The sequence below is a fragment of the Lagopus muta genome, chromosome 20 (genome assembly GCF_023343835.1).
Source record: "Lagopus muta isolate bLagMut1 chromosome 20, bLagMut1 primary, whole genome shotgun sequence".
NCBI lineage: Eukaryota > Metazoa > Chordata > Aves > Galliformes > Phasianidae > Lagopus > Lagopus muta.
This window is the reverse complement of record NC_064452.1, coordinates 8,830,266-8,944,634: the sequence shown is the minus strand read 5'-3', so window position 1 is coordinate 8,944,634 and position 114,369 is coordinate 8,830,266. Positions and strand designations below refer to the sequence as shown.

At 47.2% G+C, this 114,369-nt stretch overlaps 1 protein-coding gene across 3 annotated transcripts; it reads left to right on the top strand.

The window, feature by feature from the left end:
- The first annotated feature begins 1,207 nt into the window (after positions 1 to 1,207).
- CALN1 (calneuron 1) lies at positions 1,208 to 109,054 on the top strand. 3 transcript variants are annotated; one of them, XM_048967114.1, is made up of 6 exons: positions 1,208 to 1,611; positions 13,505 to 13,629; positions 45,646 to 45,789; positions 56,848 to 56,960; positions 97,076 to 97,229; positions 99,689 to 99,789. In XM_048967114.1, the coding sequence occupies exons 2-6, from the start codon at positions 13,512 to 13,514 to the stop codon at positions 99,772 to 99,774; spliced, it is 615 nt and encodes a 204-aa protein (XP_048823071.1). In that variant the 5' UTR covers positions 1,208 to 1,611; positions 13,505 to 13,511; the 3' UTR covers positions 99,775 to 99,789. The 3 variants fall into 3 exon arrangements, with proteins under 3 accessions (XP_048823071.1, XP_048823069.1, XP_048823070.1); XM_048967112.1 differs by lacking the exon at positions 99,689 to 99,789 and adding an exon at positions 102,470 to 109,054 and having other exon boundaries at positions 1,222 to 1,611; XM_048967113.1 differs by lacking the exons at positions 1,208 to 1,611; positions 99,689 to 99,789 and adding exons at positions 2,794 to 2,949; positions 102,470 to 109,054.
- The last annotated feature ends 5,315 nt before the right edge of the window (positions 109,055 to 114,369 follow it).

Genomic DNA, 114,369 nt, shown 5'->3' with positions numbered 1-114,369 from the left:
CGAGCATCTGCAGGTGAGGGCAGGATGGGAAGGCTTTTCTGGCTGCTTTGTGGTGGCTCCTGGAGCTCAAAGGTGATGCTCAGCAGCCAGAAGAGGAGCAGACCTTTGAGGTGCATTTGTTGTGCTGTTGCAGAACAGTCAGGAGCTGAGGCTGCCTGAGTTGGTGTGCAGCTCTGCTCCTCAGCATCAAGCTGGGGGTCGGGTGGATGCACAGGCTGGGATGTGGTGCAGGGTGGCACAGCATCACAGGAGGCACACGTGGATGTGGCTTCATTGCTGTTTCATGGAATCGTTGGGCTGGAAGAAACCTTAAAGCCCATCCATTTCTAACCACTGTTATGGGCAGGGACGCCTCCCATCATTTCAGGGTACCCAGAGCCCACCCAGCCGAGCCTCGAGCACCTCCAAGGACGGAGACACCCACCATACCTCGGGGCAAGAGCCTCCCCTTATTTTCCCAAAAAGACCAGGCAGCATCATACACCTCTCACAACCAAAAAAACCAAAACAAAAAACAAACCAAAAAAAACCCCACAAACCAAACCAAACAAAAGAGACCCGCAGAGCTCAGGGAGAGCAGCCAACTTTCCGAGTCCACCATCAGCGACCCTCAGATGGGCCAACGCACCCGCAGAAGGAGGAGGCCGGAGCGAGCGGAGCCCGGCCCCCTCTTTTCCCCCGGGGGTGGGCGGCTGGGCTGCGCGGCGGCGGCGGCGGCGAGGAAGGGGTTAGCGGGGGCCCTGCCGCAAGGTGGGCCGCGACGGAGGGTGGGCCCCGGGCGGGCGCTGTGCCGCCGCCCTGCCCGGGGGCTGCCGGGGAGCGCGGCGCGGCGCGGCGGGGCTGTGCGCTGCGCGCGGGGCTGCGGGGCCATGGGGCGCTGAGCCGCAGCGCTGCCCGCCGCGCCGCCCCGCTCTCCTCCGCTCCTCGCATCAACTCACCATCGTTAGATACGTTGAAATTTTTTTTTCTCCCATTTTTTTTTTCCTTTTTTCTTTTTTTTTTTTTGTTCTTTTTCGTCGCTTTTTTTTTTTCCTCCCCTTTTTCCTTTTCCCTTTTTTCCTTTTTTCCCCCCATTTTCCTTCCCCCTCTTTTTTTTCCATTTCCCCCTTTTCTCCTCCCTCCCCCTTCCCCCCCCCTTCTCCCTATTTTCCCTTTCTCCCATTTTCCCCCCATCTCCCCCTTTTCCCCTCCTCCCCCTTATCCCATTTTCCCCTTTTTACTCTTTCTCCCTTCCCCTCCCTTTCCCCCCTCCTTTTCCCCTTTTCCCTATTTCCCCCTTTCTCCCATTTTCCCCTTTCCCCCTCTTTTTCCCTCTTTCCTCCTTTTCTCCCTCCTTCCACTCTTTTCCCCTTCCTTTATCCCTTACCCCCCTCCTTTATCCCCTTCCATCCTTTTCCCTTTCCCCCCATTTTTTTCCCCTTTCCCTCTTTCCCTTTTTACATTATTTCTCCACCGCCTCAACCTCCCTCACCGCCCAGTTCTCTGCCTCCTCCCGCACCCCCCCCCCCCCCTCCCTACCTCCCCTTTTTCATAACTCGGCCAGGAGCGATCTGGAGGGGGGGGGCCGAGGAGCCAAGCAAACCTGTAGCGGCGGAGCCAGCTGGTGGAGAGGTGAGTCCGGGCCAGGGGGGCTCCAACGATGGGGATGGAGGGTTCCGTGCACCCCCTGGGGGCACCAAGTGCTCAGTGTGACACCGACCTGTTGGACCCCCCCCCCCCCCCCCGAAAGGCAGCGAGATGCTGCGGGTGCCTCCTCTCCCTGCTCGGCGCTGTGGTTCGGGTGTTGCGGTGGTTTTGGTTTTATTTTTTCCCCCCTGGCTGCGGGCACTCGAGTTGCCATGGAGCGGTGTGGCAGCGGTGTGCTGCCTCCGAGCCCCTCTCTTTAATTTGGAGGCCCTCTCCCCGCTGGGAACGCGGTGATGCAATAGGGTACCGCTGCGGTGTGCCCTGCTCCGTGGAGTTAGGTAAGAGTGGAGATCCCTGAGCACAGGGAGCATCCGCCGATGGAGCAGTCGGATCTGAATGAGTGTCGGAATCGATGAACGCGTGTGATATGCAGTGGGGAACTTGGCCCTAAGCACCGCCTGACACCGCCGTCGGAGGACTCCCAAAAAGAATGTGGTCTCCTAGAATTGGTTTTTGATGCATTCAGCCTCGTCGTATGGCAGAGATAACTCCCACTGCCAGATTTAATGCATGGTTTGCAGTGATGCTGCCTTCTGTACCCACCTGAAGGGATGCGCCCAGGAAAGCTGAGTGCTTTGTGGTGTCCTGAGCGTGAGCTGTGTGCTCACCCACCCTCAGCTCACACCTCATCCACCCACCCAGTTGCACTGTTTGCACATAGCAGCTCCCCCTGAGCACCCTGAGAGCTTCTCAATGCTCCGGTGGCTCCGGAGATGGTTGGGATGGAGATGGGCTCTGGGAGAGCGTGATGATGGATGGGGCTGTGATGTTTGGAGGAGAGGTGCAGGGCTGCTCGCTGGGTACCGCTCCGTCCTCCTCACTGTGTGGGAAATGGAATTTCCCCATTGTTCAGCTGTGCAGTAGCTGCACGAGGCTGTGATTGGCAAAGCGCTGGATCGCCCAGGTTGCTCGCATCACGTAGGCAGCTGCCACTGAAATGACACACTTGATTGAAGGCCAAAAGCACCATATACGTAGCTGCCTGTGATTAAGCTCCATATGATGCCTCGGAGTGAGTAAAAAACCCCTCCTTCGCCTCGTCTTATTTGCAACAAGAACGCTGTTGCAGGGATATCGTTTGGGTCACGCTGTGGGTTTGGGGACAGTTTGGTTTGGTTTTGGGGTCGGGTTTTTTGGGTTGCTCTTTTCTTCTGCTTATGGCTGTGGAATTTGATGACCTGAAGCTATCTGGCAGCTGCTTGGTGCCCGATGAGAGCCCTCTGCCATAGGTGTGCCGGTGGCTGGGGATATCACTGTGACCAGGTAAGGGCTCCCATTGCCATCCTTTTCTTACCTAGGGATATCCCAGCTGGCTGATAAGGACATGGAGAGGGTCTTTGCCCCTTTCCCCACTGGCATGCATGTGTGGTGCTGTGGCTGTTTCTGCCAGGAAGCTTTATTTGGGTGTTCCTGTGTGAAGCCAGGAGTTGGATTCGATGACCCTTACAAGTCCCTTCCAATTCAGGATGTTCCATGTTTTTTTTCACTTTTTGGAGTCATTTCAGGTCCTTTCCCGTTTGCTCAGAGCACACACTGTACCTGTAGATAAATCCCCCCATGTGGCACCCGTGGCTGAGCCCTGGGATGTGCCTGGGAGGGCTCTGTCCCTCAGGAGATGTGCTCTCTGGGCACCTCCTGCCTGCTGGGGCAGCGCCAAGGCAGAGCTCAGTCCTGCAAACTGCTGCCTTGCATCAATGTGCAGAACCACTTTTAGAGCATCTCCTTGCTGCCCAGACTGGCAGAAAGAAAAAAAAAATACAAGCAGACCAACCATCCAAACCCAGCAAAACTTACAGGAATCACCTGTACCCATGCCAATTTAGAGAACAGCTTTTTCCCATCTCGGCTGCACCTTCTCTCGCTGTACTCACGCCCTGACTTCATGATCAGGCAGTTTCTACCCGGCCATGACGTGCTGGTGGATTATGCTGATGCAGCTTATTCCCACCATATCATGATGTATGGATATCTGTCGACACAGATGAGTGTACAAACAACGTTTCTGTGGCCGCTTGTCCTGGCTTTCCTTCCCAGCCCTGCCTGGTACACGCAGTGCCAGGTCCCGTGCGTCTCATGCAGCCTCCAGGAAGCAGTCCTCTGTAAGTTATCATGCCATGCAAGCCCTTGCATTTTATTTTACTCCAAATGACCTAATTCCTAAGCCAAATGGTTGTCTGGCCGATAGTGAGATGATCGTACCGTGCATGTTTTATCATCCAGGGTAATTGTAAGCTGAGCTGAATACCCGGTGAGAAACAACGTGTGTTAGCAGTACCAGTAAACATCATTTTAGTCGATTGGTGCACATATAACTTTATTGATTCGGCACGAAATATGGCAGGCAATCTATTAGGGGATGTAAAGAGAAGCAGGCAGAGCCTTTTTGGAGTATGTTGGGGATACAGAATGGCTTTGGGAGCGTTCATTTTAACCAGGTGGATCGCTAAGGCAAACCAAAGTGATTTGTATGGCTCCTGTAAACAGTGCCACGTCAGTTTTACTCAGCTTTGTGCCGTCTGCAGCTGTAGATCTATCAGTGCTTTGCAGGCCTGGGAAGATATTTTGTTGTATTTTTAGTGTAGAAAGTGTAAGCAACAAAAGTGCATGCATAGGGCATTATGCAATAGTGCTTGGGCTGTCATGGAAGGAAGGCAATAGAAACAAACTGCTTCACAGGTCTGCTTTTAATTAGAGGCAGCCTACTTTGATAAAAGCACAAAAACCTGAAAATGTTTCTCCGATGGAAGGCGTTTAATTAGAGCCGCAGCGTGGATTTCGTCTGTTGAACCTGGAGTCCATGGGTAGGGCGTGGGAAATGCATAGCAATCGGGTGGGCGGCTCTAAAAAGTGCCCTTTTGTTCCTTGTGCTTAATACCTGCCTGTGGAGGCTCAGGGGTGTAAGTCTATATACGTTTTTGCAGCCTGCTTAAAGCAAACCGTAACGTCTGCGCTGTGTGCTGTGATGTCTGCTCTCAGCTGAGCAGCACAGACCTCCCTTTGCTGTACAGCACCACTGGGGGCTTCACCCTGCGCAGGGCTTTGGATGCTGTGCTGTGACCCATGGCTGTGATGGGGACACGTGCGTGCAAACAGTTTCCTTGGGGTCTTCGTTCACGTAAAGCAATAATGTGAGGGAGCCCAGGAGGCAGGGAGCTGCTCGGTTGCATCCTTTGCAGGTTGGGATAGCAGAGGGAACGGACACCCCTGGCATCCCGCTCCCATTTAGCTTAATTCCTTCCTAACCCAAATTGTCTTTGCGTGTCTACTTGCCTGCAGCCCGGGGCCTGATTCTGCCAAGGGGTCAGTAGGGCAGAGCCCTGTGGAAGTTAATGAGGCTCTGGGATTGATCTGGTTTAATGAGGTTTTCTTCATTCTCCTCTGTTTGCAGGACTGTTTGCGTAGGTACTGGGATCACAGCAGAGGGTTAGCCAGTCCTGCAAAGCTGTAGGCAAACAGCTAAGCAAATTGCCCTTTGCTCGGGCGAGCGCTGCTGATGCTTGCAGCCTATCCCAGTAAATAGGATAGGATAGGATAGGATAGGATAGGATAGGATAGGATAGGACAGGGTAGGGTAGGGTAGGGTAGGGTAGGGTAGGGTAGGGTAGGGTAGGGTAGGGTAGGGTAGGGTAGGGTAGGGTAGGGTAGGGTAGGGTAGAACAGAACAGTTCAGAATAGATTGAGTTGGAGGGGACCCTTACTGATCATCTAGTCCAACTCCCCTGCGATGAACAGGGACACCCACAGCTCCATCAGGTGCTCAGAAGATGAAGGTATTGGGAGTTTTGCCATCACCCCCCCTGCTTGCTGCAGCCCCCAGAGGGATTTGTGTATTGCATATTTGTGTAGCTCATTGGAAAGGGTGTGGGGACCTGTCCAGATAAAAGATGCTACCAAAAATGTCGCAGCGCTGTGTTCTTTGGGATGTGTTTCTACATTCGTTGTTAAGGTACTCAGTTCTGACTCCCTTTAAAACCTGCAGTTGAAGAAAAATGCCCTCTCTGCACTCTTTTTTTCTGCGTATGGGCAACCTCTTCTTCAGCAGTGGTTCCCCATGGAGAGCTGTGAGGCGTTATGCAGATGAGATTCCAAACAGTTGATCGTTCCTGCCAGGTAGTGGGGCTGGGAGCAGGCAGCTCCAGAGCAAATCCCAGGGAAAACAAGAAAATGACGTCTCCGTAACTGTTTTCAATTATTCAGTCTCAGTGGTTCTCCTTATGTTTCAAGAAGGAACACGCAAATCTCTCTGGGTCTAGCTTGTTTACAGAGCGCTCGTGGGTTTAAAATACGACCAGCCTTGGGTTTCTGTTGTACATTCCCTTCAAATAAATACTGACATAAAAAGAAGGATGCTGTAATTTGTGCCACCCCAAGAGCAAAATCCCGCGCTCCAGCAGGAAATAATCATTTTGGTTTCTTGGAACAGCTTCGCTCTGATCTTCCAAAGACCGGTAGCCCAAAAAGAAGGAAGCACAGACTTCCTCGAGGCTGCTGAGCTGCTCTCTGGTGGGGTCTGGTGCCTTTGAATGGAGGTCTTGGAGGATGAGGTGCTCAGGTTTGGTCTCTCTTCCCATGAGCAGCCAAGCAGCGCTGTGGTTGTTTTCAAACGAATGGCCCTGGGTGCTTGGGGTGGAGAAGTGCTCGGATTGAGTCGTGGTTTGAAACTTCTGCTGTGATCCACCTCGAGTTTTAGTGGAATTGTGGCAGTGTTATGATTACCCTCGCCGCTTTAATTACTTTCTGTCTCATTCATATATGTTGATGGCTCCCATTCTCGTAGCTTAAAGGAAACTTTCTGTAGGAACCAGCAGCCAGTGCTGTTAAAAATGAGCCCTCACCAGATGTCCAAAGCCTTCTTTAAAGAAGAAGCCTGGCATAGGCCGCATTTATTAGGAGTAATTAATTGTCCTATTAAAAAACCTAAATGTTTTGGCATTTCATTAATAATACATAAGCAACCAACAGGCTATTTGTAGTGTGTTACTTTGTTAAAGCTGCTGTAAAAATTGTCATTATTGATATATTTCATGTTTATAATTACTCATCTGTGACGCACTCGGTCTGTTATGAATAATCCATTGTATATTGTTTTCTCAAATAGGCTGCTTGCTCAGCGTGCTGGGGGTGCCAGCAATTGCTTCTAATAATGTCTTCATGTCTGATTTATGCGTGTGAAATGAGCGCAGCTGGACGTGAGCAAGGGAACAGAAGCACACTCAGAGAGCTGTCCTCGGGACACTGATAGGCAAACACCCGACGGTTGGACATGGAGAAAGTCATAAAGTCAACAACGGTTGGGTTGGAAGGGACCTTAAAGATTGTCCTGTCCCAAGCCCTGCTGTGGGCTGGGAGCCTCCACCAGCTCAGGCTGCCCATGGTCCATCCGTGGCCTTGGGCGCCTCCCGGGATGGAGACATCAGGTTGCATCCCTGCATATCTCCAGCTCGGAGCTCAGGAGCTCACACTTGGCTAACGCGTGTCTTCCAGTGAGACATCTGCTCCTGTCTGGGAGACAGCAATGTGTCACTTGGCCTGGTGCTTCGTTCCAACCGTTAATCACCGTCACCATTAAAAACCCTTGCTTAATTTCCAATTTGCATCTTTATAGCCTCAGCTTCCCGCCGTGGAAGTCTTTCTCCTTTAGATTTTAAAGCTTTTTAGTAGCCTGCGTTTTCTTCCTCTCATAAACTCTGATCGTGTCCATAAAGAGACTTTTTGTCTTTTTGGCAGCCTGATGCACACTACGGGGTCCTGCCCTCCTGTAGAGGAGCTGCCCCTATAGAAGGGGGCACAGCAGGGGTGAAGCTCCATTCCCAAATCCCATCTTAATTTTTAGAGGGTGGGAGGTGGGAAGATGAAGAAATTATATTTCATTGCTGGTTTTTCTTTTGCTTTCTCATGTCAGCTCAGAAGCTTTCAATCAATAGGATGAGAGGGAGCAGCCTCAAGTTGCACCAAGGGGGAGACTGAGGTTGGTTATTAGGAGAAGTTTTTTCTCTGAAAGAGGGGTGATGCAGTGGCACAGCTGCCCATGGATTGGTAGGGTCTTTGTCCCTGGAGGTGTTCCAGAACCATAGAGATGTGGCATTGAGGGATGTGGTGATGGGTATGAAAGGGGTGGGTTGGGGTTGGACTTGGGGATCTTCAGAGGTCTTTTCCAAACTTAATTATTCTGTGATTCTGTGATGCTATGAAAGACAACTTTGGTTTGTATGAAATTTGGACTGACCTCCATCCCTGGGGCAGAAATAGCAGAAATTAGGAGAAGGAAACCAGAGGGCTTGGGATTGCTGGTTGGGAGATGAGTTTGGGGACCAAGAAGAGCTTGTGAGAATGGGTGGAAGTGCAGGTGAGTTGGGTGTGGTGGCAGCTTGAAGCCTCTTTCAGAATAGAAAGGCATCTCTGTGCCGTTGGCTGTGATGTGCCTGCCCTGGGGATGGAGCTGTCAGGTCCCTGCAGCCCTCGCTTCCCAGTGAATTAAGCTGAGGATCACCCAGAGCCATAGTTAAAAAATAACAAACAGCGGCTGTGATTTAAACCTGTCCCGTTGTGTTCTCACATGTTCAGCATTCAGAGAGGAGCATGGATCATTTTTTTACTCAACCCAGCATCTGCAGCTCTTCCTTCCTGCGGGATTCAAAGGCAGCAGTGTGGTTTCAGTTGTTTAGCAGTGTGATGTCTTCTAAAGTGACCTTCCTCGTCTTCCTAATTGTCAGATTTCCTAGAGAAGGTGGGGAATAAAGCCGCTCAGTGCCATCTGAAGTGCTTTGTAGTCCTCCATCCTGGAAGTTGGTGGCTTGCAGAGTGCCTCTTTGCACTGCATCCATTAGGCTTGTCACTCAGCCCTTGTTTTCTTCATTTCAGAGGACTTTTGCCCACAGTTACATCCTTAAATGCTGAAAGTGGTCGAGCTTTGTAAAGTCCTTTTACTCCTTGATTACCAGGGGGAAGTTCATTGCTGGTATCCCCTCCAGCAAGGCGGAAATCTCAATTACCTTGATTGTTATCCCAAACAGGGGAGTGTTTTTTAGGCTAATACCAATAGATAACCCCATCCAGCACAAGTGCCATACATCGTGTGATAAGAGCTGGGGAACGTGGGGGTAAGGCAGCCCTGCTCCCAGGAAGTGGGATTATTCCTGTTTGCCAGAAGTAAAGACAGAACCCTTTCAGAGGAAGCTTTGGGGCTCATTTGCACTCACAGCCCAATGACTTTGCATTACAGACAGAGGAAATTTGGCTTCCCAAGCTGGCCTGGTGTGAGTATGGCTCTGTGCAGGGGAAGTTCGTGTCTTTCTCTTCCTGCTGTTTAAATACAGGCCTAAAGTACCTTTCCATGTGGTCTGGGGGGTTTGGCTTTATTGATATCAATAGCCAGAAAATACAAACTTCCTCAAAGGCTCTCCTCCCTGGGAGCATCTATTTTAGGGCTTTCTTTGGAGGTTCCTTAAGCAGCAGGCCTTATTTTTCTCAATCCCAAGGTGCCTTTCTGAGACCCACTCACATCGATTTTGCAGCTACAGAAAAGCCATCTGCCTGAGCAAACTTTTCCTTCCCAGGTCTTCTTACACACCTGAGTTGAGACTGATTAAATAAGACGTCTGCATTCCTCTGCAGGAGCTTAAATCCCCAGAGCCCCTTCCCTGCATCCTCTGAGCTCCTCCCCATGCTCAAATGAGACCCTTTGGGTCTTTCCTTTGGTAGGTTGGGCTCATCATGCATTGGACTGAGTGATTTAGTGCTCTTCCTAGCAGCAGGATGTTGCCACAGCTACATGTCTGCAGCAAAACGTTTGACTTGCTTTCCCTTAAGTGTGTTGGTCGTGAGCAGATGTGTGGATGTAGTCCAGCTCCATCGCTCCTGGCTGCAACCCTCAGCTGCTCTCTGCTTGGGGAGAGGTGAGGGAGTCCTCTGTGGTCTGCGGGGCAGAGCAGAGCACAGAAGCAATCAGGCTCTGTGGATATGTCCCCTGAATGGGATGTTGTGCCTGGAACACGAAGGATCAAACTGCCCAGGGATTGCCCAGATGGTACTTAGCATTCTGCTCTTCCCTTCAGATCTATGTGGAAAGCGTATGTTGTTACACAGCCCGTCTGGAAAGGTAACATTCAGCTCTGGGGAAAAGGACAGAATTGTTTGGAAGTCACCACTCTCACTGCCTTAGGCGTTGTCATGTTGCTTGGTGCAGGGAGAAGCATCTTTAATGCCATTTCTTCATTTGATGACTCTTTAAAGACTTTTAGAGTGGAGCTGGAGGGCTTATGGGTACGGTTAGGTCACCCTATCATCTAATTGCTTCCTGGATTTTCTATACAGTCCCTTATTTTTTATCTCTAAGAATCACAGGATGGCTTAGATGGAACAGGACCTTAAAGATCATCCAGTTCCAACCCTCTGCTGTGGGTGGGGTTGCCAACCTCTAAGTAACTTACACTATTACATGGCGTGCATCCTCTTTCCATGCCTGTGTGTTTTCCATTCCATCATCTTCAACTCTTTGCTCAACTTCAGCCAGGTTTATGGGGGAGTTTTTACTACTTTCCCACCAGTGCCCTTTCTGCCTGCTCCATATGACCCCTTCATACTGGTGGCTGTGGGACCAGCAGGCATCCAGGATAGGGACCTGTTAGTCCAGGTGTCTTACCTCCAGATGGGCAGCAGCCAGCATCCTCCACATTATAACTGGACAGAGAAAGTAAATGCATGGTCCAGGACAGGAAGTGCAAGTGATGTTGAGTGTTACTTGCCTGGGGCCACAAAACCAGGATCAACCCTTGGGCATCATTCTGTGCTGCACGTAAGAAGAGGTGGATAAGAGATTAGCAAGAAATCTTTTCCAAATTGGTAACTACCAAGGGACATCCAAGATCAATACAAATTGATCCTGGTTCCATCTCGTTCACTGATGCTTAAGCTAAATCTTCCTGTTTAGTCGTGGTGTGGATTTTCAATTGGGTCTGAAAGCCTTCTTACAAAACCTATCACAACAGCTGGGGAAGAATGCAGATGGGGTGAGCGTGGGTACATGAGCATCATGTAGGTTGTGCTGAAAGGGAAGGGCTGGCCGTGCTGGTTGTTATGAGTCTGTAACCTGGTGAGCATGGCACAGGGTATCAAACCTTGACAACATACGAGGTAACATTTCCACACCTGTGTTTATGGGTTCTTTGAGGGTTAAATGTCAGTGCTTTTATGATTCTATTCAAGGAGATTTTGTTGCTTCAGAATCCCGTTATGCCTTTGAGACTACTTTCAGCATGCAGCATGCTTGGTGGGAAATGGGTCTTTTGGGGATGGGGAGCAAAGTGCTACCCTCTTGCCTGCTGCAGTGCCTGTACAACACTGTGTGATGTGGATGGAGCCCAAGCATTCTCCCTGCTCCCATCCAGAGGAGCTGGGGGAAGCACTCAGTACCCCTGTGATTCAGCACGGGTATCACTGCCTATGGGCACTGCCATGGCACAGGGCACGTCCCATCACACCAGTTCCTTTGTATGAGAGTTTTCCTTGGATCTCAGCTGGCACTGTAGGAGCAGCCTTAAGGCTTCTAATGTTTCCCGCACAGACCTTTGGGCTCAGCCCAAAATGATTTAGGACCAAATGGGCTGAGCTAGGACAGACCTCTTGTTCCCAGATGGGCATTGGTCCCTGTGTATTCCTATTAAGCACAGCGTGCTTTGCAGATGATGGTGCATTTATGAGTTCTCCCTTATACCACTTCTTTTTCCATTTTCTCTCCTGCTGTGAGGCTCTGTGGCAGAGGGGTCCCACCTGCAGGACAGAACGTGTGTGGGTTCCTGGCTGTGGGTCAGCGCTGAGCATCTCTCCTTAGAGCTGGAGGCAGACTGAATTCCAACAGCTCTGCAGTGCTTCTGTTGAATAATACTGGACTTTTAAAATACTAACATACCCAGGTGGTGGAATTAAGCCAGGATTTCTCACTCTGGGCTATCGTGGGTCCCTCCTGGTATATTAGAATGCAGTACTGGACCCCAGGTAGGGGCTGGTTTTAAGCGCGTCAGCCCTCAGGGGAGATGTCTTGTCGTACTGTTGTTGTTTTTTAATGTATTTTTTTTAATGCTTGTAGAAGTGAGAGCGATATCAGTAGTGCCTCAGAGCAGCACAATGTACACTGCAGTTCCAGTGCCCCAGCCCCAGTTAAATCTCTCTTTAATTTGGTCGGCTTTTGGAAAGCAGTGCAATGGCTGTTACATCGGGCTCGTGATTGTGGAGAGAAAGAGCGGATCGATTCCTGTCTGAACGCTGTACGGATGGGCTGGGAAGTGATGAGGTGTGCAAAGTGCCTCCCCAGCGCTGCTTCTGGGGTGCAGAGCAGCACCAGGGACCGAGGCAGCCCCGTGCAGTCTGACAGGGGGACGAATCCCCTTGCTGCAAAGCGATGTGGCAGCTCCCATCAGAACCAAGTGCATTAATTGGCAAGTGCTGGGAAATTAGAGATGCGCCTAATGAAAAAGAAAACCTTGTTTACGGTTTCTAATGCGCTGCTGGAGAAGCTGGCTCCCAAATAAAAATACTTAAAGTTACGATTAGGATTTATTTACATAATTACAGCCAGAGAGATTCTAGGGAGACATGCTGAGCAGCACGAGAGGAACTTCGTGCCTTCCATTCCTTCTGTCTCAGGGTTGGTTTGCTCTGGATGAGTCCATTAAAGCTTTTACTAACTCAGTGAGGCAACACATCATTTGTTACAGAGTGGTACAGATGTGGGTATATATATTTTTGCTTTATTGACTGTGGTGGGAACATAGGGCTGTGGAAGAGCCAGGTTATCTTCGTAATGGCACTCTTGGCTGGGGTGTGATGCTGTAGGTGGCACTTACCTCTTTAAGGTCCTGGCACGACGGGGTGAACGTGTCCTTGGAGATGGCTTCAAATGGGGCCACATCCCTACGGGTTGCCCTATGAGGCAGCCAGAGCTGCCTTATAAACAGCAGGTCCTTAGTGGTGCTGGGTAGGTGGCTCTGCTGGCTTTTCTGATTGATCTTTGCAATACAAAATGCAATAGATCCATGATGGGCTGCGCTGATTGAAACGAGCCAAGGAGATGACAGATCTGCTTCTTAATATTCCAATTGACTTTGGCAAACTTGCCTCTTTCTTCTGTATCCTAAATCAGTGTGTAAGTGCTGCTGACAGTAATTTCCACGTTTGTCTGTGCAGATGGCTGCCCATCGCTAGGCTGCGGTGTTTATACCTGCTAAGTTTGCAAACACATTCCCGCTCCAGTCTCCCATTGAGCAGTATTTTTCTTTTGCTGTCATGTTTGTGAAATGAAAATGTTCTTCGTTGGGCCCTGCTCGAGTGGGAATTTTCCTCCTGCAGCCTGGAAGGAGGCACACACTGCGGTGTGTGCTGTGGCTGGGGACTGAGCCCCCCCCAGTTGCTCTGGAGCAGGGTCCGTGTGTGGCTCTGACAGCCATGCACTGTGCCTTATAATTGCATGCCAGTGTACACCCCTGTGCACTGTGTTATTATTGTCAAATGCTAAATCTGTGTACTGAAAGCTGCACTATGTTAGGGAGTCGTATTTTACTACAGCGCTGCTGCTCTGTGTCTGCTAACTCTTGTCCTGTGTAAGGAAGAAGCTGCTGCTTTTTTTCCCCATTTGTTTAGCTCCAGCTTCAGACCTAAATTTAATCTGCAGTCCATCAGTCATGCACCCGACTCCAGTGCACGTTCCCTGGTGTAGGATGCAGAAGACACTGGGCTGGGAGGCAACTCCTTCAAGGCAGGTTACGGCACTGCTCTGAGAAATCATTAAAATCAGCCTTTCTCTCCCCTTTTGTCTTGCACCCAGGGAGAAGATGCCATTCCACCATGTAACAGCTGGCTTGTTGTACAAAGGCAACTACCTGAACCGATCGCTCTCCGCTGGCAGCGACAGCGAGCAGCTCGCCAACATCTCCGTGGAGGAACTGGATGGTGAGTGATGTCCCTGCAGTTTTCCTGGGGGTTTCAGGATGGGAAGGACTCGTTCTCACCTTATCATCAGCACTGACATGCAATAACCTGGAAGGCGTTCTCCCAATAAAGGTTGGAAGGGAGATGGCTCAGCAGGCCTGGGACAGAGAGAGCTCCCTGACCAAAGCTATGTGCAGAGCTGGAGGCTGATGGTAACCTTTGGTTTTGTCCTTCTGCCTGGAAATAAGGCGGCTTTTGAAAGAGTGAGGCTGTTGCTTTTCTGGGCGAAACTTTGCAAAAGAAAAAACTGGACTGATGGTTTTCTGCTAAGATGTTTTCAGCCGTTCCCTGGGAACCTGCAGAGCTGAGTCTGTCTTCCTGAGCAATTCTTGTTAGTTCTGTGGCCTTTCAAAAGGTTTCTCTTTGTTTCTCAGTGTGACGAGGCACACAGAAGTGGCTTGTGGCTTAGGGAACTGGAAAGGGCTTTAGAATTCCCTTTTCCAGATCAGTGATGTGGAGCACAGTCTGGCCATGGACTGGCAAAAGCCAGCAGGGAAGTCACCCACATCTGCTGCCTGGAGGACCGCCACAGTTTCTCCCCTACAGATAGTTTGCTGCTTGTCCCTTCTCCCCACAGACAGACTGGGAGGCCAGGTAGACTCCCTGTCTGGTTCCTGGTGGGAAGTTCTTATTTCCAGACAATTTGTGGCTCACCAGGGCCGTTTTGGAGCAGCAGTTAATGTTGTTGACAGCTGGTCTTTGAGCGCGTTGGAACTAATTGAAGCTCTTGGTTTGCTTCCCAGTGGACATTTGGTGCGAGCCATGATGACACTCAGTGGTCTCGATGGAGAACTTAGTGGGTAAATGAGCAAGGGAATGGTGCAAGGTGGAAACGGTCCTTCCAGGACAGTTTGGAGGCGTTTTGGCAGAATAGGGCAGCATTTCTACCCTCCCTCCCCCATTTCACCTACACTTTGGTGAATCAGTCTGTAGTTTATGAGCTTTTTCAACTCTAAACCTCTGGCTTTGATTTTGCAAGCTTGACGGTAACTTATCTGAAGTAGAAACAGGATGTTTTTTGGGTATTTGTCGCTGCTTCTCTTCTTCCCAGTGTGCACTGGAAGCAGTTAAGGTGAGATGAGCAATGTGACAGGCCTCTGTCATTGCTGAGCTGGCACTCTGAGAACACAGGGACTGTAGGAGCATCCTCTGAGCATTTTTGGGACACTGAGACTGAGCTGTCCAACTGGGTGAACTGGCTCCAATTCCGTGCATCCTACCGATGGCAAATTGTGTTGCAAGATGAAACGTAGCTGTTGTCCCTGCTCAGGATGTAGGATGTGGGAAGGGAGCTCACGTGCAGAAGCTCCATCCCATTTCTGCCCTTCCCATGTTGGGTGGTGTCCCTCAGCATCACGTCCCATGGCAGCTTTGGATGGGAGCAGTGGTGCAGGAACGCGATGTCCCTGGGGAGAGAGCAGCCCTCGAGACACCGTGGGTCATCTCCATTAATTAACAGCAAATGAAGTGAATTAGGCGTAGAGAAGCTGCCTTTTGAGAAGGCAGCAACCGAGTCACCGCTAATGTGAGTGCTGCATCCATTTAATTTGGTCCGTGCCCTATTAGAGCCGTGCTGCTGAATTGGAGAGCAGCACATTTCATTCATCTCTGCTCACAAAGAATATCCCCCTCGTTCTTCAGGATGGTTAGAGCTCTTTAACTAATCATCCGTTTATTCTCTGACTGTTAAGCACGGGCTTCTTGTTACAATTTAGTTATATATATTTTTTCCGACAGCCTTTTGCTTTACAAACACCTATCTTCAAGGGCTTTTTATCTCTGCCATGAGGATATGCCCCAGTTCTCAGCTCAGCAGAGAAGAGCTCAACCTCAGGCTGTTTTTTTTTTCCTACCTGTGAATGCAGAAGTGGCACTGAATTGATTCGCGTCCGCTAAAGCCAGAGTAGCCTAAGATGCTGGAGATGTTTTTCTGTGTGTAGCTAGCAGAGCACACCACTGGAAATCATAGATAACTTCAAGTATGCAGGCACTCTTACTGGGATTTGTTGCTGGTACCAGCATAATGCCCAGGTGTGCTGGGAATGGGTGAAGGCCCCACTGCTCGCTGTCCAAACCCAAATCACAATGGGCCTTTTTGCCCTCGAGCCTGAATTATCTCAGAGTGAACAGCAAAGTGTTCTTCCTTGAGTTAATGTCGTTGTATGGGAGCTTTGTGGATGTACTAAGCTGTGATAGCTCTGTGCCAATAATGTGTTTGTGTCTAATCACATAGGCTGGGAAAGAGATGCCTAATTCCCCGTGGTTCTTTTGTCAATGAGATTTGGATCCCAAGGCAGTCCCAGCCTGCTGGCTAATTCCAGGCTCACGTCTTAAAGCTTTAAAGGTTTAATGTACTTTCTGGGGAAGTCAGTGGGAATTTTCAGTACTCATCCATGCATCTGACTTGTTGACAACCAACAAGTGTCCCAGCCCTTTTTTCCATATCTGGCATTGCACATCTCTATGCTGCTTGTGTTGTGAAGGGTTTCTGCAGGTGTGTTGGCCCTGGGATGCTGCAGGGCAGTGCTGCTTGGCTGGGGCACGGCATTGCTGCTGCAGCCATGGATGAGGAGTAGCATGGAGATTAGGAAATAGAGAATATTTCTGTCTTAAAGCAATACAGAGAGGGAAGGAGTCCTTTTTTTTTTTTTGGATGAACACACACCGTTCATAGCAGTGTGCCTTGAATGCTGCTCTCCTCTTCTCCCACTGGTTATTTTCCCCTACAAAAACTTTGCATCAGCCATCTGTTGGCTTCGACTCCGCTCTATTTTCCTCCATCCTGCTCTAAATACTCCACTAGCAGTAAGGGAAGAGGCTGGAGGTGTAGTGGAAATGCTAAGTCAGGCCTAAAACAGTGATTGAGCACCTGGTAGAAAGGCAGGGCCAACCCAGGGGAGCTCAGGTGCATCCAGTGCACCTGAATAACTGGAAGTGTGGAGCCAGGATCCACCTCTTCCCAAGACTCATTTAAGGGTTGGCAGTGGAGCATCTTTTGCTGGAGAACCTTGCCTACCTTCGGCCTTCAAAGGTAAGCAGCTCTTTTACTTCATTTCTGCATCCTTGGCTGCTGTGTTTGGGCTCATTCTCATTTGCTGTGGCCAAAGACTTTGCCACCCTGCTGTTATCATCCCATTATAGCATTACAACAGGTTGCACCAATGGCTTGCTTATTCCTGGTGTCACGTTTGCTGTTTGTGGTTCTTTAGTAGCAGCAAGGGTTTGGAAGCTGTCGCTGTCACAAAAGGAATTAACTGGCTGGAAGCTGTATTAGGCGATGCTTAACTTGGTTATGCCAAGCAGATGATGAGGTTGGAAGTGGCAGGCCATCCATAACCTGGCTCTGAGGGACCACGGAGAGCCATGGGCTCTCGGATGGATGTTATTGCCATGTGCACAGCCATTTCCAGGCATGAGATTATAAACTAGGGCTGGGAGGAACTGTTTTACATATAGATTTTCTGTCTGTTGTTAGGTGACATAAAACTGTGGCACGGTTTGTGTGTGCTCTGTAGTTTCCAGATTCCTTTTAAGCTTCTGTCCTCACGTTGCAAACGGCTAGGGGTATTTTTAATAAAAAATGGTGGATGGAAATCATCGAGTCAGGCTTGAGTCATCCACCTCCATAGGCACTATCTAAAGAGTATTGTCAGGAGGTAAAAACATTTCCATAGTAGGAATCTGACAAATATCACCTGAAGGAAGGCACATGCATTCTAAGTAGGCTTTGCAGAAATTGTCTGTGAAATGCATTCCAGTCGGAGTGCTTTGCAGTGAAAACCCACGTGTGGACCACAGCAGCAGCTATCTGTCCAGAAAGCCATTCTGATAAATCCTTACATGACCCAGATTTCCCTGCAGTCAGCCATGCCCATGCAGAAGCTATGTCATATGCAGCACTGGGATCATTTACGGGCATCTGGTGGCTCAGACTATGCATCCCCAACCCAGGTGGGCTCTACGACACGTGCGTGGGCTTGGGAAATGTTGGGCAATGTGTTTTTTCTGCTTGTAGGAATCAGCCTGTTGCAGTCCCTAAGGCTGACATCCCAAGTGGAAATGGCAGCTCATGGCTTTGCCAGCCCAAAGTGGAGACATCAGCAGAGCATCCTGCGCAGTGGGGCTGACCTGCTGCCTGCAGTGGTCTTTGAGGCGAGAATCTGGTGATCCCGATGATCTGGGGGTCGTTGGATCGCTGCAGCTTGTACCCGATGCTGTAGGGTGTGTTTACCTGGCTCCTGCCACCTGCAGAAGCTCTCTGCTGGGTCCCTGTTTCCTGGGCTCCGTTGTAAAAGTCAACAGTGAGAGCACATTGGAAAACAGCTCTTTGAAATTATTAAAGGGCATGGATAAACGATGCCCATATGGGTTTTAAATTAACAGTCGGCTCCCACGTGCCAGCAGTGCAGGCAGAGAGGAGCATTGGGCTGCACAGCAGCGTGCCTCCACCCTCACTGTGCTCCTGGGGCTGGGGGCTCATCGTGGGAGGAGCAGGCAGGATGGTCACATATTGGCTGTGCAGCCGTGCTGTTTTAGCCCTGTGGGAACCGTGGTGAGAATTGAGGCTGTGGTGTGTTGATACGATAGTCCTCAGTCCCAGGTGAGGTGGAGCAGCAGTGTGCTTGAGGAGGGGAATCCAAAGGGACGGGCATTAGTCACATCCCTGACTCATGGAGCAGCAGCAGGGCTGCGTCTGCTCCGCTCGGCGCTTTGCCCATGGGAAAAAGAAAAATGCTGGGGAAGGTGGGGTGGGAAGGAAACAGCAGGGGGAGCACCGTGGTGCTGGGGGTGCAAGGAGTGCCCTGGGACACGGTGTGGTGGGGGGTCGTGCTGCTGGCTGGGCTCTGGGCATGAGTACAGGCTCCAGTGAGCAGCCCTTTAATTAACTGCGTGAGTCTGTAACAAGCTCGTTTTTCTCTTTGGCAGAGTTCTGTTTTGAAAGAGAGGCTCATCCACATTGTCTCCGTTGTGAGTGATCATGGCTGGAAATGGAGTAATTTATGTTTTATATTGGGCTTTAATAGAGTTTCGTGTTTCTGAATATAAAACTGCAGCATCACTATGCAGATCCCTCAGTGGGCAGAAGCAGCTGTATCCCTGACTTTACCCAGCTCCTTCTGCTGACGTTCCAGTTGTGTTTGATAATGGCAGTGTGGGTTTCCTTGGGACTTGATAGTTTCAGGTACGAAGTAGCCTCCATTGAAAGAAAATCGTAACAGTGGGTGCAGCATAAATATTTTGCATCGTATGAAGTTGTTGCAAGGTGCAACATGCTCCAGACAGCACCCTTCCAGGGGGCAGAGCCTGGCAGATGGGTACACAGTACAACACGTGATGTTGGGGTGCACGTTTTGGGAAGGATTCAGGGAGGTTCTGTTACCCCATCCCATATCCCCACTGTGCAGGGCATCGGGGTAAGCAGGGAGAGGTTTAACTGGAGCTCCTGGCCCTGAAATGTAATACCGAGCATCATCTCAGAGGGAAGAATCCTTACAGCAAGGGGGTATAAATAAAATGAGATTGGCTGCCAGCAAATTAGAATTACAGGGATGCCATCTGGACAACAATTAAAGAGATTGTTTGAACTCCAGTGATGCTGACATAGTTATAGGAACCGGCTGGCAAAGCGAGCGAGCTATTGCTGGTGGAGATTCAGATATCCTTGGTTTGCAATGAAGGCTTCTGGTTTATTGTAGCAGAGAAGGAGTCCCTTTAGAATGGATGGGAAGAGGGCTGAGGGCTGTATCTCTATTCACCTGGGCATCCTCACCTTGTGTGTGGCTCCCTGAGCCCTTTTGGACACTGCTGTTCCAATACGTGGGGCTTGGTGGAGAGATGGGCGTTGGGTGCCTGCGCAGCCTGGGGGCACAGGAATGGAGCAGATCCAGAGCTGAGTGTGCTTTAAAGGGCATGTAAATCATACTGAGACACATTTGTACAAATTTTAATATGATTTTTTAAATTTTTATGTGAGCTTTTCAGCCAGATGATTAATTTTTCATGTTTCCTCTGTCCCTTGCCTTACACCCCTGGCTCTCGCAAGTCTCTTTTCTGCCAATCTGTGCTGCTTTGTGCATTTAGGAGCCTCATCCTTAATCTGTTACCCCTGGAAATGTGCCCCTGGTGCAGTGGGAATGGATAGGGACCAAAATAGGACCACTGCATCCTGGACCTAAAAGGTGGCACATACCTGGGGCTGGGAAGGAAAGGAGAGCTAAGGCAGTTTTCTCCACCATTTCCCAGTGGAAGGGGCACCGATGGGCTGTATGTGAAGCGAGGCTTCACACGTTCCTCCCTTAATTACAGCAAGATTAAATATGTACAGATCTGGATGTTGGTGTGACGCTCTGCGTGGGCTCCATGTGCCCTTCTTGCAGAGTGTCGTGTGCCCCTCTGAGCTGCAAAGATCAGTGCTGCAGCCCAGCTGTGTGAGCTCACCATGTTTGCAGCACATTGTGATTAAGTCATGGTGAGCGAACTTCACATCAGCTCCCTTCGTTGGGGTGGCCTTTCACCAAACCACAAACATCTGCAAAAAGCTGCTGGTCTGGAGACCCGTTGTCAGACAAGGGCTCTGAAGAGGAGCGTTCCGAAGTAGGAATTTGTTGTCTGTTAGTTCAGGTATCCATTTCTGCTTCTGCTTCTCCCTGGGATGCTTTGGCCATCGCTTTGTGCCTCGGTTTACCTAGCCACAGTGATGCTCGTGGGGAAGAGGACAGCACTGAGTCCACTGCTGCTTGGGGTGCTGCAGAAGACCTCTGGTCAAGCAGCGTCCATCTTGCTCCCTGTTGCTTTGCTTTGACCCCTGTTGCCATGTCACTGTGCCCATGGTGACAGCTGGGTGGGTTGGGGTTGGCATAGGGGAGCTCTGATTTGGCATGAGCCTTTGGCTTTCCCTCAGCTGCTGTGCTGTTGGGATGGGAGATGCTTGCTGGAAATCTTGGTTTCCCATTTTCCTTTGCCTGCTTGTGGGTTCTGATAAAATCTCAGCACGGTCTGAGTGGACAAAAGAGTGCAAACGTCAGGGAAGGTGAGTGGGAGCCATTGCTCTGAGCATCCCAAGTTGTGGTTTGCATCGGGCAGTCTCCTTCAAGTTTCAAGCTGGGGAAAGCAGGAGGGAGAGGTGATGGGGTGCCTCATCCAGCACTGGATTGGCTGTTCCCACAGCTGATGAGCTGACAGCCGGCTGCTCCTGCAGGTCCCAGCACAGATGGGTGTAGGGGGAAGGAGAAGGAGCCCCGTGGGGACATGCAGCTTTCTCTGGCTTGGCTGGATTTGGAGACATCAAAGGGGATCAGCACAAACCCTTTGAAGTCAGGCTTATCTCCTGCCTGCCTCTGAAAACAGAGGGTGCTGATCCCTCAGGGTGACTGCGGCGCTTGGGGGAGGTGGGTACAGGACCCCAGTGAGCATTAATAGCAAGGGCAGTGCAGGCTGAGTGAGATCTCAGCTGCCTTTGCTTCTCTGCTGTGACACAGGGATGTTTTCAGGGCTCAGGGTGTGCAGCACAGCTCTCTGGAGCTGGGCAGAGAGGAGTTCATAAGTGTTCCGTGAGCCTCCTCTGCCAGAGCAGCCACTGCAGCATGGGCTGAAAAAGCTGCAGCTCCTGAGGCTGGTGCCAACATGGCTCAGATTATCCACTCTCTGAAGGAAATAAAGTTAAAATATTGGCATTCTGCAGGCTGAGGTTAGACTGAAGTTCCATGCCTTGCACATCATAAGGTGATGCTGTCTTGTTTGGTCCTTCACAACCAGAGCTGTGCGGGATGGGCAGGCAGGGATCTGGTTTTTCCTCCGTGGGTGTTTGCAGGGATGGGGCTGGTTGGATCTGTGGCTGGTGGGTCTGGCCCTGAGGGCAGGAAGGGTTGGTGAGGTGTTGTTGGGATCAGTGGGCTCTGTGTGAGCATCACGTGAACCCAAATGTTTGGGGCACGAGATCACAGACTGCACGGAGCTGGTATGCAAAGTCCTGGCAGCACCAAACACGTGGAAGAGTGGATAGAATCGGAGATCTGCCAGGAATTGGGATGGCTTCAGCAGGCTGTTCTGCCCCACACTGCATCCTGCAGCAGCAACAAGAGCGAGGAACACAGCTTTCGGAGGGGTTGGCATTTGGTATTTTCAGTTATTGCAGAGCAGCATGGAGTTTTGGTCAAATGTATCTTTTTTTAAATAGGAATTATGTCAGAAAAATGAAGAAATACAGCAACAAAGCCTCGGGAGTGAAAATACATTCTCAGGTTCCTAAATGCAAAGCATTAGGTTGTCATTTAGGAAAAATCCCTCTTTCTAAATAAGCCATTAGAGCACAAACCTATTAGCAACATGTGGGATGAGGCAGTGTTTTGTGTTTTAGGATTATTCTGTTGGGCAGTTCCTATTTAATTTGCTAGGAAGCGCAAATCTCATTACTTTTCTTTCAACTAAATCTAATCCAGGGCATGAGATTTTTTTGTGAATGGGTCTGGATGGGGAGGGAAAAGAAATACAGCTGTGTAACTGATTGCAATTGCTGTTACTTCCCAAAGGTAAAAAAGATTGGGAGCTTTTTTTTTTTCCTCAGGGGTTCTCTGTGTTTGCACACAAGGAGTAAATTGCCCTTTGCATGGGCAAAGTCGTTGCTGCCTCTGAAACTGAAGTGTTTGCAATGTGTCTGGTGGGGAAATGCCCATCACAGGTACTTAAGTGCTGCTTGTCACCACTTTGTGACTTTGATTTCAGTGCTGCAGAAGGAAAGGGGGGAAAGTAGAAGGGGAGTTGGAGGATATTGCATTCAAGGCCAGGCTGGATGTGGCTCTGAGCAGCCTGGTCTGGTGGTTGGTGACCCTGCCCATGGTAGGTGGGTTAAAACTAGATGATCTTTGAGGTCCTTTTCAACCCAGGCCATCCTATGATTCGATGAAATGATGCTTTCTCCTGCTTCTCCCAATGGGAAGGAGGGGGTGCTGTTGGGCTCAGGCTTCCTCCATGGGGCTGTACCTGTGGGGCTGGCTATGAGACTCGGGGCAGGCACTGCCCGCAGGCTCAGCTGTGTAAATGAGGGGTTTTCCAGTCCACCAGCAGTTAATAATGTAGTGGAGTGTCCACTTTCATTGCAGCCAAATCAGCACGTTTTTATTTTTTGCGTTTTCATCTTCCACGAGCTGGGAGAAATCTGCTCTGTTCCAAAACGAAGTGTTTCATTTAGATGTTGAGCTGTTTGACTTATTCCTGTCCTGAAGGTGTGACGAACTCATTCCTTTGAGCACACTGAGTCCTGTGCTTCCTGCAGGGCAGCCAACCAGCATGGTGTGTGTTGATGGGAGCCTGGGCACGTGGTCCTTCAATCGCTGAGGGCTGATCAGGTTGGATATTAGGGAACATTTCCTCTCTGGAAAAGCGGTGCTGCAGTGGCACGGCTGCCCAGGGAGAGGTGGAGTCACCTGGAGGTGTTCCAGAACTGAGGGGATGTGGCACTGAGGGATGTGGGCATGGTGGGACGAGCTGGGGTTGGACTTAGGGATCTTAGAGGACCTCCCTTGAGGTCAACTGTGAGTCTAAACTGCTTTGTGCTGTCACAAATGCTTTAATTGCTCCATTGATGAGCTCCACGAGCCCAGCCTGGGCTGCTGGCAATGCTCAGCTGTGCTTCTGAGCATTAAAACTATATGAATTTGGATTGGATCAAGATGCAAAACGAAAAGATGCTTTTCATCCTCCTCCTCATTCTGGAGCTATGTAAGGGGTCAGGTAGCTGATGACTTCTTCAGAGTTGATTTCAGTTGCCTTCCAGGCTTGTTTCTCAGTAGCTTGTTTTGCTATATTCCTCCTCATCTTTTTCTTTTTTTTTTTTTTTCTCTCTCATTTTTTTGCAATAAAGGCTGGAATATATGAGCAGGGGAGGTGGAAGCAAAGCAAATAAAGAGCCTGGCTCAGTGTGGGCTCCGGGGGGAAGTTGTGTCTGGCCACAGGCTTTCTGCTGTCCTCCACTGGGGTCCAGCATTTCCTGCCTGCCCTTGCTGGCTGCTATGATAGCACACAGCAGACGTGCTTTGCTTCCTGTAAGCCCTGTCGACGAGGGCAAGACTCGTTCGTCCCATTTAGCAGGAGAAGGTCACATAATAAAAAATGTGGAAGGATGTTGGATAAGACAAGCAGCGCCTCAATTTAAAAGTTGTTCCCACGAGCTCCTGAGGGCTTCTTTTTTTTTTTTTTTTTAATCAGGCTGTTGGAGGAATTTTTTGGCAGGTTAAGTTTGCTGTCCTCTGTGCAACAGTGCAGGGAGTCGAGGCTTCTGTCTGGATTCTGCATTGCCACGGACACCGCGCGTGTTGCTATGGCACAGCAGGAGTTTGGCAGTGTAGAAGTGCTGACTCAGTATTGCACGGGGTGATGTCTCTGGTGGTGTTTATTTGCAATAACAGAAGCCTGAAGCTGCTGTTTTCAGGTAATTTGTGCAGTTATTGTGCTTCCTGTCACTTTCCAGCACCCAAGCAATTCAGGTTTGAAATCACGGCATGAAATCCTGGCACATAAAAAGCTCTTCTGGTAGCTGCTTGACCTTGGCACTGTGTGTGTCTCTGTCAGAACAGTGTTTAAACCCAAAGGTTGAGCATCTCTGTATTTCCTACCCTGCTTGGCCACACGGGAGAAACCTCCATGAGGTGTTTCTTGAGAGGCTGAAGATTCCATGCCCTCCTCCTTGCTTGGCTTCCAGCTTGGGAAGGGACTTGTCACCAAAATGAAATGTGGTTGTTTTGCAGATGTGAAATTCTGATCCCGTTGATGCGAGGAGCAAAATTCCCACTGACAGAGCTTGCCTTTCGCTCTCTGCAGCTGGAGGAATTGGACAACTGGTTTATCTCTTTGTGTCTCTTTGTAATGGAAAGCCTTTTAGTGCTGGCTCCAACTTCCATCCCCACAGCCTAGGTTTCAGCATCCCTAAAGTAGCAGTAAAAGTCAGGACGTTCACCTGGTCCTGGGTCTGCCTGTGTCTGTGTGTGTGTGCACACAAACACGGGTGATGTGTTGGGATATGGAAGTTGGCAATGGCTGGAAGCCTGTCCTGGCCTTGCTTGTGATGCATCTGCCAAGGCTGGTGTAAGCATTTGAGCTGAGAATGGATGATGGAAGAGAAATAAGCTCTTTTGAACCTTAGCCCCTTGGGTAATTACCAGTGTGGTAATTTATGTAGTTCATTAGTAATCCGCCAACTTCCTCCGGTCCCACTTGCCTCTTCCAGACCTCTGGGGTTTTGATGGGATGGGAGCAAAACAAACTAAAACAATGGACTAAAGGAAGTCTGGCATTGGCAATGAATGATGATTGGGAGCTTTGAGGCTACTGGGTTCTGGAGTGGCTTTGCAGTGGCTATCTGAGCTTCAAACCATGTATGAAGTTACGTGGGGAAATGCTGGGCAGCTGTGGCTGGCTTTCATGGGTGTCAGCTCAGGGATATATGTAGGAATTGTCAGGCCATAAATACTTGGTGAGCACTGGAGTGACTTTTTAATTTTAGTAGGAAAACCAGAATGTGGCAGCCAGACAAAAAAAGTGATGCAAAAATAGTAGTGGCCTTTTTGGGAAGAGGAAATAATATTCCACTAAGACAGCAACCCCAATTAGACAAGAGCCTTTAGAGAAGTGAGTAGCTAATTACCTAGATAAAGACGAGGCAACTCTTGCACAAGGCAAACAGATTTATTGGGGTTCATTTATCTCTGTGCATATGCCCGAGATGTTTTACGTTCTTGCCACAAGCCCGGAATTATCTGTGCTTTGTAAATATTGTGGCTGATGGCTGTAAAGATTTCCTGTGAGATCAAGTTGGAAGGAGTCATATGGTCAACCACACTTACCAGAGTTGAAGAATTGGAGGATTTCTTTAATGGTTCAGGCAGCCAAGGAAGCTTTGGGGACATGGCCAAACACACAGCCCTGGTTTAAGTAACCACTGGCACTTGAAGTTGAGAGCCATGGTTGGTGGCCTGGCATGACCCTTCTGCAGCAAATTGTTATTTTTAAAAGCAAGTTTGTGTTGCAACTTGACACAAATTCCTGCAATAGGCACCATCTATTAGTTCTGTGACTGGGGCGTGGGAAATGGCTCAAGGCTCAGCTGCTCTCGCAGCCAGTGAGAACGTCATCTCATCTTTTATATCAACTTTCATCACTTCTGCACATCTCCGAATCATTTACGTTTTGACATTAATAAAAATAGCAAAGAGTTTGGAGAAAGTAGCTTTGGCATCTACAGTATTTAATTTGCAAAAACTTTCATGTAGAGTTTAATTTAGACTGATGAGAGAGGCAGTTTTATGAGTATAAAACTCCATTAATTACAGATCCTGTCTTAATTATAAATGGCTTTATTTTAAATTGAGTTTTACAACCAAAATTAAGACTTGGAGCAGTTCAATCAATACAAACATCAATTAGACCTGACTTTGTACTCCAATTACTTTATAAAGCTTCCCAATGAAGTGTAAAAAGTGTGCCACTTTGTACTCTTCTTCCTGCCATTCCCAGGCGCCAGGAGGTCTCCATGGTTTTGTTAGCAGCTTCCTAACGATAAGCATGGATGAAATAACAAGCATCCCAGTGGTCTCCCATTTCCCAGATAAGCCAATAGAGTTAAATGCTAAAGTGACAAAACCTGGCCACAAGCATAGGGGAACTGGTACTCTACAGCTGCTCAGTGTTTTGACCACTTGGTTGTGGTCCATGTGGGGGCTGTCGTGGTTGGGGGGCTGTGGCTGCTCCGAGGAGCTCTGGGATCTAGGCTGGGACACAGTCACTTGCCACGAGTGTGAATGTTTTTAAAGCCTTTTTTTGGGTTCAGTATCACGGTTCTGGTTGTATGAAACAAGTAGAGATGTAGGATGGTTCAGTTCCTTGCACCTTCTTGGTCGGTGCGGAGTATTTAGCGTTGCTGTGCTGACTCTGGGGATGTGTGTCCTCTAAATCCCTTGTCAAGAGCTGAGGATCCAGCCTGACCGAGCAGTAAGGATCAGCTCCTGGTGGAGCAGCAGCACTTAGCTCAGTCCCTGCTGGCCCTCCAGTCCTCCCTGCAGGTGGAGGTGTGCTCAGCTACAACAAGAGTGCACGGAACCATTTTCCAGCACCAGAGAGTGAAACAAAAGGACCTTTGGAATCCCAAGGGGAACCAGGAACATTAAGAGATGAACTGAAACCTCTTTTTACTTCTCAGCTGAGGGCAAGCGGCCAGGAAACAGCAAACCTGGGTTCTTAGGGGGCCATTTTGGCATCCCCCTCCCTGCAGCAGGGTGCTGTTCACCCGGGGAATGGTGCCACGTGCGAGGTCTCAGATGAAGTCTGGTGTTTGTTGTTTAATACAGGACTTAAGCAGCTGTGGAGCATTCTGAGCTTTCTCCAGACCCAAGTGTCTTCTCCTACCACGTCCTTCCACCTACCATGTGGACATGGTTCTCTTGGACCTGTAGCAGAGGGAGCAAGTGACTGTAGTTTGACCATGCATAATGTCATGCAGAGCGTGTGGAAGGGATGGAGCTAGGTATTAGCAGAGCTTTTATTTCCTTTCTGGTGAAGCAGGCTCTTTTAATAAAGCCAGGTTTGAGCTGTGGAACTGTTTGAAGCTAAGAGCTGAGCAGCGAGCGACAGGCAGGCAAACAAAGTGGAAACCTGCTCTGAATTATCATAAGCTTTTTTTGTTGTTCTAAGCCCTTTCAAGCAGAGCCATTTGTACTGGAGCAAATTCTCCCAAGATATTTTTAGACGATACGAGCAGAAAAATATCACTCCATAGCAAGCTGTTTACAAATCTGCTAACCTTGTTTAGTGCTAGTAAAACTCTCGGCTTGGGGTGCTGCAGAGCACACTAATTACTTGACAGAAATTACGTGACAGTGTCTTTCTGATGTGCTGTATATTGGCTCAGCCCTGCAGCTGGGCCCATGTGCAGCATTTTGGATGATGAACAGGGAATATTTCAGCAGCTTTTCCATTAAAACAGGAAAAGTGAGGCAGGCAGGAAGCAGACTCTGCCAGCTAGCCACTGCTTGCTGCCCTTTGCTTGCACGCTCATTTCTGTAATGAGGCTGTCCTGCACTTGTTTCGTTATCCTATGTCTGGTTTTGGAGCCCAGGTGTCACCCTCTGTCACTCAGTGGACTTTGGTTGACCATGGAATGGGACTATTGGCCATTCCCCATTACATCTTGGGTGCATATAGTGGTGGGATTCGGATGCTGTGGTCAGAGGGCTGTATGAGTACCTTGGCAGTAGGGATGGAGCACCTTAAGGAAAGCAGAGTGGGAAAGCCTGTCATCTCAGTGGACCCCAGCAGCCTGTCCCTTTCATGTGCATTGGGCACAGGGGTGCAGCTGAGCTTCTGCCACGGTGTCCAGCTCTCAGCTGCCTTGGGGACGCTCCTGTTCTCATGAGTTGGTTCTGGTATTCACGGAGTCATAAAATCACTTTAGTTGGAAGGGATCTTTAATGGCCATCTGGTCTCACTCCCTGCAATGCACAGGGACACCCACAGCTCCATCCGTGCTCAGAGCGCATCCAGCCTGACCTTGAATGTCTCCAAGCATGGGGCATCCATAACCTCTCTGGGCAGTTTGTGCCAGTGGGATTTCCACCATCAATATTTAGGATTTCAGTCCTGAGAACTTGCAGGTTTCTGTATTCTACAGGAAATGGCTCAGCAACAGCTGAGGCTTCACAGAAAAGAGGGATCTTCTGAAGGGTTTGATGGAAGCCCAGGCTTATGGTGTCAGCTGAGTGTTTAGCAGTGGTTGGATGGGCAAGCTGGAAGGACAGATAAAGTTTTGTGGTTGCTGGACAAAGACTTTTCAGCCTGGTCATGGCTGAGGATGTTGTGATGGTGTGGAGGATAAGAATGGCAAACAGTTGTTTGTTATCTGATCCAAAGTGAGAGCTGGAAAACAGGTGGAAGTTGGAGGAGATGTGTCAGGAGAAGGGGAGATGGATTGTCACACACAGAATGGTGAGTGTGGAACGGGACTGGAAAACTAATTGTGATTGTAAAAGAAAAAAAATCTCTGGAAGATGAATCTTGGGAGCATTTGAAGCTGGGCACTTGGCTGAGCATCAGACCTGCCATTTGTGGGCATGGCACACGGCTGTTTGGTCACTTCAGGACTCTTCCTTGGGAGGATGTGGGCTCAGTTTGCCCAACACTGCCTTGATTGAGCTTCACCCAGGCTGTGGGTGATGACAGGGAATGTGAGTCCCCTTGAGAGCCCTTCCAGTTCCCCACTGGGATCTGTGCCATGCTGCATGAGTGTTGGACCAAACGCCTGGAGTCAGAAGAGGGGAAGCAGCCCTTATGCCACAGCAATAAGCTAGCTGACCTGCTGGACTTTTTCCTTCTATTTTGCTCTCCTGCACTGTTACTTAAATACACTAGAGGGGAATCTCAGAGTGGGGGTAAAGAACAAACGTGGGAATTATCCTTCTGCTGTGTCCCAGCTGTGCTGTGTGGCTGAGGACTGGAGAGCAGCCATCCCATGCCAGGCTCCTGCTGGGCACAGTCCCCCCACAGGCAGCTGGGATGCAGCAGACGGAAGGAGCACAGCTGGGATTTCCCTCCTCCCTGTTTGCCTTGGACACCACCAAGTCCTCCCCTGGAGCTGCTGGCAACCTGCAGCACTCATAGCAGCTTCCCAATGAGTTCTGGGGATGTTGTTTTAGTGCAGTAACGTCTCCAGGATTAGCAGCAGTTTTGTCCAGCACAGCAGTGAGCTCAGCTGGGCTGGGAGGCAGAGCTTCATCACAGCTCGGTGCACAAAGCTGCAGGTTTTTGGTTTTGTTTTGTTTTGGGTTTTTTTTTGCTTTTCCCCATCACTTTTGAAAACATTGTACTGGGGGCTGAGACTGGAGACTAGCTTTACCTTGAATTCAATTATGTAATTAATGGCAAAGCTGCCAAGAACTGTCAGGAGTATTTTTTATTCTTTATTATATTTCTTATGAATGCAAATAGATTAATATTTGCGAGCAGTTCTTCTAGAGTAATTTTATCAAAATCCTTCATTATTGTCATGGGAAATTCACTGCAATTTTAATCTGGGACCAGTTCCACTTTGCAGTTTAGCTAGACAGTGAATGTTAGAGGTAGGCACTGTGTGAGTCTGCAGCATATATTGGGCACATATAATGGATATTGGACATGAATAGTGGATAGTGGACATGTATCACATACTTGTATACGTATATTGTTCTGTATATGTACATTACTGCTGTGCCTATGACCTGTCCATGCTGATATCTTGCATACACCATTAATTAGTTGGTAGTGATAATGAATGGAATCCTCTCTTGGCTGTGTTATGCTGCTAGAAGCACTACAAGCAATATCCACAGGTACTCGTACGGCCAAGCTATGTGACTGATGCTCCAGTGCCTGCTTTATTACAACTTGGGCCACAGTGTTTCTTTCAGAAGCGTGTTTTCCCTCCCAGCACCATGAGACAGCAAATGAAGTATGCACAGAGCAGACCTGCATGGCACTCCTTGAGGTCTGCTGTCAGATTGATTGCTTGAAGCACATTTGAAATCAAGTGCTGTACAGTCAGCTCTAGATCATCTCGCCATCATTTTTCATGTGCCAGTAAGTAAAACCATAGCAAATAATACAGCTGGTTGAAAACGGTGAAGCTACTCGGTCTTGTAAATCTGAGCTGACCTCACTGTCTCTCCCCTTTGCCCTTGAGTGCAATGTAATCATCATGACATAAATAACAAGCGCGGCGATATAATGGAATTATGTGAGCGCTGCTGTTGTGAGCTCTGTAAAAATAAGGCTGGCAGCACTTGGCGGAGCCGAGATCAGCTCTGAAGTAGAGGAGAGGTTGAATTGATTTCCTTTTCCTTTTATCTGTCGGGAGAGGAGGTGAAGAAAGCAAGTCCTGCTATGGTTGTAAAGGAGCTCTGTGCCTGCTGGTGGGGCGGCAGGGCTGTGTGATGGCAGCTCTGACGCTTTTGCTTCCACCCTGTTCTTTCAATCCCAGATTTCCACCTGACCTCAGTCTCTGGAAAAGGGGGAAAAAAGATGAACTGGAGGGTTACTGGAAAGGCAGTTAAAGAACAAAGTGATCATAGAATCACAGAGTTATAAAGGTTGGAAAGAAGCACCGAGATCCTCTTAGTTCAACCATCAGCCCATCACCACCATGCCCACTGTATGGCATGCATGTCCCTGTCAGGCACGGTCAGCATGGGTTCATCAAGGGGAAGTCCTGCCCTTGCAATGTGACTTTCACCTGCACGGTGGGTCAAGAGTAAGCAGCAGACATAGACTTTCCGGATTGCAGGTGGACTTTTGATACCGTACCTTCCAGGCAAGCTGTCCAGCTGTGAGATAACATGGTCCATATTGTGCTGAGTGATAAAATGGCTCGATGGTGGAGCTCTGAGGGTGAATGAGGCTACACTTGGCTGGTGAATTGCCACCAGTGGTGATCCTGAGGTCTCCGAGCTGGGGCCACTTGTGTTCAATGTTTTCATCAACAGTCTGGATACAGGACAGAATGCATCCCCAGCATGTTTGCTAACGACCCTAAGCTGGGAGATCCTGTTGTCTCCCTGGAGGGCCTTGCAGAGGGATCTAGATCCTTTGGAACGTTGCGATCAGCAACAACGTGAAGTTCAACACAAATAAATAATGGGTTCTGCACCTAGGATCAAGCAGTTCCAGACACAGGTATTGGTGGGGGCCAGTTGGCTGGAGGGCAGCTCAGCCCAAAGGAGCCTAGGGTGCAGGTGAGAGCAGTTCAAGGTGAGCCAGCAGTGTGCAGCTGAGAGGCAAACTGCATTTTGGGATGCTCTAAACACTGCATGGCCAGTGGGAGCATGTGGGAGCACCTCTCCTATGAAGACAAGCTGAGAGAGCTGGGTTTGTTCAGCCTGGAGAAAAGAAGGCTGCTGGGTGACCTCATTGCAGCCTTTCAGTACCTAAAGGGAGCCTGCAAACAGGAGGGGAATCAACACTTTGAAAGGGGAGATAACAGCAGGACAAGGGGAAATGGTTTTAATTTGGAGGAGGGAAGACTGAGGTTGGATGTTAGGGGAAGTTCTTTACGGAGAGAGTGGTGAGGTGCTGGAACCTGCCCTCTTGTGTGCAAACCCTGTGGCTCTGGTTCTGCCTGCATTGTGGCGAGGGATGTTGGGGATGTCATCATGTAAGGGTTTCACAGCCTTCTTGTGGCTCAAATCTCCTCGTGGAGGACCTTAGGGAGCTCTGTGCCCAAAGAGAGCTGGCCAGGAGCATGAGTTTCTGTGCAGGGCTGGAAGAAGCAGATGTGAACGTGGGAGTGGAAAGCCCTTTACTTGTAGGCTCAGAGAAAGGGAGGCATTGGGTGGCTTTTCCAGCACTGGGCTGGGAGCAGAGCAGACAACAAGGAGGTGTTTTTCTTTTATCTCATCCCTGCCCACTGCTGAAAGGCCTCTGCTTGAATCAGACCCAGTTGGAAGAAAAAGTTCTTTTTATGATTTCTTTTGATTATTTTTTTTTATTATTTTATTTTATTCAGCTCTTGCTGCACCTTTTGTTACATTCAACTTCTTGTTTTTTATCTAGCTCCTTGCATGTATAAGATATGCCATAGATTTTGCTGGCATGTATACCTACTAAAAATACTTTTATCCTTCTGGAGAGAGAAAATGTGGAGTGTGTGTGTGTATATATAAATTCCGTATGCATCTAAAATCCTAAATGACACTTTTACAATGTTGTGTGTTTAATGGGAGTTCACTAATTAGGTGCATAAGAGGCTAGAGAAGACGATAGTTTCACTGTGCTTAGTTTTAATACAAAGAGTACTACGGTTGCTAAGAGACTGATACTTCAAGTTTGGAAATCTTCATCCACACTAGATACATTATCTTGGCAAATTGGACTTTTTGTGTTGGCAGCAAATGGGAAGGAGTAACTTTTAAAAATAGAGATAATTTGGATGACGTCAAAGACATCTGGTGTCCTTTTCTAGAAATGTGAGACTGATCTATTTTGCTTATGTGTATAAATCACCCTGCACTCAGTGTGAGGTTTTACTTATGCCTGCATTTGAATCTGATTTATTAATAAATTTCCTGTATATTTAAGGTATTTAGCCAGGTATACTTTGATTGTACACTATGTGTACAGCAGGTAGTGTCTGTCCTCCCTGTGCATCCTGGAGCATCTGGGCTTCATGCAGCATCTCATGGTGCCACCTGGCTAATGGGCTCTCATCCTAATTTCCATCCTGAGTTGTGAAAAGTGGGAAGGTGTGTCTGCTCCGAGTCATGCCTCATCATCCCTTAATGCCTTCTGGTCTCCTCATGTGTCACAGCTCCGGAATTGCAGGGAATTGCAGGCTTTGAGTGGCAGCTGGAAATCAGCTCGGGACTCTTCATGCATAAGAGGCAGCAGAGAAGAAAAGAGGGAAGTGGAGAAGGAGCCGAAATGGGCAGCATAGAAAGGGAATGACTCAAAGATAGAGGGTGGGAGGAGATGGCACAGGGTCGCTGGGGGAGAAGGATCGCACTTGCACAGTGAGTGATGCAGCTGGTGGAGGAGGAGAGCTCTGGGTGGGATGCGTGAGGACAGGGATCTGGGAGGATGGGAGCAGCAAACATCTGCCTCAGAATTCTCCAGCTACCACCTGCATTCTGGTAGTGCCTTTCCGAGGGATTCATCAGCACACCGGCGCCTTGAATCACACAGAATAAGGCAGAGCTGCCTGTGCACGTTGGCTTGCAGTGCTGGGGAAGGCTTCTCTCCACTTCAGGCGCTGTTCCACGTCCCAGACAGAGATGAATGGCCGGGTGTAAATTGTTTCCTCCTCAGTGTGGCTTAAGCTGGACTTCTCTGTAGTTGGAAGGAGCACATTTGAATTTTAATATCATCTCTGAAAGGCAATTGCAGCTTATGCGCTTGATTATGTGTTCAGGCTCTGAGATTTTATGTTATTTTTAGAGATGTCCATTTGCTCCACGGACCAGGAGATACAGGAATGGCCAGTGAAATGTGAACATCTGATAGGTTTTTGAAGTACCGAGTGAACACAGAGTGAAAGGACGACAAAGGCCCGCTACGTGGCTTTTCAGGCTTAAACAATGTGCTGTAATTGTGTGTCAGAAGTCATTCAGTTTTGATATCACGCCAGCTAATTAAACCATCCTCTCTGAAGAGACTTACTGTACTTTCAGCTTTGCTTTTTCATTCTCGAGAACAAAAAACACCGAAGGCAGCTCTCGTGTTTAGCTCTCACGTTGGCATTAATTTGGATGGGAACCAGGAGATGGGAAATGAGAGCTGCAGCCAAATCTTTGTCTCATTTGAGTGGTGTAAGCCAGGTTCGTTTCCACCAAAGGTGGTGGAAGAAAGGGGAGGACCTTGTGCCATCCCATATTCTGCATGGTTATGCTGTCACTTGTCTTTGGGCTTCCCTCCATCCAAATTCTCATTGATCTATGAGTCGTGAATCCCACTGTAGGTTTTGTTTCTGCCGAGTGATCTTCTCTGGTATTTCATTGTGATGTTCCTTCATCATGAGCCCTGGGGTGTAATTCATAGCTCGATGTCCTCACCCAGAAGTGGGATCCCCGTGTTGGGTACAGCCTAACAGCTTGGGAGGAGCTGGGTTTTTGAGTACCGAAGGGCCACAGGATGAATCTGCTCTCCAGCAAGCGCTGGCTGGAAAAAATATGGTTGTGAAAGCAAGGAGGGAGGAGGAACCCACAGCAAGTCCCTGTAGCCTTTTCTGCAGTCAGGAGACTGCCTGAGTTGGGTGATTGAAGTGTGTGGGAATATTGGGATTCCTTGCAGAAAATCCATCCTGCACCAGGCACTGAGCCCACTCTGCAATGTAAAATGGATGTTTTAGCCCTAAAAAAAAAAAAATTGGTGTTGCTTTATCACCTGTTGGCTCTGGCTTCTTCAACGTTACCTTGAGGTGTAGAGCAGGTCCTATGTCAGGGTGAGGTGGGGAGGTGAGGAGACGTGGGAGCACTGCTTTGGGGTCTGATGTTTGGTCCTTGGTGGGTTTGCCTCAGAACTCTTCACTGGGAGGGAAACCAGCTATGTTTTGAACCATAGGTGGAAACCTTCAGGTTCCCCTTGGCTCATGTTTTATCTGATCCAGGGAGTCTGGCTGGGCTGCTCCCAGCATTTGTTTGGTGCAGAACCACATCCTGGTGAACGTTCAGCATTTGTCTGCCCCCATGGAAGTGACTTTGGAGAATTAAATCTTGGAGAGCCAGAAAGTGCTGCCAAACTCATTCCTAATATGGGGGAAGGGAAAGGAAAAGGGAAAGGAGAGGGAAGGAAAGAAAGGAGGAGAGGAAAAGGAAAGGAAGAAATGTTACTTTCAAGTAGAAAATGAAAGGGAAAAAGGTACTTCAACATTATTTAAGCTGTCATTATAGCTCGTGGGTAAAGAAATCCCTTTCCAGCTCTTCAGCTGGATTGACCATGCCTGCCTCCAGCATGCATTTTACAATTTTATTCTCAAGGCTTGCACAAAAAAAGGTAGAGGTATTCATTCTTGTGCTTTATTTTTGTTTGCCTTTGATAGCAGCAAACTGCAGCTTCATTCAAATAACCAGTCAGGAGCAAATATTTCAATTGCTGCTCTGAAATGTTTGGAAGACGTGAGTATTCAGTGCAGTGTTTTGCTTGTTTTCTGCAAAATAAAGATCAACAGAGCAAAAGGAAAACCTGTAAAGCTTCTCCTACACCCATACTAAGCACTTCATAAAGAAAAGCCTCTCTGGATGTTCAGATGAAGATTTCTGCATTGTGAGGGTCCTCAGTGATGTGATACGCTTCACTTAAACTCCTGAGAAATACAAATCTCCAGATTACTGGGCTAGATAGTTTGCATCAGGGAACAGCTTTCAGTTATCCGTTTACACTTCCAGCTGGGGGTCTTTTAAAACTGGCTTTATAGCCTCCCTGATTTGATCGCCCGTGGCTGGATGCTGCCCAGAGATAAAGACCGTTTCCATTCCCCTCCAATAGCGCTTGATACGGTACAGGAGCAATTTCTGTTGTTACACGTGCACCTTCTGCCAGAGGGAACGAAAGTCTCAGATAACAGAGCTCAGATTTCGTGGCGATTTGCAGCGAGTTTGCTGCCATCTGCATAAAGGGATGCTGTGGGACTGCTTTGAAATGCTGAAGCTGTGTTGGTTTTGCACGTGGGCTGGAAGTAATGCTGTGGTGCTTTCGGTGCCTCCTGACCCTGAGCTTTGCAGTTGGGCTGGGAAAAGCTTTCTCCAGTTGCTTTATACTTTGTGAATCAGTAAACCTGGACCAAACAATATGGAGGGAGCTGAGGAGCTCGAGCTAATTGTAATTCTTCTAGTGGAGACATTTTCCATCAGACAAATGCAGAATTGATTACATTCCCTGTTGACAAAGGCCTTTTCAACTGAAAATAATAGCAGAACTCCATTTTCAGCAATGCTGCGATATTTCGGTCTGAATCTACAATTTTGCTTCTTAAAATATTAAATAACTTGGCCACAAAACACTGGGGATTCACTTTCCTGGAAGCAGCTCCCGCATGGAAATGATAGATGGGCTTCGGTCTTGTTGCACCGCGAGGCCACCAGAAGCAAAGCAAACAGAAACGCAGCGCATCGCAGTTCTCCCTTCACCTTGCTGCTGGAGCATTTGAAATGAACCCTTTTTATCTGTCGTGGCTTGATCATGGATGCTGTAAGGCTGGGGAGGAGCAACACAGGGCTGCACGGAGCCCAGCCAAGCGCAGGATTGCAATTTGCCAGCCGGCAGAGCTCCCGTTTCGGGCAGTGCCTCTGTACAGCCAGAGCTGCTCTGTCTCCATCCTCCTTCTCCCTGCTCGTGCAATGACTTCTCCCATCTGTCTGCATTACTGAGAGCTTCCAGTGTTGGGTTTTATCAGTCTTCACAGCATCCTTCTTTAGCCCTTGTGCAAATCACCTCGATGCAAAATTGCTCACGGAGTTTGGAGGCTGCAGTAATTCTTGGCCAGGAAAGATCCATGGATGCCCGTACTGTGAAGTGAAAATAAAGGAAAAAAGATTGGCCCAAAGCAAGGGGTAAACAAGAACTGAATTCCCTGTGTTCAGATTTGATTTTATGTGAATAGAAAGCAGAAATTGCAATTTATCTCTGGCTCTCTGACCAAAATGGTGTTTCTGCCTTACTACATAATTGACAGAAACTTCCATTGCAAAACAGGGCTCTGTATTTTTCCTCTGAGCTCATTTGTCTGTACATGGAAGCTCATATTCCTGAGCCTCCAAACCATGTAGAGGGAGAGCTGGAGAGGATGAGTTAAAGTCAGATTTGGTTTGCCAAGCTCCTGTTCACAAGATACGCTCTCAGCAAAGCAATTTATGTGTTATAATCACTTTGGCTTTTAAGGAGGAAAACTGTCTTTTTATGGAATGGAGTAGATTGTGCAACTTGGGTAGCAGAAAATTCACAGGAACAGGCAATTTTGAACTGGAAATCGTGAAGTTATGGGTGTAGCGTGGTCCTGAGAGTCAGTCTCTCACCTTAGGTGGCAATGCTGGAGCACAGAGTAGTGGAAATAAATCCAAGGAGCTGGGGATGAATGTGATGATAAGGAAGATAGGGGGTGGCTGAAGCTGTGTCTCCACCGTGGAAGAGCAATGAATATACCTTGCTGTGGTTTTGTATGTGTGAAGGCCTATCCCAGGCATCCAGAGCAACCTTCACCAGAGACTGAGAAACTTCCCCAGTCCTTAGCATTGAAAGTCCCTATTAAGTTGGGTTTAATGTGCTGCTCGGTAGCCATGTGGCATTTAATTAAAGGCAGAGAGACTTTGAAAGCAATTGAACTCCAGTTAAAACTCGCCCAAGGTCTTGCCTCTCCTGACACCAGGATTGTTTGGGGAAAGACAGAAGGATGCCAGCTTCTCAACGTGGTCAGAGCCAACTCTCCGGGTGCTGGTAACAAATGGGTCCCTGCATAGCTGTTCCAAGCACGTTATTCTGAATGGCAGGAGTAAATTTCAGCAGTGAGTACCCAAACTCTTAACTGAGCTCCTTTGCGAAGTCTAGGGAATGGCTGCAAGTGGTGGCAGAGGTGGTGTTTCCTGAGTGGTTTATTCCAGCCAGGAATGCACAAAGGCTGCTCTAGCAGTGAGTCGGTATGGGATGCAAATGATATGCATTAAAAAAAAAAAGAAATAGACAGCTATTATCTCTACAACCTTAATGTGAGCCGTCCATCAGCAATATTGAATCAAATCACTCTCGTTCTCTGAGATTCTGCAGAGTAAGGTCTTAAGCTCATTACCTATTTATGACCGGCAAATATTTCATTTCTGATGATGAAGTGGATATTGATGTCAATGAAGTAAATCAGCAGCTCTCAAATAATACAGGCTTGTTTCTGGCAAGCTTGTTTTTGAGTTAAACAGTTCTCTACGTGGCCCAGCTTCCCACGATATAACATGCATATAATCAGTTCCCAAGACTATATGTACTGAGCAGGAGTTGCTCTGAAGTGGGGCAGTGTAATGGGAAGGGAAATGTAGTAGGGGGTTGGAACCACATGATTGTTAAGGTTTCTCTATGAATCTATGTGCTCTGCTCTATGTAAAGGATCAGGGGAGGATATAGATGGTTTCTTAATGGAAAAAAAGGTGTATGGAAAGAGAAGAGTGAGATCTGTTTGAAAAACAGTGGAAATCGGTTCTCACTCTTTGTATTTAGTAGTAGGTTTGTAATTGTAAACAGAAGTTGTGTGATGCGTCTTAAATTGATGCGCTTTCGTGCTGGTGATCTTTTGCTGCTGGGAGTTGGTTTGGGTTTGTTGTTGTTGTTGCTTTTAAATGAGGAATGAGTAATGCATTTTTCCCTTACTTAGAACATCCTGGGTTACAGCATTCCCAAAAAGCCTCACAGAAGCTCTGAGTCAGCCTGTAAATAGCCCCATTGCACAGCCCAGGGCTGGGGGCAACCTCCCCCCATTGGGGGTCCCAGCAATGGCTTTCACCAGCAGCACACCTACCTGGAGCTGATTCCATGGCATTTTCCAGGGCTGAACATGAATGGAGATGAACAGATGCACAGATCTTGTAGAACTCTCTGCATTTAGGTGTTTTGCTCCAGTAGCTGGAGGTCTGTAGGCCTCTTCTCCCCATCCGCTGCAGAACCATCAGAAGAGGGATGCCTCCTGATGGCTGCACCCCACCCAGCATGCTGGTGGGCGAGCAGGGTTGCATGGGCTGTGCCAGGAGACCAAAGTGCCTCTCTGGAAGTGGCCTTAGGTGCAGTACTGACTCTGCACCCATCTCCTGTAGAATGACAGTGATACATGGTAGAATCTCACATGAAACGCTGAGACCTTTAGAAAAATGTTCTCCATCCAATGAATAGACATGAGGCATTTGCTGATGCAGCCAGCATCCATCCTGATGCTGCTATTTATAATGACTTGTTTGATTGTGAAAGCTCAAAAAAAAGGCTGCACGTTATGAGTTGTTTGGTTGAAAGATTGGAATCACAGAGCCAAGGATGCATCAGGAGGACTGGAGATCTGGGCAAAGTTTTCTAACAGTGATTGACAGATGATACACGTCAGTGCATCAACATGTGAAGAATTAACATGAAATCGTGGTGGTGTTCTTTTGACGACCACTGCAGTGAGCACTGATATACTTAAAGCAAGCATTTATAGCCTGAATTATTTTTCTTAGGGTATTGAGGCATAGAAACATAGGTTGGAAGAGGGGAAGCTGGTTGCTCCTGCTGGAGGTGACCTGTGTCCAGGGTGGTTGAAGCCACGTTTAGGAATACTGCAGTTGCTGTGTGTGTGTCTGCTCCCTGCATTCAGAAACTTTTTTTTTTTCTAATTGCTAGGCTAAATTTGCATGCATCCATTTGTTCTTGGATCAGTATTGCTTTTCACCTCAGATAGCTTTTCTCTGTCCTCCTCCTGCTGTCCTCAATGCCCTGCAGATGGAAATTAAAGGGCTTCCAGAAGCCGATTCCTGCTTTTCTCTTCCCATCTCCATTTCCTCCCCTGCACTTCTTTCACTGTGAATATATCCCTCTGTGCTTAGGATCAGCCTGTACCTTTCCTAGGCACTGGAAACTAGCTTATTCTGTGCTGTGTACGGTCGGTGGCTGGAGCACGGTGTCTGCTACCCCATGCATCCATTTGGGATGGAGCCCAACAGGAGCCCCGCTTGTCTCCTTGGTAAAATTCTAACCACGGTAGGGAAATGTATAGGGAAGAGTGGAAGTTGCTGTTGTGCCAAGTTCTTCTGACAGCTGGCTTTCAGTGCAGAGCTTCCCCGCCGGCTCCGTGCGATACTGCAGGGCTCGGGCAATTACAGACCGCTCAGAGTGCGCCATCCACAGAAGGATGCAGCCACACTCACAGAGCGTCCTTGTGACAAGGAGCCGCCCTGTCCTCGGAGTGAACATCCTCCAGTATTCCCAGTTCAACCCCCATTGCCTGCACTAAAAGCTTCCAGTAGCTTGTAGTGGCAGATAAGCCTTTGTTGTTGCGCATTTCTATGGTAATGATGCGTTCCTGCAGGTTACTTGGCAAGTGTTGAATGTGTTTGGGAACATAACCACAGGAAATGTGATTTCCACAAATAATATTTTTACCGTGGTAGGAAAAAAAAAAGCCCCAACACAGTCCTGCCAAAGTGTGTATTCAAAATCACAGTCCCTCCAAGGAGAAACAAGGCAGGGACACTTTGTTTTGAAGCAGATCTTTCCAAGCTGAGATACTTCACCAGTTTGTATTATCTTTGATATTTTATATTATATTATAATTTTTATATTTTGATATAACTGCATAACTAAGCTGCTGTAGAGCTTGGGGTCAAGCGCTGTGGGTCTTGGGTCTTAAACCCAAGTGTTTATGCCCTGATCCCAGCAGCAGCGTTGGTCCATGCGTGGTTCTGGTGATGCTGCAGTGGGGCAGGTAGTCGTGGCCCCAGGTTGCAGCAAAACGCTGTGGGTTGGGGATGCAGGACTGTTTTGCTGGGATCAGGGTTAACCAAGTGAAATGCTTTGACATTTTCAATTGGAGTATTTTGGGAGGGAAGAAGGGGTATGTTTCAATTAGGCTAAAAATGTAGATATTATGACGCTTTGTTGCAGTTTGCAGCAAAATAGGAGTGTAAGAATAGCAGATGGAGGGATGGAACTTTCCATTTTTTTTCTAACAGGCATAGTAGTTACAAGTCTCACTTAACACTTCACTCAAGGACATGCTATTTGCAGCTTTTGGATCATTCAGTTTGTACTTTGGTGCCCAAACTCGCAATTAAGCGAATGAGACGACTGGCAAGATGTACGGTGGTGGTAGCCCTCTTCTTATCATCCTAATGGAAATAACCATGCAGGGCTCTGATAGTAATTGCTGTGTACTTAGGGTGGGGTAGTTGCAGTGCAATTTCAACATTTATTAGGGGGGTGTTTATACCCAGTGAAGTCAGCTGGAACCATCTGCAGTGCCCAAGGGTGGCTGGTGGACACTGGTGGTTCTGGCTGAATTTATCTCTTGGAGCATCGTGATTCATCCTCACTCGGGAGGCAAAACAAAAAATAATGATGGTTGCCTTTAGTTACCAGTCGCAGGGAAATCATCAGCAAATAAACCTGCTGCTGGACTTCAGGAGCAGATGAGATGGGGAGGCTAGGAACAGAGTGCAAGGTCAGCTCCCGTGTGCCTAAAGCAGCCATTGATTGTGAAAAGCTCTTAGGAGGGGGAGTGAGTGGAAGGGGAGCTGAGGATGAATCTTTGGGTCTTTCTGGATGCAGGTGAAGAGTGTTAATGAGTTGCTAGGCTGTGTGTCAGGTCCGACCCCAGCAGCAGGCTTTCTTTGTTCCCTTTGGATTGAGGTGGGAGAGTTTCCTGGTTAATGCATGACAAAGCTGGAAAGGAGTCTGGTTCTTTCCATCAGGGGGTGACTGTCACAGATCCCACCAGTGATGGCACCCCATACCTGCCTTTGCCCCACGGACCTTCTGCTCCCAGATCTGGCCCCTTTGCATAGGCAGGCTTTTTGTCCTGACAGCTTTTTGCAGCCTTGTATTCCTGGGAATTAGTGCTGTCTACTCACTCTTTTGGATTGTTAATGAAGATGCTAATTAGGATTAATTAGTTGGATGCCCCATCCCTGGAGCTTTTTAAGGCCAGGCTCCTGGGCAACCTGATCTAGTGCCTGTGGCTAGGTGATCTAAATGATCTTTGAGGTCCTTCCCAAACCAAGCCATTCTATGGATCTATGATTAATGTGGGATAACTGTTGGTCCCCTTGCTCACCTGAACTCAGCTCATTGTTTTGCATCACATGCAGACCATCAGGTGGTCTCTCTCTTGTCAGCAGCATCCTGTACTGGTGCTGTTTGGTATAACTCTGGTAGGGAGGTGATGTTGTGCTACTAATGGCTGCCAGCCGTTAGTTGTGTGAGCACTGTTGTATTGAAGTCACCTTGTACAGAGGTGCTCCCAGGGCTGGAGAGACTGCGACATGGAGAAGAGCACTCAGGAGCTTGGTTGGGCTCCCTGGGAAGAGGTGAAGCTTCCTGAGGTCAGGATGCAAAATGGGTTATTTTCTGTTTTCCAATTGTTTCTTTATTTTCCTTTCTTTTTTTTTCTTTGTCCATTCAGATAGTTCTGTGCCAACTGCCTATTTTCTATGATGGAGTGAGGAATCAGTGCTTATTGATGCCCCAATGGAGGTGTAATCTAGGTACACGTGCTGGGGCCAACGCAGGGCTGCTGAAGCAGCATCACTGTGGCACTTACTCCCTTGCTTTTCCTCTAAAAGGCAAAACAGAGCTTTGTTGTTCGCAATCAGGGTAAAACATCCCCATGCAGAGCAACTCAAACTTTCTCCCAAGCCCAGGCAGCAGTTGAGAGATTCACCCCATGGATGCATCCGTGCCCAGTTCTGAGCCAGGAGCATCAGTTGCCATGGTGACTTATTTGGAAAAGTCATATGGGGAAAGTGCTGATGTATTTTTAGCTTTGGGTAATGAAATTTAACAGCTGGAAATGAAGGTGAGGGCCAGCCAGGGTGCTGTGTGTTCATGGAGCGCTGTTTGGGATGGCATTGGGGTAATGGTGTGCTTGGGGAGGATGGTCAGTGTGTCGGAGAGGAAGGAATCACCATAACGAGGAGCTGATAAAGAGGTGGTGGTACATACAGAGATAAAGAGGAAACACTGGCTGAGGTCGTAGCTGCTACATGTGCAGTGTGTTCAGCCTATAAATAGCTCTGCAAATATACCTCTGCACGAGCAATATTTATAGGCTGGGAGTGGAAAAAGCTCAGTTTGGGGTGGGGTGTCAGTGCATGAAGGATGTTTCAGGTTTGATCAGAGGTTCGCTTATCTGAAAGGCGTGGAGCCGGGCTGGAACTCGAGTGGGGGACCTTTGGTCCTCCAGTCATGATTCAGGTGTTGTTGTGCACCTTCTGAAATCAGTGTATCTGGAGAGAAGGCTTGCTGGACCGGCACTCACATGCCCCACTGCGAAGCCTCAGTACTGGTGTAATTTATGATTTGGATCAGTCTAAACTTTTCTGAAGGTAGGCTCATATTTTATGTTCTGAAACACTTCCTCGGCTCCCTGCAGTATTTTTAGTTTATGTCTTCAGCTGTCAAAAGTTTGTTTTAAAAATAATTGATTTTGAAGTAATATTTACTGCACTTTAGCTTTCAGCACATCGTATGAAAATAGATTTCACTACAGCTGGCAGTGTCTGATGGGGTTTGTTCCTACTCCAAAGGCTTTCTGTGTTTCATCCCAGCACGTCAAGCTGTGTTGACTCCGAGCAGCCCCAGCACCTCTCCATACCACTGAGATAAGGTGCATCCAGGGAAGTGGTTCAGTCTAAGGAAACCACAGCTGATATATAGCTACACCCATAGGATTTGTTGAAAATCGGTAGGATCTGCCCTTTGTGCATTGGTGAGCTTTTCGGCTGGGTTAAAATCTGATCACATTCCATCCTGATAACCACAGCCGTGGTGAAGATGAAGCAGGAGGTCACAGAGGTGCCAGGCACCTCATCAAGGGAGGTGGTGGATTTTGGTGGGAGGTGGTTTAAGAGCAGCCTTTGAGTTGTAAAGTTTTAGATAACTCATTAGCAAAGGCATCACCACAGCATTTCTTGGTGCAGTGAGATGCTCCCAGCTTTTTCCCTGGGGGAATAAAGAGCATCCCTCCTCTAAGGAAAACTTCTTCTCAGAAAGAGTGATGCTGCAGTGGCACAGCTGCCCAAGGAGGTGATGGTCACCATCTGTTCCAGAGCTGTGGGGATGAGGCACTGAGGGATGTGGTTATGGGCATGGTGGGGTGAGTTGGGGTAAGACTGGGTGATCTTAGAGGTCTTTTCCAACCTTCATGATTCTATCATCTATGGTTGTCTTCTCCCAGGAAGCAGAGAACAGAGGGAGAGGTGGTGCAGTCCATGGCAGGGCCAAAAGCATTTTCCTGTCCCTGAGGTTTAATGACACTCGCAGAGCTGATCAGATCTTTTCCATCCAATCTATTCCTGGTAGAGAATAGATCAGTGTTTAATTAGATCTGTTCTCCTTCAAAACCTGCAGAGCTTTCCCTCCCACTTCTCCAATGAAATGTGTTCACATGAATGCTAAACTTCTGTGACTTTCCATACATCCTCATTCTCTGCTGCCTCCTGACATCTCCCAGTAACTCCCACAGTGGAATTCCCACAGCCTCTGCCTTCTCAGCATGGGATGGGGTGCAAAGCAGTGTGGATGTCTCCAGGTGGTAATTTGTCCCATAATTCAGGAGACCTGACCTGCATTTTCCTGGAGCTGTGCAGGGATTTGTGCTGGAAGGAGTTTCGGTGGTGACTGGATGGAGGCAGGCAGTGCCCGAAGTAGGTGAACTAACAATGTCCTGAGTGAGCAACGTGAATATAGTGCAGCAAAGGTCACCAAGGGGTGACTGACATGTGGTTACCGAACCAATTAATTGTTGATTATCTTCCCAAGGACATAATAAGGCATCCTGTGTCTTCCTCCTCACAACACGATGCATTTAAGTAACAAATCAGTCGCTCTTTCTCTCTCCACCTCCAACCAAATCCTCCCAAGCAAACCTGCTCCCTTTTGGCTAATGTTTTGACAAGGCTTTATTTGGCATTCGCCAATCAGAGCCACTTCACCTGGGGAGCTTGGTGATGGGCTTCCAGCAGAGAGGGCTGTGAGGAGCAGGGCTGGGAGCTGGGCTGCAGCAGGGGGTGTTAATGCCAAGGGGGGATATGCCAGAATTGAAAAGCAAACCAAAGTCAGATGTCAGAAGCCGAGCCAAGCTGCAGGAGAATGATGGAAGTGATTCCCTTGACGCTGTCAGCATTTTTATTGATCCGAGGCTGTTTATTGCTGTAAAACAGTTGTAAATTAAAGAGGAGCTGGGGAGATGGAGAGATGGAAATTGCCTAGGTTTGGTTTAAAAGACGTACACCCGCATTTGTGGTGCTTGGAGAGCTGGCTGCAGAGCACTGCTACCTGCAGGGGATGCACCCAACTGCTGCTGTTCTGCTGGAAAAAAGTGACATCCTGGTAAGACTTGGAGTAATGCTGTCTTGCAGACATGCTGAGAGGCATGGGGCAGGGCTGCTGGAGGAGCCCCAGGGCAGAACAGTGCTTTCCAATGGAGTAGGATGGCTTTCCAGGCAGATGCTGCAGAAGGGAGGGAGATCCATCTGTAATGAATACTGAATTTTGCAGTGATGCTTAGCAGAGAAAATAATGTGAGTTGTTCATGCAGTTGTACATATCTGTCTGCATACAGAGGTGTGAGTATATGCTTCGATGAGCATATCATTACATTTCATGTCATTACATTGACTTGAAATTATCAAATATGCCATGTTCACATTAGGAAAGGCAATATATGCTGCTTCTTCATCCCATATGCACAGATACATTGACGAAGATGTCCGCCACCATAATAACTCTTTTTTTCCTTCCTCTTCCTTGCAGAAATCCGTGAAGCTTTCCGGGTGCTGGACAGGGATGGGAATGGCTTTATCTCCAAGCAGGAGCTGGGCATGGCCATGCGCTCGTTGGGGTACATGCCCAGTGAGGTGGAGCTGGCAATCATCATGCAACGCCTGGACATGGATGGTGAGTCCTCACTGCTGGGTCTCTTACAGTGTGGGGAGCTCTCCCTGAGCACTGCAGCTTGTGTTTGGGGCTCAGGGTGTTCGTGGTCATCAAGGAAGGTCTTGGAGGGACGCTGTGAGATTGCTGAATCATAGAATCAATAAAGACCCCAGCCCATTCCTCCATGCCCACTGCCACATCCCTCAGTACCACATCTCCACACCTCCAGGGATGGTGACCCCATCACCTCCTTGGACAGCTGTGCCACTGCATCACCACTCTTTCTGAAGAGAAATAGTTCCTAATATCCAACCTGAAGCTCCCCTGGTGCAACCCATGCAAGGGAGATGGTGCATCCTCTTGTTGACCAACTGATACAGCTAGACAAAGACAAACCAACTCTGGAAACCTTTCTGTGCGAAGTGTCAACTGGTATTTCTGTTGAAGCTATTGCAGTCTTTTCTCTGCTTGTTTCTGGCACAGTGATGCTTACTGGGATGTAACTTGGGCACCTGGTGAGCAGCATGGTCCTGGGGTGCTCACTGCTTCTTGCGAGTGAAAGATGCTGTGGGTAGGAGCAGTGCTGTGCCGTAATGAAATGTTGCTGGGTTTTGATAGAGAAATTTAGAAGGGTGGAATGATTTTGAGTAACATCCTGCTGTGAGAGCTCCTCAAACGATTACCAAGAGGTAATAAAAGAAACAGAACCCACCATTAACAGGAACAAAGAAATGCAGCATCAGGATGCCAGAGCCAGGGGGGACTTGTTAACTGCCGCAAAGCTGCAATCAGAGCAGAGCACAACAAGAGGGCTGCCTTTAAAATGTCCTTGGCCAGAGCAGGAAGGATGCTGTCCTGGTGCAGGGAGCTGGGATGCAGATCCAGCCTTCTTCCTCTGTGATACGGCAGGGCGAAAGCATGGAGCAAAGAGAGATGAACCAGATGCAGACCTGGTCTAAAGGGGAGTGCTGGGTATGTTGATGTGACACTAACATCCTCAGGGGACTGTGAGAATGAGAACAGAGCCCCTGGGAGGTGGTGACAGCTGTGACATCCCTGGGGACATAGAAGAGCAGGTGCCCCTGGGGGATGCAGGGTACCACTGCATTCATCAGGCAGGGAGTGGTGATAACCTCCTTGAGGGTGTTCAGAGGCTCTCCTGCAGGGAGATGCACGCACACCCCAGCGGATGGGGATGGTTGGTATTTGAGGCAATCTCTTTCCTGAAAGAAAAGGGACAAAAGATATATATATATCCATCACTTTTCAAAGCGTTTTCCTCAGATGATGTTGTTTGCACCTTGTTACGCTGTGGCCTTTCCTAGCAGACCAGGTGACTTCTCTTTAGACTTCACAGAGACCAGACTCAGCGCGGCGCCGGTTCATGGGGTCTTTTACTGCAACTCTGTGCTTTTTTGGAAAAAGAGTGCTGTGCACTTGGCTCTCCGTCTTGATTCATCTCCAGTTATTCCTGAAGTCTTGATCTCACTGACTTGAGACTTTGGCTCCCTTTCTGTTGCACTCTGGGACCTGAAACCGAGAGGTGGAGTTACAGTGCAGAGTAATGGGCTGCAGATGGGAGGTGTTGAATTCCTGTCCGAGGGCTTTCAGAAAGCGCAGCATGCTTTCTGCCAAGGTGGGGTTGATCCTATCTCTCTCCTCTAAGGATGCAGCGTGGGGATGATGGGTACTGCTCTGGGTCTGCGTTGCATTTACCTGCTTCTGCAGTGCTTGGAGTAGGAGCTTATGGACCAGGGCACAAATCTGTGAGATGGAGAGGCTGAGAGGGCCAGACATTAAGACAGCATCGGGGAATGGGAAATTCCTTAGGTACTGAGCGAATAGGGGAATGTTATGTGACAGATTTACCTTGCCTGCAAGTTGAATTAATACAGTTCAGCTTGAATTACGTGGCTTATGACTGCTTTCTCTCTGGTGGGTTGTCTTGGATTTTTATCTTGACTCGTCTGGATTTTTTGCTGTGATTTCACAGTGAGAACCAGCAGCAGCTCCCTCCTTCCTTGCACATTGCATGTGAGCATCATTCAGTAGCAGGGCTTGAACACAGCGAGCCCTGGGGTGTCACACATACCCCACACTCCCAAGAACAGCCTGACCCCACACGCTCCACTTGAGGGCTGCAGAGCTTTTCCTCCCCTTCACAGAGTCCCATGGGCAGTAGAACCAGGAGAGGGGCAGCCATCCTCCTGCACACCCCACATAAGTTACGAGGTGCCGGCAGGTCGCGCAGCCAGACGGCCGATCTCCACACAGGGCTGCTGCCAGTGTCTGCTAATAATGAGGTAATACAATTGGCAGCGCTTTGTATTTCATGAGAACCGGTCTGACCAGACCTCGCTGCAAGCATGTGGTTTTCATCAGGTATTACCTTGGGATCACTTCTGCTTTGCAGGATGGCAGGGCGTCTGCCGGGGATTTTTTAACTGGTGGTATTTTAATATTGAGCAATTAGAGCTGTTCTTAGTCTGGGTTTCCTTGCACACCCCGTGCTCTGCAGGAAGGAGGAAGCTCAGCCTGTCTGGATTGGGATGTGGGGTGGCAGAGTGATGGGAGCTGGGTGGACAAAGCACCTTGCAGTGGGTTGGAGTGCTTTTATGGGTGTGCATAGCAAATAGAACAGGAGCATTTCACACCTGTATGTCACCTTCTGCCAGAAGGGATCTCACCCAGCTCGGTAATTAACACAAGGCTCAGCTCCAGAGCTGCCCATGGACTGTGCTGTCTGGGGCTGTTGGTGAAGCTCCAGAGCAGAAATGGAGCTGTGTTGCATAACACATTAAGTTGGTTAGAAAGTGCGACGTGCGTTGGGTATCTGATCACCTGTCCGCTGTCTTTGTGTAACGAATTATTTGCTTTGGTACCACTTGAAGACTTTTTTTTTTAAATTGTTCTGCTTTATTATGGTTAGTTGTATCTTTGCTATCTCACTGCTTTCTCCAGGTGGAAAAGAAACCTTTCTTTTGTTTGTTCTTCTGCTCCTCCTCTTCCTTCTCAGCTTCGATTGCACAGGGGAGAGGTGGAAGCATCCTCTGCTTCCCAGCAACATTTTCAGAGTCCCAACAGACTCCCAAAGGGATAATTTCTTTTCAAGTATTGCAGGTTTCATGACACACGGATGTGGTGATGCTTTGGTTGTGTTGAGCTGCGTCCCAGCTGGAAATGAGAGTAACAAGTGGGTTTGCCCATGGGGATTGTCACTGGGTGATGCCAAAGATGCTTAGCAGCTTTGAATGTCCTACAGGAAGAGCAGAGGGGATTCCTGCACATGGGAACCACAAGGTTCTGTCTGTCCGTATGTCTGTGCTGTGCCATAAAGCCAATGGAGCACTTGGGTTATGCTCGGGTTACTCATCCGTTGGGCTTTGATGCCATGAAGCAAGGTCACTTTTTGGAAATGCACTGGGTATTCTGCTGCTGTGGTATCCAGTGTGTTTCCAGAAAGCGCCTTCTCTGCCTTGTGTTCCTCCTCCCTTGCCGTTCTGTGAGGGGTGCTCCAGCCAGATTGGAGGGGGGAGTCACAGCTGCCATTGAGAGAAATAGTTCAGCTGGAACAAAAACTGGATTAGAGTGAAAAATGAGAATACACTTGGAATATTTCAAGGTCTCTAGAGAAAGTTTATAAATCATCAGAAATCCCCTTTCATGAACTGCTGGAAGGTGCTGTAGCATTGCTGTGATGGAAGAGATAAAAGTACCAAAATCGAACAGGAGGCAAAGGGTTATTTGAAGCAGCTCTCCTCTCTTGGGGAAGGAAGGAAAGAACAGTGTTTCCATTGCTCCAAACATGATTCACATCAGACCAGAGCTTTTGTTACATCTTATTTTAGAGCTGGTGTGTGAATGTTTGCCAGCAGAAGGCTGCTCAGGATAGGTGGGCATCTCCAGTGGTTGTGCCTTGTGTGGACATTGTATTTTATTTTATGCCTGGAAATAGAGGCCAGGTTTTACCTTAGTTTGTACCCTTGATTTTCTTCATCCTTAGACATAATGAGGTACTGGGTGGATATAAACTCTGCAGACTCTGAGAGGTGCATACGTTTCTGTCTGCAATCTGGAGAATGACCTGAAACGTTCTGTCAGTTGGTGGAAAGCAGAATATTTTAAGTATTTATTTGCTGGCAAAATATATTTTTTTTTCCAGATTCGTCCTATTGGCAGTAATGCTAATAAAAATGCAGAGAAATGGCACATTAAATGTGTTGCCTTATTCAGGATTCCTACTCTTCAAGCAGACTTCAGCAATAAAATAGATGAATGTGTGACTTAAGTGTCAAACTGTTTCGTTACAACATCAGACACTTTCATCCACGGAATAAAATAAGCACTCAGTGTACTAATTAGAGGAGCAGCTGGTTTTCAGTACCCTGGGAAAATAACTTCAGGCTAACAAAAAAAACTATCCAGCGTGTCAAATTGTTTGTTATAGTACAAATAGGAAATACTTTGATCAAGCAGAAGACAAGCCAGCTCCACCAGTGTACAAGCCAGCTACCTGCTACCTTTTTGTCACATTATGTGATACGTCAGTGGGAACAGCAGAAATCCAGCATCTCCTGCAGCTTCCTCTTCAGCAATTGAAATGAATGTAAATCCCAAATTAGAATTTGGAGTGTTCTCTCACCAGTTGGGAGGGCTCTTTGTGGAGCTACCTGTGGTGACTCTTGGTGGCCTCCAGGGATGGTGTTGGGGTACCAGGAGTCTCCCTAAAAGCTCTCCTTGCCGTTGTGTTGCTGTTGGGTTGGGGTTGGAAGGGGAGCAGATTTGCTCACTGACAAATGTTTGCTTGCTCAGACTGGTTTGTACTTCCCTGCATGGTACAAACTGACGCTGCAAAAATGACATATTTTTTAACTTTCTTTGCCTTTTTTCACAGTTTTTGTGCCATGGCTCATTCACTGTGTTGAACCATTTCACTATGACACTGCAGACTTCACAGAGATAGAATGGTCAGACTTTGAAGATTCTGGGCTTGCCTTCATGCTCAGAAGCCTCTGATTTTGCTATGTGAGAAGCAGTCCATGGACTTATCCTTTGCAGCGAGCTGCTGAGCTGGGGGCCTTGCTGGGTGAGATGGATGTGATGAGACCTGGCGGTATTTATAGTGGCCACTAGCTCCATGTCCTCTCTGATTTGTAAATGGAGTTTATCACATTAAGTATTCTCACTGCAAAGAGCAGAGAGAAGTTATTGTTGCTGATGAAGCTGGTCAGATTTGCAGCTCAGCACCAAGGGCGGGTTCATAAGCAATAGCAAGTTGTGCCTTTGGCACAGCGTGTGTGTGTGCAGCAGGGAGCACAGCATTCCCCGATCTGACGAGACTCAGTGCTGTGCAGAGCTGTCTGATGGGTGCTGTGATGCACACAGAGCTCACCTAGTGACAAAGCCTGCTGCAGCTGTCATTTCGCTCCTCTTGATCCTTATGATTCTAGCATTGGCAGTTCTGCAGCCACTGGGTCACACTGGGGCTTCCCAGGACCACACGATGCTGACGTGTTATTCACCTGGGGCCTGATGGATGTTTTTATTTTTTGTAGCTGAAGTCACTAGTTCTGTTTGGATTTTTAGGCACCAAGCAGCCTGTTTGTGCTTGCAGTGGGGCAGGGGACACAATACGTGTCCATCCCCCTGAGTCATTTGTCTCTCCAGGATGGTCTGTCCTTGGAAAAATGCAGACAGTTAATATCATAGAACCAAAGAATGGTTTGAGGTGGAAGGGACGTCGCATCCTGCCGTGGGCTGGTTGCCCCCCACCAGATCAGGCAGCCCAGGACCCCGTCCAGAGCCTTGAGGCACCCTTATGCAACAGAGTGGGCTCTAGTGGAGGTGTTTTCTTCAGCTCTGGCAAAGTATTTCTTCCAAAGCCCCTCAATAAAGCTGTCACAATGCGGGGCAGAGCTGGTGAGCAGTAAGTGTGCCCCTGCTGCCACCAAGGCACAGGAGGAATTGGAAAGTGTATTTTTCTGCTGTTTTATATGTGTGTACTTTGCTAGAGGATATTAGAGAGCCTCTACAACCCTCCCTGGTGGAATGCAGACAGGAAACAGGAGATGTCACCCTTTTCCATCCTGGGGAATGCTGGTATATCCCGTGGATGGTCAGATGAGGAAGGTCACCCACCTAGCTCTGCCAGGGCCTCCCTCCTGGCAACGGATTGGGCGGGTGATGCTTAGTGCCTCAGTTTCCCCACTGCAGAGCAGTCACCAGAGTGTGCCTTTATCCCTTTATCCCTTCTTCTCAGCCAGGCTCATGGATGTCTGTTCTTAAAACTGCTTCCAAAGTCATAAGTGAAGGACTTTCTCCAGCTGTAGTTAAGTTATGGATTGAGGCTGTAATGGCAGTCTTTGAGTTGCGTTGGTGTCAGACTGTTCTCTGTTCTGAACATCTCAGAAACCAAAATATTCATCTGTGGCCGGAGCTGCTCCGTGCACACCTCTGCAGCAGCCAGCACCTGCCCGTGTTATTGCCCAGGTTATCCTATGGGTGCATGTAATGACACAGTGTGGGATGGAGTCACTGCAGCTAGCTGTTACGAGAACAAAAATAAATAGGAGTGTTGTGCACACCCGGGACCTGAGCTGCAAGTGACTAGCTCATTAACTTTAAATATATCACCTAGCTGCGCTCTGGAGGTCAAATGCAAGAAAAAAAAGTGTGAATACTTATCAGTCTACGCTCAGCACATCCTCATCTCCATTTAAATGCATGCATCACTCCGGTGCCATGGCAGGATACTTTGCAGGAAGAGGAAGAATCCGGTTATCCTGAGCCTGGCTGGGGTGATGGTTTCTTTAGGAAGCATTCAAGTAAAAGGTCTTTAAAGCAGGATGCTCTGAAAGCAGTGTGAGTTTCTTTTCTGCCTTTGTGTTCATGCAGCACAGTCCATATGGACATTTTTTCCTCTCTCTTTAACCTCTCGTGCTGCCTTTCTCCCAGCCCAATAAATATTTCATTGCTCCCTCCAAGGGAGCCACTCCAGCCAGGGACCTTCAGACAGAGCAGTGGCTGAAGGCAGAGGGTCAGGGCTCTCCCGTGGGATGCGGGGCACAGGGGTTCGTGCTGCTGCTCTGCTCAGCATTTAATTAGACCTTCAAGTTAGCAGAGTTCTGGCAGGGCCGTTTGCAGGCGAGCAGTGAAGCTCAGCGAATGGTGGTGACTTGAGTTCTCCTTGGCCTGGAGATCTGACGGCACCACACCAATACCAGTGTGGGTTGGGGTTGAAGGTGCAGAGCCCATTTTTCAGAGATTCAGACACCCCTTCCTTGGGGCACTGAGTGCACATCCCCTTCCCTTGGACCATGGCTGGGAGAGAGCTGAATTTCCCAGTCCTATGCTGCTCTCAACTGCTGCTCCATGGTTGTCCTTGGTGGGCGCTGGACCTCAAGGTTCCCCCTGGGTGTCAGGATGTTTCCATCTGAACTTACCCCAGGGCCTTTCTGCATCCAGTGAGCCAACACTTAGCACTGCAGCTTTGGTGCAGGTGCTGAGCAGGCAGCAGGTCTGGGTCACAGTGCTTTCGTGGGTGGTCAGAGGGGTTCTAGAGGACCAAAAGACATTTCTGGGTACCTTCAGGCATCTCATGGAGTAATTAGCCAGGCTTGCATGATTGGTTCAGGACTGATGGGAGTGCATCTAGTTGCTACTCTTTTCCATTATCACATCTGCCTGCTTTTTTTTTTTTTTTTTTTGCTGGAATGGCGACGTTGCTTCACAGTGAGCCAACCTTTGTGGGTATCTGGAAGCACTTAGTGCCCAGCCGATGCAAATGGGCTGGTAATGATAAGCAGATCTAATTCATCTCTGACGATGTGACCAGCAATGTTCTGAGTCATATTTTTAGTCATGCAAGGTTCAGGCACATGATTGCTAACCCCCTTCTTGCACGGCAGCATTAATGCCAGGATTAAGTGGAAGCACGAGGCAGAAAGAGGAACATTAAGGCATAGCTGTATGTAAATAAGGAAATGGTTTAGGTGGTTTAAAAAGCAAGGTGAAGCTGAGCTCTGGTGTTGTGCCAAGGTCACCCATGTAGTGACATCAGGAGGGAGGCAGCTTGGGGACCAGCACAGAGGGATCAGGACTGCAGCATTGTCACAGTGGCAGCATTCGAGACGTGCTGGCTGGGCTATGGGAAGGAACCAGGGGATATGAGAACATCTCTGGCCTGGCATTTTCCTCCTTGCAGCCCTTGAAATCAACCCAAAGTTCATTTCTGAAGAAGCTGCACATCGCTCACTCTGAATATAAACCACATCTGTAGGCACAGGAAAGCCAAACGGGGGATGTCACGGGGTTTGATTTGCCTCCAATGCAGATCCTGGAACAGATGCTCCGTGTGTGCATCGCACATCAGCTCGTAGTGCACTGTGTGACTGCGACTTAGAGGGGGAGGAGAGCATCTATTGCGTGTACACCATGGCAAATCTCAGGCTGTATGTACCCAGGAGGTGGTGGGCATTCTGAATGCCTACAGCTCCTATAGGAGTTTGGGTATAGGGTATTATGTGGTTATGGAGAGCAACCAGTGCCTTCTCACCTTTCAGCCGTGCAGATTCGGAGCTTATATGCTGTTTTTTACAATGTTTTCTTCTGACTGTCAAATATTGTGGAAGGAATTTTCATCCAAAATTGTGATGTTCTCTTTCTTGGTATTCTGGTGCTGAGGTCTCTTGAGAAGCTGGTGGTGGGAAGTTTGCTTTCTGCAGCTTAAAATTAATGCTAAGGGGATATCTCTACCAGGGAGAATGTTATGGGGTCTTGCTTCCTTGCTAGTTAGCAGTTTTAATTGAAAAAGCAGTCAGTAAGGGAATAATGCATTTGCGATGGCATCTTTCTTCTGAGGTTATGGGAAGTGCTATAATTAAGCTGCTAATTAAACCCCATGAAGTTAGTTATGATCCCTGGCAAAGGCACAGGGAAGTCATGAGCAAGGGTTTGCCCAGAGCCCAGGACCTGCTTCCTCTGAGTCGCATGTGGGACCGAGTCCTCCCTCTCCTGTGTGCATGAAGTGGCATTGGGGAAAACTCCAACTGAATTGCTCAATATCTCAGGGTCAGGTATGGACAGACCTAATATATGCACGGGCAGGTAATGGGATCTCTTCAAAATGCAAATTGTTTTCTTGCTAATCTGGCTAATTTCTTCGACCCGATTTGCATCGTAGCATACGTTTTTCTTACTGCCTTTGCCTCGAAGTGATGCGCTGCAATGCAAATGGCCCCAAACCCACTGTCACCTTGCATTACCTTCCCCAAAATGATCCAGCGTGCTGTGACTGATGCAGTCCGACTTGATGTCATAAAATGATGTCTCCCATGGGAAGGCAGAAGGAGCGCAGCTTCTCAGAACCCATAAATGTTTTAAAGAATGGCTTTCCTAGTGATGGGGTCCCAACCTCTTCCCTTTTCTGCTTACTAACCTGCCCCAGAAATGGGCTCTGTCGTGCAATGCTCAGCCCTGCAGAGCTCTGAGCACCTCCAGCAGTTGGATGGGGTCTTCTTGAGTGTCAGAAGATCAAAGCTATTCTGAATCCCCGCTGGGTTTTTTTTTCTCTATAGCCCCTGTTGCTGGATTTTCACTCTTGTCTCCACGAAATTACAGACAGAGCCTTTCAGTGAGCAGATATCCCTGTTCTGGCAAAGGAGTGCTTTGACTCTGCTTATTTTCACGTTGTGTTTCTGCGGAGATAAGGACACGCAGAGATTTCAATCAGCCGTGCGTCTGCTCAGATCAAGCATATGAAATATAATAAAAGGGACAGATAGCGAGCAGCACGCGGTGAAGCTGTCGCACGGGGCTGCTGCAGGTGCTGCAGTCAATAGTGACATTTTAATAGTAGCCCTCGCATTGATCTGCTTTGGTCTGATGGTTTTGAACACATTTCACACCTGGTAATTTGGAGCGGTAACTGCATGGGGAGGTGCATCCAGTCAGTTCCAGATGAATTTAAGTTAAAAAAAAACAAACAAAAAACAATCCTGAGTCCGATGGTTGGTGGTTCTGCTTGCAGTCTTGAAGGTGAGCTAATAAATCCGCCCATATCTTTATCCATCCATATCTGTCTCACTGGAACAGGCTGCCCAAGGAGGCTGGGATGCCCCATCCCTGGAGGCATTCAAGGCCAGGCTGGATGTGGCTCTGGGCAGCCTGGTCTGCTGGTTGGTGACCTGCACGCAGCAGGGGGTTGGAACTGGATGAGCACTGTGCTCCTCTTCAACCCAGGCCATTCTAGGATTCTATGATCAACTGGTCTAATAGTACATGGAAGGATACGTCTGGGGAGAGATGGAGAAACAAGAGGTATATGGATATTGAACTACCCTACTAGTTCAACAGGCACAATTTTTTTTTTTTTTTTTTGCCATTTTCATTAAGCATCACAGAAGTTCTACAAGGGAAAAGCTATATTTGATATAACGCTTGGCTGTACTTCAGACAGCCACATGCCTCATTTACAAAACATACAATGTACTGCTGGGGCTCGGGACTGCATAGGCTCAGTTCATTAATGGCAGGAGCAGTCTCCTCTCCCCACTAATGGCACTGAAGCTGTGTCTCCTCTGCCTGCTCTGCATGCTGAGCACACAGGGCTTTTAAGAGACGGATGCTGATGGAAAGCTGAAATGAAATGCCTGGTGGATTTGTAATAGTCTGGCTCTTCCCTCTGCGTGCACTCCCTTCCTCTGGAGGATGGGGTTGGCCTTGTAAAAGCTTTACAGAGACCTGGCTCTTTAGCAGCTTTTTAGAGGAAGAGCCCTGGTAGCGCTAATGGCAGAAATGGTGGGGTTTGGAGATGTGACTTGCTTGTAAACTCACCAGGCTGGAGAATGGTCTGTTCATCTCTATTTGTGCATCACCTGCTCCCGTTTTCAGGTGTGGGTGTGCTGCAGTGTGAAGCATTCACTGGGATAAGAGCAAATTTGGGTCTGCACACACCATAAAATGGATGTAGCCGTCATATGCGTTTGGGTTCATGATGTGGTACAGAGCCAGGGCAGTCTGTTGGACTTTGGTACTAAGTGGTACTTGGGTGAAAATACTGATCATTTTCTTTCGTTCCAGGGGATGGCCAGGTTGATTTTGATGAATTTATGACTATTCTGGGACCTAAGCTGGTATCGTCGGAAGGCAGAGATGGCTTTCTGGGAAACACAATAGACAGCATATTCTGGCAGGTAAGTGGTGACTTTTTACAGTGCAACTTTATCCAACTATCAGTAGCTTGCAGAAGTGATTTGTTGGGGAGCACGGGATGTTTTCCTAAAGTGAATACTTATGTAAATGTTACTTGGGTCCCCCTCACTGCGTGCTGTACATCACCATCCTCTGTTGCATCCAGTCAGTGTTTCTATGGTGAATTCAGGTCCAAGATTGAGGATTCAGGTCCAGGGCTGATGAGTCTGTTTTGTGCCAGTGCAAGGTTTACATGTGCTGCTGGGTTGGTTTGATGGTTTCAAGTGTCAGAAGAGAGGTGGGTTTGGCTGCAGGAGCTGCTGTGCATCTGTTGTGCATTGCGATTTTAAGCAGAATTAGAACTTTCTGGAAAAGCAAGGGCAGCTCAGGCTGTTATGGGGAGTGTTGAAAGTCTCCCAAGCCACAGTGCTGTGTGTTTCTTGCCAGTGGATTGAATGTGTGGTTTCCTCTGAGATTGCTGCTCATTTCATTGGTCACCCAACAACCTTTGCTTGCTAATAAACTTGGACTGCTACCAAGTTATGTGAGTCAGAAGAGTCAAACCTGGACATGAGCATTCCTGCCGTCTGTTGCTGCCCTCTGGCACTGTCCAGGCTGGACGGGTGGAGTTTTGTAAAAGTCTTTTAAACTCCTTTAAAACTTGTTCCTGGTCTCATGGTGTGTGATATAAACAACCCTGAAAATTCGGGCCTGGATTCCAGTATTTGGTCACCAAAGCAAGATTTTGGTGTTGGTGAAGCTGCAGAGGTTTGTGATATATCTGGGGGGATGTGAGGACTATGCTCACGCTACAGTGGAGCAGTCATGGTTGTTTTATTGCCTCTGTTGCATCTTGTGAGCCTCATCCCACTGTGTGAACAACAGGGAGAGAAGGAAGCACCAACCCATCCCACCAAACCAACGGTGCCTTCGAGACCCCACAGTGAGCCTGGCCTCCCTGGAGCTGCCAGTAAGCACAGACACCCCTCAGGGAAGTTGTTCTCATGAGTGAGGTATTTGATGGGGAAGCAGAGAGGTCATGAGCTCTGTTCATAGCTTCTGGGATAATCGTGCCATTCCACAGTCTGTCAGCCTGTGGAAATGTTTGTGTTGGCTTTGCATAGAGCTCCATGAAGAGTGGGTACCCCAGAAATCCAGCCCCACAGTGTGGGAACTGCTCTGGGCATTGCCTGCAGGCACCGAAGCTTTAATTGCAGGAGTGCCTCGAGACTTACAGAAAGGTGTTTGTGGTCTTTCATGTGTAAGGGAAAAAATACGCACATCTCTTTCCATAACACACTCCTGGGTTTCGGAATCCTCGAAGGGAAGCCTTTGTCTCACTTTTGCTTCTCTTGGGATAGGAGGATGCATGGAGAATACAGTATTTTTTCCTGCTTATTCCCCTCCCCCCCCCCCCCCCCCCAAAAAAAAAAAAAAAGAAAAAATCATGTAGGGAATAACATTCAAGGAACAGATTCCCTTTAACTCTTCCTGCCTGGCTTTACCCATGCCATCTGCTGGGCTCTCACCTTGTCTATAAGCAAAGTGTTGACACGTTGCATCTCCTCCAGTGGGCTTACATCTGATCTGAAGCCTTTCCAGAGCCAAGGCATGACTGTTTTGCCCTATGTCACCTCCATGTGTGTTTTTCACATTTCCTGGGAAAGAAACAGCTTGGGAAAGGGTTGGCTTCACATTGATGTCAGAGCACTTCAACCCTGCAGTCAGCTCTGAAGAGGAGGTTTTGAGGAGGGGCCCTGAGTGACAGTGGCATCAAGACTGGGACAAGAAGAGACAGCCTCACCTTGCGCCCTAAAACCTCACCCTAGAGCCACGGGCAGCAAAATGCATCCAGAAGAGGCTCGTATAGCAATCTTGGGAGGATAAAATCTGTGTTGGCATCCTCCCTCCAAGCAGCTCTGCTCCAGCTGTCACAATTTTGCCTCTTAGGGTTTCCTGTGCAGTGACACTTTTGTGCAGACTCTATTCCAAGTGTGCCTTAATGACACTTTAAGCCGTGCAACGACAGAGTTGAATAGCAACCAGCAGCAGGAGAGAGGGACTGAGGGACGAGTTGGAGGTGTGAGGTGGAGGGATGCAGGAAGGTGGGCCCTGATGGCAGAGGCTGCAGTGGGGACAGATCTCACAACAACAGCAGCAGGGCTGCAAGAGGCAGGGAGCAGGTGGAAGTGGTGGAAGAATGGGAAGGAGGAGGAGAGCGTGCATGGAAGAGGCTTGAAATAATAAAGGAATGGCGTGTCCATCCCAGTGCAAGCGTTGCCCAAAGAGCAATGGGCAGCCAAGGAGAAACAGGGATGGGCTGAGGCCTGTCTGAGGGACATGGAGGGTCTCTCAGATGTATTCTCCCTCTGTGATTTCTCATGGGGACTCTGAATTGAGTCATGTCAGTCTGTTAGAGGTGGATAACTCCTGCTTTCTCAGGTAGCAGCGATCAGTTCTGCTCCAGTTAGAATGGCTCTCTGGGTCCCTCAGCCTGGCTGGCAGCTGTTTACAGGGAGGGAGGGGGTAATCATCCCTGCAAACACTGTTTCAGGCCAAGTCAATATAGACCCATGATATCAGGAGAGCTGAGGAAACATTGACTTTCTCTTATCGCACGAAGTCTGTCTTTCCTGAGTGAGATGAAGCATGCACAAAGCACCATTCTGCATAGAGCATCCCCAGGTGCTCTGTTTCAAAATGGTTTTCTTATCCTCGTGCTGACGGTGAAGAGAACTAAGATGTACCCATACACTGACACCTTTAGCTGCCACTGGAAGCACCTTTTCTTAAAAGGGTAGACAAAGACCTGGGCTCCAAGGTGTCTGTGAGGCAGCAATGTGCCCTTGGACAGAGAAGGCTGATGGTATCTTGGGCACACCTTGCAGAGTGTCTGTCCCCTTTCCTCTCTATCTTTTTCCCTCTGCATTGGTTGAGCATCCCTTGCCTTGCCACCCTCTCTGAGCTGCTCCTGGTGGACATCACACTCGGTGCCTTGAAGCTGGTTGTTGCTGATGCATAGGCAGTGATATGCAGTGATGTGGTTGCTGCTGCATGCTCACAGAGACACTACTTGATTAATTTTGGGGCATGAGAATTTGTTTTCCCAGAGCTCTGGGAGTATATGAGAGCAGTTCCAGCTGGGTGCTCCTAGGGCTGTGTTTTATACAGATGGGTTTCCAGTGCATGGCCGTTCAGGTCTGCAAAGCACTTTAGATCAAGAGCGTTACGGAAAGTGCAAACAGTGCTGCTGGTAAATATTAGCTCCTTTTTGGGCAAACAAAATCCAAATCTGTCCACTGTGTCCTGCCATTCTCAAAAAGTGAGAGGGATAAAAAGAGCAGGAAGTGAGCATTCATATTCATTTACAGTTTTTGCCTAGATTTTTTTGTAAGTGCAAAAACCTGCCAAATGTCTTTGAGGTCCTTGGTCAGATTAGATATTAGGAAAAAAGTTTTCTCAGAAAGAGTGGTGCTGCAGTGGCACAGTTGCCCAGGGAGTGGTGGGGTCACCATCCCTGCAGGTGTTCCAGAACCATGGAGATGTGGCACTGAGGGGCATGGCTATGGCCATGGTGGGACGTGTTGGGGTTGGACTTGGTGGTCATTGAGATCTTCTCCTACCTTCATGATCCTATGATTCCATGACCTCCAGGAGGTGTGAAATAGTTTGCAGAGTACATAGTGTAGTGGATATACAGTCCTGGGAGGTAAGAAACAGGAACAGGAGTAATAATAATCTTGAATTTTAGACTTTTGATTAAAATAAAGCTCTATGACTTGTCTGTAATGCACTTTGAAGGCAGAACAAGTCTGAATGGTTAAAGAACCGGGCTCCATTTGCATTGGTTGCAGAACAAACTCTGTCCCCTGCAGCGCTGATGAGGTTGTTTTAGGAAGTCAATACTTTGCACAGGGATCATTTAAGAAGCAAACTGCTGCCTGCAATTTGTTTCTGTCTCCCTATGCACGTGGAAGCTACAGGGAACATCATTTCAGCTGGCGCTGACACATCACCCCAGCAAGGATATCCAGAAGCTTTGTCTTGTGCTCGGGGCCGGCACTGTATCATCCGCTCGTCGCCTTTGATATCGCCCTGTATAATTTACTGGCTCTCAGAAGGAGGTTGCTTGTTTTGGGATAAATAAGTCTGCTTCTCAGGAGCAGGATGACCAGAATACCAACATGATGGTTCTGGCTGGGAGATACTGCTTGGAGATCTCCTTGGTTTTCCACTGTAGCACTGTCTTGCAGTTTTAGGGGGCTGGAGGAGGTGGGGGAAGGGACAGGTCCTGATGATTTCTGGGCTTGGGAAAACCTTTTCTCCAGTTTTCCATGAACTTTGGTGGGTGAGTGAAGCCTCCCAAAGCTACACCCCTCCCTCCCCATACGAGGAATGAGGACTAGCCAGGAATAGCCCAGAGACAGCACAGCACTTGCTCCATCTTGAGCATTTTATTCCCTGAATGCAGCAAGCATAAAACAAGGGCCACGTGCAGCAGTGCAGGATTGCATCCAGCATTAGCTAGGGAGGGAGTGCAGGGAGCTGGCTGCAAACATGGCAGAGCAGGGGGACGTGATGGGATGGGACAAAGAGGTCTTGTCCTCCCAGCACGGCTGCTGATGCTTAATGACTTGCTGGGAACTGCCCACCCGTAATCTGTTTTCAGTTGTCACTGCAAATGTAACAGCATCCCGGGGGAGAGATCTGGGCTCTCATGATCTGGTCAATCAATTAGGGCTTTAATAGAGTGAAATGAAGGAGAAAATGTGTGGGAACCTCGATGGCACAGGGCAGGGTATGGAGATGCTTGGCAGGCAGTGGTGTGGGAGGGAAGGCAAGGAACAAGTCTGTGTCAGAGTGAGCAGAGTGTGCCTCTGGCTGGAGCTTGGCTCTCTGCGAAGATGGTTTTGTGTGGAGAAGGATTTCTTCACCTGAAGTCCAGCAGTTGTTATGAACACCTAATGCAGTTTTTCCCTGTACGTGAACTTCCTCCACTTCTCCCCACACAGAGGTTAATTTGACGATGGCAAAACCTCTCTGTGCAGTTTTGGGATACTGCCAGACCACAGGAGGATTTTATGTCTTGCACCAGTATTGTCTGCTGGTGTGAGCTGCCTTGCTGCAAATACCCCTGGATTTCAGGATTTCAGCTGCTGCTGTTACAGCCTTCCAAAGGATCATCTCAAGCTGACTTCTTCAAAGGAGCCCAACCAGTACCACTCCGCAGGGGTTAAAACAACAACGCTCCCTCTTGCAGTTCAGGGTACCAGCTGATGCTCTGGGCCGATTCTGGCTCTGTCAAGGCAAGTTTTGCCATTGATCTGAGTTGCATCTGGCTCAGATACAAAAAAAAAAAGAGATTTGGGGCTTGATGGTTGGTGCAGACCTACTGCCCATGAAAGTGACTTGGTTACTTCTTTAGGATTTGAATGAGGAAACTCTGCAGATGAAAGTTTGGGTGCCAAACCATTGTAGATGGGGGGCAATGCTGTCTATGCACCATGCATGTACCATCAGAGAGGTAGTTGAGTTACCATATGTGGAGGTGTTCAAGAAACATTTAGGTGTTGTTCTGAGGGGCATGGTATAGTAGGGCAACATTGGTGACATGATGGATGATATTGGTGACAGGTGGATGATTGGACTGGATGGTTTTGGTGGTCTTTTCCAACCTGTATTATCTTAAAGAAGAATCATTTCCACAGAATAGGAGTTCTGAACTTTCTTAAAGACCCTTTCTGGAGTTTCCCAGTCTGGAGTTTCCCAGTCTGGAGCTTGGCATTGCCTCTTCCACAAGTACAGCTCAGTCATGTATGGAAACCAAGCTTCCCCAAGCATTGAGCTGCCATCTCTCCCTTGACAGCTAATAGTGGGTCCTGGTTAACTGGAGCCATTAACTCGGTGCTCTGTTAGCTCCAGCATCCTGGCTGTGAAATTAAATATGTCCTGTAATATCTGATCCTGAATTTTAGATTTGATAGGTAGTTTTCTTGTATCCAGCCTTAAAGCGTTGTGAAATTTCCATTTGCAAGGCTGCAGATGGCTGCATCACAGCAATGAGCAGTGTGACTGCGGCCACCTAGCTGGTATGGATTGTGTGCAATTCATCTCAGCTAACCTGGTCATCTGCACTGTTCAGATTCTCTTTAGAGTTAACAGAGAGAAATAGTCACTTCTGGGTACCATTCAGGGGTCTTTCTCAGGCATCGACCTCAGGATCACGCTTTAGAAGTGCCAGTTTTTCTCTGTTTAGTATAGAGTCTAGAAAAGTGACTCAAATGGAGACGTGGGAAATGGGGACAGCTAAATGAGCCCTGCCAGGGATCACAAGGGCCTTTTTTTGATTCGTGTGCAGGAAGCCAGCTCTGTCAGTGCTGAGGCTGTTATCAGTTGGAGAGTGGTCTGGGTGCCTTATTAACTCTTCTTTTATTGGAGAAGACGTTCTCACTGAGTACGTTGCACTCAATGCTTCTTGTCACAAAATGAGAGATGAACACTTGGAGCTGATGGTTCATCAACAAGAGAATTCTCTTTGCTCTTAGTTTGGGGGTGAAGCACAGAAATGCAGTGACAGCTGCTGGTGTGGATGTGAACACTGAGATGTTCGTGGATTGTGGTGGAGGTGCTGTCCTTAGGCTTATTCTAACTGCTCTGCAGCATCTGAAGTTGCCAAAGGACAAGAGTGAGTCATAGTGGTTGAGCAGAATCATAGTATTGTACATCTGTTTCTATGGAGGGGATTTTTTTTAGCCAATATATATTGTTTCCCTATAACAAAATATGAGGTTCTTCCAGTTGCCGGGATGAAGGGGTCATCCAGGCCAAAACTGGAGGCACTGGAAATGGACAAGTTTTGAAAGCGTGGTACCAATCACAAGAGAAAAACAAGGCTAAATTGTCAAACTGTGTTCCGTAACTTCAACCAACTTACTTACAGACACTACAGCTTTCATTCAAAATGTATTTAAAGCAGGCAGTTTGTATGAAGAGGCTTCCTGCCTGCTGGATGAGATGTATGGCTGTCCTGGCAGGTGGTGGTTTGGGTTTGAGTATGTGTATTCACATACACAATCACCAACCAGCTCTCACAGTGCAGAGAAAATTTTTTGTTCTTCATCAGCTTATATATATAAACCCAGTCTGTGTCTCTGCACGTCACCGGGATGTTTTTGTTCCTGCCTGATGCATGAGATAGGAACTGAACTGTGATTTTCTCAGTGATGTGCTTAGGGAAAGGTAAGTGCATGTGATTATCGCCTGAATAACATGAGTACGTGGGTATCCAAACTATGGGATGGGGAGTGAGATTTTTCTTTTTGTTGATTCCTTGCAGAGGGACATCAGGCTTTCCAGCATCTATGAGTACCCATAGCTCAGCCCCTTGGTTTGCTGGATTGGGTGTCTTTTTTCTTAATACAAACTTTGATGCCTTCGAAAAGCATAAATGGGTGATAAAGTGAAAGAGCTGTGTTTCATGCAGGGGACATTCAGTTTTCTGAATTCCTAAGCCAGTAGATCTCAGGATCTGCCCTTCCTCTTTGCACACAGGACAGGAAAGGGTTAGGGTTAGTTTAAAACAGACCTCATGGTGATGATCTGCTTCTTTTTTTCCTAACAAATATTTTGGGATTATAATCTACGTGGTTTTTTGGGATAGTAATCTATGTAGCCTCCAAATCCTAGTTTTCAGTAGATGAAAATTATGAATATTTCACTGAGGTTTAAAAAAAAAAGAATGAGAGGGGAAAAAAGGGAAAAAGGACATTCCATCACTCCCAAGCAAAAATAAGAAGACAAAAAGTGTTGGCAACTATTAACAACACGCAGATGTGCTTATAAAGAAAAATGACCTTTTTTATGCAAAAGAAATGCTTAAAAAAACCCCAACCTCATAAAAATGCAACTAAAGGGCTGCAAATGACCATGGCAGGTGACCAGATGTCCCATTGGCTGTGACAGGGTGACCCCAGAGTGCCCCAGCTGAGTGCCCTGGTTGTTGCGATGCTGCAGGGATGGGGCTGACGTATGGTTCGTTAGTGCAAGCCAGGTGAATGCTGGATGCTGTGGCATTGATGAAGGACCTCCAAGTCCTGGCTGCCAAACAATTTCTACAGATCAGCGTGTAACTCTGATTTTCCCAGGATGTATCTGAGATTTTCAGCACTGCTTGCCGGAGTGTGACAGCTGAAGCCAACAGAAAACTATGTGGTGCCATCAAACCCCAAGGGGCACACCAGTTAGATGTTATGCTTCTCAGTCACAACAGCAAAATACTTCATTAAAGCCATGGAGGGGTTGGCAGCAGCTGCTGGGGTCACCCTGCTGGTGCCTTGCAATCATGCTTCTCTGCCCTGCCCTCCATGGTGCTCCCTGCCTGGCTTCCCTGTCATGCAGTGGCGTTTCTGAAGAGCTCAGGATGTGCATTCATGACAGTGGACAGGTTTGGTGGGATTTGAGATTTTGTTTTTTCCTGTGCTTTTGAAATTCTCAGCTTTGGCCTTCTGGATTCCTTAGAATCATAGAATCATTAAGTTGGAAAAGACCTCTAAGATCCCCAAGTCCAACCCCAATCCACCCCACCATGCCCATAACCACATCCCACATCTGCACATTCTGGAACACCTCCAGGGTTGGTGACCCCACCACTCCTTGGGCAGCTGTGGCACTGCAGCACCACTCTTTTGGAGAATAAATTTTTCCTAATAACCAACCTGAACCTCCCATGGCACAACTTAAAGCCATCGCTTCTCATCCTATCACTAGTTACTTGGGAGAAGAGGCCAGGTCTGTTCCAAAGGAAGGGGGAGGATTTTGGCCCTAGCAAACAAGAGAGACAACCTGCACTGAGGAGGGGGGGATGACAGTATGGCTGTCTCATGGCCTCAAGTTCCCCATGCTGTTTTGCCAACCCCTCTGCTTGTTGAGAGGTGGGACAGAGTCTGGGCCACACACCTTTCCTGTCCTTGCCCTTTACCCAAGCTCCCTTCTTGGTTTCTTCAAGAGCTTGTAACCTGTTTGTTGATTTGTTCTCTCTTTTTTTTTTGCCCTGTTTGCCAAAAATATAACGCACTGCTGAGTGGTACACAGCCATGGTGTTCTGATTGTGTTTCTGCACTGGCAAAGAAAGGGGAATTACCCTCTGAGATGCATGGGGTCTGTAGAGCTGGTAATTTTGATGTAGTCTTCAGTGCTACATAGAAATCTTGTTTTAGTGTCACTGTTGAGTAACATGCAACACTGTGAAGTGATAATTAGAATAAACAATGAAGTAACCCAGTACATTTGCTCTCAGTTAAGATGTATCAGGGTGCACATGCTGGCCAAGCTTATGGCAGAAATCTACACCAAGCCAAGAAAACCAGTGGAAGTATTTAATACACATGAAATTGGTGAGATGAAGAGGTGTCTTCCATTGTTTGATGTCTCAGTGCTGAGCAGAGAGAGAAGGAAAGCTGGGAGATAAGCCAGAATACAGATTCATGGCGCTCATGGAAGTGCCTCCATTTTCAGAGCAGAATGTAGAAGTGAGATGGGAAAAAAAAGTAATCATGTAAGAATGATTTGCACTGTTTTTCTCTTTCTACTCTTGCTGAGTGAGTTTAGATGTTTTTCCCCTGGAGGCTGCTTGCCCAGGGGATGATTAGTACAGCATGTTACTGTCAGTCCATCAGCTCTCCCCGCGTGCTTCAATTCCTTCCAACTTTTGGGAGTGACAGAGCAACGAAAAGACAAATGAAATAAATTGATGCTTTTTAGGGGAGAGGAATCTGAAAAGAGCTGTCACGGAGGCAGACAGGCTGCACGTAGGTGCCAGATTTCAGGGAACAGTGATCCTCCATGGAGATAAACCCATGCACCTCAGCTGCTAGTGCATGGGAGCACGTGTACCCTTGGTGTCAGGAGACAGCAGGAATATGAGTATGGGTTTATGTCTAGCTGATGTGTGGTTACATGCTGCCACAAAACAGGTTGGTATGCTAGGTCATAATGCATCCTTTCCCCAGTGCTGGCTTCTTCCTGCTACCTATCGGCTGCATCCTTGGATTTTTCTAATGCCACATCCCTATTGCAGGCTACATGTAAAACTCTGCAGTCAGAAGCACTCCTGTACTTACTCAAATAGCCTTCAATAGACTGCATCTCTTCTTCCTACTGACATTCAGAAGTACTCAAATCCCAAGGGTGGTTTCAGAGCTAAAGTGGAATATATTATATTTGTAGAACCAAGTGATGATGAAGTCCTCCAGGAATTGATGGTTTATTCAGAAAGGCGTGCACTGGAGTTCTGCAGAAAGGGAAGGCATTATTGTTGTTTTGTTAACTTTGCAAAATGTTTAAGAGAACAAGAGAAAAAAAACACTATGACAAGGCTACCTCCAGGCAGATGAAGTGGGATCTCAGCTCTGTTCCTGAGGCTTTGCCTTCTTCTGCATGGGAATGGTTTTAAACTGAGACAGGGAAGGTTTAGGTTAGATAATAGGAGGAAGTTTTTCACTCAGAGCACTGGAACAGGCTGCCCAAGGAGGCTGTGGATGCCCCATCCCTGCAGGCATTCAAGGCCAGGCTGGATGTGGCTCTGGGCAGCCTGGGCTGCTGGTTGGTGACCTGCACACAGCAGGGGGTTGGAATTGGATGAGCACTGTGCTCCTTTTCAACCCAGGCCATTCTATGATTCTGTGGTTGTGCACCATCTGTAGGCATGCTCAGCTTAAATATGTGCTTAGGTGTGAAGCTTCTTGCACATCAGGGCATGTGCAGAAAGGTGCCAGCATAAAACATTCAAGGCTGGGATTGCAGGAGCTCAGGCAAGAGCTGTGTCTTGTTTATTTGAGCTGCCATCCCTCCTCCCCTATTGAAATTGTTTTTATTTAGGATAGTGCCTTAGCAACACTGATGATTTGAGATAATCAAAATGTTTTCACCAGTCCAATTTTATTGAAAAATTACCCTTTCTTATTTCCCGAGCGAAACTTCCATCAGAAAACCTCAACAATTACCATTATTCCTAGAATTTCTGTGTTGCTTTTAGTGAATAATATGTGCCTATTTATTATCATTTTAGATTTTTGTCTTGAGGTTTGCTTGTTTGCAAGGAATGCAGCGTTCCAACTTGTCGGCAGGGTGTTTTTCAGCAAACAAGCTGAATTTTCTTTTGTGTCACGTATGACCGATAAAAGTCCTGCTTGGAACTTGGCACAATGAGAACAGCTTGAACATTTTTGATGCCTTTTTCCATTATTTTTTTTTTTAATGCACAGTCACTTGTCGGGTGTAATTTTGGTCAATGCTCACCACCACCCACTGTGTGTCCACGCTGGTAGAAATGCACCTGGTGTAGGGCAGGTCTCTGTCAGTACTGGCACATACTTGCAGATCTTGCTGCACTACTCATTTTTGAGCGTATTTTTCTACCCTGGCAGCAGTGAATTGTTCTCTCTGCAGCCTTCCTATAGATCTCCCTGGTTTCCCATGGGGCAAAGATGGCCACAATCCATATGTTGAGGGATAATCACTTGGTTTTCTGACAGCCCTTCTCTCTGTGACAGGTGTCACTGTGTTCCTTCTGGCCGTGGCCAAGGGCAAGGAGGGCTGTGAGTGGCAGCACCTGGGCAAGAGCAGTGCAGGGGCAGGGAGGGATGGGGGAGGATTGAGCCCATCCAAACTCTTCCCATCTCTGTACGGGCCGGTCTGATTGCTGTTAGAAGAGCTGGCTGCTGATTGCTGTACAGGAATTAAATTAGGTGAGTTAAAAGCCCGTATCAATCACCGTCATGCATACTTGCATATGAAGCACAGACGCAAAAGGTTTATGGTAATCAACATGGAGTGGCTGATTAGAGTCCATTAAAATGCACTAGGAAAAAAAAAAAATCTAATCCTCTCTCCACTTCCACCTGGACTCTTTTATGCCTGTTTGATAACCGCTGCTGCCTTCAGTTATCCCCCCCAACAAAATGCCCCAGCATCAGGCACATTGCTGCTGGTACCACAAAAGCTGAGCACCTCCCAAAGCAGGGGATAATTTGGTTTATAGCAGGCAAAATCCCATCTGAAACACCCTGAACACAGTCTGTTGTGTTCTCGCATGTCCTAGGACACAGAAGAAATAAAAGTGATGCTAACATCTGAATTGCTACAGGGATTGTTGATTTCAAAAGTGCAGATAGGAAATTCCTGCTGAACGTGGCATCTGTCTTATGTATGTTCTGCATTTCTGAACATGAAGCAAGTATAGCCTCCACTGATGGCAGCTCGTCTGATTTTCTCTGATGTGTCCCTTCTACCACGTGCTGAAATATTCCAGCCATGTTTAATAATGATCTGGATGAGGGGATTGAGTGCACCTGCAGTAAGTTTGCTGCTGCCCACACCAAAACATCCATAGGGCTGTTTGTGTGTTGTTGCTGTGCACTCTGGCTGCTCTCAAAACCTCCAGGCCTGTCTTGCATGCACCTTTTGATAGACATCTAAATTGCTCCTGGAATTAAATCTCCATCCAGTTAATTTAGCACCTGCAAAATTAAATCCTGGGCTTTAAGTCTTTTGATATAAGCACATCTGTTAGGTGCTGCCTTGGGGTGAATGCTCAGGCTCTGGTTTCTCAGGGATGCCACCGTGCTGGAGGTCACAAGGTGGCCCTGGGTTGGAACAGCGTTGTCACAGGCAGTTGTTGCATGCCTTACCTCAAGGGCACTTCATAGAATCATAGATTCACCAAGGTTGGAAAAGAACACTAAGATCATCAAATCCAACCATTGGCCCATCTGGAGCCAAGAGGATGTATAACCACCCAAGCAGTGAAATGTTCAGCGCTGCTCATTTGGAAGAATGTGATGCTCCTGCAAAGTAGAAAACCCAAGCCAGTGCAGTAATTACATCCAAAATAATCAATACCAAAGAATTTGTAATCTGAAAGTCAGTTGGCAGAACTTCCCCTGTAGCTGTGGATAAATAAAAGATTTGATTATGAGAACTTTAATTCTTCATGTTTGCAGAGGGGTTGTAACCTGAAGACCTGGAGCAAGAGGCTCAAAGCCTCTGTTGCTACAGGGCTGGAAATGTTTCTTGATAACAGTGACAAAGTAAAGAGCGGGAAGAAGATCCAGTTAATGGAAAATAGAATCAAGCACAAATAGATCCATAAATTTGAAGCAAACTATTACTGAAGTGGAAAGCCATAATATTGGAGATGGGCTTGGGCCCTAATGTCTGGAATTGGATTTTAGAATCTCTTGAATTGCTGGATCGTAACGATAAGAAAGGCATTAATTTAGATGTTGATTGAAAATACTCTACAGTTGCAAAGAATAAGGGCATTTGCTGTCAAGGTGTTTCAAGCCAAATGCTTCATATTTGCCAAATTGGAGGATCTTTTGGCTGTAATGACAATCCAATTGGATTTGAAGAGCCAGTAATATTATATCTTCATCGGAGGTCGCTGGGGGTGGCTGCATGATGGAGCCTCGGTTGCTTTCAGTATGAACAAGACATTTACAGACTTTCAGATCTGACTTAAAATATCTCTGACAATAAAAAGGTGACATTCTTTGCAACGTGATGAACTCTATGATTCATAAGTCTCTCTTCTCTTTGGAATGGGGTAGGATACCTAAGCTTAAAGTATTTCTTGTGTTCCGACCTAGAAAATTTGTGAGTTTTTTTCTATCTATAGCAGTGGGTAGCAGACCTTGCTCAAGGGGAGGCACAGTTTTTAGGGTGATGGGGCCACATTTGGAAAGGCAAAGCATTCTGGTGAGCACCCCTCTGTCAGAAATCGGTCTGCGAGACACTCGCCATGTAACATAATCCCACGAGCAGATGCTGTCTAAGTAATTAGCTGTGCTGCTAGATGAAAGGCGCGTGCTGAATTGTGGTAAGATTGCTTCTTCACTGTAACTGCTAAAATACAGCAATGCAAAGGCAGGAGCTTGGGCTATGGCTTCGAGAAGTTATTTCTGCACGGCTCAGGGGAGAAGTAAATCAGTTAATGGTTTTAATTAGCAATCTTTTCATGTCTTCCCCTTATTGTCCACGAGGAGCTCTACAGAGACGGTGCTCCTCTTAGCTCCGATTGCGAAGGCGTGCAGCATTGCCCCGCTGGCTTTGCATTGAAGCACCGTGCAAGGGACAAACACACTCTTCTGGTCCAAGTGGACTTGGGAATCTCCTCGGGGATCTGAGCCGTAGGTCCTCTGTGGCAGAACGTGCATCTGGGTGTGCTTCTCGTAGCTCTGCTACTTCTTTTATTTCCCTTACCCCGTTTCTTGGAGGTGTTCAAGAACTGTGGAGATGTGGTACTGAGGGGTGTAGTTATGGGGCCTGGTGGGGGTGGGTTGGGGTTGGACCACGTGGTGTTAGTGGTCTTTTCCAACCTTAATGGTTTGGTGATTCTGTGATTTCTTTTCTGGCTGTGTGAGGAATCAGCACAAGTGCAGCACGAAAAGGTCAACTTTTTGAAAGGGTAGATAATAGCAGGGCAAGGGGAAATGGTTTTAAGTTGAAGGAGGGAAGATTTAGTTTGGATGTCAGGGGGAAATTCTTAACTGTGAGAGTGATGTGTTGGTACAGGCTGCCCAGAGAGGTTGTGAATGCTCCATCCCTGGAGGTGTTCAAGGCCAGGTTGGATGGGCAGCATGGTCTGGTATTAAATGTGGAGGTTGGTGGCCCTGCATGTGGTGGGGCGGTTGGAGCCTGATGATCCTTGGGGTCCCTTTCAACCCCAGCCATTCTATGATTCTGTTTCTTTATGCAGCAAGCAGGAATTTATAATCTCCTGGATCTCAGTGTGTAATAAGGTATCGAGGGAGCACGACTTCTGAAATCCCAGCAACCATCTTATCTCACAGGCAGGACTGGCGCTTGTTCTTACAATACGATCGGATCAGCAAGATAAACTTTTAATTAAATTAGGATGATTCCCTGTTTTGATACATGCTCCAGCTTTCACACTTCCTGAGAACAAACCCCATCGGATCTGAGCAGGTTTGTGGTGCTGAGGGATGAAGGATTGCTGTCCCCATCCCAGGTGGCACAGGAGGGACAGGCTGCAGCCCCAGCGGGCGGTGGAAGTGTAAGTGATGTCCCTGCAGGGGCTAATGAATGAGGTCATCTGCCCGCTGCTCCGGTGGCACTGGCTCAAAAGCTCCTGAAGCCACCTCTCTCAGTGTCACCTGTTAAACACCCAACAGCTCGTGCCCGTCAGCCTTAAGAGCACCAGAACAGCCCAGGATTTTGGGAAGGATTCGGGTGGTTGCAGTGCTGCATCATCTCTAAGACATGCAGAGGTCAGGCAGGTTTAGCCCCGAGCAGAGCTCAGCTGTGAAGCTCACATGGCTCTGGCACGCACCCTGGGCTGTCATTGCTTTGGCAGCATCACAAACAAACTCCTTCCTGCGGAGAGAACCATTTCCCTGAGCCCTGGACCAGCCGGGCTGTTGTATTCCCAGCCCTCACCCCTGCCTGCCTTCACTAGCCCTTCACATCCCCACACTCACCAGCTTTCCTTTCACAGAGAGCTTTTAGCACAGACGGCGTGGATTTAATGCTGGCCATGTGCGTCTTCCTTTCCCCATCTGTTTTATTAATTGCATCTGATTTACTTCAGAGCAAAACTCTCATCCTAATGAAATCAGAGATGATGTTCCCTAGGAACACAGAGACATCAGGCTCCTGATTCCAGGTTGCCCATGGTGTGGATAATTGGGAATCATTGTAATCGTGCCTGCGTGTGTGTATATGTACATTTTTGCTATGATGAATGACTTCTTCCAGCAGTATTGCAGTCAAAGGTTACACATGCTGTGAATAAATGCTGTGGTTTTGGCTGCTGAAAGCAAATTGTCCTCCATCTAAACCCTTTGGCTGTACATCCCAGCAGCACTGCGAGCAGCAAAGGGTGTGAAAAGCCATCATTTTAAAGTCATCAGAAGTGATAACATAAAAAAAAGAACAATTGTTAGACAGCAGTATCATTGTAAACACCAAAACATACAGCTTCTGCTGCCTCTGTGCTTCAAGCATTTGCCCTGAGCAGGATAGAAAGTGCAGTGCCAGCATTCACCCATTTCTTAGGAGGCAGAGGAGGGCTTTGCCGCCTTGCCTTCTTCCCAGCGGAGCACCCAGAGTGCATTTATTCCTTTTACCTATCTCTCATTTTACCAGGAGATGCTGGTTGGAGGGGAAAAAATAAACATTGCACATGCACAGGTCTGATTTTGTTGCTGGCTCTTGAGGGTAAGTGCTGCCTTTGTGGCGTTCCTTAAATCCAGCCCTGCAGAGATCGATCAATAATACCTTGTTGAAATGTTTGTCAAGCAATTTCTGATGAACCAAACAGTGCTGGCGCGTGGTTTGCTTTCTGCTGTAGCACCTTCCTTAGCCTTGGCTGGAGCTCCCACACAGGGAGGTTTGCACTGTCCTCCTCCCGACCTCTTTGCAGAGCATTTTGTTGCTTTGCTTTGCTGTTTGCACTCTTTTTCCTACTGCTTTGGCTGAGATTTCCTCTATCTAGGGTTTATTTTTGTGTGCATGTGGAATTGCGCATGAAGTAAGTGGTTCTCAGAAAGGCTGCCAAGCAGGAAAGCGATCTCAGATAATCATGAAAGTTGTACAAACAGGTCCCCTCCCAATTCCTTAGCCGTTATTTTCCTGCATACACACTGAAAATGCAAAATCAACTTATTAGCTAAGCATTCAGTCCTGATTTCATGATTTTATGTTTGGTTTTTATGTATGTAATAGCTATTTTCCACTTCTACAGCACCAACAAAAAAATCATTTCACGATTCACTCCTATTTTGTTCTTGCCTATTTCCAGTCTGGTCAAACTCAGCAATAAAACAGCTGTGAGTTCAGATGCAAGTGTGATCACAGCCTCATGTGGGACATGTAGGGAATTTCAGACCTACCACACCAAATCTGAGGCAGTAACCAAAGATCATGTCAAGATGTTGCCCCTTTGCTGGCACCGAAATCACACTCAACAACCTGGTTTTCTCCTTGTATTTTCAATGGGAAAACTGTATTTTAATCAAAGGTATTAAATAGCATATTTTCAAAGCAGATTTTGGAAACCCATAAACTGTGAGGTCTTTTGACTGAAGGGATGGCTCAGGTTGAATTCTCATACAGGAGGGTGATGAGTCCATGGTACTACTGCCCAGAGCTGTGGGTGCCCCATCCCTGGAGGTGCCCAAGGCACCCAGCCCGTGGCATGACTTGGAACTGGGTGATCTTTAAGATCCCTTCCAACTACCTGTGATAATACAACATGGCAAGATGAATGGTTCGTGTCAGTGATCCCTCTTATCCATTCACGGAGGAGGCAAACAATCCAAATTTCTATGGGTAATTACACAAAAAGGAGCAGCTGGTGTCAGGTTTTCCTGCTAGTTGTCAACAAGAAAAATAATTTCCACTAAGCGTTAAGATACTCTTCACTCTTCTCAGCAGGAAAAGGGCACAGATCTCCAATGTGTTTACTTGGCTCAACAGTTCCTGTATTCAAATAAAATGTAGAGTGTAGCGTAGTGTACTGAAAAGATCTCAGTAAAATCCAGAAGAGCTTTTGAAGTCAGTGCGTGGATTCTCGTCCTGTTGAGGTAGCACATTTCTTAAATAGCACATTTACACAAAAGGTCGCTCTGTGATCAAAGTGTTCTTTGCATCAAAACTGCTGCCTGTAATGATGCACAGCTTTGCACGGCTTGTGATATACTGTGGTGGTGATGGCTTCCTGCAGCAACCTGACCATACCGTGGTTCATGCCTTGGTTCATTCAGCCTGACCATTCCGTGTTTGATTTGACCCCAAAACTTCTCTGCTGCCCCTTGGCTCTGTAGGGCTCCCATGGTAGGCACTTAGGATTTTTTAGATATATTTAGTACTTCCCAGTATCCAGACTAGTTATGGATGCCCCATACCTGGAGATGCTCGAGGCCGAGTTGAATGGGGCAGCCTGATCTAGTGCCTGATTTAGTGATTGGCAACCATGCCCACAGCAGGGGAGTTGGATCTTGATGATCCTTGAAGTCCCTTCCAACCCAAGCCATTCTATGATTCTGTGATAGTAGGCACAGGGAGCGGGGTTGACATGTGCTTGCATGCAGCATTTTCAGAAGCAGACTTACCTTCTGTTTGCCAGGTCTTGCTATACACAACACACATGTGCAGTGAATGGAGGCACATACTCCCCATACTGGTGTGCCAGGGAAGATGGGAATCCTGACTCTTAATTGATTGTGTGCTTCCATTTGGCTGTGGTACAGATTCTTTAGATATGTTTGGAACTTCACCTCTTCCTTAAGTGGTGAATTATGCTGATGTTATGTTGAGTATTAATAAGCAGGCAGAAGATGGTGGAGGACACCAATGTTGTTATTACTTTAAAAAACTTGGAAAGTTAGGATTTATAGCATAAGGTGAGTTTTGGGAGAGGAATACCTTTAGACACCGCATCACTCCTTGAAGATCTTCAGAAGTCGCCTGGGTGTGGGCCTGGGCACCTTGCTTTCAAACAACATGGAGAGATTTGGGAGCCACCCTGTTACTATCAAATGCCACCATGTTTTCATTTCCCATAGGGCTGGCAAAAGCCTCCTGGAGAGAAACGCCAACTAATTTTCCCCCATCGAACCAGGACTCAGTGATCTTTACGGGTCTCTTCCAATTCGGGATGTTCTGTCTTGCGTCAAACAAGATACAGTTCTTAACTCTAGGCCAGGAGAAGAAAGTTGCTGTTCTTGTTGCTCATAATCTAGTACCCATTTTCTGTGACAAAAATAAGAAAACTCTGAGTGACACCCAACCTTTTCCATATCGGGTGTCTTTTGAGTTCTGAGCTGGCTGTTACCAGCTCAAGAATGAGATCTACAAGTTATTTATACCATGTAGATCCATGAGAATGTCAGCTCAACCCTCAGCACTAGTCAAAACAGCAAGAGGGAAGATATGAAAGTTTCAGAAAGGAACGGTGAAAGAAACAGAGCTCGTTATTGCACTGGTGTGAATGAGTGTGGCACTCACATCTTGGGTGCCATTAGGTTCTGCTCCATCTTAAAAGTGCTGGAATCAGAGTACTTACAGAGAACGGCAAGGAGAAAGGTCACAGATTCCAGCTGGTGACTCCTCAACTGTAAAGGTTATGTTAGGGGTCTGAAGACTGGTGAATGGATATGGGCACAAATGGAAGAAGGCTGTTTCAGAACAAGCAGAGCTGGCAACACTGTTGGCATTGTGACTGGGATCTCATACCTCCTGTGCTGCTTTCTCCAGTGATGTGTAGCTCTGCCCAGTAAGTAAAAGGAAAGACTGCAAGGCTGAATTTCACCCACAGACTACAAATCACACGTTTCGCAGCCAACAGCCATTCTCACTGCTGAACAGATTGGAGATGGCTCCTACTACTGGCAACAAGGATAACATGCAAAGCATGTGCCAAGAGATGTTGGCAGAGCAGGGGCTACAGATCAGGGCCCAGACCTGTAGGTGATCCTGTAGTATTCAAGTCCAGAGTCTAGTTTGTCCATTTTAAAGGCTGCATTGAGGTTTATGATCATTTAAACCAAAGCTGTCAGACTTTCAGAGCAAACAGACTCCATTTTGGAGACAAAGACCTCATGTCATCTTCCGCACAGTGAAGGCTTCTTTGGAAAACTCTGTTCCTTCCAAGCAAGAAGGCTTTCAGTGCACTCTAGTCAGCTCCCTGTGTATGTTATTGATTAGAGCTAGGGTTAAACGGGCACAGAGCCTTCAGCTGAGGAGTTTCAACTTACCTGGCTCACAGTGCAAGAGGAGGCCATGCAGCACTGCTCAACCAGTTGACAACCAATTGTAACTTGGCAGAAGGTTCTGAATGTTGGCTGCTTTGTTAATGCAGGTGGAGCCATTTGAAGAGCCTGAAACACTTCTCATTAAACTCGACAGGCTTGAATAGTGCATTATCAAGGCACCTTCCTTTTTTCTCTCTCTCTTCACTTTTTTTTTTTTCTTTTTGGAACTGGCAACTCATGAAAGGGAACGAGAAATGTATTACAGACTGGTAATGTGCCTGTGGGAAAGCTGATCTCCTTTCAGCATGTCTTCAGGAGTGAAGCTGTGATTTATGTTACACTGCATAAGCATATACTTGTGTCAAGTGGAACAAGAAGGAGCATTACCTCGTTCTCATGAAAAGGTTTCAATGGCCTCACTATGGTCTGAGTCACCAGTGGCTTAGAGGCATGAATATGATTTTAAAAACATGAAAGTGGGAGTTGCTTAAAGTTCTGGTGAAAACATTTGCCAGATGTTGCCTGTTTGACTCATGTTGAATGCAGGGAGAAAGCAATGCACGCTCAGTGCCTCTGCAGAAGGCAGTGAAGGGAATGCAGATATTGGTACCACCAGGCCACCAAGAGCAGGCTGGGTTCTTCCAGCAGCAAAGGCAGTGGTTGCTTTTGGATGCTAGGCTTCAGGTTCTGCTGAGCTTTTGATGTGCTGCAAGTGAGTATGGCAAGGGACGAAAATTGCAAGGCAATGGGGTTTTGGAATGACCTGTATTGAGTCACAGAATCACAGAATGGCCAGGGTTGGAAGGGACCTCAAGGATCATGTAGGTCCAACCCCCTGCCACACGCAGGGCCACCAACCTCCCCATTTAATATCAGCCCAGGCTGCCCAGGGCCCCATCCAACCGGCCTTGAACACCTCCAGGGATGGACGGGGCATCACAGCCTCTCTGGGCAGCTGTTCCAGCACCTCACCGCTCTCACAGTAAAGATTTCTCCTTGACATCCAACCTCAGTCTTCCCTCCCTCAACTTAAAACCATTTCCCCTTGTCTTGCCGTTATCTGCCCTTTCAAAGAGTTAATTCTCCAATCATGGAGTGGTTGAACAGGCATTTGCTATTTCTGTGTCTCTGTTTTGGGGACACATGACCTGAAGTTAGACCTACTGTTGTGTTCTTAGGAAGCAGGAATATCTGTCTTCGCTTCACCATGTGCAGTCCCTTTTTGCAGTGTGTCTGTCTGTCCCTGGAGGGGTAGTCCACTATGGGATCATGATTCCTGCCACCAACTGCAATCACAGGCTGAAATGATGGAGTTTGAGAATAATGTGCAAGAATTAAGAGAGAAAGGAAGGCAGCCAACAGCATAAACAGCTGAACTGCTTTTAAATCAGAGCACGGAACCAACAAATTGTCCAAAGCTACCTGGATAGCTTACACAGAATGAATTATTTCTCTACTTCTAATGAAATGTAATGGCCTGCCTCTGTGATGTTGCTTGTTGTGGGGCTTTAGATCACCAGCATACTCAGAAAAACCACTCTGCTAAAAATTCCTTTATTCCTAAAAACCATTTATCACCTGTAGGATTATTTCAGATGTGTTTTCACAAAGCCTGCATGACTCCTAATGAGCTAGCGCTTCCACAACAAGCTATTAAAAAGCAATTAGCGCAAGGAAATATATCCAAGCTGTTTGCAGGTCCAATTTTAAGATTGATAACATTTTCTTGATGAAAGCTTGTCATATTTATGTAGTCTGACAGGAGCCAGTCCCTGAATACACTCGTCAGGGCTCCCAATGCCCCTGTTAATTTGAGAAGGTCTTTGTTAGCACTGATAAAGACCAGCTCACAGTAATGCCTCTTCCTGGGCTATCCTGTCTCTTTCCAGAGCTGGTTCTTGTCTCTTTGCTCTCCCAGATCCTGAGCACCTCAGTTATATCCACTCCTTTACTAGCTGCCATCATATAGAAATCAGAAATAGGGTTTTATTCCTGCTCATTGCACACTGTGTCGATGTGTCATCTCTGATAGCTTTTCTCCTCCCGACTTGATTTGAGAATTATTCACGAATATTGCAAAACTACTTAGAATTATTTTAATTATATTCAGTGATGGTGTGCGTGTGTACACCCACATGCAGAGAGCAGTAGGCCATGCAGTTGCCAATGGGCAGCAACTCTGCACCAGTAAGGTCACTCATGGAGGGGTGGCTCCAGCCAAGCTCCTTTCCCTGCAGTCCTCACCGACTTTTCTCTTTTCTCTTTTCTTTTCTTAAGTTACAAGACCATCAGATTTCTCCAAACGGAGCGTATGAGTGAAAGAAAATATTTAAAACGGAAGGCGTTGGAGTCTGTTATGAACTTTTATTACTTATATATAAATTTTGTTCAGTCAACCACAGTGGAAAAGAAAAAAGAAAACATACCAAAACAATGAAACTTTATTGTTAAAATCATCTCTGTTAATTAAATCTCCTTAGTGGCCTTTGGGAGCAGCTGCACAGTTAGGAGGACAAAATGCAATAATTTTGTTTCAGATAGAAAATTAACTCTGTTTGCCTTGGCTGGGGCGAGACCTCTGAGTGAGGTGAGGGGGCTGCAGCCTCTCTGATGCTCATCTTTGCATAAAAGCTTTACAAAAAAGGAATCTCAACTAAAACTTGTGCATATACCAAAATCATAGTCCTTGGTCCAGGAAGGACTGACCTTCAGTTCATTTTGGCCTTAGAATCATAGAACTATAGAGTCATTACAGTTGGAAAAACCACAAAGATCATCAAGTCCAACCCCAACCTGTCTTCATCGTCCCTCAGTTTTACATGTAAGGCTGCGTAATGCAGGAGGAACTTATTCATAAAACCTGGAAGAAATACTGGGCACCTTTTCCAAAGAAATCGTGTTTCTTTTACTGGGGGGAAAAAAAAAAAGATGTGTTATTGGAAACTGAGCAGTGTTGATGCCTAAGCTACAGACGTGTATGGCAGAGTCTTATCATCTTGCCTATGTTATCACATCCAGGAGCACTTGAGAGCAAAGTGATTCATCCCAGGTATTCCAGTGACTGCAAGACCAGTTGATGGTCAGCAGCCACCAGCAGTGGTCTGCATAGCTGTCATGGACAAGTTACCAAAGGGCAGCAGCCATCGGTACATTTTCCAGTGTTTGTTTCATCACGTTTTTCATTATATTCATTTTGTGAAATCAGCTCTTGTGAAATGAACGTGCCAGGGAAGCAAATGGGACAACCCAAGCACTCAGTGCAGGACCACAAAGCACATCGTGTGGGGACACCCCAGGGGCTCTTCCTGCCTCCTTGTTTTGGATCTGCCACACAGGAAGGCCTAATGTCAGAAATATCAGCTAGTCAGAATCTGGCCAGATATGGCTTTTTTGTCTCCTGAGTTACTTCAAAGCAGTATCACATGGATGGAGCACTCCCAAAAACATCAGAGCTGACAGGCTGATGGGAGTCAATGATTTGGAACAGCTGGGCAGGGACAGCAGCAGTCCTGCAGGAAAACCCTCAGCTTTGTGAAGTGCCTTCATGAGAAGGGAAAACCAAACACCTGAAATGTGACACAAAGAGGTTTCTCTGCAAACTCTGCCCAGACACTGGCACTGCTGTGAGCTGTGTCCTGCTTGTGCTGCTGTGACACAGCCCACAGGTGATGCTGGTGTTGGTGACAACGCTGACAGCTTCTGCGTGGGTTCTCATTCATTCTCTCCAACAACCACTTGGGTGCTAAACCATGTTTCCCTCCCATGCATCCCTTTCCCACCAGGAAGACACAGGGAAGGAGGCAGCTTTGCTGTTTTCACAACAAATTCTGCAGTGCACTTGAGTGGAATTGGACTTGATGATCCTTTTTGGGTCCCTTCTGACTCAGGATATACTGGGTGTTGTGAGCAGGGTTCAACCAGTGCGTGGAGAAGCTTGAAACTAGCAAAAGCATCCACAAGAATGGGGTGTAGAGGGCTTGGACATTATGGCAGGGCTGGCCATATGTGTTGATTGCTCTCTATGCATTGCTGTCTAGATCTGCTGGGGTCATTAGTGCCCTTGTCCCTGCGCTTTGCCATTTACAGACACTGTTCTGTCAGTAAAGCAGGACTATAACCCTCAGTGAGTCTGAGAGCTTGAGGAAGACGTGCTGGCAGGCACCCCTGTTAGCTATGAGGGATGTGCATGCGAGCCTGACAGCTTGGTCTTGGCATTTCTTAGGTAAGGAAAATAAACTTGGGCCATGGTGGAAAATAAACTTGTGCCATGGTTTTAGTATTGAATTCCCAGTAGATCTGCAAAGCAGTACTGCTAACCAGTAGATCTGCAAAGACAGCTGCAGCCTGAACATGCTGATGCCCGGAGGCTACCAGCAAATATTTATGGCATTGCTTGGACTCCAGCTGTTCAGTGCCTGTTGTGCTCAGATTGATGCTAGCCATGATTTTGGCAATAGGTGATGCTGCACTTTCAGAGCAATGTAAGAGCGTTTGTGAGAGGTGTGTCTTAAACTTGGTTATTGGATGTTAAATGGATGCAGTTAGCTGGGCGCAGGCACTGTGTCTGGAGAGGATGCTCCACATCCAGCAGGCAGCTTTTAACCTGGAAATGTGTGTTTTAAAAATAAACGAATCCCAAATGCATCCAGAAACTGAGTGGGGTGCTCACATAGTTCATCTTCTCCGCTGCAGTGAAGTGTGGCATGTTACTAAGTGAAAACTTTCTCTCCTTTTTTCATCTCTCACCAAATCCACCTTTCACCCCTTGGTGCAGGGAACACTCGTGGAAAGGGGATGCACCTTGAGGCAGCAGCTCCCTTCCCACCCCCAAATCCCTTTTTCTCCAATCAGAGGTCTTCACCAGACATCACTTCTCATGGTTGCCAGCTGGTGGGCTCCTGGGGAAACTCATAGCAGTGGGGTAGTAAAGGGGGAAAGGAACCTTCTGCAGCTGTGGCAAAGCATGAACCCGGGCAAGAAAGGGACGTGACCTGCATGGCTTTTCAGAAAGGCATTTCTGCAGTCAAAGAGGTGTCTCATCCCTAAAAACTGAGGTTTGCATTAGGGCTGACCACATAACCCTACAAAATTAGTGTGCTGGGGCACACAGTGCAGCAATGTTTGCATTCATTAAGACAAATGAGCAGAGTTCAAGATAAATCCTAGGACAAATAGAACCACTCCTCTCACACAAAGAGATGTGCTGTTGGAGCATTAAGATAGCCTAGAAGGCATCAGCAATTTCCATCTGCCTGGTGGACTTGAAGAGCCCTTTTGTCCTATGTATGGCAGGGACAAACAGAGCTGCAAGGACATTGACATGGAGGGACCCAATGAAAGGCACGTGGGTAACTTTGCTTTACAAACCCCAGCCTGGTCCCTCCTGCAACCAAGAGTTACAGTATTGATTTTACTCTTTCTGTTAAGTCTGTTATCCAGTTTTTTGTTGTTTTTTTTTTTAATTATTTTTTGCTTTTGCACAAGAAGGCACTTCTTAGCAGATGGGATGGGGCAATAATGCTGATTTTGATCCAAGGCAAACAATTAAACATTAACATTCGCAAAGAAACTAGATTTGAGAACTAGTGTAACCGAGGTTCTCTCTAAACAAACAGAAAGCCCAAAGCTTGTGGTGCTGCTGGTGTCCATCACAGCAGATCCTTTCTTCAAGGGCAAAAATCAGATAAATAGATGCTGTTCCTCATGTTCCCTTCCCGGAGTAGATGTCTGCAGTCAGCTCATGAGTCAGCCTGGCAGGTCTATGTTGGAAGCAAAGACAAGCTGCATCTTTCCCTTTCACTGTTAGGCCTCCAGTTGATAAAGTTTTAATAGAATCAGGGTTTAGAAAGGAGATGGAGCTTTCATGGATCAGTAACATTTTCTATTAGACCAAATGCTGGGGGAAAAAGATACAGATCAAGGTTTTGAAGATGCAAACCCTTCTTCAGAGCCGAAGCTGATGACTCCAAGCGAAACACATGTTGGAAACAGCTTGGTTTTATTAATCTGTTTCATAATTTGATGAGAAAATGAGTTTTGGAACCTGTACAGCAGAGGAGGCTTCATTGAGGTGCAGGATGGTCATTGACACCATGGGAAAAACAGGAGATAGGGAATTACTGCCAGGAGGAGTGGTCTGATGTCAGTAGAGTGCAGTGAGTGGGGAACATGGTCAGTGGGCAGTATTGGTGGTAAGTGGGTGGTTGGTCTGGATGATCTCAGAGGTCTTTTCCAACCTTCATGATTCCATGATTCTATGAATTATAATTTGTGAGCCTATTTCTCTTGGAAATGAAGTGCCATAGGGATGGGAGTGCACAGGGAGCAGGCAGGGGCTCTGCCCCCGGTAAGTTGGAGGTGGTTGGTGGGATTGGGTGAATTTTCAGTGTTTTCCTTTGGCTCCTGGATGGGCAGCAAGAGGAAAGTCCTTACAGTGTGCGGATGATCTGTTCATGGGAGAGCTGTGCATTGTGCTTACGGAAGGGGTTGTGGGACAGGACTGGACATCGCAGTCCTTTTACACGATGCACAGGGCTGCTGCTTTTCAGGCTGTGTTATGCCCTGAATCTTTGTGTATTCCCTTGTTTTTGGTGGTTTATGGTACACCTAAAAGAAATTGATGTCACTTCTGCAAGGTAGGAAGCAGCCCTTCTTTAGTGAATCCACTAATTCTGTCAGAGATAGCCTTGGACCAAAACAAATTATCCAGGTATTTCTACATAACTGTCACCACAGTGGAACAGGACTGTGTTTTCCTTGCTCTGTATCACTACAATGATCACTTGCTTTTTTATTTCAGTGGGTTTCTCAAAGCTGATAAACGACAGCTTCATGTTGTGGTTTGACAGGGAGAGTGAGATTTTCAGGAAACTGACCGTTTTCAGTGCACAGAGCCAAAGAGTTTAGCAAGGAGGTCAGGCCTGGTGACACACATCACCAGGACTTATGGTCTTGTTTCACCCTGCTGCCTGGCAGACTTACAGAGGCTGTATCTGGTTGTAAGCCATAGGGTTACTTGTGAAGATGAACTTAAATGCAGCAGCAAAGCAGAGTACTTTTGCAAGGGGAAGCATTGGAAGAGTAACTGTTGACTGCACTGGCTTTCCATCTGCTGGCAAGGACTTTTGGGAGCAAGATTTGGATTCTGGTGACAAACTCATTAATAGGATGGTTTGGGTTGGAAGGAACACTTAAAGACCATTTAGGCCAACCCCCTGTAATAAAAGGCAGAGACGCCACTCAGCAGATAAGGCTGCCTAGGGCTGCATCCGACCTGGCCTTGAACACTTCTAGTGATGGGGCAGCTACATTTTCTCTGGGCAGCCCATTCTGGTATCTTACCATCCTCAACATGAGAAATTTCTTCCTTATATCCAATCCAATCCTACCATCTTTCAGTTTAAAACCATTGCCCCTTTGTCCTGTAGCTACACATCCTGGTAAAAAGTCTTTCTCAGTCATTCTTACAAGCCTCCGCTGTATATTGAAAGACCACAGTAGGGTCTTTCTGGAGCCTTATCTTCTCCAAAATGTTCATCTTCAGTTTGAGACATGGTGATAGTTTGCTGCCCAAGCCCTGTCCAAGGTTTTGCTGAGTCCTAGAGTGCATTTAGCACAGCAACCACACCAGCAAAATTCGTTCTTTGCCAGACTGAGGAGCTGAGCTACCAGGTGACAGTTTATTTTAGCATGAGAAGAGTCCTCAAGCAGCGCTGAGCTAAATATTTCTCTAATTCATGCATAACTTAAGTACAATTAGCAGCTTGATCGTAGAGACCTAGGTCAGGTGTGACGTGAGTGTGCTGGGACTGCGCCTTATAGATCAGAGCTCAGGGCTGGGATTTGGCTGAACCTCCTGCTCCACAAACAACAGCTCTCCAATCCCCATCAGCACCCACTGACCCACAGGGCAGACATCACTGAGGACTGTTTCAAGGATATTAGGATATTCTCTGAAAGAACGGTGATGCATCGGTACATGCTGCCCAGGGAGGTGCAGGGTTACTGTCCTTGCAGGTGTTGAGGAGCCGTGGAGATGTGGCACTGAGGTCAGTGGGTATGGTGGGATGAGTTGATGGTTGGACATGATGGTCTTAGAGATCTTTTCCAACCTTAATTCCAACCTGTGATTCTATGACTCTAATTTCTGTGACTGCACCCCACAGTTCCATTTAATGCAGATATGGACCATGGAGGTGAGCAAGGCCAGGGTTGGAGCAAAGTCTCTGTTAACCTCCAACCCACTTGCCCAACTCCTTTCCATCTGCCAAGAGGCTGATGGTCAGAGCTACCATAAAAGACACCTGAAGCATCAAAAGGCACTGCTGTGTTGTGATACAGCATGGATAACTCTGGCGATGGAGCACTTAGACAGATGAAACCTATTAGATGCTTTATGTCCCCTGGAATATATCCTCTGCACCACCCAGGTAAATACCTAGCCCAGGCACATATGAGATGAAGGTCAATTTGTGAAAGGGTTTTCACTGTATTGCCAGTGAGCCCCAAAGAAGGCATCTTCTCCCAGATAACAGTGATAGGATGAGAGAGAATGGGCTTGGATTGTGCCAGGGAGGTTCAGATTGAATTTTGGGGAGAACTTCTCAGGAAGAGTAGTCAGGCATTGGCACAGGCTGCCCAGGGAGGTGATGGGGTCAGGAAAAGGGTAAATGTGGCACTGAATGGCATGGTCTGGAGTGGTCACAGGCATGGGCTGGTGGTTGGACTACATGACCTTATTCATCTTTCCAACCTTAATGATTCTATGGTTTTGTTGTTCTAAAAAATGAAATCTTTGATGCAGAGCTCATAGAGCTGCTACCAAAGTGCATTGTGCCTTCTCATCCCAAACCTGAGCTTATCCCTCATGCTCATACTCCATCTGCACACTGCTACACCTGTGCTAAACCGTGTTTCATGGCCATAAGAGCCCAGTCCCCGTTGCCTCCCAAGCTTTGCTGCACCTGGGAGCAGGCACCTTCAGAGATGCTCATTTTTCCCCCGTTTCGAGGTGTGAGCACTCCATGCCTCCCTCCTTGCTGCAGACCTGCTGCTCTGAGTCATGCATTAAAATTACTTTCCCAAACTTTATTTTTTCTGCCACGACAGCTGATTTGTATTTTCTTACTTCTCTGCTCTGTCATACTGGTAGCTGGCGAGAGCTTGTAAGTGCCAAGTGAATCGCTGGAGGGGACCTCAGAATTGATCACCTTGTTTTTGCCACAGCAAGAAAATATCACATACTCTTCAGAGCAGAGTAACTCCGCAGTTACTTTAATTGAACTTTCTACCTGGCGGTTCTCGGTCGAATTAATCTTGTTTCCAAACAACAGGCATTATGTGGAAGGCAAACTGTTATGTAAGAAATAATTACAAAATGCAAATCAAATAAAAGGCAAATCTGCATCCTAGTGCAGCTCAACAAAGAGGAACGAGTCAGAAAACATGAAAATCAGTCACATCCTTTCTGCGCATCTGCTCGGCCTCGGGTTCCCGAGTGTGGATTTTTCATACGCTCTGCTCTCAAATTAGGAAGCTGAAATGGAGGTTTTTGTTTTTTTTTGCCGTCTCTGGATGAATTAAATATTCACCAGGCTTTTTCAGGGCTTTAGGCTTGTCAGGAAAGATCCATGACAACCAGGAGCCAAGGGGGAGCTTCAGAGGCTCGGATGCTCTTAGCTAATGTGCGATAATGTGAGCTGTGGGCTTTGGAGGGCAGGTGGGATAGACTTGAGAACTTCAGTTCCTACAGAGTGTAGGGGAGGCTGTGAAAACAGTGGAAACCAGGTCCCTGGGCAGCCCTGCTGGGGCAGGCTGGTGTGTCTTCCTGCATTGCTGGATGTGGCGTTGGCACCAGAACTATTAATAATGTTGATGACTTACGGCGTTTAAATTTTTTATTTTCACTTCTCCTTAGGAAGTGCCAGTTTGACAAATTAAATCAAACTCGTGGTTTTCTTCCAGACTTCTGAGAGTTTCTCACTGGGAGAAAAAAACTGCTTTGTTAAAATTAAATGTCTTCCAAAAGAGAACGTCCCAGCCCTGAGGTCACAGCAACTTCTAGTTTATAAATATGAGCTAAAAGGTAGCAACAACCTAAGGTGAATTATTAGAGATCAGAATGAACCCTCGATGACTGTGCTGTAGTTACCAAAATGAAATGTTTTTGCTCGCTACCTTTGGCTTCTGCTTTTCCTCCTGATATTCTCTGCTCAAGAAGCCTTTGCAGGCGATGTCATTTTGATTCAAATCACAGAAAGAAGCACTCTGCAGGATGGTAAGGTCCTGCCTGCTCTGCTCTTCTGGTTTCTGTCAGCACCAAGGCAGTGCAGTCCCCAAACTCAGCATTATGTTCCCAGTCAGAGAGAACTGTGTTTGGCTGTGTATGCCATACGTGGCACGGACAGGAGTCAGCAATGTGCTCTTGTAGGAGAGAAGCGGAGCTGTTGGAGCTCATCCTGAGGAGGGCACAAAAATGCTCCAAGAATGGAACATCTCCCTATGACAGGCTGAGAGCTGAGGCTGTGCAGCCTGGAGAAGGGAAGGCTCCAGGAGGAGCTGAGAGTGGCCTTGAATATCTAAAGAGGAGCTGTAAGAAAGGGGGCAGAGTCTTCAGCAGGATCTGTTGTGAAAGGACAAGGGGAAATGGTTTCAAACTAAAAGAGGGGAGATTTAGTTTGGATATAAGGAGAAAATTTTGTACAGTAAGGGTGGTGGGGCACAGCACAGGTTATCCAGAGAGGCAATGATGCCCCATCCCTGCAGGCACCCAAGGTTGGGCTGTAGAGGCTCTGAACACTGATGGAGCTGTGGGTGTCCCTGTGCACTGCAGAGAGTGGGACCTGATGGCCATTAAAGGTCCCTTCCATCCCAAATGATCCCATGATTCTGTGGTTTTACACAAGACCTCTGCTTAACCTGAATCCGTGATGTAAGCTTAGGATGAATGCGACAGAAGCACAAAGGAGGAGCTTCCCAAATTGTACTTTTCTGAGCTGTTTTGCTGTGTGCTGTGTCTTCATCCCAGTGGTTACTGTTGATTCAGTGCCGGACTGAGATTTCTTTCTGCTATGCACTGTGCAAGCTGTTCATTTATCTTTAGGGTAACTTTGCAGGAAGTGCTGCTGGTGCATCTCTCAGACACTTTTTTCTACTTATCTCTTCTTTATATGCAGCAACCATCACCTCACGGAAAACCCAACCTGCTGAGCACCATTTTAGTGCCTGCCATAGCGCAGCCCTCCCATGGTGCCTTAAAGACCAAACCCCATTGGACAGTGCAGCCAAAGATTTGCTTATACTCTCTTCTTTCCCTACACAGCACAACTGTATGATGTCATATATTACATTGTTGTATTAGTATTGTGATATTATCAAACATTGGCACAAACACAACGTTGTTTGTTTGATATCCATCGCCTGCAGCATCAAGGATGCCTCCAGGATCCCATTGTAGCTTTGTCTCCCTAGCAAAGCTCTTATGAATTCTCAGTGTCCTTCACACATTTTGGGAGCACGTCTCACTTCCTAATCCATTTCTGGCATTCTTGAAACATTCATAACCACTAAGTAAAATATGGGTTCCCTTTGGCTAAAGGAGACATTGGGCTGCAGGTCTACTCAGCTGGTCCATTTACCTTCCTGGGGTTTCTGCTTTCTTCTCTCATTCAGCAGCAGTGATGCTGACAGCAGCAGTGCATGAGACATGGGGAGAAGAGCAGTGGGTTGAATTCAGTCTGTTTAATGAAGCAGGCAGGACAGGTTGTTTTTGTTAGATGGTGTCTTTCCCTCACACTGGCACAGAACAAGTCCCACCCCATCCAGCTGATGGATGTTGTGAACTAACTGCAGTCTGGGGGTAGGCTGGAGGTGCTCACTCCCAAATAGGGTTCTATGGCTTTAGCCCTAATTAAAACTTATCGGTTTTCTCCTCTCAGAGGCTCTCGTAGACCTCACGTCAGAGGTCAACACGCTGCAATCCATTTACTTATGCACTTTGATTGGGATCAGACTGGGAGACAGTTAGCAAGGCCAGGGAGCTGCAAAACTGGGCAAAAGAAATCGTTAGAACCTGTTAATTTGTACTTCAGTCTGAGAACATTTCCTAATTAAAAAAGAAAAAAGGAAGAAAACCACTTCTTCGTGTTTTAGTCAAACTATTTAAAGTTAATTGAATGGGTCCAGGATTAATATTCGTAGTGCGTTTTCTGCAGAGGTGTTACTGTGATTTATCCTATCAGGAGGCCAATTCCTCTTAGCCCAGTTTAATAACCATTATATCTCAGCTGCAAAGCAAAATCAGTGCAGTCACTGACCCACTCCCCTGCTTAAAACACTGCTCTAGAGGGGTGATGTCTGTGCCTAGCAGGCACCCAGCTAGCTGAGTGTTGGGATGTAGCAGAGGGAGCTGTGGCTCCAGGCTCATTTTCCTCCAGCCAGGACAATACAAGAGGATTTCTTTGCAGAACAGCTGTCAGGAGCATCTCCCATCACCTGACAGCATCTTCGTGGAGTTGTTTCAGAAACATGGTGGTGAACCAAGTCATGCAGGAATCCCAGATCACACAGCCAGAGAGGTTAAGGAATATTCCAGACCTACGCTGGGCACAGCAGGGGCATGGCAGGCAAAGTTAATGCAATCTCTACAGAGCACTGGGGAGGGACCAGGGGAGGAAACGTGGCAAGTACCAAGCACGCCTTGCACCCAGCCCTGCTCTGCAGGCTTGCCCTAGCAAGCACTTGGGTGTGAGCTGGGATAACACGATATTTTGGGCTCGGTGAGGCAAATCAGCTTGTCAGATGTGCCATTTTGTGGAGTAGCTCTGAGACCCAAAGTGGCAGAGCGGGCACCTGAGCCACTGATAACAGCTACAGTGAGATTACAGGGAGCAGGACAGCACATGGGGAAAGCAGAAAATGGAAGAGTTTTGTTTAATGCTCTCTGAATGTCTCCTGGCATTAAGGGTGAGGAAGCAATAAGTAAAAGTAACAGTATTTAGAAAATGATGTTTGAAGCACCCTGACTGTTGGAACAGGGGGATGAGTGGACCTCCCCATGAGAGCAGGACAGGGTGCAGGAATCCCTGGCTTCATACAGGCAGGGACCGTGCAGCTCTGCAGGAGTTCTGCCTTTCCAGTGCTGTCTGTTGCCTTGTTCCAGTGGTTCAGGGGTAAGAGCTGTGTATATTGGTGCACCAGCTGGTACCAGCAGCTCTGAACTCTTAGCAGGCAGCAGTCAGCAGGATGGAGTGAGGAACCTATCACCATCCCCATCACCATCCCCTCCATCCACATCCTCCTCACATGGAGCTGAGGCACAACCAGGAGCCAGTTAAGGTTTTGACAGCTTGGCATTTTCTCATGAGAGAAAATATCATTCCATTGTAGAAACAACAGCAGCACTCAGTTCAGTGCTGAGTTTAATGAAAAAAAATGGCCTGCATGGTGGGGATAGAGATGGGTGGGAAGCAGATGGATGAAGATGGAGATGGAGATGATGGGGATGAGGATAGGGGTAGGGATGGATGTGGTGGGGATGGGGTTGTAGTGAGAAGGGGAAGGAGATGGTGGGGACTGATGGATTAATGGGATGGGGATGGAGATGCAGATGAATGGAAATGAGGATGAGAATGGAGATGCAGATGGAGATAGATGATTGGGATGGGGATGGAGGTTCAGCCTTGTGCTTCACACCAGGCACCTCACCTGCAGCAAGCCTCTGTGGCCTCCTCATGGCAAGTGGTTTCTTGCTTCTGGGCTGCACAGAAACAACTGCTCTTTAGCATGGTCCTGTTCTGCCTGGGCATGCAACAGCCAAACTGGTAAAAAAGCACGCTGTGGCACATACACCAAACATCTTGTAACCTGCAGGACGTGGTGCCTCTCACAGAGCTGCAAACATCCCAGCCACACTCCTCTGTGTCCCTGCACAGCTCAGAGGGTGACTGGGGGGGGGTGACACACAGGAGGTATTCACAGACCAGATTGGTTTGGAATGCTGCATGATTTTGAGGCAGAAACTTAAGCCAGGTGCTTGGGGTTAAGGGTGCTGTGAATATGCTCTTAAATCTGATTTTAATTTGTCAATATATGTGCAATTCCCTGCTGACAAAGCTGCTGGGAAGAATCTCCCATTAGCAGTAGCCATTGCAGTAATGAGGCTGTTACTATGGAAATGAGCTTGTTAGCCATTCCCTCTCCCCAGTCAGCGAGATGTTCAGGTGCAGTATCAAGGAAGCTGGTTATTCCTGAAAGCAAGTGGTACCCAAGGTGATAGTGGCCCTAACCCCAAGGTAGGGCTGGAGGATCTGTTGAAAGCCCCCAGGTGTTGGGATGGATGCAGGGCAAGGTGGCCTGGGGCTTATCCTGCTGCCAGAGTGACAGCTCAAGCAGGGGCAGGGAATTGATTGCCAAACTGCTCTCTATCATCTTTGAAAGGTCTTGGACAATAGTCAACATCACTATAGCCTTCGAGAAGGGCAAGAAGGAGGAGCCAGGAGGATCCTTCAGCTTATGGTATAGAATCAGCCACCCTCAACTGGATGTATGTGTGGAGAAGAGCAAAATCACAGAATCATGGAATCACAGATTCGTCAATCAAAATACATCCTGTGCTTTCATTGCTGCTGCTGCTGCAGGACTCCCACCCCTCCTTCTGTGGGTGTGTGGGCCAGCAGCAGGGTGGGCAGAGGAAATTAGGGTTGTTCTTAAGATAGCAGTAATTTGAGGAGACACAGAAAATGGCATTTCTGCTCTAACAAGAGATGCGTGTTGCAAGTTTGTAAATGGCTCTATCCTCTGTCCTGGGGGATCACGAGAGACACTGCAACATTTGGGTGGACAGTGTTCATCCTTTAGAAGCACATTCTCTTTGTTAGAAAAATAGATCAAATATATTGTGGGAAACTTGTAGCAGGAGTTGTTGGTCCAAGAGGAAACCCCCAGAGCAATGGTTTATAAGCTCAAAGCCTGTCTGGCTGAAGGAACAGCTGCACAGTATGCTGCAAGCACTCACATGCTGTGTGCATTCAGAACCAATAATATCAGAGGTATTTCTTCTGGTTACAGAGACTTAAGTCTCCCAGAAACTGCAGTGGACAACTCCTGGTGCCAAACATACAAACCAGTGTAGCGTTCAGGGTTCTCACTGCATCACTTGGCTCATTGAGTGTCGTTAGGAACAGTTTGTTTCTATATCATTGCTTCTAGTGTATTCCGAGAGCACCAACTTAGAAGAAACATCATTGATTTCTCCTAATTATAAATCCTATAGAAAGTTTTAAGCTTGCAGCAGTCACAGTTCTTCTCAGCAGAGCCAATAAAAGTTACGAGTTGCTCCCTGGTTACTGTCATTATAACAATAAAAAGCCAGAGTAATTGAAAAGTGAATCAGGGAAACTGCCAGATTGGAGAGCAAGGATAATAGAAGAAATTACTTGGGAGTCCAAACCCGATGCACAGTGATGTCTCTGGCTGCATTGAGCTCATGCCCAGTCTGAACGAACTCCCGTGCTGATAGGTATCTAACGGAGGAAACACCTCCTGCATGCAAGTTCTGGAGCACAGAGCAAAGCAGGAGCAAGGAAATACTTGTGTCAGCAGGTCAGGCACTCAGGGCAGGAGCCAATAAGTGTTGCTGTCAGTGACCCCCATCTGAGATCATAGAATCATTAAGGTTAGAAAAGACTTCTAAGATCCCCAAGTCCAACGCCAGCCCACCCTCACCATGCCCACTGCCCACATCCCTCAGTGCCACATCTCCATGGTTCTGGAACACCTCCAGGGGTGGTGACCCCACCACCCTCCTGGGCAGCTGTGCCACTGCATCACTGATCTTTTGGAGAAGTTGTTTTTCCTAATACATTTCCTCTTCCTAGAGGACAATGGAACAATTAATAATTTCTCCCTCTATCAGCATCAAGCTTAAAAGTAAGAACTGGAGACACAGCAACAGATGCGTATCTTCCAAGAGGAGGATTATTTCCCACTAGACAGATTAACTGGTACAGGAGGGCCTCAAACCCCACAAGTCTTTAATGTTTCCACATTGTTAAGATAAGCAGATGCCCATGATTGTGTTTGTAATCTAGGTAGCCTGAAGCAAGGCAACAGATAAGCACCATAGTAAGCTATAACATCATGTTGGTAGTGATACTGCCATAAAGGGAGACCTGAAAAACCCCCTAGGGGGAAGAGAAAAGGAGTGGCATATCTCTACACCGGGGATGGTCTGTCTGTTTTGCTCTCCATGTGGCCAAGATGCACCACATACAGGAGATCCCTTGTGCTCAACTGCACTGCCCATAAGAAGTCAGAGCACTTCCAGCAGGTCTAAACAAGGCTCACACATACCTGCAGAAGTCCTCTAACAAGGACACAAAGAAACATGAGCTCACAGAGATGCTGCTCTGGGCCTTGAGCTCTCCCAGGCGAGCATCCATCCAGATTGGTGACAACTTCTAGAAAGACAATTCTCCACAGAGGGATAGAAATAAATCCATAAACTACAGCAAGAAGTTTGTATTGACTTCAGAAAAGTCCAGCATGGGTTGAACAGCCCCATCCCTGGAGCTGCCCCAGTCTATGGATGGACCCTGGGCAGCCTGAGCTGGTGGGGGCACCCAGCCTACAGCAGGGGTTGGAACTGGATAGGCTTTGAGATTCTTTTCAACCCACCCATTCTATGATTCTATGATTACACTCTGTAGAGACAGGACAGGATAACCCCAGTGCTGCAGATAGGCTGCTCCTGCTGATAGGAAGGGACAGCTAGGGCAAGTTATGGCTTTTAGCATGTGGTGGACTCGGGAGTACACCAGGGCTCAAGTTCAGGCTTGAGTTCCCACAAGAGAAAAACCTTGCAGGAGAAAAGGACTGGATGGTACATGAGAAAGCATTGCTTTCCCCACAGGTACACATCCACAGCACTGCTGTGCAATCAACATTGCAGCAACCAACCGGGAGGGCTGCAAACCCCAGGCAGCCCCATGGCACTCTGCAAACCTTTGCTAATGACAGCTCCTGACATTGCTGTCAAACAACTGCACTCACCGACCCCAATTTCCACACCATTACTTGCCAGGAGAGATGCTTTCCTTAATCACAGTTGAGAAGTATGAGGCTGTACATTTTACTTGCTCTTTTGTCATTAAAGAAAGTGAGGTATGAGGGATGAGATTTCCTCGTGCACAGCAAAGCAAGCTGGAAATCTGTGAGTGAATATGGGGGGATTTGCAATTCAGCTGTAAAGTGCAGCAAGGGGCTGCTGGTGATTGCAGTGTGCTCACTATTTATAGCCGAATGTTGAGTCCCTGAGGAGCAAGGAGAGCAGCAAAACAACCAAAACCCACCAAACCAGGGTTACAGTGAACTCAGCTGAGGCAAAAAATGGGAACTTTGCCCGCCGTGCCCCAACTCTCCACTTTTCCGCAGACTTTCTGCACCAGGTTTTAAATCAATGCATGAAATAAACAAATAGAACGGTAGGAATCAGTGCTTCTAAATGGGTAAATACATATGCATGCATGCAACTCTGCCTGTGAACACACAGAAATACATAAACATGTCAGGGTTTGGGTTTAATCCCAGTGCACATATTTCTCTCACTTTGAGGACTAATGATTTTACTTCTGTGCAGTGAGGTGGGCAGCAGTGGTCAAGGAAGATGACCTTAGATAACGCACTGAGCAGCTCAGAGCTGATAAGATTTGTCCTGTCCTTAAAGCCCAGGAGGAAAGGAGAGGGGACTGATGATGTACCGTGTCCTGATGCCTGTTGTGCAATCTGATCACACTCTGTTGCCATGCTCTCAATTGCAGAATTGGGCACAGGTTTGCATTGCCTTTCCTCCAGCGGAGAGTTAAGCTAGTGAGCATGCCCTCTCTTGTGTGCCATTTTAGCAGATATCACTACCGTGGACCTTACATGTGTGCAAAGATCCTCTGCTGCAAAGTGTTTTACATACTCTGCAGGAAAAATCTGGCTCTCAAGCTTTTATTTGGTGTGCACAGGAACAACATTTCTATGAGAGAAATGTTCTCTGCTTGTGCTGTTGACACTGGAGTTGTGAGGAACACCAGGGCAGAGAGAAAATCATGGCTCATGGCAGGGAATGAGGTGGGGATCAAACTCTGCTCGTAGGAAACAGTGGTAGGACAAGAAGTGATGAGCTTTAATTGCACCAGGGGAGGTTCAGCATGGTATTAGGAAACATTTCTTAACCCTATTTCTTTTCCAAAAGAATGGTGCTGCAGTGGCACAGCTGCTCAGGGAGTGATGGGGTCACCGTCCCTGGAGGTGTTCAGGAAATGTGGAGGTGTGGCACTGAGAGACGTGGTTATGGGCATGGTGGGATGGGGTTGGAGTTGAACTTGGTGATCGTAGAGGTCTTTTCAAACTTTATGAATCACAGAATCACAAGGTTGGAAACGACCTGCAAGATCATCCAGTCCAACCACCCTCCCATTCCTGTCAGTACCACAAGCACTAAACCATCTCTCGTAGCTCCTCATCCAGATGCCTCTTGAACACTGCCAGGGATGGCGACTCCACCACCTCCCTGGGCAGCCATTCCAGTGCCTGACCACCCTCTGAGAGAAAAAGTTTCTCCTAATATCCAACCTAAACCTCCTCAGGTATAACTTCTTGCCATTTCCTCGGGTCCTACTATTTGCCTGGGAGAAGAGGCCAGACCCTTTTGCACCACAGCCTCCCTTCAGGAAGTTGTAGAGTGCAATGAGGTCTCCCCTGAGCCTCCTCTTCTCCAGACTGAACAATCCCAGCTCCTTCAGCCGCTCCTCACAAGACTTGTGCTCCAGACCCCTCACCAGTTTCGTTGCCCTTCTCTGCACACGCTCCAGGGCCTCAATGTCTTTCTTGTAGTGAGGGGCCCAAAACTGAACACGGCACTCGAGGTGCGGCCTCACCAGTGCTGAGTACAGGGGGATGATCACCTCCCTGCTCCTGCTGGCCACACCATTCCTAATTCAGGCCAGGATGCCGTTGGCCCTCTTGGCCACCTGGGCACACTGTGGGCTCATGTTCAGCCAAGCATCAACCAACACCCCCAGGTCCCTTTCCTCTTCACAATCATCCAACCACTCATCCCCAAGCCTGTAACGCTGCCTGGGGTTGTTGTGGCCAAAGTGCAGAACCCGACACTTGGCCTTGTTAAACCTCATCCCATTCATCTCAGCCCAGCGATCCAGCTTACCTAGATCCCTCTGCAGGGCCTCCCTGCCCTCAGGCAGATCGACACAACCTCCCAACTTCGTGGCATCTGCAAACTTACTCAGGGTACACTCAATCCCTTCATCTAAGTCATCAATGAAGATATTAAACAGGATGGGCCCCAGTACCGACCCCTGGGGGACACCACTTGTAACAGGTCTCCAGCTGGACTTCACTCCATTGACCACCACCCGTTGAGCACAGCCCTCCAGCCAGTTCCTTATCCAACGGAGGGTAAAACTGTCCAAGCCACGGGCAGCCAGTTTCCACAGAAGGATACAGTGTGAGACCATGTCAAAGGCTTTGCTGAAGTCTAGTTAAGATACTATGATGTTATGATAAGAGTGATGGGAATTTCTAAGGGATTTAGTCTGCTGGGATGGCCAGGGCTGAGGGTGGACTGCTCTGTCTCTACAGCTCTACTAGCAATAAGTAAGCAGGCAAGAGCTCTAGCAATGTCCGTTTGAAATACTCACACTACTAGTGCCCAGTGAACCCCAAAGAGCAAAATTTGCAAAGTTATATCGAGGTGTTACGACAGGGATCTCTTGGAAAGAGTCCAGCAGAGGGCCACAAAGATGGTGAAGGGCCTGGAGCATCTCTCCTATGAAGAAAGGCTGAGTGAACTGGGTCTGTTCAGCCTTGAGAAAAGAAGACTAAGAGGGGACCTGATCCAGGTCTATCAGTATCTAAGGTGTGGGGGGCAGAATGGCGAGGCCGGACTCTTTTCAGTGATGAGTGGAGACAGGACAAGGGGAAACGGACAGAAACTGCAGCATAGGAAGTTCTGCACCAATGTGCGCAAGAACTTCTTTACAGTGAGGTGACGGAGCACTGGAACAGGCTGCCCAGGGAGGTGTTGGAGTCTCCTTCTATGGAGATGTTCAAGACCTGCCTGGATGCCGACCTGTGCGACCTGGTGCAGGGAACTGCTTTGGCAGGGGGTTGGACTCAATGATCTCTGGAGGTCCCTTCCAACCCCTACAATTCTGTGATTCTGTTGAAATGAGGTTGAAAAAAACCCACGAGTGAGGAACAGGGATGTGCCCACGTACCTGCTTTCATCCCAGTACCGTGCTGCTCCTGCTGCCCTGCCTAACACAGTCCTCTCCCTGCAGTTCGACATGCAGAGGATAACGCTAGAAGAGCTGAAGCACATCCTGTACCATGCCTTCCGGGACCACCTAACGATGAAGGACATCGAGAACATCATTATCAACGAGGAGGAGAGTTTAAACGAAAACTCCGGCAATTGCCAAACAGAGTTTGAAGGTGAGGATGTTTCTGTACAGTTCTCTTCCCGTTTCCTTTGTAAAACTGAGGCTGATGCTGGATGTACCACAGAGTTAGCATGGAGCAAAACCTTTTGTTTCCCTGTAGTTCCTTGGACTGTGTTCAACTCAGCTTTGTCTTTAGATGGCTTGCATGGCTACAAGGCGGCAGTTGGGCTGAGCTTCACTTTGGAGCAATCAGGAAAGCGAGACCCGTGGCTCAGCTCTAGTGCCTTACAGGAAATGAAAAGGGGTATTTGTGTCAAACATAGCCAACTTTGTCTTTTATTGCCCAGTGTAAGAACATAGCAGACAATTTCACCTACAAAGCTTAAGTCTGTATTTATTCGCAGTGCAGAAATCTATTGATTCCTGGCAAATCTGTGAGCTGCTGGTCAGCAGTGGAGCAGCACCACTGGATGAGCTCCAGGCTGAGATATGGGAAAGGAAACGTTTTGCTTTGCAGCTGTTGCTCGGTGCAGCACCCACTCAGCAGCGCCCCAAGACCGCTGTGTAAGTGATCAGCAATGGAGATGGGATGCAGCCCAAACTTTTACAGTGCATTATGCACTTTGAATGGAGTTACCACTGCTAAGAACATTTACTAAGATGGAAAATTTACTTAAGGAAACCACTTTAAGACGCCACAGGAGAAGGATTTCCTTTGCCAGAGGAACTCATGGTGCTTCTAAACATTGCTGGCTGCAACAACCAAATAGACAAATCATTTTGAGTACAGAAAAGTCCAGGGAGATACGTATGGAGGAACTCAGGGTTTGAGTTCATCACCTGCTGCTTTCCCACACCTGGGGCCTCTGAAGGGGCATCAGGCAGAGGTGCTGGAGCATCTTACAATAAAGTAAAGTGCAAAACTTAGCCTGGCTAATTAATGGGATTCAAACACTGTATCCAGCACACTCATCCGCTGCTAAATACTGCCAAAAAAAATGCAGAAGATTATGGCTGAATATTAAGAAGCCTGCAGGAGGGAGGCAAGCAGCAACAGTCTTCAAACCAAGCCAAGCAAGCAGCAGGGAAGAAGGGATGCTTCTATCCATGGATGGAGCTGTTGGAGCTGTACCCCAGCTGTCACTGCTACATCAGCACTGGGGGGAACCACCCCAGACACAAAACCATGGGTCTGAAAACTTCAGTGCTCAGCTTCTCATTTTGGAAGTCCCAGCTTCCAAAAGTACAGCGAGAACAGCTTTTCTCGTGGGATGTTGGCATGGCTGGTGCTAGGCAGAACCTAGAAGCAAAACAGACCCTTTTTTAGATGTTGTTGGAAATGCACACAAGTGCACAAACCCACCAGAGAATTAAAGATCAGCTCAGCACTGTCAACCAAGACACTAAGTTGTGCTGCAGGTCCCAGAGGAAGGGGATGGTTCTGGTCTGCAGCAGCTCTGACAGGAGCATTTCTCCTAGGGAAGGCAGGCTGAGAGCAAGAGATGTCCTGCAGCCCTTGGCTGTGGACATGCCATTACCTGAAGGATCTCCTTGTGCTGAAGGAGACCAAAGCATTCCCATTTCCCACACACTGAGTTCCCTGAAGGGCTCAGAATGACAAGGCCTCTGCTGGCACTAAGGGAGAGCTGTTGTGAAGCATGTTGGACAGCATCTCAGCCTGGCTTTAAGTGTCTCCATGTAGGTTAGTTGCTCTTTGCCCATTTGTTAATTAGCAGAGTGAAGGAGATGCTTTTGAGTACAACCCCTCTAATTTATTTGAAGCACTGCATTGGAATGAGGTGAGCAGCACTGTAAAAAGCAACTGCTTCTTTTAACTATAAAGGTAGCCTAAAGAGACTTAACTAGAGATTTACATCTATATTTAATGTACACTTCATCCACCCCATTAAAGTGGCTTTAATTATGGGTAGGAATGAAGCCAAGATGAGCCCTGGTGATTTTCACTGAGGTTGGGGAGGACAGGTACCTTCAGTTCCTTGCTGCGACAGGAGCTCTGCACCCACCATCACCACTGGGTGTGTTGTTGCCACCAAAACAGAGCCCTGAGACCCTTCTCCATTCTGCACACCTGAGATCAGCCAGCTCTGCCTAGCTGATAAATGGATAGAGCATAGAAATATCTGAAGAGCCCCACCAATCTGAAAGCACTGGAGCCAGTCAAGTGCCAAGCAGCACTGCACAGGTACTTCTGCCATCAGCAGAAATGCACATTTCTCTCTTTCTCCTAACCTGACCATTTTGGCTTCTTGTCATAATAAGGCCTTCAAAAAAAAGATTTATAATATTCATTGTAGATCAACACAGATAATGTGCACTATTTCTCTCTCTCATACTCACATGCAGCCACACACACTGTAAATGAAGTATAAAACTCATATTATGGTCAGAGACAAGTCCAGGATTTTGTTCAGCTTGCTCTGAACATGAGAGTCATTTGCAAGATGTCAGCTTTAGGCTCACATTACAACTTGTCCTCTTACACGTTTCCAGGGAGTTTTGTTAGCCTTCTACTTGATGAAGAGCAAGGCAGTGAAAATGCCCAGCTCCCCAGTACCAGCAACTCATACGAGCCCTGACAATGAAGAACACAACCAGAAGGGAGGTGCAGTTATATTTTCTGCTTTTCTCACTATTTATGTTAATGCTTAGGGCAAGAGAGCAAGGCTGAGAGCCAAGAAGACTGCATGCTTTAATGGGAAGAGATACAAGGAAAGGACAACTGTTTGGAGTGACATTGCACTAACAAAAATTTGTAGCACAAAAATTGTCTGTCTGGCAGTTCTCTTTATCAAAATGCTCATGACATTGAGCTAAAGGTAAATGGGTGCTGGATGGTTACAGTGATGTGGCCTGAGTGCCTTTTTCTGCAGGCTCTCAGTGCTCTCCCTTGAGCATCCCAAGACCACTGTGGGCATCGTGACCAGTCTGGCAGTCAGACCCAATGATCCAATGTGCTCCAAAACAGGCTGGACGTGTTGAGCCTATATCTTCTGGAGGAATTGCAGCCATGGCAGTGTGTATCTGCCACCCCTTGACAAAGTCTTGCCAGCCAGCACGTTGGGAAGATGAAGGATGAGCCTCAGTGTGCTTCTTTAGATTTCCTTTATGTTGGGAATTGCTAGGAGTTGCTTTCCCTGCTAGGAACAGGCTTGTACATCTCAGGAGGAGGCTCTGGCTCTGACCATGTTCAAGGAACCAGCTGAATTCCAAACTTCTGCACGTCCCATGGGCAGTAAAAACTCCTATTGGCAAGTGGATGGACGTTAGGAAAAAGTTCTCTGAAAGAGTGGCCAGGCACTGACACAGGCTGCCCAGGGATGTGGTGGAGTCACTGCCCTGGAGGTGTTCCAGAAGCACGGAGATGTGGCACCAGGGGATGTGGGTCAGTGGGCAATATTGATGTTAGATGGATGGTTGAACCAGATGATCTTAGAGGTCTTTTCCAACCTTAATGATTCTATGATTCTGTGAAAATGCAATGCAGATCAAGTCTGCCTGTGTCAGGCCTGTGACAATGCCCTCTCTGGAAGCCAGTAGGAAAAAGAACAGAAAGCAGAGGTGAATTTGGAGAAATGAGGTAATTGAGGGAAAAAGTCATAAGTTGCAGGGAGGGCAAAAAGGTTTTCATATTTAAGAAGATGATTCACAGACTGATCCCAGAGCTGCACATGACTGTGTTCACAATGAAGAAAATCAGCAACTTCAGCTTCTTAGTTGGTGAAGAAGAGTACCAATTACTTACCTGGATCCTGCTGCCTTAAATCACTATTTTTACTTGTCAGAAGACTGAAAAAATGGTTTGCTTCAGAAACATTCCTGCAAGAATCACTGGATGTGCTTTACTTCTTTCCTTTGGGAGGAAAGATGCCACCAGAGAAAGTCTTGGCCAGTCTTCAGCTGCTCTCCTATCCATGGTAATAGGCAACAGAGCCCAGCACTGAGCAGCAGCACTGATCACAGTGGCTTATGTCACCATTCTGCCTGGCTGGGAGAGTTTTTCAAAGTGCAGAAATAACAAAAATTAAAAAGGAATAACCAAGGCTGTTATTTAACAGGATGCTCAGAGCGCTGGGGCATCGTGCACAATGCCACCATGTTGATCCTGTGTGTAATATAAGAGCAAACAGAGGAGTGAGGGGGTAGAGCTGTGCAAGCAGAAAGCTGTAATATAGGAGAGGTGATGAGCAGGGTATAGCAAGTCCCAGCACTGCCCATACTGGCAGGGCATCACCTGCATGAGGATTCTCTGCCTTTCTGAATTCACCTTTCAGAAACTCCAGAGCCTTTTCAGACGCTGATTTTTGTGGTGCCCCAGTATTGCTCTGGTATTCTGACAGGGGATTGATCATGCCATGCACGTAAAGAAAGAGAAGGGATAACAAGTTTTCTGTTTTCTCAGATCACAAAGTGTATCCTTCTGCTGATCTTAAAAACATAATTAAATAAAATACGTCAAATGCTAAAAATCCTAGCTCTGACTGCATTTTAACTGCTGCAAATTACCCTCACCTCCTTTGACAACTGTTCTGCAAGCATTCGTTTCAAAGGGTTCTTAATAAGTCTGATTTTGCTTAGGCACTGAAAACCTAAAAACAGTTAAAAAAAAAGACTAATGTACTATGTATATTCATGGGAGTGATCACAGTGGGTTTTTTGAGTGTTGTTGGGAGCACATCTTGAATCTCTACTCACTCCCAGTTGACCTATAAGCAGAAAAGCCTAAGGGGATTTGCAAGGGCCAGTATTTCTGATAAAGTGAACGCATAGAAAACTTCATAAGGAGCTTAGAAGGAACTACTCAGATCAAACTGAAACACTTAAATTTTCAAGCATCTGGAGGGTTTTAAAGCCAATGTGTGTGAGAAGGGGCTTCCTACAGTATGAGAGGGTGGTCTGGTAGGAAAACTGGTTTGGAAGTAGTCATAGAATCATAGAATCATAGAATGGCCTGGGTTGAAAAGGACCTCAAAGATCATCAAAGTTTCAACCCCTCTGCTATGTGCAGGGTCACCAACCACCAGACCAGGCTGCCCAGAGGTAAGGTTCATTGTTTGGAGTTGTCCCCAAAGTACTCACCCTCTAATGGTCTCCACTGGTCTTCAAGGAGAGGTAGGACTTGGCCAGCATAGGGTGTGCTCCCTTCCCAGGGTAGGTTCAAGGTGTGAGCAGGGCTGTGTGCATGTAGAGTTCAGAAGAATTTCTGAGCTCAGCTGCTCCTGGCAGAGAAGTTTCTTTGTCCAAGTAGCTCAACCTTCCCTTGTCTTTCTGCAGTGCACGCCCAGAAGCAGAACAGACAGACCTGCGTCCGGAAGAGCCTTATCTGCGCATTTGCCATGGCCTTTATTATAAGCGTGATGCTGATTGCGGCCAACCAGATCCTGCGGAGCGGCATGGAGTAGCCTCTCACCATGACACTGTGACCCAAACTGACCATGCATGCGCATGCCACCGGGTGAGCTTCCCCCGAACCGACTCTCACACGGCAAAGAGACAGAGGCGGGCAGATAACGCACCATTCGACAAGGAGCCTGGGGCCAGCAGCGTAACGTGTCTTGTGAATCAACCACATCCTTTTGGCAGGGACATAAAAGGGCTGTCTTAACGCTTTAAAGGTTTTTTGTTTCCTAATGCAATAAAAATAAAAAAATAAACATACGGAAGTCCCGAATTATTGCTTCAGAACAGCAACGGTAACTTGGAAGACGCTTTCATCCAGCAGTCTGCTTTGCAGTTGTAAGGAGGCACAGCCCTGTGACTCGCTGCAGCGGGGCTGTCTTTTAACCTAGGGGCCGACTGACTGTGCCGCATAGCTCCCCGTCAGGCCCACCTTCCCAGGAAGTTGATCGTAGCATCGCCACAAGCAAGTCCTGTTCGTTTTGTTTCACGTACTTTGGCTTCACGTTGTTTTTCCCTTATGACCATGCCTTTGAGTTTACGGCATTAGAGGGGAGCTAGAGCATCCTTGTACAGTATTTTCGGAGTAAAGAAGAGGAGAATTTGCCAGCATCATACAGAATTTCTATTTTTGCTTCACTAACGTCGCCTTTGACACAAGACTGTGGGGTAGCAGGAGTCTGTTTGCCATTTTTTCCCACCGAGAATCAGGGCTTAAGAACCACCACCCACTTCCCCACATGGGCATTCCTGAGATTTGTGCAGTCTTCCAGCCAGCTCTGCAACCACCAGCGCCAGTTGAAAATCCCTCTGTTTGGTGCCATCTGCATATTCAACGTTTTCTTTCCAGTAGTTTTGCCCTTCTGCTGTAACAGTCTTCAATAACCTTATTGAGACCAAAACCACTGAGAAAGCTCTGAGCTTTTCTCCCTGCTCTTTGACTGCCCAATTTTTACTTAATTCATTGTTGCAATCACAGTGAAACCTCTGCATCCAACACCTACTCATGGAAGAGGTTACATTTTCACCTCTATGGTGAGGTGATTTGACCAGCAAGTCACTCCATCCCTCACGGTCCCACCGTCATCACCACTGCATATCCCACGGACAGGCTGAAAGAAGGTGATCAGAAAATCAGGCTGCTGCAAGAAAAGAAGGAATCAAACTCGAGCATACCGCCATATGTTCCGTAGTGTGTCAGACTTTCAGATCCCACAAGTGTTAGTTATTTTTCCTGGAAGAGATTTTAATGAGCAGCAAGGAGAGGATGGAATGATGCAGACCAGAGGCACAACGTGTCCCATGGAGCCAGGATTACATCTGAAAGCATTTCTGCTTTTAAACCCTACACAAATCTTTGCATTTACCTTCAGATGAACTGTACACCCGTGTATTACTCCAGGAGGGATCTGGTTCCCTTGCCCTGATGGGTGATGGCTGCATTTGGTGCACAGGGAGCATTGGTGCGGGGTTGGAGCGGCAGTGATTTCTGCTGCCAGCTGGACGAGCTCCAGAAACATGATGGAACAGCGAGATCTCGCTCCTGTGAATGTAGAGGACTGTTTCCTGTGTCTTGAGAAGGGGCAGGATGGCTCCCAAAGGGAATGTGGACCGTGAGCTTCACTTGTCCTACATGGTGGCCATTGTCTCAAGCCTGGATCCATCCCAAAGACTCATTTCTGCTCTTTGTTCTTGGTTGCGAGTTCATTTAACCTGTATTTTTCTAGTAACCTGATGTGAAAATGTACTTCCCATTTTTCTGTCTCCCACTTCCCCTTAGATCTCATGTATCTGTTTAGGATTTTGCCTTTAGGCGCGTGTTGCTATTTATCACCTTCACAACGCTGCTGTTTTCTTGGTGCCCCCCTCCATCTCCAAAGATGACAGCTGTCATTTCCAAGGCAGCTGAGTCGTTTTTCTGCCTTTCACAAACACACATTCCTGTATTTCTGTTCTGCTGTGACTAATAGAGGTCAGCTACAAAATACTGTGCAGAAATTGTTACATCTCACAGAAGATGGAGGGATTTGTGTTTGCTGTAGGGCAGGACCAGACTTCAAATCAACAGCAGAAAATGATAGGCAAGCTCTGAGTGCAGGATTCACACTGATGGGGAACTCAGGGTTGCTCCCAAAGCTTGCTATGTTGGACGTTGCAAAAAAGGATCTTGGAGGTCCTTTTGAGGGGATGGTCATCCATGTTTTCAGGTCTCAGTGGCGTATTAAAGGTGGGAACAGCAAAAAAGAAGTCCAAACATTGCCACTGAGTGGTACTTACTACCTTTTTTTTTCTTTCTTTTTTGGTGTTTATTTTTTGTTTGTTTGTTTTCCTCTGAGACAGTGCTGGAGTGAACGTGGGAAGCAGAGCAGATGGAGCTGGAGCTGAGGTGGGCACCAACCCACCAGCCCCTCTCAACTCAGCAGCTCCAAAGAAAACACGTAGAGCAGGCATTTCTCCACATTCTTCTCACTCATCCGACAGCTAACACCAGGCAGACTCCAATTATAACAGCTACCTTACAGACAAGATAATCTTTTCCATTCCTTCAAGATTTCTGGAAGGCTCTGTAATTTCTACACGCATGTTTCATGAAAACTTTTGTAAATACAGTCATTGTTCAGCACAGTTCTTCACCTTGAACATCCATTTGTAAAACCAAACCTATAATTAATATATTGGTAAAAGCCATAGCCTGGGGTCAGTAGAGTTCATTGCAAAACTCCCCACTGATTTTACTGGGTACGGGATTTGGGGATTTTTAGTTTTACTTTTTTTCTGTGGGGAACCCAATGTATCCACTATGAATGAGTGCCATGTCTTTGCAGAGGTCTCCTTTTCCTTCCTAGACCAGCCTTTCTTCATCTAAAGCATCCTGAAGCTATTCCTTCTTTCATTAGTCGGGCTCATCAAGTAGCTAGTGGCAATGTAGGATGCATCAGGCCACACCATTTCAACCCTTCCTCTCCCAAGCAACTTCCAGTGACGCTTTCCCATCCTTCCTAGCCAGCAGCACTGAACCTTTTTCTCCTACTTATCTCCCTGGTTCCGTTTATATAACATCCATTTATCTTTTTTTTTTTTCTTTTTCCTCCTTCATAAGAGGGGGGGAAAAAGGACTTTTTATTGCTTTTACAGACAGTAGGTAAAAATAGAGCGATAAAATTTTGATTGGAACCTGATGGCAAAGGTTTAGGAGGAAGAAAGTAAAAGAATAAAGAAATAAAAATAAAAAACCCACATCCCCTACTTAAAAAAAAAAAAGAAGAAGAAGAAGAAAGGAAAAAAAAAACTATTTAAGTGCTAATTAACATACTTTAAAAAATACCCAGACTGCAGCAGCGCTAGGTAGAGCTGTCAGAAAAAGCACTAAACTTATGCTCTTGCCAGTTACATGAGAATTTAAGTGTCTTTTCAGCACTGCAATTCTGTATGAAAAGGATATTGCTATGGCAACCCTCACTGTTCGTGACATGTGTGCCACAAAGTCGGAGCAACACGCAGCAATTGCAGATGCACTCCCAGCCAAGCCAAGGCTGGACAAAGGACTCCCAACAGCCCAGGACAGCCTTTCAGCTCAAAGATGAGCAAATTATCAACAAACTCTGAGCACCCCAAAGGCAACTCTGTTGGCTTAGCCGTAAAAAAATAAAAATGAATAAAAGGTGTGTAATTAAACAGATTGGCATGCAGGGAATGATTTGAAGTGGCTGTGATTGTTCTAGCTTGAGAGAGGCTTTGATTTGGTTTGGCTTGGGAGCAAATGAAATTAAGGCAGTGTAAGCATTGCTCAACACAAGCTGTCCTGTGCTTGTTGGGCAGGTCCTCCATGAAGGGACCAATCCCCAGTGGGTGGAACGTGGCTTATTGCTTCTGCCCAGCACAGCGCTTCTTTGCGGTTAGCCATTTGTGGCTTTGAAGGCGACACGAGGCATCTGCTTCTGGAGAAGTTAATGAGGAAAAAATCATTATTTTTCCCACTTCACAAATGTGCCTGTGACTGTTTTGGGCACCCCATGCTGATGGGCTCACAAACTCCTCAGGCCAAGGAGCAGAAGGGGTGGGAGGTGGGAGACCTGACTGCTCGCACTGCACCCAGGGAAGTTAGAGCTGAATGTTAGGGCATCGTGTGCCCAGAGGTTTCATACATGATGATTGGTGTTTGTTGGGAGCTCACTTTGGATATGATTAACCAGTAGGGCTGGATGCTAGTAGCTTCACAACAGAGATTTCCATCAGCTCTGTGATAGAATAGATACGTACATATGTGCTGCTTTAAGCTGAGACCAAGTAAATGAGGAGGTCTTTTGGTCCTTCCCCCATAAGACATAGAATAGTGGGGAAGTGAATCAAGAACAGAAAAAAAGCATTCCTAACAGTGCTACTTGAGATGGATGAAGTCTTTTTGACAGATTTGGATGAGCAAAGTACCTACTGGCAAGCACTTTATTCTATGGAAAGAACACTTATCTTTCTACCTGCTGCAAAAGACCAAAACATCTCCTGGGACACTCCAAGGCCATCCAAGGTTTAGTGCTGGCTTTGCTTGGGATGACACAATGCTTTGTGAGGTGCCCGGTACACAGAAACTTTTTCCATGAAAGACTCTCTTATCCTGCACGTAGCACACACGTGCACAAGCAAATAGCTCTGCCAAGGGCTGTCATCACACAAAAGCAAGAGGTTCACAGTCCCGAGTCAGACTTAGATCTGCAAAGAGAGAAGCAGTAGGAGGAATATATTAAGATCACTAAGAATGAAGTTCCCTATTTTACCCACCCGTGTAATAAATTATTTAGTTTCTGCTTTATGGATGACTGTTTGAAAGAAGAAAAACCAACTCTTCTAAAATGAGAATCTGATAAAGTATCTTTTATCTTGGCTCTGAATCATGCTTACATTCCATAGATGAAGATGTACAGAACTTGCTGATTTTCAATCTATTATTTTACTGTATCGAGTTCTGACAGTGCAATTACATTTCCTTGGCATCACTTAGAACCTATTACTTTCCCAGGAACTAAGGAATTTAATACAGAAAAAGAAAAGACTCAAAACACTTTAATCTTTCTGTATTGTTGGTTGCTATCAAGAACAAATCTTGCTTATCTCCAGTTCAAGTAGGATGATTTAGGCAGCTCTACAAAATGCAGAGCTTCACCAAAAGCAAGATGGACAGAAAATCTCACAACAACACTTTAATTGGAAGGATACTTTGCTACTATCTCTCCAGTGGCACAAGTCTGAAAACTGTCTCAATTTGATATCTTCACTAGTAAGGAATTTCAGCCCTAAAAAGGAGGAAAAGAGAGGAAAAAGGAAAAATATATATATATATCCTTTGAATCTAACGATCAGCTCTTGACAATCTGATGATGAAAATACCTTAGGATTTGTATTTTCTGTCAAGACAGACCAAAATAACTTTGTAGCCTTGAAGAGCATTATTAAATGAAACTTCCATTTTCCATCCAGTTATACAGCTGCTCATGGCCAGTCTTTGCCAGCATCACAAATAAGCATCTTCAACCTTTGCTCATTGTACAGTGTGTTAGGTGAGCTCCAAACTGCAACTTTCCATTACCAGCTGGTCTTCTATCTTCACTGGCCAGCAAGTAGACATTTGGCTGTCCCATTTGAAGCTGTTGAGCTAGCTACCCTCTGGTCTTGCCAGCACTTAGGCATGTCTTGTCTGTCCTGTGAGCAGTCCCACCAAACCCAAACCGTGCTGCCAATGTGTTTGCAGCATCAGTCCCTGGGGTTGCCATTTGACAGCAATCTTCAAATAAAGGCACATTCCCCCAGCCCAAGAATAGCATTACGTTTCCCACCATCTCTGTCAGAAGAGCCAAAGTTATTTCAGCTTCATGCAGCAGCTCTTGTTCTCTCAGATTTTAATTGGGGTGGTGGGAGGAAAAAAGCTGAAGTTCCTCTCGGACTCCAGAGAAAATGAGAAGTAACTCATTAGAGTTAATTGGCTTAAACTGGGATAAGCCCAGAATCCAGCCTGTTGCCATTTAATCCATGCTAGGATCTAAGTAATCGATAACTCCTGATTCATCTCTAGGAAGTGCTTCATTAATGCATTCGTCTCCTTCTTGTCATCGTTTCGTTTCTCACTGGTTTCAAGCCATCCATTGTTGAAAACTGACCATTTCTGCTTGTTAACAGAAGACATGGCATTTTGATTAAAGACAACAACTCACAAAGTCAGCAGCATAATAGTAAAAAATTTAAAAAAATAGAAATCACTTTGTACAAAACACTGTAAATATTAATATAAATTAACTTGGCATGCAACTTAAATAAATCCTATGTTATTGCAAGTTACCCAAGTGTATAAAGACGTGTATAAAAGGAAAACCGAATGCCATATGTATCGGCTGTTTCCTCTAACCAAACACTACTGTAAATATATAATCTGTATAAAAAGATTTTAATTTTACCATTATTTATGCAATAGAAATAAAGGTTTTTTCTTTTGATGAAGGATGGAGTTTTTTTTCCCCTCATTTTGAAGCAGTCGTTGATATTTATTCATGCCCAAGTACAAGAGCAAAAGCAAGATTTGCATAAAATATGAGGACAGGGCCCCTTTCTTCCTTCCTAGAGATACATGAACATTTTTTATTTTGCTTTGAAAATAGATTTACATATTTTAAAGGCTGTTATTACAAAAAGAGCTCCTGGCTGAAGAGATGCCTTGGCTGTTCAGAGCTAAGATCAACGCTTCAAGAGCAAAACAGATGCACAGGGTTCGTTAGCATGCCAAAGAGATGAATTTCACTTCTCCTCTGGAAGTGATGGAAGTCAAAACCAAGACTGGTGTGGTTGGTGGGCACCACACGCAGATCTCAAAGGGTCAGGCCATGCCATGTGCTTTTCCTTGGCGCTTGCTTAAAGGCTCAAAACCGTTTTTCTTAGACTTACTGGGGAGTCAGGGCCTGTTTCTGAACTCACGTGGGCCTGGGTCCAGTGACTTGCTGCTGGGAAGAGTGCACTGGCCACAGGTTTTAATCCTAGCTCTGCTGCTGCCAAGGCCTCATGCTATGAGAGCTGTTCTGTGCAGCTTAACCACACTCGTGTACTGAACAGCAGCTGTTAGCAAATCCACATCTCTTCATGTCACTGTCGGCCATTTCCCACAGCTGCCGGTCCTCAATGCCCACCATGTCCTGCAGACCATTTGGCTGGAGGAGAGAAGGACCAGGTTGATGACTGTCCCCAGCATTGCTTGTAGTGGTACCTAAATTTAAGTTGGAAAAGAAATAGCTGATCAGGCAGTCTTCATCCAGGTGGACCCATCACAGTGGATAGACTGCTGGGAGAAACAGTGCATCCCCAAAGCTCCCATCTTGCCCATATGGAGAGTATCTTCTCCACCTTGTCCTTGGAATCGAGCTGTACTGCTTTCCCTAGACCTGACCATTTTTGCAGCTCTGGTTCCTCCATTTAAACTCTAAAAAATGAGTGCTTTTCCCCAATCAGTGATACGTTTCACACTCCATTTCATGGATTCACATTATTTATTAATTGTAAATATTTGGATGACAGCCTGGCGGCTCCTTATTTCTGGATGTGTAAATAAGTGTCCCTTATTTCTGGAACCATCACAATTTTTGATATGAGCAATTATCTGCCCATGGATTACCACTGAAAAGCAAGTGATGTGGGAAACCTGTTTACAAAATTTGTGATCCTATAGTAAAAAAAATGACACTGCACACTCTATTTGACCATTTCTGTTATATAAGTGGGGAGCAGCTTAATGAATGGCTTAAGAGTGAGCTTGAATTCGTTATAGGAATGAATCAAAATGTATCACAGGAATTCCTATATATTCATCTTGGGAACGAGTGAGTAATCAAAGAAATTCACTGTTGGTAGGAGATAGTGGTTCTACATCCCTCTCCTCTTAAAGAAGACCAAACAGTGTTCATAATCAGAGTGCTGGAGTCCATGTGCTCAATGGAAGCACATGTTTGCACATTGCATTTCAGCCCCCAGAACAGTTCAGGAGTTAAAAACTCACTGCATCACTGCCCTCAGCAAGGAGAAGCACAGTGATGCAGCATCTGGTATGATACCACTGGGAAATCCACTGGCTGAAGGGAGAAAACAAACTTTAAAATAGAAAAACATACCACATCCAAGCTGTGAGCAAACTGCTCTAGCCCACCACACAAAGAGCCCACAGGCAGGCTCCAGGTTTGCCAAAGCTTCTTTAGCTCGCATGTTATTTCAGTGCCATCTACACAGCAGAGGAAAATAGCATCCAGAAGCCCCATGCTTCAGCTGTGCCACCAGGAGGTTTTAGGTATTGGATGCCATGGGAGAACGGTGCAGGTTTGATCCAGCTCCTGGGGAGTCAATGGAAACATTCCCAGACTTGGTGGGATTTGGATTAGGTCATCACACAGCGCAGTGTTTCACACCCTGGCTCTTTGCTTTGTTTAAATGGAGTCTGGCCAAGGCCTCAAATTTAATTATTGGAGTACAAATAGTGAAGAAAGAAAGCTTTCTGTAGTCAAAATAAAATTCAGGCATGGCCCCATTTATATCTGCTTGCCATCAATGGGCTGCTGATGTTCAAAGCTCCTGGCAGACAGTGGATTCAGTTAGACGCGATGCCTTCCTCCAGTGATGCACACTGTGCCCATCACCCTGCAGGATGGCTCAGATCACATCCACTCATTGCACACTTCTTCCTGATTAACATCTATAGAAAGTATTTGCTAATGCAAATCCAGAGGCAGTAATTTATTTGGTGAAAGCTACTTAATCCTGGGAAGGCTTTCCCCTGAAAGTATAGGCTTAATATTATCTTGTTTTAATTGCTTCTTTGAGAGTTTTTTTTTTTAGTCAAAAACATTTTAATTAAAAAATTCACCAAGACAATCTTCCAGATCTTTCCCCATTTATTCTTCCTTCCACCAAAATTATCAGTACATTTGTAAAGTTCTAAAGAAAGTAATTACAGCAGATGTTGATCGCTGCTGCTCGCACTGAGGCTGCTGGATGCTGCACATCAGTCTCCCAACTTCTTTTCAACTTTCTGAAACAGCACATTCTGTACTAAAAATTTCCATTTTTAATCTTTACTCAGAAAGGAGGCTGTCTGTTGAGGAGCTGAGATGCTTTTATGCCAATTGCTAAGCATACAGGAGATTGAGGGGGGAAGAAGGGGAAAGAAAGGATACAATTAAGGAACTAATAATACAGATGCGAAGATCTGGGCAATAAACAGCAAAGAAATGGTTGAAAGCAGGTGATCCCATTGCCACCTATTCCTCTTGTCACTGGCTATGAGGAAATGACCATTCCAACACAAACCACTCTATCATTCTATGACTTTATTGTTCCTATAGCACCACTTACAATGAGTGAAGACCCTGCTCTACCACCACCTCCACAAAGGGCAGGAGGATAAATCCTCTTGGAAATGCCACGAGTGCCCACAGTATTACAAGTGCGGTAGTATCAGACTGAAGATGCCAAGTGCACGCCTGCCACACTGTAATAGATGTCTTTTAACCCCAATTTGTGTTTAGATCTCTATTTGCCTGTAATGAGATGGCTTTAGAGTAAGCTGTCAAAAATAGTTCTCATGTAATGACAGAAAAGTGAGATAATCACAGGCCGACCAAACTGTCACTAGAGAGACAAATGCAGTGCAACAGCATAACCACCGGGTCAGCAACCTGTAGCATGATGCTGATGATGCTGGCAAGCACATTTTCTGTGTCCTGTGGCTGCACAGATAGGACTGGGAACCACTTCAAGCATTCAGTGGTGCTCCCTGGATTGCTTGCTGGTAGTGGATTGCTTCTACACTTCAGCTAAAATGTATACGTGGACAAATAGTGGAAACTCTGGGATGGATAAGTTGTGCAAAAGCTCCAGCTCCTTAGAGTAGCTCCTTAAAAATTCAAGAGTTTGCCTCAGCCCATCAGTTTTCAGCCCCTGTCCTTCTGAAGCTAGTGAGTTTGATCAGTCAATAAGGTCCTGTTTCAATGGAGAAGCCAAAAAAAGCCCTCTGCACAGGCCCCACGTGTCCAGTTTTGACTCATCAGTTGTTAGTCAAAGCTCATCACAGTTGCAGGACTGGAGGGCTGAACTTCACACCCACAGATCCTTGGGCAAAACCACCACTATAAATACCTGCATTAGGGATCTCTAGTTATGGGCTTCTCTAGCATATGGTGAGGCTCAGCCTCATCTTGACTCCCAGGACAGCCACTGGGACAAAGCAGAGGCAATTCTCAGTCCCAAGGAGAACACAGAACCATAGAATCATTAAGGTTGGAAAAGACTTCTAAGATCATCCAGCCCAACTGTCCACCTACCACCAATAGTGCCCGCTGCCCATGACCCTCAGTGACACATCTCCATGGTTTTTAAACACTTCCATGGATGGTGACTCCAACACCCTTCTGGGCAGCCTGTTGTGGTACCTGACCACTCTTTTGGAGAAGCAATGTTTCTTAATATCCAACCTGAACCTTCCTTAGTGCTCAGCTTTAGGCCATTCCCTCTCTCATGATTGAGTGTTGCTGCTACTGGGCCATGCCCTGATTCTTCAAGTCCCACCCTGCAGGGTGTTCTACAGCAAACATTAAAACCTCCAGAGTGAAAGATTTCAAATGGAGGGGCTGAGAGACCCCCAGCTTTGTCAGTATGAACAGTACCACTGTAATAAGCATAATCACTGCGTGTTGTATGGAAAACCTCTCCAGTGATTACTGTTTGCAGAGGCTGATTAAATATAAATTAAACTCATCTGCATCTTCAACACGCTATGTGAATTGAATAGCAAGAGCATCCTCCTGACTGACCCAGCAGTGTGTTTCAGGTGATCAGCCCCTCAGATGTATGCACACATGGGCTGCTCCGTGTGCTCAGACAAGCACCAGCAACCTTGGCATCTGTGTGTTATCATAATTAAAAGAGTATGGAGCTGCATCGTGTGGGGGGGTCAGGTGGAGGTTAGGAAAAGGTTCTGCTCCAAAGGGCAGTGGGCATGTCTCCGAGCTGCTGGAGCTCAAGGAGACGTAGGGTTTGGGTTTGAGTGGTGCTCTGTGGGGCCAGGGTTGGATTCAGTGGTCTCTGTGGGTCTCTTCTAACTTTGGATATTCTGTAATTCTATGATCGTACATCTTACTGCTAAATCTGAAATATCATCCAAATCAAGGCCCAGGGAATTGTGCTGTCTCTAGCTTACAGAGGAGTGATACTGACTTGGAGCACCCTGCATGTCAGAGCTTTTTGGACAACCCACGGCTTTCTGCTGGCTCTATCAAGATACATCTCTTGACCCGAGTCTGAAGGCAAGACTTGCTAAGAGAAGTGATTGCCCAAATCCTATGGTCAGAAATTGAAAACACAGATTCCAAGATATATCTACTGTTTTCTGTATCTATTTCTAAGGAGGATTTTGTTTAAGAAGTTGCCTGGAGACACTGTGAAAGCCAGACCAGGGAAGATGCGTGAGGAAGCTTATGACCAAAGCCATAGGATCTGAGGATGGTGGGATGTTTTTACTTTGCATTGAGCCAGCTCCTACACTGCTGGTGCCAATTTTAGTGTCTTCTCTCATTTCAAACCAGAAAGAATCTAAAAGCCTGAAGAATACTGAAAATGGAATTTGCTTGTTAGGCTGAAAGAAAGCTCCAGGTACCAAAACAGGCTCCAGATTAGGCCCTGCCAACACAGTCCTGCCAAAAGTAAATGCATTTGCAAATGTATAACCCATACTTTAATCTTGAAGTCCTTCAACCACC

Bases quoted from the DNA above. Each gene is read 5' to 3' on its own strand.
- CALN1 (XM_048967112.1), top strand. From the start codon at position 13,512: ATGCCATTCCACCATGTAACAGCTGGCTTGTTGTACAAAGGCAACTAC. The intron at 13,630-45,645 runs GTGAGTGATGTC...TCTTCCTTGCAG, and splicing joins CTCCGTGGAGGAACTGGATG to AAATCCGTGAAGCTTTCCGG. The intron at 56,961-97,075 runs GTAAGTGGTGAC...CTCTCCCTGCAG, and splicing joins TAGACAGCATATTCTGGCAG to TTCGACATGCAGAGGATAAC.